The 106,471-nt window shown below is 41.4% G+C and overlaps 2 protein-coding genes across 13 annotated transcripts; one reads left to right on the forward strand and one right to left on the reverse strand.

Moving 5' to 3' along the window:
• The first annotated feature begins 40,429 nt into the window (after nucleotides 1-40,429).
• STARD3NL (STARD3 N-terminal like) lies at nucleotides 40,430-75,245 on the forward strand. 10 transcript variants are annotated; one of them, XM_074841599.1, is made up of 10 exons: nucleotides 40,437-40,516; nucleotides 44,624-44,733; nucleotides 61,540-61,836; nucleotides 64,651-64,728; nucleotides 66,733-66,810; nucleotides 68,483-68,536; nucleotides 68,640-68,757; nucleotides 70,821-70,919; nucleotides 73,858-73,927; nucleotides 74,759-75,245. In XM_074841599.1, the coding sequence occupies exons 3-9, from the start codon at nucleotides 61,612-61,614 to the stop codon at nucleotides 73,908-73,910; spliced, it is 705 nt and encodes a 234-aa protein (XP_074697700.1). In that variant the 5' UTR covers nucleotides 40,437-40,516; nucleotides 44,624-44,733; nucleotides 61,540-61,611; the 3' UTR covers nucleotides 73,911-73,927; nucleotides 74,759-75,245. The 10 variants fall into 10 exon arrangements, with proteins under 10 accessions (XP_074697690.1, XP_074697749.1, XP_074697729.1 ...); XM_074841590.1 differs by lacking the exon at nucleotides 44,624-44,733 and adding an exon at nucleotides 52,371-52,538 and having other exon boundaries at nucleotides 40,450-40,516; XM_074841589.1 differs by lacking the exon at nucleotides 44,624-44,733 and having other exon boundaries at nucleotides 40,430-40,516.
• Nucleotides 75,246-76,810: 1,565 nt separating this feature from the next.
• On the reverse strand, nucleotides 76,811-93,733 carry MLH1 (mutL homolog 1). 3 transcript variants are annotated; one of them, XM_074841670.1, is made up of 19 exons: nucleotides 93,261-93,733; nucleotides 92,425-92,515; nucleotides 92,191-92,289; nucleotides 91,037-91,110; nucleotides 89,873-89,945; nucleotides 88,891-88,982; nucleotides 87,549-87,591; nucleotides 86,849-86,937; nucleotides 85,109-85,221; nucleotides 84,439-84,532; nucleotides 83,756-83,909; nucleotides 82,672-83,030; nucleotides 81,785-81,933; nucleotides 80,645-80,753; nucleotides 79,767-79,830; nucleotides 79,066-79,230; nucleotides 78,211-78,303; nucleotides 77,738-77,851; nucleotides 76,811-77,218 (listed from the first exon to the last, which is right to left on the reverse strand). In XM_074841670.1, exons 1-19 carry the CDS (start codon nucleotides 93,728-93,730, stop codon nucleotides 77,051-77,053), a joined length of 2,613 nt encoding a protein of 870 aa, XP_074697771.1. In that variant the 5' UTR covers nucleotides 93,731-93,733; the 3' UTR covers nucleotides 76,811-77,050. The 3 variants fall into 3 exon arrangements, with proteins under 3 accessions (XP_074697771.1, XP_074697781.1, XP_074697790.1); XM_074841680.1 differs by lacking the exons at nucleotides 87,549-87,591; nucleotides 88,891-88,982; nucleotides 89,873-89,945; ... (2 more) ...; nucleotides 92,425-92,515; nucleotides 93,261-93,733 and having other exon boundaries at nucleotides 84,464-84,532; XM_074841689.1 differs by lacking the exons at nucleotides 84,439-84,532; nucleotides 87,549-87,591; nucleotides 88,891-88,982; ... (3 more) ...; nucleotides 92,425-92,515; nucleotides 93,261-93,733.
• Between the last annotated feature and the right edge of the window lie 12,738 nt (nucleotides 93,734-106,471).

Raw genomic sequence — 106,471 nt, forward strand, 5'->3', positions numbered from 1 at the left:
GAATTCTGGGTGCTTGTAAAGAGAATTTAAGACAAGAGTGTTACAAGTGGTGAGCAGACAAGATGGGAATTATTCCTGTACATATTTTTAAAATAACAATATATTTGTCATTTTAAAAAAATTTTTTGTTTTGAGTTGTTGAATGAAAGAGAGCGTGACTGTAGGAAAAAATGTACTTTTCCCTCATTTCTGAAGACACGATGGAAGTTCAAGGGCAGTGTAAGCTCAGGCAGGATGTGCTCAATGTCAGGCTTTGAGATTGCAAATTCTGAAGGCAATCAAAAGCAACAAACACAGATATAAAGCTTTTATGTAAGCATTTCAAAAAACATTATTTTTTCCTGCTGATTTTTTTTTTTTTTAATAAATAAACCACTCTAGAAACTCTGGTTTTGTCCAGGCAATAATAAATCAATGAAACAACAGCTAAAAAAGTAGTGCATAACCTGAAGCCTGGTGCAGTGGAATTACTCTGTACCTTCAGGAAAGCCAGAAAGCCAAACGACAGTGGATTTTTTCCCTGTCTCCAAAAGAAAACTGTATCATCTATCAGTGAACAGGAATTCAGCTCTGACCATGACTATAAACTGCATGGCACAGGAAGAGGCAGAGACCAAGATAAATAATTGCAACCCAGTTAAAGGCTTTATGAAAAAAACCCAATATGACAAAACTCTACTCTGTATTCAACAGATGAGTGTTTCGTTTCCCAGCACGTGGGTGTGATGTACCATGGGAAGACGCAGCCTTCAGTACCAAGCTGCCACTCGAATCCTGTGCTGCCTTCCACTTCAGGAAAAGCATCAGGTGTAAGTGAAGTTCATCATAGTAATTCAGTCCGAAGCTAACAGATGAGAAACAAAACCATTCCTCTACACCAGAAACCTGTGATCATCAACAGCAATGATGACTTTATATGATTGACATGGATGTTAACTAACCCCTTAATCATTGCTTTTCCAGGTGATATCACTGCGGAGGTTGCTTACTCAGACTGACTGACATGGAAAACTACTCATCACTTTTTGCAAAGTGAAAAATTTAGCAGATAATCTTCCCTCTGAAGAGCTTTGCAGAGTTGTTTAAACATCTGCCAAATGCCTCCCAAACACATTAGTCTGTATTCCCAAAGCTGGTCTTAGTTTACGTGTCAAATTGTTACAACCAGTATGTGCAGAGCAAGCACTACAGACATGGGGATTTATTTGAAAACTTGTTGCTTTCCTTATCTGGACTATCCATTAACACTGTCCAACAGTTCATATTGCAATGAATACTTTGAAATGAAATCTGGAAGATGCATCCACACTTGCTTTCACATAAAAAATGTCTTCTGTTCCAGACCTGTTGCTGACTTGTTGTGACTATTGGCAAATAGCTTAAACTAATCTTGCTTCCACATTTGTTGAATGATTTGTCAATATTGTTTGCTAATGTTTATCTTTTAAGAAGGAGCCCATGTGCTGTGTATATAAAATATTTTTGATGGCACATGGTGGCTGATACTTAAATCTGGAGAAAAATGGCTCTCAGAAATTATTTCATTTTGCAGAACGGCCAGCAGTACATTCTACTGCAGTATAGAGAAGACTGTTTAGTAAGATGTTCAATAACAGCACCACCTCACCCCCAGAAAAAAACAACCCAACAAATAACTAGATTTAGGTATAGAACTAAAAGAAATCATGAGAACTGCAGTAAAATATTCAAATTCTGGATAAATGTAGTAAGCACATCAATCAAATGTGCTTCCAAGTATTCCCATTACCATTTGCTCATCACATTTTTTGGAAAATGGCTCCAGAAGACAGAAGCCTATTCATTAGCCAAAAATGTAAATGTTGTAACAGTTGCCTAGGGATTTATAGGTTGCATCAAGAGAAGTGTGGCCAGCAGGTCGAGGGAGGTAATTCTCCCCCTCTACTCCACTCTTGTAAGAGCCCATCTGCAGTGCTGCATCCAGCTCTGGGGAACCCAACACAAGGAGGATATGGGCCTGTTCAAGCAAGTCCAGAAGAGGGACATGAAGATGATCAGGGGGTTGGAGCACCTCCCCTGTGAGGACAGGCTGAGAGAGTTGGGGTTGTTCAGCCTGGAGAAGAGACGGCTCCGAGGAGACCTTATAGCGGCCTTCCAGTACTTAAAGAGGGCTACAGGAAAGATGGGGAGGGACTTTTTACAAGGACATGTAGTGACAGGACAAGGGGTAATGGCTTTAAACTGAAACAGGGTAGATTTAGATTAGATATGAGGAAGAAGTTCTTCACTGTGAGGGTGGTGAGACACTGGAACAGGTTGCCCAGAGAAGCTGTGGCTGCCCCCTCCCTGGCAGTGTTCAAGGCCAGGTTGGACGGGGCTTTGAGCAGCCTGGTCTAGTGGAAGGTGTCCCTGCCCATGGCAGGGGGGTTGGAACTAGGTGATCTTTAAGGTCCCTTCCAACCCAAACTATTCTATGAAGTCAAGGTAGAAAGCTGAAGCAACTCAGAGGCCGAGCAATCTTGAAACCAAACAAGACAAAAGATGTATTGTAAGATGTGAAAAACATGGCATCATATATGGAAGAGTTCCCTTATTTTCTACTTTGTCAAATCCCAAAATTACATCATATCTTTTTAGAAGCAGAATTTTTTTCTAAACCTAAGCACAGAGAACACGAAAATTCAAGGGGAGTAAGGGATCCACAAGCATGACACGCAAATCCTTCCCACAGCTTGGCTGCTGTTTATGACAGCCATCCTTTTTTAGGCTATGTTGACCAGTCCAGATGTTCATCTTCAACATCGTGTCACAAAGTCCCTATGGGAACATCTGTTATCTTGGCTACAAAGAGATGATAAATAGTATTGAAGTACTGGACATAAATGGTAAAGTATAGACTATTACAGCTGTATTGCAGAGATCATGGGATGTAGTAATAGATCCCTGCTCTTAGTGGAGGCTGGTGGTATTTGATAGTGGGTAGGAAAAACTGACACAGGCAATGCTGGGAGCCAATTTCCAGCCTTGGGTAAAGATCCTACTGTAACAGGCTCAAAACAGGGCAGGCAAAGCCCATCCCAAGGAGCCTCCGCTGACTCATAGGTGTTAGTGGTGTCAAACTTAACTGGGATCAAGAAACAGTTGCAGACATGCGGTGAATCATTCTTCCAGTTTTATTCTAGGCGAAAACTCCCCACTCCCCCAGCCATATTATTAAAGCATAAAACATTTCAAAAACTGCTTCAAACCAACTTCAAGACAGTGAAATGTTTCCTCCCTTGACCCTTCTCTTCCCAGTTACTTAGATAAACTTGTCTCTTTCTATCATTCTGTCTCATTCTTCTCTTTCTATTTGTTTCTATCTATTACATGCAAGGACTTAACCTTCAGATACCTATTGAGAAATGTAGCATATCCAAGTGAGGCATTAAAATTGTTCATCAGAGATATATTCATTTCTTTTAAACAGTCAATTTGCATTGGTTGGGAGAGGGAGGTTATTTGAACTTAGATTGCAGCAAAGGATTTGCTGTCTGATAGTGTAACCACTATTCAAATAATTAGTAGCAGGCTATCTGCAGATGGTTTTATGTGTTAATATAAGAAGATAGTTTTGTAATTATTCCATTATCTCGAATGTGGTTGTTAAAAAATCTCGACATTTTACCAAAAAAAAAAAAAAAAAGAACAATTGTTTAGGCAACTAATTTTATATTGAGCTCAGCATGAAGTTAGGAAACTACAATTTGAGACCTCAGAGACCTGGTTGACTCAGGCTCCTCTTGGCTTCCCAAAGCTACCATGACAGATTAGGCGTGTGATCTCTGGTTTAGCATCCCATTTATAAAAAAGACAATATTCTTTGCAAAGATTTTTTTTTTAATGTCAAGATTTTTTAAAAAAAATGTATGTCTTTCATACCTAGAGAGCTCCCCAGAGGAACTGCATTGCAGCACGTTCAAAAAGTTACATGACAGTGTGCCAGATGTGCCTGGAAGACTACACACTTCTGATCCTCACGTTTCCAGTTTTTGTTGGTCTGATACTGAGACTAATCGGTGTCAAACTTCAAGCTGATGAAATAATTTTCATTATGCCTTGATGTTACAAGAATATAGTTGACAGCAATTGTCATGTAATACATGAAAATGTTCTCAAGTTCCAAGCATTGAGTGAGAGCTGTTAAGGTGTTACTACTGTCAGCAGCAGTGTAAGCTGGGGCAAATTCACAGCCGGAATTATTCACATCACCTCATATTTCTGATCACAGAAACCTGTGAAATAAGGTTTCTTTCCATTAGCAGTTGTAAATTCATTAAACGCAGTTCTGGCACTATGGCAAACACCATTTTCTGCTTTCACTGTTCTAAAAGGAAGTGGGGGAAAAAGAAGACACCATCATATTAAGGTCTAGGAGATACAGTGTGTTATGGAGTTGAAAGACAGACTTGTCAGCCTCACTGGTAATCATCAAACAGATCGAAAAGAGAAGGTGCTGATCGTTACAAGAACTGTTATTCAGACAAAAAAACCTTGTTTGATTTTGCTAGTGTAAGAAGTGAAGGAGTTTTTCCATCATCTATGCACTTCTTTAACTTGAAAATGAAGCACTCCCTCTAAGAGACTTCTGAATTTCTTCCTACATGGGCTTACTAAACATCCAGATGTTACCACCTCAGTGGCTGATATTTGACCTCTTTGTCTTAATGGTTTCCCACTTGACATTTCCCCTGTCTTGTGTACCATCTGGTTGTAATGAAAGCATTCCGGGGGTTTTCATGCCTCCACAGCCCAGAAATCTTATGTAAAAACCTGCTTATGCAGCTCTATAAATGTGTTAGATCTTTAGTATCTTGACCACTTCAGCAATACCTTCCCCTGCAGGATTTTGTCTGCTGATTTTGCTGAGACTGAAACTAGTACCAGGTAGGAAATCTCTTTCATCCGTGTTGTAACAGGCTGCTGCGGTATAATGGATGAGGAAGACCCCAAGACAATATAATTCTGTGATTAACCTCCACACCTCCATGTTGCTGTATCTTTGTGCAACTTTTGATGACACTCAGATTGATTTCTGTCTTTTGAGGACTTTTCATAGGCATTATGGAGGTTAAACTTCAGAGCTACTCCTTGTAAAACCTTGATAAGTAAATGTTCATAGTAAATTTTCAACAGAGGCACAATTCCAGTTCTCAGCGAAACATCTCATGTGTATCAAACCACCAAAATAATACAAAAAATAACAGGTATTTGAAGCACCAGAATATTTTTAACCAAAATCTATTAGACATGTTATTCTTCACATCAACTCCCCACAGTTTTTAGACACTGCCTTTTATCCCAAGGCATTAGCAGAAGCTGTTTCACCATAAGCACTGTTAAGTGCTTGGGCACATTTCCTTTTTTGAGAGACAGTGTTTCACTACATGTCACATATCATGTATCACAATGGCCCAGAAGATGTATTACTGGGGCTCACTCATTAAAACATCCCCCTCTCAGTCCTTTCACACCAGGAGAGAGCCCTGTCTGACAAAACCTTTGGGAATAGCAGCTCTCCACTTCTGAAAGTGGTGCCGGGACCAGGTCTAGCTATGGGTACCTGGATCAGTTGACCACAGGATCCACAGGGCTGGTTTTGATCCTGCTTTTTTTTTTTTTTTTTTCCCCCCCATAATCACCGGAGAGATACAGTTATTAGGAGAGGCCTGAATGGTACCTGAAAGGAGCTCACGCACACTGAACTTATCCAAAATGGTGGTAATGCTTGATGACAGCCACTGAAGTTATCTAAGGACCTGATTTCTAGGTAATTCAGGGCCATTTTGGCATAGAGACCTTATTTTGCATGTACTCTGAGACAGAAACCAACCCAGACTAAACTCCATATCACCTTTTTACTATTAAGATCAAATGTTGTAACCTAAGACATGGGATAAATGCTTTCCTGGTTATGTTGCAATGGTGAGAAGAGAGAGCCTAAACCAGACACTAGCACAGAAACTTTTTATTGTCACCATTGGATGGTAAGCATTAAACCTTTGCTTTCTGGTAATTGCTTTCAAGTGGTATCGTACAGCCCCATCTCCCCACAGCAAAACTGCCCAGCATTTCCAGGCAGGCTTGAAAAAGAACTGTGAAGCTGTAGTTTCTTTGAAGTGGTACGGGTTCATTTTTAAAATAACTTTGAGCCCTCATCCATGTTTCCCAGGGTTGTTTTACCAGGTCAGTGATTTCCAGCTCAGAGGGCTGGATGGTACCTCAGCAAGCTGTCTAACCCACCTCTGCAGCCCCATGGCTGGGTCAGCTCTACCTGCATCAATCCTGATCAACGTTTAATGAGTCTGCTCCTAGCAGCCTCCAACATTGAAGACCTCCTCTGATCATTTATCTTATGCTTTGCTTCCCATGCTCTTAGGAGTGTCCTAGCTGATATTTAGCCCACAGTCATTTGTCTTACCCTATGGGTATAAAAAATGATTGTTCCCTTCACCATTGCAGAAGCCTCTTATGATTTAGAAACCTGTGATATCGCTGCTTAGCCACCCCTTCTTCAGGAGAAACACAAGTAAATTCTATCTTTCTTCAAAGACTGTGTTTTCTAGGCTTCTGCTCTTTGTCATTACTCTTCTCTGGACTCTTTCCAAGTAGTTATGTCCTTCTTAATGTGCAGTCCCCCTTGCTAGACATAGAGCTTCAGCTGTGGCTGTGCTGTAACACAATGGTTGTTTTTTCCATTTGTGTGTTTTATAGGTCATCCTCTTGTTTATGCAGCCCAGTTTTTGCTTTTCTTGTAGCTCTACAACTTTGTTGACTCACATTCAGCTTGTAGTCCCTTTCCTACTGACGTACTGCCTAGCCAATTGTTACTCCTCAGTGTCTGCACACCCTACACTTGTCCCTGTCGAGAAGTGGTTTGTTTCATTTTGTTTCCATGATATATTTCCAATTTGGCAAGATTTCTCTGAGTTCCAACCTTGCTCTCCTTCCCAGCTTGGTGTCATTTGCAAATTTAATACAATACTTTATTCTATCATCATGTCACTCATGAAAATGTTGCATAGTGTCAGACTCAGATTAAACCCTTGTGAAACCCTGCTCACTGCATCCCTCTGACTTCCTAGATGATATGGCTTTCTAGAAGCTTTGCCCCCCTGCTCCCCCCCCCCAATATTAATTTCATTTTGATCAGGCTTCCCTGGCTTGATTTATGAGTGTTATATGAAACATGGTTAAGATATATGACACCTACTGCTTTTCCTTTGACCACAAAGTCTATGACAGAAGGAAAGTAAATCAGCTTGACAGTCAACTAAGAGCAGAGAAAGGTAACTAATAGCTGTGGTGAACAGTAACCAGTTAGACCTTCTATAGAAGGACTATCTGGACTGGTATTTCAGACTGGAAATAAATTGAATTCCCAACAGTGTACCCTGACAGCAAGTAGCTTATCACTGATTTTTAGCTTGGCAACTGGAGAAGACCACCCTCAGTGGAAGGTCAGCCAGGCATAAAGGAGGTTTTGTTGAACACTCAGACAGAGATACAGGGAAGTTATTGCAGCACATCTTAAAGTGGACCGGGGCTGGCAGTGAGTGCTCTGGCAGTCACATTTTTAGCATTTGTGGATTTTGTACATGAGCATGAGCCAAACTGAAACCACTTGACGTGCCTTAGATGCTGGTAGCTGCTGTGGCACAAACAGGTCATGAAACCCCAAATCCCAAAACCCAAGACTCGTTTACCCAATAGTAGATAAGGGCAACACATCTGTTTTTGAAAGGTTTTGTGTTGGAATTTTTTGTAAAAAACAAAGAACCCAGAAACATGACACTTCAAATATTTGGTTATAACTGACGCTTAATTGGGCAAGGAAAATGTTCCCAGGGCTTCATTAACCACAAGTCAAATTAAAAAATGGAGAGGCTTCATTCCTTGTTTTGATGGAGTACTCTGCATTTGAAGCTATGAGTGTTTCCTCACTCACTCACATTACAGGTGTCCATTATAACACATCTCCAGAATATAGAAAAATTCATTTGTTTTGCCCTATGTGAATAAGCAGCTTTCTTAAATTCACCTTTCCTAGTGATCAAGGGAGCACTAGGATTTCTTGGAGCACCAAGGCCAGGTCCTTTTATTACCACACTTCCCTTTCACAAGCACAGGGTTGCTCCATCTTAAAATAATCACATTGTTTGGCTTCCTGCTGCTCCTATGAATAGAGTGGTGCAAGATCTCCCTTCTCTAATACCTAGACACCTTCTACTTTCCAGCTTTAATTTATTCATGCCTACATTATACTCCTTTGCTGTATTTTATCACAGAGCACTAGATCAGTTGTGGGGGCCCATATTACCTGCATCTGTCCGTGCATGCCTCTCTTCTCTTGCTTCCACTTTGGCCCTACCAGGAACTGATATTCAGTGAAGAAAAAAAATGGGGAAAGCCACAAGGGTTGTGCTGGGATCTTGCAAGTACCGAACGTAACATTAACTGAGCAATGTCTGAGTCAGTGAAGTAAAGCATTCACCCTAGCACTGATTATCTTTCCCATCAGTGTCAGCCACTTAAGCTCTCTCCCAGAAATTCATCCAGCTTGGTTAAAATTTCTGGGAAGGGAAGGTTTCCTTCGTTGCCTGTCCAAGTCCACAGCTCTAAGAGTGGAAAACATAAGGACAAGTCACTTTTAGCAGATGGATAATAGAAGTTTTTTATTCTGGCTCTGTGAAATCTTTTCTTCTCCCACACAGGGTTCACATGTGCTATGCCATGGTGTGTTAGTACACTCCTATGCCTTTTCCATCTTAAATACAACTCCTTAGGTCAATAGAAAGAATCCATAGGTCTCTGCTAGCCCTCCCCATGACACCCTTCCCCAGTGCAGTGAACAGTAACAATGATATGAGACCAGGGGAAGGCATGACTCAAAGGTAGGGGAAGCCTTTGAGTATTTGTGCTTTAATGATGCCCAAGCGTTCAGTTGTGTGGTACCATCTAGCTTGGCTCCTCAGGCCAAACTAACTTGGCAGGGTCGCCTGGTGGGGGACCTCATTGTACCTTTCTGAGGTGCAGGAGGAAGTTACCAAGAAGAGGTCATCACCTTGGAGGCTTTCAAGACCCAAGTGGACATAGCCTTGTGCAACATGGTCTGACTGACCCTTCTTGAACCAGAGACCTCCTGAGGTCCCTCCCTGCCTGAGGGACTCTGTGAGTCCATGCACACAGAAGACACAGATGGGTGATCTAATCCATGATCAGTTCACTGTCTCACATCCTTCATACATATAAATTTCCAAGTGTCAGCCACTAATAAGCCTTGCAGCTGAGAGCTGCAGTTGAAGAAAGGTAAATAATCCAACACTGGAAATACAGAAAGCAAGATGAAACAGCCATGGTTACTTCAGAGAGGTACCAGGCTCTGGAAAACTTAATCATGCTGAAGAGCTATGTGAAATAAGTTGGCCTCTGCCTTCAGTTATAGAAAATATGCCTTCAGAGCCTCCCACTGAGATTCTGGCAGGCATCGTTCCTGGACATCATCTATTGGAAAATGATTGATTCCTCTTTGACACAGCATCAGAGCATCTTTGGAATTTAAGTTTCCTTATGTTTGGCAAGCACTTTGAATTATTAAGAAATGGAAACATCAGGATGCAAGTGTTCAGTACTCTATTTTATGACTACATTGCCCAAGTGACAGATCTGTGCAAGATTAGAGACCTGTTAACGCTGGCTATTTTTAAGCCTAGAAAAGCATTTTATTTCCTCGCAGTTCTATTGTTCTCTGCCAAAATACCCAACAGAATGTTTCTAGAATCTAGGACTTCTCCAAATGGTTCTTTGCTCTCATAATATTGGAGGCAGAAAAGTTCAAAAATTACTAAACATCACAGAGAAACAAGTAAAACCAGTGCTGCCATGGCTGATCTTACATGCTACATGGTCAGTTCTGAAGCTGATAATTTCATTAACCATTTTGACACAGCGGCATTTCAAATAAATTGCTCCAGAATTATTCCTTCATTGTATTCAGTCTTGCAATCAGAAAGCTAAGCCTAACAAGGTGCATGTATAGTGGCCTATAAAAAAGCTTAAACACACAGCATACTCGTAAAAGACAGCGCAACATCACTACAACACAGTGCATTTTCACTCCCTCAGTTTGTTCCAAAACTCTCACACTAATGCCTCTTCCAAGCCGAATGGGTGTTCTCTTGTTCTGTATTGGTTTCATACAATTCACTTGGGTAAATTCACAAGGCATAAATGTTTAATGAGGCTAGATTATTTCTCTCAAACAAAATGCAGATAAAAAATATCCAGAAAATGAGTTCCTTCCCCAAATTAAACATCACACTATTCCGTGTCTTTGCTGTCTCCAGTAAAGGCTGTAAACTATAATATTATGGAGCTTTTAAGCCTCTCACATTCCTGTGAATGCACAAAGATTGCATACTCACTTCTGACTGCAATAAGTTACCTCAATTTGTTGCATAAGGGGCATTGAAAGATTTGGTTCAAAGTTCTTGTTTGGAGGGAAATTATATTTCCATTCTCTCTCAGTCTTCATTTGACAGGTCTCAGTTCGTGTTCTTCCTCTTCCAAATGCCATTTGCATCCCTCCACCCTAGCTCAGAAAACTGCTGTTTTCCACTCAGTTACTCCAAATTGTCATGCTAGAGCATCATGCAGGGGATGGGGACTCTCTTTTAAGGAGGATCTGGGAACACATGACTGCAGAGACTGAAGGATGTTTTCCGCTTGGAGGTATTGGCCAAGGAGACCCAATATTGGCAGCCCTTTCCCGCATATCCAGTCTGGTCGTGCCTCTCAAAACACCTCAAGGCTGCTACTAAGTCACACTCAGCCTTCACACATCAGCTGCTCTACGTCATGCTGGTGAAGAAAGGACTGAGAATGAAACCCAACAGCAGGGTACAAACAGTGGCATTGTAGGTCTTTTGCAAGCCCTGTTCAAGCTCTTTTGAGTATTTGATCTGGGAAAACTTGAACAACTTGGAAAGGTGTTGTCCTGTGAAAAGCAAAGGGTTTTTTACAGTTTACCTCACCATCCCTCAGTCCTTAAGCACGCTTCACTGTCTGTTGCAAATTAGGCTTCCTCAACCAATCCTCCACTGAAAAACTGCCAGAAGTCTGTTTCCTTATTTCCCTTACTCAGGCCAAACACTACATTGCCCCAATCTTGAGTTCTCCAAGTAGTTAACTCCGCCAGTCACTGCTTGATTTTACCCCAGGCCTTTTCCAGCCTAAGTCCCAGGCCTTCCTCCTGGGCCAGCACTTGGAATATTTTGTATTCCTGAATTGTTTCCCACAAACCGCACGCTGGCTTCATTGCATGCTGGAGGGCACAGAGCTGTCTCACAGTAAGATCCTGACACCTCAGCCTCACAGGGTCACCATTGCTGCTCACAGCAAGAAGACTGTGAAGCTACTTAAGCACAGAGGGTAAGTGCTGGGATGATTTGGCTCGGCCACAGCTCTGTTTAGCTGGGTTGACTTATTTGATGTGTACATGCTACAGTGGCTGAGCAAACTTCTGGTGTTAATAGCAACATACATTTCAGGAGCTTTATTTAGGAAGGCACCTATTGTCTCTTCTCTGGCTACACTGGCCAGTTCTGATCAGCAACAAGCCAACGGTGACAGGTTCTTCGCCCAATTGCACTTGCTGTGTGGCCATTGCCATCGCATCCTGTCTTTTCACTACAGCTGGTCCATATTTTGAAAACCCTGCTTTTCATTCTTCAGGCATTAATTATACAATGAAACTAATCGCTGGTACCACTTCTTTAGCTATAAAAATCATGTCTATAAATTTTAGAAGTGCAGTTGGAGATGGAGTACATTTTCCCACTAGGGAAAATCCCAGTAAGATTTACTTATATACCCAAAGTAGCTTCAGAAATTTTTAGAGAACTTTACTTATATGATAGAAAATCACCCACAACTTGGCAGGACATATATCTCAAGAAAGTGTTTAAAGGGATATGATAGTGTTGCTGTAGATTTGTTGTTGGCAGATGGAGAATGAAAAAAAGTTTCAGTCATAAATAACTTCCAGGCTTCATGTTCTAGCAGAAATATTGCCACTTTTTCAAGTAAAACCAGATTCAACATAAAAATCATACCTTATCACTTATTCAGAGAGTCTGATTTATAGGGACTGCTGTGCTTGGTGCTAGTCATTCTGATTGTATCCTTGTACTTCTTCATATGTTGCTAACACTATCTCACTTTGTGGCAATAAAATCTTGGTGTGTAACACATTTATTAAGCTTTCCCTCATTTACTGGGTAAAAGCTGATTATAACTAGTCATTCAAAGTCACATTCTCTATCATGGAGGGATACTTAATAGGAAGTGTTTAAATAAATGAGCTATTAACTTTGACAGTACAGCACATTACCTTTCCTTTCTGTGTATCCACATATCAGTTAGATGAGAAATACCCAAATTAGAAACAGAAATAATACCATTTTGTCATCATCCTTCTTTCCTTGGGTAAAAACTTCCAGGGATAATACAGTGTCTTGGAAGGACTAAGTGGGTTGATCCTGCCTCATTATGAGATTTTACATACAGTACTGGCTGCCAGTCAGTATAGATTGCCAGACTGTAATCAATTTATGGAAATCTTATTTTTTTCCTACCTCTTCTTCCAAGAAGATGGAGTACCACTCTGTACACAAGGAGGTTTTCAACTCAGCCGATGCCCAGTAGTTGGGCCTCATTTTTGTCATGTGCTGCTGAAGAAGAAATGATCATGTATTTAGTTTGTCTGGGAAGGCAGAGACTATTAAGCACGGGGCCTGGAAGAGATGGGATGTTTTGGAATTTCCAGAAAAGGACGGTGGTTTGATTTGCATAGTTTTGCTGCTGACTGGTGGCACGAAATTCGGACAGCATCTGTTTTATTGCATCACCATTACTGGACATCACGTGATGTGATAAGACTGACCCACCCTGGAATGACTAATCGAGTGGGATGCTTGAAAAGGTTTTTTTCTTTTTTACAACCCTCAATTAGAGAAACCACATTTTCCAGGGAAAAAACAGTAACTTTTAAGCGTGTGTGAATGTGTATGTGTGTTGTGCTTTTTGTTTTTAGGTTTTTTGTTTTTAACAAAGAAGGCTCTCCTGCCCACTAAGGAATTCGGTCAGAGAGGCTTTTTGTTTTTAAACCTGTAGTGAATCAACATGAATCATCTAATTTTAACCAGCATCTTTATAGTTTGAAGCAAAAAGTAAGACTTACTCTCTAGGCGAGGCAAAAATGGATTTTCTGGCTCATGCAGCTTGTCACCCCATTTGTTGTGAGATATACAACCATGTTACTTTCCCCACTTTCAGCTATGCCTATTGGAAATGCAACTACACCATTTCCCAAGAATATGCTTGGTGCGTCAGCTAACCTTTAAATATTAAAAATGGAGAGTGGCTTTGCAAACTTATGCCAAAATGGAAAGGTGTAAGGAAACCGCAGTCTGGAACACGAGAACTTGACGTTCCTCATGCTGAGGCCCCTCTGCATCTTTCAGCACTGAGGCCATGGGTGGTTTCTAGAAATAATATTGTGTTTGTAGCTGTGCACTGCTAAAAAATGGTTTTCAGACCTACCTGTTTATGATAAAGCCCCAAGCAATAAGCAACTGTCTTTTTCTCTTCTCCTGCTGAAACTGGCATGCTTAATCCCTCAGTAAGGGGCTATGTCACATTTTGCCACTCCGTCCCCTTGCAGGATATATGTTCTACTGACCTTGGTAGGGCTTAACTATAACATGCAGCAGATTGAGCGTGGGACACCCACCATTCATTTGAGATGTTCAGCTGTGTTTATATCTCTCCTGGAGTTTTGTAAGAGTTTTAGAGTAAAAGGCACCATGCACTACAGTTGAGGTGGATGTTATCCATCCTCTGTGTAAATTTATCATGGAGCAAATTGAAAAGACATCCTATTAGCCACCACAGTGCAATAATAACTATACTTCCAGCCTGGTTGTGTAGGCTAAGTAGAGCCTTTGGTAGAGCTGACCCGGGTCTTGGACTGCTGAGTTTAGGGGAGATTACTGTCTACCAGGTAGCCTACAGAAAAATACCAACCTTCCACAAATATTGAGATGTCAGACATCGTATGTGGCAGGATTCATAGTGTCTGGCTATACCATAAATAAGTGTTGGGCTTTGCAAACCACCTTCATATGTGGCACATATGTTTGGGGTTTTTTAATTATTATTTCTTTGTCTTCAACAAGGTTGAATCTACCCAAAACTGGGGACTGGCGGAGAGGAAGTCCTTCGTTTATAACATCTATCCACTATCACTACATGAACACAAATCCAAAATAGTTATCTGACTCTCATAGGAGCTTCAAGACTTTTCCTGCATGTTTTGGAGAAAAGGAGTTTTTAGCAGTAGTGTGGTGATGGGGTCTGTGCTAGCAACCTGCTCAGCCTTGCTCTGCTTGAACCTACTGGAATGACAGAGAAGGCCATTGGGGTCTAGTATTTTTCTCTGAAAAAAAGTGAAGAAATAGTCTTCCTTCAGCTCAAATTTATCTAAAATTCCTTCCAGCCATGCTTTCTAGGAAGTGCTCTTGCACATGAAAACAGCAGTCTCACAGACAGCTTCAGGGATGAAACATCCTTTCTATAATTTCCTAACCTGGTTCACACACTCTTTCTTGACACTTGTAACATGGGACAATGTATTTTCTGCAGACCTCTTATGTTGTCCAAGTTACTTTGAAGGAGTACAAAAGACTTCCCACCCCTCTGAAAACCTCTCCCTCTAGGTACCTCCCTGGAGGAGAAGGCTGCAGCTGGAGCTGCTATCATCACCTCTAGGAATGCCAGAATACAAGCAAGCTCCTTTGGGCAAATCCTGGCTAAAAAAAAACCCTGTGAAATGCAAGAGAACACTTGGGAAAGCACAGCTAGGGCCTCCAGGGCTTATATTCCCGTCAGGTACATGCTCTAAAACAGTGGAGAGGGATTGTGGTTTGTAGCTTGTAGTCAACTGGTGGATTTGAGCTGCCTTCAGGGCCCCCACAGGCTGTCAAAAGAAAACAAATGGTTGTTGCTGCGGCTGCAGCCCGGGGAATCCCTTGGGCCATTGGTCACAGTCTTCACGCCCAGAGCTTCAAACTCCCAGTAACAAAACAAAACACTTCAAGGAGCTTCAGTAGACATCAACTTCCAACCCAGAGAGCTGAAGAGAGACAAGTCCTATAAAAGCATCCTAATATGTTATGGGAAGGATCCCAGCCTGCTGCAAAGGTAACAGTCTGTCCGCAAAAACCACTGGTATTTTAGGGAGTTTTCCTTCTCACTACAACAGCTCCTTTTGGATCCACATAGCTAGAACTGACAGGGAGCAGAGCAAATGCTGGTCACCTTTCACCGCCTCCCACTCCAGCTGCACCTTCTTCCCAAGGTGCACCCTCTGAAACAACAGGGTTCACATCAAGTTGGGGATTTTAAGAAAGCATTCATAAATATGTCCCAAGCCCTTGCTGATTTATTAAAAAGGACTGACATCTAGGCAAATGGCCAAAGAATATTCCCAAAACAATCTGCAGACAAAGGTCAGGTTATTTAGCAAAATCTTTACCCTCCCCTCTTCCCTTCTTCGCTAGAAACCATGACATAGCTGTGAGTATAGCTGAAAGGCTATAAAGAATTCAAGAAGCACTATGTAACCCCTCTTCTTGCTCCATGAACCTGCAAAATGGTCTGACTTCAGAAACTTTGGAGGATGAATCAAGGTTTTAGGACAACTCAAAGACCATGCCATGCCCTAGCACTCTGCCTTGATGGGCTTAGGAGGCAAAATCCTGCTTCCAGGACTACCTACAGGACATGTGGCTGCTGCCCTCTGCCTCTGCTCTTGCTGACACTGAGACTCTTCAGGTCTCAGCGGGGCTCACAGGGAGTCCCCCCAGGGTGCACTTTCAGGGACTATTTGGTCCCTATTAGCAGCTCAGACAGCAATTCCCCATCTCCTCTCAGGGCAGGGCAATATGGATTGCATCTTAAGGGCTGCTCACAAACTTATCAACTACAGCTTTTGGCCTTCCTATTCCTTAGGACACCAAAGCAGATTAAGAAAGAGATTTGAAAAACGACTTCTTTATGTTCTTGTAAAAATCTGACACCGGTTTGGAGATACTGATAGTGTTTTTGTGCTGGCTTTTCAGTTTGTGCTTTACCACAAATTTCCTATGGCTGTAAAGACAAATACAACCATGTAATTATCATGGTTTTCAACATTCAGTGGCATTAACCGTGGCTTTTATACCCCGGTTTCTAGCCACATTCTAACATTCACTCATAAATTTGGTCCCTGAGTCAGATCCATAGTTCATGTCTTATCATGGTAGATTAATGTTTCCTCTAGCTGTTCTGTACCTTGCCAACTCTGTGCCTGCTCACTCTTACTGTATACATACCTCAAAAAAACTAGAGCAAAACTTATGATAAGCACAGAGAAAACTCAGCATGGATATTGGTGAATGACTGATTTAAAATAAATACTTGCTTTGATTAAGAATGTTATTGGATGAGCTTTTAAGGTGTTGGATAGAGTACAACAAAGTAATAATTTTGCAGGGAAATCACAGGAGGTCAGTGGGGCAGTTTGTTAAATATCCACACATTTATTTCTTAACAGAGGTGGTCTGGCCATGGAAGCGGTAGTGGAGCTCCATAGCTGTGTCTCCTCAGTGGAGACAGATGATGGTAATGGACAAAGTGGAAGGCAAAACCTTGTGCGCTTGAGCACCCACACGTAAATCTGTGCTTTACTACATTCAGAGGAGATAGAGATTGGATTACCCTTTCTATCTCTTATTTGATATAATTGATATCTGATATTTGATATAATTGACAACTGAGACATTTTTATGGGGATACTTAAGTTTTAATCAATAGAAACTCCCACAGTAAAACAATTTTTTAATCATTCACCAACCCATATGCAAATTAAATGCACATAGCAAATAAAATCCATGGAACATGATTTTAAATGCCCCTTGAAAAGTCATGGCTAGAGCTCTTTCAGTTGTAAGTGAAAAACATGAAAGGAGTTTGATATCAGAGCAAGCAAACTTCACATGGTTGGCCCCGCCATAATAAAAGGCTTGCTGTTTAATCATTTGGAGCATGATGGAAGCCTGTAAGCAGCATGAATCTTGACACAAAACTTCAACTGCATCAGGCAAAGGCTCTTTTAAGAGTTCCAAGTAGCAAGAAGAGTCCCTTCTTTGCAAGGGGATTTTTACTGTGAGATGGAGGGGGAAGGAAGATGCAGCAACAGGAAGGAGAAAATTACTCTCCTCTTCATAAACAGTTCCTGCTTGGAAACTCTGTAGATTCAAATTGCCCATAATATATATAGATGATACAGCTGAAAGGGGATTTTTTTTGCAATATATCATTAGATGTGCTTTTCTTGCAAGAGATACTTTTCTACAGTGCCCTGATACTAGAGACCACCACACTAGTGAGCTGAGTAAAGCAACTGGCTCTGACCCACTACCCCGTTTCTTTCCTGAACTGAAATCTTCTCCTTGAACAAGGCTGGAAACCAGAATTCTACAGTCTAAAACATGAAAGCATTATCTGGCTCGATCAACATGAACCAGTGGCATAGCATAAGGGTCTTCATATATTCTGGGATAAGACACATCCTGTTTTATCCTCCAAACTTTGACATAGTGCTACAGGATGATTTATACTAGATAGAATAAAAGTGCCAGGTAATATATGACTACCAGGTGAGTGATCTTTCCTCTTTCCTCCCCATACCTGCCTTTTTTCCCTCCCAGGTCCAAGAGGTTAGCTGATTAGGGATCTGTAGCATCAAGTATATAATTTCAACTACTACTACAAGTTAAAAGATTTACAGATGGGGGTGTAAGCCAGCAACTCTTGTTCAGTTTCGGAGGTTCATTATTTGCAATGAACCATAACTGAGCACCAGGGTCATGCAGCTCCTTTTGTCCATAAATTTGCTTAAACTCAGACATTGGAAGCCTTGTCCTTACCCGAATGTCTTTTAAATTTGTTTTTAATATGTGAAGGCAGTACCTCTGAGGTCCAGTGTGAGGAGTATTGAAATATTAATAAAAACCAGAATCACAAAAGGGTATTGCAAGTACCAAAAGCACCTGTGAACAACCCCTGTTGTTTTTAAACTCTGCTTTCTGCCAAAGCATTATATAACACTAGAAAGCTGTACAGTCTAACTTTGACTCAGGTCTGGCAGGTGGAAGAGTTATTAAAAGAAAGGCTTTAGTGACTGGAGGTTTCATTTTCTTGTACAAACATAAGGGTACATTGGAGCATGTGGTGTTGATGATACAGTGGGGATAAAGCACAAACTACTTGGGCCATTAAAAACCCACATCCCAGACTATGCCACATGGCAGCACAGAAGAAAAACCAAGCATTTCTTGCTAACACAAACCAATTAAATTATTTTTAGCTTCTACAAAAACAAAAAACACAACAAAAAAAGCAGCCACTGGTCACTAAGACAATAAGCATTTCTAAGATTAGTCTTAAAACTCTCTAAATACATGCACCCCCTCCCCCCACCTCCCAAAAGGAAAATCATAGTAACCATTAGGGTGTCTGAGTTTATGACTAAAGCCCATAAAACAAAGGTTTAGATTAAAGGTTGAAGTTTTTACTTTTCATTCTGTTGTGCAAAAGTAATGGTTTTGCTCTTCTTTACTCCCAATAGAGTGATCTATATGGCCGTTTTATGTGACTGTATATTTAGCAGAGTGAGCTAATGGATCCTCTGATTTCCCCGTCTCCATGTTATTTTCACCAAGCACAATAAATTAGGGTTTTAAGTCTTCTATAGTCTTTGCACCTTGTTGGCTTCACAAGAGCAATTCCTGTAGCTCAGACAGTTGCCCAAGGTGTGCATTGCTCTCCCCCTTCCTCTGCCTTTATCATGAAGTGTTTTTGCCTTCAGACTTTTATTGAAGAATATTATGCAAGAAAAAAATAGGGAATAATAAAGCTAAGCATATCCTGGATATGCTTTATTTTCTTGGGAAACAAGTTAATGTGTGTCTTTGTATGTCTGCATATAGATGTGCATACATATATAAATATGAGTGTATGTGTTTGTTTGTGTGTTTGCAGCTGTATATCTAAGGGTCCCGTGTATGGACAGCAGGGCCAAAATGTAAGAACAGGAGACTAGAAAAACATTTTCATAACCTATGAGTGTGCTTAAAAGCAGTCCTGAGGTTTTGGGGGGAATTGCAAAGCACTGTGCAGGCTCATACCTTGAAAATACCCACTAAAGGTGCCATGATAATACTTGTTAAAGAAACATAACCTGTGGAAGACTTTACAGTTGGTTGTCATACAAATTCCAGAAACAACAGAAGAAAAATTAGTGGGACTAATATAGCAAAAGGTGAAATTGCTATTCCTCTTAATCAACATGCAGTGACACGAGCTGTTACTTTTATTACCTGAAATTTATCTTGACAATGTTTGTTGTAAATTTTGAAAAAATAAATATATATGTATATATTTTTAAACTCTTTGCATCTAGCACCAACATGTAATTTTCAGAACAGATGGTTTAAGCAATCACTCTTTGCCTTGCAGAGATCTGGCTGATGGCCTGCGGCAAGAGCAGCTCCCCTCTGGCAGCTGCCTCCATTCGAGCCCTGGCTGGCTGCTGGAAGAGCCTTCAGAGATTTGATGCACACGGAATGGTGGGCAGTCCTACATAGATCTAATTCATGTCCCTTGTTACCATATTTTTGGATATTTCACTTAAAAATCATTGAGTTCCTAAAGGTAGGGAAACTCGGACATTTACTGCCCTGTGGAGAAAACCATAGGCAACTCCACTGTGCACAACATGCCTGGAGTGAGTGGCCAGCCTAATTAGAGGCTAAAGCCATAGACTATCAAAACGTTGGGCAAAGAGGGTTTTTTAAGAAAGGAAAAGACTCCTTTTAGGAAGCCTTCATTTTTTATGTGGCAAGGACTCTGTGTGGATCCTGCACGCCACTGCACCTTCTTTAAAGAAATCACTTACTGAAATAGTCTGCTACAAGGTCCACCCCAACCAGCATGGCTAGAGGAAACAACTAGAGGAGGGCAGAGCAAGCCAGACAGACAGCTGCAAAGGTGCTCAACGGGCAAGGTGGGCATTCATGGAGAAAAGCAGTAGCCAGTGGGGAACCTTGCCATAGAAAAGCTTAGTAGCAGCAGGTCTCAGTGGCCTGTGGTCACCTTCTTGCCCCACTGCAGTACCCTAGAGTGAAAAGAAAGAATATTTTATAGCCATATGTCCTCCACAACTAATCTTCACTGGGCGGGAAATCAGATGGGGCAGGATGTATCCTGCTGAAGGACAGCCACTGGGTAGGTCAGTTGTCACCAAAAGCTTTACTGGGGAGAAACACATGTAACCAGGCATTGCTGTTGGGGCATTCATTGATGCTGCTCTGGTGGCTTCGGAAGGGCTTGTGTTCTGCTTCTCAAGCTCCTTTCTGTGTTGGCATGTTGCTTACCATTAACACAGCCCTGCATCATCCTGGCAGGGCTTGGCTCAGCAGCCTCTGCTCCTCCAGCTCTATCTTGGCACCAAGAAAAAGAAAGCACTGCCCTCCCTGGTGTCAACCCTCCGATTTCCCACTGCTGGCACAGTAGCACTGCCTGACACAGTCCATCACCTTCAGCGATCTCCATGAAGGCTGGATATGTCTTGCAGGCTCAGATGGTGCATCCCAGCAAGGTGTGGGGACTATAATTTCTCTCCCTGTTCTACACCAAGAACTTGATACGGTTTGCACCTGTGATCGTCAGAAAGAAACCCAGGTTTAAATCCATGTCCATCCATACAGTGTGCTGTTTGGTCTTTTAACTTCTGGTGGTTACAGGCTATGAATCCACCTAATTTTTCTATTTTTTCTCCTTCTTGGTTGTCAGTTGCTCTCCTTAGCAGTGGTAGTATGCTTCAAATCTGAATCTCATACTTGGCATCCCTGATGCTTTGCAGTGGCAGTACTTATTTTTTCAAATTACAGGGTTTTAGTTATTATGAGAACACTTTGAATAAAGGAAGTGCCTTCTGGCAGCAAAGAAAACATGGCAAGTTCACTGCATGACATAAACACCATATATCATGCCACTGATTACAAAACTACCCAAGCAAGTTCTTGAATGTCCTTTTAAAATTCCTTGTTAGCAAAGCTGTTTTGTCAGATCATTGGCTTTGAAGTCTGATTTTATGGAATCTGAGCAATCACTTCCTTAGCAAAGGATGGTCAAAGATGGCAAAGCCAAATAGCCAGTCCACTGAACGTAACTGGTGAAGATACATAATACAGATTATTTTAAAAAAATAATCATAATTGATCAGTTACTTTAATGTTTTTATTTCTTTTAAGAATTTCATTTTAGCCGTGCTTACCTACAGAATTTTGCTTCGGTGTGTTTCAAGTCTCCCTTCAGTTTATGCCAAAATTTGGTCTAAAATCCTGTCTTGACAATTCATGTTGCTGACTCCAGGGAAAATGGAGCTGCCTATTTTAATTGAAACAGATTATTCTATAGTCTGGGTTAACAATTATTTCTGAAGACCAGCAATTTCACAGATTTTATCTGCCTTTTGCTTAAAATTTAATGATGACTCTGCTGTCTGTCTTCCCACCTCATCCTTCAACACCCTGCTCCCCCAGTGAGTCATTTCAGAAAATTCCCCTGCAATTGTCTGGTGTACTGATTTATGTCTAACTAGGGGAGCAGCTGCCTAGGCTACAGCTGTCTATCAAACAAACACAGCACATATTTTATGCACAGGTATCATCTATAAACCCATTAAAGACCCTTGTTATTTCTGCATTTCATTATACAAAAATTTCTGTTGTACAAGGCTTAACATAATATCAGAGTGATTCTTACTGGGTTTGTAATGTTAATCAGCTCTTTTGTATTAGTCCCATAATATTGTATTTCATTGCTGGCATACATTTTTGAGGAAAAAAAGGTACTAAAAAAATTAATTATATGCCATTTTACAAGAAAATTGCTACGTAATTCTTAGTTACATTTAATTTTTTACATTTTATGAAACTAAAAAATATTACTGCATTTTATGCATGATAATGTTCAATAAGCTAAGGAAAAGCTCATATTGCACACTCTACTGTATATATATAGTCATACCAACCATGTGAGTACATAGTCTCCCTTTATGACCTAAAGTCCTCTCAGAAATATTTTTCAGCCACAAGCAATATAAAGTTTCAAACCCCGCTTTGACCACTGGAAAACAAATACATTTATTTTATGCCTAATCATGGTAACAAGACCCTGTGCCCACACTGTGACATTTCATTCTGGTTTCCTCCACAGAAAATGACAGGATGAAGCACAGTTAATCTAGAAAGGGTTAAAGCTTACAAGTGGCTGGTTAATTAGACTTCATGGAAGTTATAAGCATATAGTCCAGATACACAGCCCCGAAACCCTTATTTAAAAACCTGAAGGAAAAACCATGCTGCTCTCACTGCAACATTTCCCATGTTTATAGTCCCTGACTTTATCACGTTTACATAAATTTGTGCACTACATTCTCCTGAATGAAAGGATTTGAGGTTCTTTAGTATATGCCTTAAAAAGAAGACAAAAAATAAATTTGCATTTAAAATATTTTCATATACATAACTGATGACATCCTTCTCAGCCAGGACAAATCTCAAAAGAGCACCAATAAGCTTCAGGTGTTACAGTAGTACTTACCCTATGGGTTTCTTGAGCAAAGACAAAAACTCAGTTTCCTTGCCCAAACCACAAAGATGCAAGACATTCAAGAGAGCAAACAAATTGTGCAGCTGACAACTTCAGCACCCTTAGGTTGGAAGGGCTTAGAAATCAAGATCTGGAGAATTGGCTTAAAATCTTCAGCAGTGAAAGGGTTGAGTGGGATTTAGAGACAGAAGTGAAACTGAACATCAGAACTCAAATCTTACATGTCTGAGTCCTGCCAAAATTTATTTAGTCATCTGAAGCACAGAAGACCCTGAAAAAAACTGATATGGTTTGATCAACTTCTGTCAAATGGATGGGTGCCAGGAGAACTTCCTAAAGACAACCATGCCGTCAAAATATTGACAAATTCGAACCGGGGTGTTTCTAAAGGCTAGTCAGAAGTGGCTGCTAGAAATAAGTAGTTCAGATTCTTCAGCTCCAGATATATAGCAAGAAGAATAAGATTTGGAAGGATTGAAGTCCTCAGTATTCATCACCAATGGGCACTCTTTGATCTAGTTGTTTATGTTAGGGACAAATGTTCTCGAATTGGACCTGGAAAGTCAAAATAAACTCACCGAGCCTGAAACCGGTCTTGGGCTTGACTCCGTTCAATCAGTGGGAGTCCTGTGAAACCCATAATGCAACCTTACAACAGTCAAGGACAACTGATGCTACAGATCTTGGCTGCCAAAATTCAGATGCTGATGTTCTTGGTCTCCTATTAGGCTCCTAATCCAGAATCTTGCTCTTCCCCCCAATCTTTTCACTGAATGGCAGCAGGACTTGCCAGACCTCAGACAGATCTGGAAGACCTCAGGACTTGGGGAGGCACAAAACTGTTCTTGCAGGTTTGTCTTCTTTCTATGTGACTGAGAAGCCTGTCCAGAGATAGAGAGAAAGCCATGGAGCATAGCTGTCTGCTCCACATAAGAGGTGGTCAGCCCTGGGGTGCCTCAACCTTGCTTGTGAACATAAAACCACACTATTCAATCCAGATTCAGTAAACCTTCACCAGAGTCACTGAGCTGTAGATATAATTTCCATCTGGATCTCGATACATCAACCAAAGCTTTGTAAGTGAGAAATAGCAAATAATCTGACAGGTGTCATTTCAGTAAATGTTATCCTTCAGTGCAAATGAACATCATTCTGTTTTCAGTTACTTAAATGGGTCTCTGTAATGCTGTTCATGCTTAAAGAACAGTTGAATTTCCTATTGATAAATAAGGGTAATCACTAAGAGAGGTTCAATTTCCCAACAGATTCTACCCAAACCCAAATACGTCAACAGACTCTGCTAAATATATATGTCCAGTGCTCATATAATAGAAACAAAGCAAGTACTGCATTCAGCGACAATTACTTGGTGTACATCTAACATGGAATACGTACTGCTCATGGGTTTGTGCTTTTTTTGTCTGTGTGATTCAGCTATGTCAGTGGGTCTTCCAGGATGGAAAAAAAACCCACCTTGCTTTTAGAGTGTTATTGCAACGATGATGTTATTCTTTGGTTCAGGGTCTTACAAGACATAGTTTTGTGATTATGGAGGTTGTCATAGCAGTAACCAAGCTGCTACAAGTTTGAACAGTCTAGCTGACTTCCCCAAATGTCACTTCTTTTTTCTGATGGCTATGCCTATTGCCTCACTAGTCATACTCCATTTACTTTCAGAGTAGGGCACAACAATGCTGCAGGATGAAAGTGTCTGTAGATTGCTATTGGGTGCTGTTCTGGTCATTTGACTTTGTGTATATCAAAACTGGTTAGTATTTCTCTTCCTACTAAGCAGACTCACATATGGTATTATACACTATATTTCCTGGTGGTCCTCCAGGTTTATTGCCCTTCTGAAGCTTCACTGAATAAATCAGCCAGTAAAGTGCTGGCATAGGTGTGACCCAGGAAAACCTCAGAACTAAGTTTTTTGGTGCAGCGTGAGGGATCAGCAGTGTGGGGAACAAAAAGCTCTTTCAAATCATTATCAAAACCAGTTTTGCTGTTGCAATGGGGACTTAGCTACCTCTGCATCCCTCTACTAACAATACTTCTAAAAGCCACTACTTGGTCCCTATCAAACCCTCCATGTGACTGTCTTCTCAGACTGTCACTGACCACGCAGACATGGTCACTATCTCATTGCTACCCAGTACTCCATAACCACTTGGTCACCAGCTTATTCATCTGCAGATTCATGTTCTTTGTTTGACCTCCCACTCATCCAGACTTATACTGTAGCACAAAGCCAGCTCAGGCAACAGACAAACATTGAGGACCATCAATACTAGAGGTCTGTGGAGATAAAGTTTGTTTTCCATCCTTTTTTTCTAGGCATTTCTTTTTCAGCAGTCACAGTCACATCAAGAAACATCTGGTTTGACCCCCTCAGCACCCACAGATTTCACCGTGTCCCTAAATTCTACCAACCATTCTGACGGATGGGCCAGAATGACAAATAAGGATTAGGAAATGCATTAGAAAAATCCACTAACAAGTTCCCAGGCTGGCACAAAAAGAAGAAAGGCATTATTTTGGTTTCAGCAATAAGCAGCTCAAACCAACAGCAATTTATTAACAACACTCTGTGCACTTAATTTCTTCAGAGAGACCGGTAGCAGCAGTCTCTAGTTCTCATCTGTCCCACAGGGCTTCTCTTACAACCGGAGAGAGCAGATGTCTGATTTTCTTCTCAGCCCACACATGAGCAAATAAAGTGTTCCTCTTCATTCCCTTCCGTCCACGTCTGATATTTATTCACAGTTCAATGGGGTGGAGTGAACTCAGCAGCCCAAGGGCCATTCTCTGGACCTGGATGCTCCTTGCACGCTCTCTGTGGATGACATGTTACCCTCCACTCTACATGATGCTGCACTTAAAGCTGTGATTAGCATGACTGGCAAAAGATGATGGCTGCTGGCATTTCTTTGGTAACTAATGCATTGATAACAGTTTGCTCCTCTGTGATGATAGTTTAACTACCTGCAGTTGGGCTAAACTTTACTTTCCAATGTTTTTTTAGTTTTGCTGTGGGTGCTGAGGCTTGTGTAAGCATAACATAAATGCAGCTGGAAGTATATCTGCCCTTTGAACTTCTTGCTTGCATTTCCCAGAAGGTCTGTCTTACTATTTCTGTTCAAGGATACATGAAGTTGGCTGCATGCATAGATTTGCATCTGGTGTCTAAAAAGAAAAATAACAATTTGCTTCAATAGTATATTTGGAGAGGACAGAGGACAAGAAGAAGCTGAGGCTGAGAAACTGACCCATTGCCACAGAACTGAGCAGATGCACACATCCTACCTGTAGCTTGAAGATGTTAGTCCTAGGCTTAAGAGCAGGGGCCAGGGAATGCAACTTTTTGCCTATATACACATCTTGTAAAAGCAAACTATGTTAGACTAAAATGTGATTTTTTTCAAGATCCTGCCAGCTTCTAATTAAATTTTACAATTGTTTTGCTTGTAGAAGTCCTGCAGACAGGTGGAGCAATGCTCATCCCCCATAGGCTAGGGAAGATTTGTGCCAACTTGCCACTCCTACTCTGAAAATTTCTTGAGGGTATGGAGTTAGTCTCTTGTCACCACAGCTCTGCAGGAGCTTCAGCAGTTCATGGGAACATTAAGGTTCTTTAAGACTTTAGGCATACCCAGGAAGAAAAAATCATCTCTCTCTTCAGAAGTGCACAAATGCCCTTAATCATGAAAAAACCAAACAGCTACAATCCCCTCCACTTTGCCGCCTTCTGTGAGGGAAACTTAGCAGTAGCTTATGGATAGCATACAAACAAAAAAATAATTTCTCCAGAGTTGTCAGCTGAGTGTCTCTACTTCTGACTCCTTCACCACTCACTCACAACGTAAATTTCCTGCTGGTGAGACTATAGCACCTTAGAGACTGCATCAGCCCTCAGCCTGCTGTACAGTTTTTGTCTATGGGGTTAGTAATGCCTGCAAAAATCTGCCTAACATGCAGTAGCTGTTTCAGAAAGAGGTCTACTGCTTCCCCTTAAAGAGGACATCTCACTTGCAGCCCAGGTGTCTCACACTCCTACTGCCTAAATCATGACTTGGAGCCCTGATCCTCTGGGGATTTTTTTCATCTGCAACTGAACCACTACATCTCACTTACATATTAGTATTATAAGCACTTCTATCCTGAAAAGCAGCTGAAGAAAACGTCTGGTGTGCCTGATCTCTCTGATCTCTCTGGTCACCAAGTCAGCATGAGGAGAGCATGGTCCACAGCCGAAGACTTACTGTAGTGAGAGTGTTTTGCATAGTGTCAGCATCTTGGCTAGCTCATAACTAACCTGTAATAACTATCCTGTTCTTACCACAGGATGTGCAGCCTCCTAATTTTTGTGGGACAGATGATCAGTTTTTGCAGGATGGGTATTTCCGTGGATTGGATCCTGTTTTGCTGAAGTATGTCTGTGTGAAGAAAAACTAGGTCCTTTCCCAGGCTTGAGATGTGCATTGAACGGGAAGGCAATGTTCACTCTTCTGAGACTAATGACCAAGTGAATTTCTCTTTCCTCAGACTATTGTTTAGCCAAGAGTATCGGTCTGAGTCTTCAGCCACCCTCAGTCCAGCATTACTTTGGGTGCCTCTTTAGGGAAATCAGTGTTCATATTACTTTAAACATAGCTTTAGAGTGGAAATGCGTATTTCAAATATTGTCTATATATTGTGGTCGTGATATATTATGGATGTATTTCTATAAATGCACCCTAAAATAACCCAGGGAAAGAACAGATGGAAAAGATTTTTAAAGCCTTCATAACAAATCCCAAGTAATTTCCAGAAACTATGTCAGTTAGTATAACAATAATTGCACCCACAGTTCTTCCTTCTCAAAAGATTTGATATTGTATGTATAGGACTTCATAGTCCTGTATTGCATTTCTACAGCTTTTGAAGTCTCATTTAAAGTTTGGAAAGTGAAGCTATTGGAAACTTGGCTATTCCCTTGTATTTGATGGCCAACCAAAACACTGGATATGTCTTGTCAGATGTAAATGATAGGATAGTATGTTGTGATGTGTGTATTTTAGAGACCAAATCCTTGTTTGTAGAGATTTTATGTTGACATGGGAATCATGCGCCACTTCATCAGTAATTTCACTCTCAAACCAGTGTAATTATAATAAAATACAATAGAGTAGAACCAAGCCACAACTGAAACATCAGCTTTCTACCCCGTCCCATCACTTGTGAATGAGATGTGAAAAGTTCAGGCTTACCGTAACTCTGCGCTAGTGCCCAATACACAGGATTTCGATCAGTAAAAACAAATATTTTCAAATCCTTATTGCTTTTTTTTTTTTTTTTTTCAGGTTGTAAGCAGAACAGTCTATAAAAACACTGCCATAGTTCTACGAACACATGGCTTGCTTAGCTTAGTCTGCTTTGTTAGTAGATATTATAATTCATAACAGAACATACTTTTCTGACTTGGCCATCTCTTCTACAGCTTCCTTTCCTGATTGTCTCTTTGTATGGCACCTGTCCGATGAAACATGCTGAATTCCTCTTTACTAAGGTACCTATTAAATAAAAAAGTTTTGACATATTTCCATTTACCCATACCATCATTTTTTCCTCTGCTGATCTGCTGCTTTGTTATCTGGCAACCTTGCGCTCCTTAAACAGTCCCTCAGCTGTATTTATTAACTTTGTGAATGTAGGGCACAGATAACAAATTTGTTGTAATGCCCTGATGCTTTCATTCTTAATATCAGAATGATCTGGGAGATCTGCATACAGGTCAAAACTCAGTAAGTCAATTATGAACTGATTTTGAGATTTTGGTTTTAGCATTTTGCTCTTGTAGTAGCACCACTTCTTGGAGATTCATCTTGTTTTCTGTACTTTGTACCTCAATCTGCACTTTCATGACTTTCATTCTCCTCTTCCAAGTGTGTTGCTGCACACCTGATGCAGTCCAATCCCCCTTCAAAAAGCAACAGCATTATCATGTTCATGCTGAGTTGAGCTGTTCTCATTGACTTTCAGAATTAACTAACATAACTGAAAATGCAAGGGAACTGGTTCACACTTTACCACCAGTTCAAGAAATTAAAATGTTTCTCTAATTAGCCCTAAGTGTATCTTAAGTTATGTCTTCAAAAATTAGGAAGAGGTTTTGGTTACATTTATGGCTTAGATCACAGGAACATCAAGTAAGCTTACTTTGGCTCTGATACATCCCCCTGTTTTAGTGTTTGTTACTGTTTGCTTCATTTGAAGTCTCTTTCTAAAGGCAAACACTAGCTTCAAACAGAGCAGAACTGCTCCCATTCCCTGTACCATGCTAAAAAAATCTAGACTTAGATCCCAAAGCCTGGGAGGAAAACAAACAAACCAACCATAGTTCTTCTTCATAGAGGCTCAGGCAGATAATACTTTTAAAACAAACATTTGTCTGAGAAAGACTTTCTCCTCGGGAAGCTGAGATCTTCCCTTTGAAGGCTGTAACCTTGTGCTCAGGCCACAGGCCACTGCTTCTGGCTGCAGCCTTGAGCTCTCTGCCACCTTCTGAAAGGCAGCATGTCTACAGATATTTATGAAAGTGTCTACTGGTAGAGGCATGTGTACGTCTCTGCACCTCTCCATTCACAGATCCTTATGCATCCTCACTATAAAAATGTGTAAGACATTTAAAGTTGTAGTACCATTTATTGCAAATAAATTACAGCTGAATGCAACATCTGCATAAAAGGGAATAAAATTTGAGCTCTCTGTATTACTTACTTACTATTTGTATAGGGACCTGTGGTCTATAAATTTGTCTAACCCCCTTTTTGCACTAATCTCCTTGAACTGCCTTTCTGTTCCCACCTCTTAGTCTCTGTCCCAGAACTGTGTAAAGTGTGGCCTATTTTGAAGACTTTGCAGACTTCATATGTAGTCTTCAATTTGAACATTTTATTTGATAAAGAATGAGTTAATTATTCTGCTCTTCATCTGATGCCTCACTTGTTAAATTGTTCCAGGAAAACTCCATCTTCGGGAGTCCCTATTCCAGCCCCATTGAAATCTAGCTATCACCATCCTCAAAGTCAGTAACTTTGCACCTTTAACAGCTCAACAGAGTGGCTTTTAAATCCTGTATCCCTGAAGAAGGTCCTAGGAGTGTTCCCTGCCAATGCAGTGATTAACAAAACAGAGGTGCAGATGGTTTCCAAAGCTTCCCAAGACCTGAAATGAGCCCAGCATGAATGACCCTCCGCATCCCTTCACTGGTCAATGCATCCACAGAACCCCAAAGGTCTGGTGGTAGGGTGCCCGGGTGTCCACCACGCTTACAGACAGCATCTGCGGCCACATGTGGTCAGACACCAGCTTTTGGCAGAGCTGCTGCCCAGTGTGGGAAAAGCTTAAGCTGTCAATGCCATTGTGCAGCAACAGGTGCCAGCTTGGAGCCGAATAACCACCCATTAACTGCATGCATGTTTCTCTCCCTAAAGGGAAATCACAGAAAGAGAGCAAGACAGTATTTCCCAGCAAGAAAGTAGCAACGCGTAACTGTGAACACACTTGGGAAATGCATGATAATTGCAGCATGGTCCTACTGTAAACAAGAGGAAAGAAGTCAGCATAGCCAGGAGGAAGGGATTTTTTCCATCAGCCCTTGCTCTGGGAGCTACGCACCCACCCCATCTCCCCTGGCCTCCTGGCGTGCAGCAAGACGTAACACTGCCCAGGTCAGGAGGGTTTCCAGAGAAGTTCAGTGAGGTATTCCTGAGCAAAAGAGGCTTGTGGGAATGAAGTCACAATGCTGGCAACAACACCAATTGTTAATAAGGTGCAAATTCAAAATCACAGCCTGTCCCCACAGGGGACACGTTTTGTGGGCTCAGTGCCACAAGATGACAATTCAAGAGTTTCTCCTGTGTGCTGGAAAGGAAATTGGCTGTGTTCACTAAATGAACTACCAGTCAAAACATATCACAAAAATCAAATCCAGCTCCCACAGAGTCAGTGACAGGGGTTGCAGCCCACAGCTGCCTGCACCGCCCTACGCTCTCCACCCGACCGATGGGATTTCCCACCATAATGAGGGATGGTTGCAGGCTTCAGTGTCACAGACTGAAAAACATTAACATTTCCTTCCCTATTTCTGTAGTGCAGGGCAGAGTTCAATACAGCATTAGAACAGCAACCTCTCTCCCTTTTTAAGTAGCTCTACCAAGCACATAATTTTGCAACTGAAATAATCAGCTTTAACATAAAGTTTCTCAAACTGTCAACACTTTATGCTTGCAGTCTCTTTAAACTCACAGTAGTTTCTTTTAGGAATTTTATTCATCAGGTTTAAGAATTCTTAGTTAAAACTAGAACTTATAAACATTTGCTTAAGCTATAGCTTCATTTGCTTAAGCTTCATTTTCTAAAGCTAATGTTAGATTTTTGAAGCTGATGATTTGTTTACCTCTTCTTTAGCTTGTATTCTCTGACATACATAATGTCTATATAAATGGTGTTATCTCAGTTGTATTACTATCATGGGTACCCGTATAAGATTATAGAAAATACATCACTATAAAAATCTGTATGATTTTAAAGTTGCGGAACCATTTATTGCCAATAAAATACAGCTGACTGCAATCTCAGCATAAAAGGGAATAAAATGTGGTCTCTACTCTTACATATGAAGTATCTTTCTCTAATACATATGTGAAGAAAGATAATGCTCTTGATGCCTGCTGAATTGATTTCTTTACCCAAATTAATCTGCATGGGTATAAAGTATTATGAAATGCAGTGTGTATTGTATCTACATTTCACTAACTAATGAATCCATTAATGTCTGTAATGCATGTGAACTTGACCTACTGCATCCAGTCCTGTTTTCTGAAATTGCAGTTCACTGCGATACAGATGTCGAAAATGCCTTTTGTGATAAAAAGATGGCTGCACAAAACAAGGAGTTTTCCCTGCAGTGTGTTATTTCCTGGAAAGAAGGAAACACTCCTGGACAAAAACCTGGAAATGTTTCTTGGGCTTTTTTTAAAGCCTCTACAAGAAGTAGCTCAAACACAGCTGTTTTAAACTTTTAAACTTAAACTATTTTTTAAGCTTTGATAGATTTCTTTTTCCTTCTTTTTATAGTGCAGCGGTTCAGGATTGCTAGACTGAACTGTAAGAAGAATAGCGCAGTGTTTCAGCTTGGCTGACAACCAAATGAAGGCTGATGAGATGTTTCAGGCATCTGAAGGCCTTTTGTCAGCGTATGCTGTTCTGATGCATCTTCATCTCATCTACATTTTCAGGAGCAAATGAATTTCTGACTTTCATCCTTTCCAGGCTGTCTTTTGCTTGATGAGAGAGGCTGGTTTTCTTCTTGCAAGTTAGTGTTTCTTGCCGTGCTGAGCCACAGATGACTCTCGTGGTCCCTTGCAACCGTGGACGAGAGGAATGTCTCCGTGTACGGAGATAAGAGGCGGTGGCTGGCTAAGCCCGGCTTGGCGGAGAACGGGCCCGGCGGGAGCCCCGCCAGCCGCCTCGGGGCTTTGCTTGCGGGATCAGAAGGTGCAGCGTGCCGCTTGCCCAGAAGAGGGGGCTGGCTCCCCGCCCCCAAAAGCGCTTCAGGAGCCTTCCCCCGGGAGAGGCGGGGCGCCCCCGCCAGCCCCCCGCCACCGGCCGGGCACCCGCCTGAGCCTGAGCCTGAGCCTGAGCCTGAGCCTGAGCCTGAGCTTGAGCGGCGGCTCACGGACACCAGCGCTCAGGCTCCCGCCGCCCCGTCCCTCACCCAGCCTCTGGTCTCCCGTCTGCACTCGCCAGAAACCGGCTGATGACCAAAAAAAAGCATCTCCCCCGAGCCTGTCGGTACGACAATTGCAAAGACCAGGGTCCCGGTTGTAGCCAGCCAGGGTGAGAGACCACCAAGTTTCTGAGCAGCGTGACAGATCCTTCTTGTGCCCCTTGAGCGTGGCTCTGAAACGCTTTATATCCCCCTCGAGCCAAAAGGGGCTTTGCAAGGGACTAAGCTGAAGAAGTGGGTGCCGTGCCAGCACAGGTCCTGAACAGTACCTTCAGAAAGAGCCTCTCAGGTTAGAGGGACTTGCCTAACTAGTTTCAACTGAATTTCATGAGGTCCGTGTATATTATTTTAGAAAACAAACCTAAACCTAAACTTTCACAGGAAAGTGAGTGCAGTTGTGGGAACAGTAAGAGATGGAAAGAAGCACATGACATCTTCCAGATAGGAGTGAGTTAAAAGAACAGAATACACAAGCTTCATTAAATTTGATTGCAGAAAATTAAACGGTGGATTCTGCAGATTACTCTGATGGTTTTGTGTATATTGTTTTTGGGGAAAGGACTGTAGATATTTTAAAACCTGATACTCACTTACGTGATCGTGTGCTAAAGTACGGAGAGAAGAAAAATAAAGTACAAGGTTTAGTCATTTGAATTTTTCAGGTTTCCTTGCCGCTTCCATAATTCTGCTTGTCTCATTTTTTTATTTGCATGATTTAGTACTTTTCCATCCACTTACTCAGAATTCCCCACAAATGTTTTGTTCAGAAAAATATTTGTCACTCAGACAGGAACAATGTATTTGACATTAGCGGTGTTCCTATTAGAACATTCTTAAAGCAAAACAGAGAGGAGGAGAAGGGGGGAAGAAACAAGGGCTAGAGGGACCTATTCACTTACACCTATTTAAGGTGAAAAAAATGGACAGCAGCTAATTCAGCACTCCTAACAGGCTTTGTCAAAACACCCTTTTAAGGAACCCTTTTGCTGAAGCAATATGTCAGCATTTTCAACATTTCTAGAACTGACGGTGCTTTAAATATACATTATTTCCTTAGAGTTCAGTATATTTATGTTCAGAAAATCTTGCTGAACATATCTGGGAGCAAAGGACTTTGCACATATGCAAATTATCCAGGAAACACTTTCTCTCGTGTTAATACTACATTGTTAACAGCGTAAGTCTAAAATCTGAGAGGTATTGACTGTCTACTGAGATTACGATAGTCATACTGATAATACCATAACTGTACATATTGAAGGCTGCAACTGCACTTAACTCTGTTGCTCTGCTGTCTCAGGCTTTGCAGAATGAGCATTTTAAATACTTGGGCAAAGTCCAGTTTGGTGAAAAACTCTGTCTTGCCTACAGAGCAGTTTCTGTACAGTAATCTAGAGATCTTTCCTCTTTTAGCAGAATAAAATATATCAAAGGGTCACACTTAAAGTCTCTGGCCTAGGGTGGCGGAGTTTTTGTTTTTCTAATTTTTACTTCTCATTTTTCACTTAAAGTTTCAATAAAGTCTGGTCACAAGAATGACAAAAAATAATGCCTTCTTTTTAAAGCCTCATGAAACCACCAGATGTTTATTTGGTCCTACAGGTATATACGCATATTCCTAAATTTAACATTACTAGATATATTTCTATGCTTAACATTACTAGATATATTTCTATGTATAAAGGAACTTGTTTAGGTGGAAACACGGACAGTTAAACCCAGAAATACATAAAACCAGATAAAAGAATAAGTTTATGCACAAAAACATAGCTAAAACTGGGGTAATTATTGATGTGCATAAGGACATCATATAGAGGGGTTTTGATAAAGTTAGCAAGATAGTTTTAGGTACAAGTAGAGGGTTTATCATCAGTTTCTAGGGAAAAAACCCTGTAAAAATCTCCACTAAGTGTTTGAAACTGGTAATTTTTTCTCTTATTAAACCCATAAACTCTAACTGTGGGTGAAAGCACTTTTCCTGGGGCAGAGGAACTTGATACCAAAAAAAAGAAAGCACAGTCTGAAAAAGTCACATATAGAAACAAACTGTCTATAGATGGAACGGAGAGGAATTGATGAGGGAAAATGGATAGAAAATAATACCATGTGTTAGAAAGATAAGGCAGTAGAAGTGGAAAAGACAAAGAGTTTGCAGAGAGATAGAACATGAGTGTGCATGGCCAAAACATGAGAAATTGGCTGTTAAATGGCCTGTCAGTGTTCTGTGTGCTCAAAACACTTTCCAAAAGCCAACAGAAATTCAAAGGGGTCTTTTGTTTAAAACTAAAGTACAAGCATTTCTTTCTTCATCCCAAGTGAGTAAGCTCTTATCTTTAAGATAGGATTTGTCTTGCTCTGATGACAGGCAAGAGCTCAGAGAAGAACATTTCTGTCACTGAGCTGACTAGCAATCTGCTGTGGGTTTCAGTCTAATAAAGTTCTCATTAACATTAGAGAGAGAGTGGGATTTTTCGGGTTGTTTCTTTTCCAGGGAAGAAGAGGATCTCTTGAGAGCCCAGGGTTATAAAGTTTGATTCATGCGCCTGTTAGAAATTTGGGGGCTTTCAGCATTTGAGAAAACAAGTGTAGGTGGGAGTTATCTGATTTCATGGCATGCAAAAGGTGCCTACAAAAGTGGCACATCAGCCTTTAATATGGTATTGTTATGAAATATGCTGAACAATGCTGCTCAGCTATTGCACTGAATATTAAGCAGCAATTACTGCCTGTACTAATACCATCACGTCATCCTGAAAAAGAGATCTAAAGAAACCCATGTTTTATTTCAATACCTGACAAATGGTTGGAGCTTGGCTCTCAGTTTCACTTAGTCATTTTCTTGCCACAGGGCGAGCTTACAGTTCCTACACTGGGTCATTCATTCACTTAAATTGAACCACATCATGGAAGAAAGCATTAACATCAGCTTTAACATTGAAGTGTAATAAATAAATTATGTGAGAATCCTAACTCTATACTCACTTCGTAATTTCTTAGTCAAGAGATTTTTTTATTTCCCGCTCTATGGTAGAAATATTTAATCACATCCTACCTGTATTATCTATTTGGGAGGGAATCTGATCACTCACAGTGCAACCTACTTCGTTTTTCTTGAAGGAGAAATAGACATTAAGAGATCACCAGCTAGAGAAGCAGAGGTGTAAATTCAGCTAGCCAGGGATGTCTTTGGTCATGGGTTTGTAGCTTGAGGTTTGAGAACCAGTCATGCGCAGGAATATGAACCTCCCATCACATCCTGAAATGTACTTAAGCAGATCAGTTCCTTTGATTTCAAAGAAGATTTGGGGTGTAATGACTTTGTACATCTTAGAGTTTATCTTTAGACACTATGTTTAACTACAGGATTATTTGTGTATACCCTGTTGCAGGAACCAACCAGCTCATTTGGGCTGTCTACCACAGCACGAAAGAGCAGGAAGAAATACCTGAGACTCTTACATCAGAAAGTGGCTCATCTTACATCCATCCACTTGATGTAATGAGGCATATTAGACATAACTGTTGCAGTGCCCAGACTTCACCTTAGAGCATTACCTGCTGTGAGAACAGTTAACTGATGTCCCAAAACCAGCGTGGACAGCAAAGAGCAGCATCCTGCCTTAACTGAGGCACTTTGTCTTTAGACCTGCTAATTGCCCTGGATGAGGGAACAGGCTGAAATGACAACTCATATTTCAGTTCCAGCACAGGCTAGGAAGCTCTATACTGCAACCCATCCCCCGGGAAATCCAAGTGACAGAAGGCCTTCTTGCTCCTTCCCAAACTCCCCATCCACCAGTATTCCTGACTTACACATCCTCTTTCTAAAGAGCGGCATTAGGAAGAGCTCAGGCATATTTGCCTCCATTTGGCATTGCTTTTGCCCTACCCCTGCCACAGCTTAAGGCTGAGGAATCTTTAGAAAGCAATTTACACCCAGTAGCTTTAATTAGATTTTACCTATTATCTGTCAAGTAGTGACAGCACTTTTGAATAGGAATTAGGATTCCTTTAGCCCTCAAAGAAGTACCAAACCTTAATGGTCTTTCCCCAGAAAGAAAGAATATAAAGCTGAGAATAAGCATTTTGAGAACAACACACAAATATCAACCTGTCCTGGTTGCTGGCTACTTATTCGGTCAAAGAACCTATTATTGCCACACACTTTTTTACAGTAGGAGCAGGCCTAAAAACTGAAAATAGGAACTTAAATAGAAGCAGAGGAAAACCATACAAGGAAGGCTTTAGGATATAAATTATGAGTCCTGACCCTGTGCTTCTCTTTCCATTTCTCTTGCTCCAGAAGATTACAGACACTCTTTCCTTAATGCCCTGTAATAGGCACACGTGAACACAGTCCAAGGTAACAATTTAAGTGGAATGTTGTCCAAGACCTTGGTGCAACCTGCTCCACTCCTTTAGAAGGTGGAGCAGGCACTCCATTACCTGCACACAAAACTCAGTTGCTCACATTTAAACTTCAGCATCAGGAGAGAGAGACATGCCTCTGTTAACAAAGTCCTATTGAAGAAACGGCAGAGTCCTTCCTTACACGATCTGATATTGTCTGTCCTTCCCTACATTCAGATCCACTGAAGGTTAGGAAAATACCTCTACACAGCCTGGAAAAACTAGCCTATTAGCCCATGATCAGCTCATTTTTCCAAGTGTGCACTACTAAGTGTCCTCTCTTTGGACAGCATGGCAATCACAAGATTGCTTGGTTAAATTTGTTCATTAGGACTTTCAAAGCCAACTTCTATGTAATTTAATCTGTCTAAAGTTACCTGAGTGGTTACAGAATGTAAATCCATAAATCTCTCAATTTCTTACCCAAAAGCAGAAGTTGATTATCAGCTTCCAAAATTTAGCTCACTAAGATGATCTGAAATTAAGGCATCCAGTAATAATACTGTGTGCAATACACAAGAAGATATTTTGGTTCTCAGAATTTCAGTAGATTTGAAAACATAGCCTCAGCATATTGTCCTAAGCACTTTAATTACTATTTTTAATAAAGCTTAGTAAAGTCTTCTCAGCAAACCTTACTTGAATTTCCTTGAATAATGCAACATGTGATTGACTCCTTGTAGTAGGAAATGAAACAGTTCTTCACCCATCAGGATCCCCTCTACACACCCTGCAGAACAGGAAAAGCAGAACAACCACTGTTTCCTCCCCAGTGAGATTCTGTAAGGTAGTATTTTGACAAAGCTAGCAGAAGAGAGGAGACAGGCCACCTAGAAGGAGGAGGAAGAGACTCAAACATTAATTGGACAGGTCTTCAGACATCAATTTGTTATTTTAAGACAGAGAATTCTCCTCTTTCCTAGATCTGATCCAGGATCCCTTTTTTCCCTCCCTTACACAGTTGCTTCATGCATTTCCCTTAAAGTCAGCCACCCCTTTCTCTAGCTATCCACCTCTCTATAGCTTAACCTCTCCCAGTTCTCACCAGTACTCTAGAAGAGCTGTCAACAGGACAAGAAGCTTGAGGAGAGAGAGAAGCTGAGCTAGCTGATACAAATAGTTTAAAAAAGATTTTTCTCTATTGATCTCAGTGCTACTTTACATCACTTCTACATTTTCAGGAATTCAGGTTTGGGTTTTTTTTGCTATTCTTCTAACCCTATATCTAGCATAACTACAAAACAGAAGAGCTGTTCCAGAGCCACAATCTGATTGCCTTCCACTTAACCAGCCAGACAGCTGGTTCTGTGAACATGTATGGCTATCAGGTCTGAGTCTCAGCTGGTTATAACTATCATATTTCTTTATTGGTTTATAACAATTCGTTCCATCAGGCATATGCAGGAATATTGAGAGTTCTGCTTTACTTGTGATGTTAATGGTTACGCACCACAGGCTTTAGTTTGCTGAAAGCTAAACTCTATTTACTGAGCTTGGCTATATTTTCAAGATGTAACACTGGGCTTTTTTATAGTTTGATAACCACTCATGAGGCCTGAATAACAGTGGCTTTTCATGTGTTTTCACAAATTATGCTCCTAATCTGTTCAGCTAAATGTCAACCACACTTTATTTCAAGACACATTTATTTCAATGTATGCAGTGAAAGAGGGCTGCTGCTTTTTTTTTTTTTTTTTTTTGCGATGTATTAAACTTGTACCAAAACTCTTCGGTGGTATGTTATTCAAACACAGGCTGCTGCTGAGATTCAGAAGTATTTCTCTTTGCATTTGTACGAAAAGTAACAATAATTTCTAAATAAAGTTAGTTGCTTGAAAGCCTGAGATGATCTTTAATACAGTAACTCTGAAAAAAAAACCCAAAGATAATCAAAGTTAACTAACATGGGTAAAAAGCATAAAAGTGCATAATGTGATTGTGTGTTTATAGACTTTGATTAAGAAAAAATTATTAGCAAAAAAAAAGATCTTGCAAGATTTTCCTCACAGCTAAGGGAATTCCTCTCCCTTCCCATTAATGGGAGGCAATAGCGAATGGGGCATTGTATCACAGGTTCTGGGTTTGTGGAACAAGGATGACGTGATTCACTTCAGCTATCATTCACCGTAATGTTTTTTATAATAAATACTTAGGGTGCTTTGTTTCCAGATGTGTTCTAACTCCGGGTTGAGCACCCCAGCAGCTGGCATCACCTTGCTGCATTTGCTGTGCACTGATCTGCCCGACGATGAGCGGGACCTTGCGGAGCCAGGCAGGGTGGGCTGGGTGACCACTAGCTGCGTAGTTGCAGCCTTTCTTCCTAGACCCCTGCTTTACTCCTTCTTCCTCCGTTGCCTTGCTCTAATGCAACAGCTGTGATGATGGGGTTGTTCATTCTGGAGAAGAGGAGGCTGAGGGGAGACCTCATCGCCCTCTACAACTACCTGAAAGGAGGGTGCAGAGAGCTGGGGATGAGTCTCTTGAACCAAGTAACAAGCGATAGAACAAGAGGGAATGGCCTCAAGTTGTGCCAGGGAACGTTTAGACTGGCTATTAGGAAGCATTTCTTTCCAGAAGGGGTTGTTAGGTGTTGGAATGGGCTGCCCAGGGCAGGGGTGGAGTCCCCATCTCTGGGGGGGTTTAAGAGTCGGGTTGACCCAGCGCTGAGGGATCTGGTGTAGTTGGGAACTGTTAATGTTGGGTTGATGGCTGGACTGGATGGTCTTCAAGGTCTTTTCCAACCTAGATGATTCTGTGAATTTTATTTTGCTCTTCTTTTCTCTGTATAACTCGATATGCACAGCAGAGCACATTATCTCTGCACATTTTTTGTTAGAAGAGATGTAGCATGGATCTGGCCTGCAACACTGAGCTGCAGACAAACCTTACGACATATGTCAGCATTTGACAAGCTTTGGGCTTCAATAAGGACAGAAGCCGTGCTTCCTCAAAGGAAAGGATGGTTTTCTGAGGCGGCTGGTTGGTTAAGTTTCCGTCACCTTTTCACCGTGATGCCAATCACGCTGGGATTTCCTGGGGCTAATCTCTGTAAATGTAAGGACCGTGCTACCAGAAGACACAGGAGCTTAAGCAGAATCTAGGCCAACGACAGCTAATCAGTCTCCCTGCTCGTTTTGATTGCTTCATTATAATCTGGGGGTGTCCACATTTAAAGGGAAGAGCCCCCCCACTCCCCGCGGGGCACAGCGTGGGGCACCCGCACTCCGCCCGGCCTCTGAACCCAGCGCCCTTGCACCATGGCCGGGCCGGGGCGTGGCGCAGCCCAGCCAACAGCGGCGGGAGGGGGGTACCGGGACCCTCCCGGAGGCGCCGCGTCGCGCCCCGCACCCTTAATTAAACTCAAAATTAAGCTCAAAACCACGCGCCGCCGCGTCACCGAGGGGACTGCGGATTAGCCCCGCCCCCCGGACAGGCCCCGCCCCCCTCCGGCGCCGGGCCCCGCCCCGCCAGTCCCTGGGGCCTGCGGCGGTGCGTGGCTGCGGTGCGGGCCCTCTCCCGGGCCGGAGCGGCGCGCCCAGGGTAAGCGTTGCCGCCGCCTCTCGCCCGGCAGCGGGGAGCGAGGGGAAGGGACGAGGGGAGGGAGAGACGCCGAGAGGGGTGCGGGGCGCGCTGCTGGCAGAGGGGCGGCCCGGCCTGGCCGCGCCTTGGGCGGGAGCCGGCGCCCCGGGGAGGAGGCCGCGGCTGAGGGGAGCGGCGTGAGGGCGGCCCGGGCGGGCAGCGCGCGGCGCCGCCGCCGTTGCGGCCTCCCCCTCCTTCCCCTCCCTCCCTCCCTCCCGCGCCGGTGCCGCCGCTCTTCTTGGGGAGGGGGCGGGGTGTCGGCCCGCCCCGTTCGGGCCGCTGTGCTCCCCCGGTACCGCGCCCGCTCTCCTGCTGCGGCGGTGGGGAGGGAGAAACGGCGCTTGGCGGGGGTGGGGAGAGATGGAGGAGGAGGAGGAGGAAGGCGGTCACGTGCCGGGAGGCGGCCGGGGCGGGGCGGGGGTCCCCTCACCGGGTGGGGGGGTGCCCGCGGGGGCTGGGGGGATGCTCAGCGGCAGGGCTGTAGTGCTGCCGCTCCTGCGCCCCGGCCTCCCGCACGCCCGGCACCTCTTCTCCTGGCCGACCTGCAGGCGGGGGGAGGATTGTTTTTCCCTCTCTTTCTGAGGTCCTAGTTCAGCAAAGAACATCTTCACGGAGGTACAGTGACCTGTTTGTCCTGCTGATAACGGTGTGAAACAAACCAGGGCGTGCAGTCCGCTGGTTTCCATCGTGGGAAAATGTTATGCTGAGGTTTAATTTTAGCGTTGGACTGAATTTAGGCAACTTTGGAGAGGCACTGCCCGATTTCAGCACCGGAATTAAAAGCGGGTCATTCATTCTTGAAATGTAGGGGTTTGCATATACCTTAAGGATTACACTGGCACGTCTGCAGAGCGAGCTGGTTAAGCTTACAGCAGTTTGATCAGCAGTAGCAGTTAAAGTTACTCATTGATGAAGTGCTAACTGTGAGTCAGTTCCCAATTTCGTGGTAGTCAGGTGTAAGTACAGTGATCGACTTTAACATGGAAAATATTCACCACAAATACTAAACTTGAAGAAAGAGGCTTTTTAAAAAAAAGTCATGTTAGTGTGCTTAGAGGTACAAGGCCATCATGGTATTTCTGCAGTGTTGGCAGTACTTTATTATGCATGTATGTCATCTTGGCTTTTATAACGTGGTGTGGGATTGTGTCGAGCAGTAATTGCTATGAGAGCTGTCATTTTGTTCTGGAAATCCTAGTGTTTTGGGGGATTGTTAGTCAATCCAACCTTGTGAGAAGGCTCATTTCTATTTATAAGCCAATAGGGTTGTTATTATTTTTAGTAGATGTTTTTCATCAGCTTTGCAGTTTTAAGTAGGCCAGATGCAGAGTGATTGGGTTTTTGTTTGTTGATAGTGTTCAGGGCCAGATACTTTGGGTAAAATGCACCAGTGGCCCTGCTGATATGACAGAGATCCTTAACTTTATTTTTCTGTTATTTGCGTGTTACTCTTTCAGGATGAATGTTGTTCTTTATAGGCTTGGTATGTCAAGAAAGAAATAGTTGACCCTTTCAGAAATGCTGAAATTTGTGAATTACTAAACTCTTGGTTCAGATGGATTAGATGTTCTTTTTGGTGCATTTGGGTGAGAATGTGGATTTCTTGACATGATGCATTCCAGTTTTCATAAATTCTCAAGTGTTTAGCCATGAGTTTTTCAAAATGAGTTTAGCACAATTGTTCTAGGCCTTCATTTACATGAAAGAATGTATTTAGACTACCATTTTAAACTTCATCAGACCATCCTAGTTAAACATGTTTTAATAACAGTATTTGTTGAAATGTTTTACAGGGCCAAACCTAATTTCTAGTGAGGGAGGATTAATGGATTTCATTCAGTAAATTCAGTCAGCAAGCACAATATTATCAGTGCTTTTGCAGAAGAAAATGGTGATGTGGTAATGGTAAATCACACCTGTGACAGCAGAGACTGTGCTTTCACATGGTTAGCCAGCAGCATCCAGCAACTTAGCTGAGTCACTTAAGCAACACATCTGTGATCCTTTAAAATGTTCTCTAATTTAACTGTATCTGCTAAAAATCTGTTCTTAATTTGAAAGCCTTAGTGATCCTGTTAGAAGATAACTTATGTATTATCTCTCTGCCTCTCTGTTAAATTCAATTAGGAGTAAGATCAAAAATGAAAGTGTGAAAAAAAATCTTAAAGATTATAAAGTAAAGAACCAAACAAATGACTTGGAATGACATCACACTTTTCATGTTAAGATCAGCTACTCGGTCATCAGCCAAAGCTCTGAAACAGCATCACTTCAGACATCAGGGCTTAATTTCTATCTAGCATTGACAGAAAAACTAAATGAATTATGTGGAGGTGTGTTGGAATAAGTATTTTATGCTGATGGTTCAGATGTAGATCTTTGCTAAAATTTGCTGCTACTTGGACTGTGTAATTGTTTGCTTACAATACCCTTAAAGTCTTGTAAGGAGAAAAATGGAGGTAATGTGTAAAACGTGATACTTCCTTTTGTATAGAAGTTAACAGTGAAAAATCTTACAAAAGTTTATCCTGTATTCTAAAATGGATGTCAGCTTCTTAAAATACTGTATTTCTAAGAGCTCTGAAGAATTTCCAGGGCATGAGTTTGCCTGGAGAAAATTTTCGCACCATTTTGTTGAATAGTTTTTGAGGGGGTGATGGAATCCTGAGTGTTTCCCACTAGTACATAAAATGACTGACATATTTCAGGAAGAGTCCCACAATTCTGTGCTAGCAAAAGAAGAGCTTTTCTTGTCCAGGTAGTATCTGGCTGGCAGCCCTGGGGTATATGTTTGCTGTTGAATTGGAGAAAACAAAGAAAAAAAGTGTATGAGTATCCTACATAACAAACCAGTATCATGTTTGATATTCGAGGCAATCATTAAGATGTTTGGTCTCCTTAAAGAATTGTATTTGGTATTTAGAGAAATGCTGGCATGATAATATAGATATACTTTTGATACCCAAAAGGTTTATTTGGACTCCAGTTGTTTTAACTATGGGAAACTGAATGGATTATAATCCCTTGTTGCTTAGTATTTAGTACTTAGTGGAGTAAAAATTGCAGTGAAATCTTTATTTCTGTGAGTTTATGTTGGGTGGGCTACAAAGTCAGCTTCAGAGGGCCGGTAACAGATGTGAAGAGGAGTTAAGACCAGATTTGGCAGAGATTTTTTGTCTTTGCTCTGTCTTTGTGCCACTTCCCCTTTATGTCCACTTCTTCTCCCTCCCTGTTTTTTGCAAGAAGTCACTGGATTTCTTAAAATTTTTTTATTGCATACAACTATTGCATGTTACTGCCATGTGTACATGTACATAAATCATACAAAAATACTGTATGCATACGTTAATATAACTGTGGGAAGCTGATTGCATCTAACCTTAAATTCCTGGAGCAGTTTCAGGTCTTTGGCAAGACTAGTCTAGAACATCTGAACCAAAGAAGAGGTGGTGTTTTATTTTTAAGAGAATAATAACTTAGTTTTGATAATTAATTAAATAAGTGAATACTATTGATTGGAACATATTGGTCTCAAACGGGGCGATGTGTCGTCAATTCTGTAACTGAAATACTTGTTCTTTGTATGGTCTAAGGGTGTAACAGTGATAAAATGCACAGGCTTCAGTTTTGTACTTTGAAGTGGTTAAATATCTTAGGTACAGCTGAGATCTGAGGCACACCTTCGGAAGGTGCATCCTTTTTGTATGTTAGTTTTTAGTATTTTTCTTAAAATAGAATATAGTTGCATATTTAATATCTCACTCTCGATTAAACCAAAGCAGAACTCCACACATTTTGAGTTCTGGCAATGTGTGTTTTCAAGTGTGTCATGAAGTCAGCATGGAGTATATTTTCAAAGTCACTTTGGTTTGTTTAACTCTGAAGAACTGTTCTTTCACATGCTGCTTCTCGTGTCTGGTTTGAGCATACTCGTATGCAGGCACAAAGTCTTCCTTCCTCATTTTAGAAGTAAAAAGTCTGAACCCAGAGGGGAAAGTGGCAATGGAGATAAGAGTAAGGTAATGCCAATACCAAATTTACAAGCTGTTTACTGTCCCATTTTCTCAGCCCTTGTAGAGCAAGAAGTGAAAGTGGAGTGACTGTGAAGGACAGCAGCGTTCTGCAGGACACTGTTCAGTATCAGGGCTTCTTCAGCTGCCAGGAAAAATTAGTCCAAGGTTGGAGCACTTTGATTTGACTTTCTGAATCTGTGAGTCTCACTCTTGGGATGGTGGAAGGTGACATTGCTGTTCCCTCAGATGTCCTACTGACCCAAAAGATAGACTTACTTTTTTTCTTTCTCCTTTTAGCTTGCAAACTATGTCCTGCACTCTTCAGCACGTTCTTCCAATGTTCTGAGAAAAATACTGTTCAGTACAAATGTGCGATTTGTGCAACTGCCCTGTTAATTTTGTTAGATCCCCATTAAAGCATAGGAAATTGAGGAAACACCTTTCTCAAGGAAACTTAAAAACAAACTGGTGGGTTATTTTTTTTACAGGGAGGAGTTATCTAAATATTTTTCAAATACAGTTCTTAAGTAAATATCATGACTGTAGAATTGTGTAATCATTTTGCAGAAAGTAGGACTTAAACCTCATGTGAAAGAAATAATAAGAATTGGGCAAAACAAAATAACATTAATTTGCTAGCAAAAGCACAAATACTTGTGTTTCCGCTTGCTTTCTAACCAAGGCAAGTTAATTGCTCCCCTTGCTTTGTTTTTGTCTGACACCTAGCCATCTGCTTGGTGGCATACCTTTCAAAATCTTGGTGAGAAGTTATTTCAGGGCTCATTGGTATGAAACCAGATGTACATTATAAATATAAGAGTAATTTGTATGCCGTACAAACTGTACTCAAGCATATTTTGTGTATTCATTTTGCATGTTGGATGAGAACTGTTCTTTTGGCCTCAGGGATAGGTAAGAGCTGCTACTTCAGGGTCAAGCAGAGCTACTCTAGTTCTGAATGCTCGGGTAAAGCCAAACTCTTTGTAAGGAGTTCTCTCCTGGATGCTAAGTCTTGCCCTGCCCCTCTGACGGGAAGTCTTCACAGTCTTTAAATGTGTTGCATATTTGTAACTTGTAATTCCTGCTGCGTTGCTTAATTGAAAATCTAGAGTATTGCCAAAAAGTTACACACAGTATCTTGTGCTTATGTTCAGGGAATTTTGTGGGCGTGCATCAGTTTCAATTTTTCAGTCGTATTTTGCTTAAAGTCTCTAGTGCGTGTTGAATGCAACACTACTGGAATGGTTTTTTTTCAGTAAATAACTAGCTAGGAAGTCAGTCTAGAGGATAGACTGTAAGATAAGGTGTATCTTTAACTGCGTAACTAGGTGAAATCTCTGTTGGAGTAGGCATTGTGGAGCTGATTTTACTCTTACAGACAGAATAGGAAGATGTGCTTTACTACTTTGCAGGAATTTTATGAGAATAAAGCTGAAGAGGAGAGGAAGGGGAGCCACAGGAGACAAATGAATGGTAAAGGAAATACAATCCTGTGCAAGTCAGGAGCAACGAAGGACAGACTTTTTGGTTGAAGGAAGACTTTCTTTGGACTGAACAGTTATTGGACTAGGTATCTGTGGTACCATGTTTTTAGCATTAGGCTTCTTCAGCTCTGGTACCTTCATGTTGGTGTATAATAATTAGTCTCACTGTTCAGAGCCTGGGCCTCTTGGTGCAGTGTGCAGCCATGAGTTTTAAGTTGTGCCTGCTCCTCAGACACAACCCACTTAATATTGATTTGAAGCAATTGATTTTAATTCTGCAAATGGTGGTTCTGTGTTTGGGCCTTTTGATGATAAAATGTGACCTGAATGTTAACTAGAATGCCACATCAATGAAAATTACATATCTTTCCTATTTTAGTCTCCTTTCCAAATGTTAACTGCTGATCTTTTAGCTTGCATTTGATTATTTTGTAGTCCTCTATTATTTAGTAGCTTTTAGTTTTGGATGAGCATGTCCAGTACCATGGTGTACCTAATTACATAGTTCAAAAATTTCTGCCTCCCTATTTTAAAACTAGATTTCATAAAACCAGTGCATTTTTGTGGACTTTGTGCTTTACCTGGAATAGGAACACCGGTAGAGAAAGGATGCAGAGTAGTCTTAAACTTCCAAATATGCTGTGAAGTAATTAATAGGAAAACAGATTGGGTCAATTTGAGTAAGTATGGCATCAAATATTTTTGGTTTTGTCCAATTCAGGATTCAGATGCTGTGTTTCTGATCTACCATGTCAAGGAGTAAGCAGGGTTATAAACTCTGCGGTGCATCACTCATTAGGCAACTTCTCATGACTATAAAAGCTACTGCTTAGAGGTGGTCCTCTAAACCTCTGAGTATTGTTGGCAATCAGAGTTATGCCAGTAAGATCTCACAACGAGTCTTAGCTAGTTTGCTGAAACTGAAAGTTCAGGAAAGGCTGGACCTGCCTTAAAGTAATTGCAGGTTAATTTTTGTGATAGCAAGTCTTTTTTTTTTTTTTCCCTATGGCTTCCTTTCATGCCTGAATTTTGGCTAACCGATACATTCAGCTGAGTTTGAGTCTTAAAGTAGTGACTGATGGAGCCAGACTGATCTCAGTAGCAGCAGGGAGCACAGCCAGGGGCAGCTTGGGAGGCTTGAGTTGAACCGTAGGAAACCTCTGTGGAAGTTAGTGCAGCACTAACACATGTTACCCAGAGAAACTGTTAGAGGTTTTCAAGACTTAGCTGTTGAGAGCCTCAACTGATGAAGTGTAAGCACTGGTCAAGTCCAGCACCAGTCCTGCTTTCGGGAGGAGCTTGGACTAGATGACCTCCAAAGGTCCCTTCCAACCAACATTTCTGTGATTCTGTGGCTACACAAATTACTGAGTTTTCATTCTCTTCATTTTTTATAACTGTGTGCCTGCTTGTTATCTCTAGACTAATGTTTTGTGGTAGTGAAATTCAAGGGCTTTATAATATTGGTTCTTGTTTAGCTAAAACTTAAATTTGCAAGATGGAGATATTTACATCTGGAGATATTTCCATTTTCCAAAATCTGTACTTTCAAGATCAGGCTATAATACCAAGCAACTGAATCAGCTTTGAAATTAAGACGGTATATTTCCCCAAATGTGTGCTCTGTATATTTTTTTAAAATATTTCCTCATGTTTAGTAAGGAACACTTGTTTCCAACAGAACATTACTTCAGACTGAGAAGTATTTTTAAAGGCATTGAAACTTGAAATGCTGCTGAGGCAATGATGTGTTACAGCTAGAGACAGAAGGAGTGCATCTTGGAAAGGATTTAGGTGCCCTTCAGGAAAGGGAGCAAAGACTATCAGGGGTCACTAGTAATGTGTTCTCTACAAGCACATTTCATGAAAATTAGTTCTTTCAGTTATATAAACAGAAGAGGGAGAGAGTGTGTCAGCAGAATGGTTTTGGTTATTTTATGAGAATGGTATAAAAAAATGTGTCCAGGTAAGCTGTGAAGGCAGTCTCCAGCTCTCTGGGATTTTTTTTTTTTTTTCCCAATTTACAGTTAGCATTACCTCAACTTCACAGAAGTTGGGTTTATCTGTGTTGGCTTTTAATCCAGGTTTATGCTGGGACTGTCAGAAAACACATTGGGAAAATTCTGCTAATACTCCTGCAGGTTAATACAGGTTTATACCAGATATTCTCAGTTTATTAGACTTTGTATATGCAGTGTACTAAAGCAGTCTTTACAGTTAATTGTATATTCTGTCCCAGGTGTTGGCTAGAGCAATTTGTGTCCATGCCTAGATGAAGAATGAAGTTGAATTTTGTTATGGTGGGAAAGCACATCAGTATCACACTTAGTTCCTAGACCCTGAGGTCTTTTGTTGCTTCCAGAGGATGCGTTTAGAACTCGGGTCCGGCATAGTTTGCTATGCTGACTGGGTAAATCTGGAGTATCTGTGACAGGCCGTCCACTGTGTGGTGGTACTGCCCACGCTGGGTCAGGGCTGGGATACTGCCCAGGGTCCTCCTCACTTAGCAAGTTCTGAGTTGGCAACTTTTCGACTTGAAGACCATTTTCCTGTAGGTATTATGTTGCCTGCTATGCTTATACATTGTTGTGTTTTATGTTACACAAATACATGTTAAAATTATCTGAAATTGTCTTTAAGTATAACTTAAATATTTGAATGTTAGGATTATAATACCAGTTACTGTATTAAGATCTGTCTTGTAAGGAATTTTGTTTTTACTATGCCACAATAGTGTGTTTCTAGAGACTAACAGGCAGTGTAAGCAGTAATGTGAGTCCTTTTATCAGAAAATAACTTATTTGGTAAGGAGAAGGAGAGGTAATGAACTGGCACGTTTTGTTTATCTCTATATGAGGAAACTTTTTGGCAAGGAAGTGCTTTATTTTTTTGTTTTGTTATGAATATTACTGCCCTTTATCAGCTTTCTCATCAGGAGAGACTTTAATACAGAAAACCTTGTAGGTTTGTCAATAGTTTACCGTATTGGCCATGTCATCCTATTTTACTAATTAAAAAAGATACATATATTTTCAGATTTTTTTTTTAACCTTCACAGAAAAGCTGTTTATGGTGGAAATTCTTGGGCGGTATTGTCAGAGACATATGTAAAAAGTATTCTAAGTTTTCAGTAGATTTCAGCAGCAATCGTGACACAGTATTTTGTTTGTGGTTACTTTATGAAAATAGGGTTTCTCTGATGTTTTAAACTAAAAGAGTGTTGCCTTTTCCTAAAACTACCTCCATGTGACACTTTCACTTTTGATTTTGCTGAGCTGTTGCTAGCCCTATGAGTAAGCTTTTTTTTTTAAATCACTTCTGTTGCCTCTTCTCAGTTACATTCTGCTGTGTGTTTTTTCCTTGGAAACAAAAAAAGTAACAGAAGTTGTGCTGGTGCTCATGTGTGATACATTAACATAGTAAACATAAAAATAATCTAAACCAAGGACAGTAGAATGGAAGAATAGGAGAAGTACCATTCTGATCCTGCATCTCTAAAACATGTAAAACTGACACATGCAATGTGTGCCATCTGCTTCTGTCAGTATGAGTGAAAATTATGGTGTTAATTATAAATGTAACCTGAAAATCATGCGCTAGCTCTCACCATGTATTACTGAAGTCTTCATCAGACTTTGAAGGCGGAGGAGGCGTGCAGTCCTAACCTTCCTAATTTTAATAAACTCCTTTACTTTTCACTTATTATACTAGTTAATATGATTAATAAGAGTGAAATCTTTGGTTCTCTAAGATAAGAATTGAAATCTAGTTCTCTGTTTGGAAGTCTCAGTTATAGCCATAACAATTAAGTTTAAAAAAATCCAAAAGCACCCATTTATTTTAAATTAGATAGATGCAAACTGTGCTTCTTTCCAGAAAAAAAAAACCAACCCTGTTGTTTATGGCTTTTAATAGGTCTGTACAGAAAACTTACTTAGCTAAATATTTTAGTGGTAGGAGTTGCGTGAAAGTGAATGCATGCAGTTATGAAGAAAAAGGATAAAATCTTACTTCTCTTGAAGTCAGGAGGAGCGAGGAGACAGTATATCACAATATACTAATGTGGATTCTTATCTTAGACTTTTTATTTGCCTCTTAAGTGTTTTAACATTTCAGTAAGCTTACAGGTTCTGTCATTTCACTTGCCTAGTAGATGAAGGGAAGGCAGTGGATGTAGTTTTTCTGGGTTTTACTAAGGCTTTTGGTGCTGTCCCTCACAGTATCCTTCTGGACAAGTTGTCCAACTGCGAGATGAGCAGGTACATGGTGAGCTGGGTGAAGAACAGGCTGAAGGGGAGGGCTGAAAGGGTGGCACTGAATCGGGCTACATCTGGCTGGAGACCAGTCACCAGCGCTGTTCCTCAGGGCACAATTCTAGGGCCAGTTCTGTTCAATGTATGTGTCAAGGATTTGGATGCAGGAGTTAAATGCACCATTAACAAGTTTGCTCCCTAAACTGGGAGGTGCTGTTGCCACTCTCAAGGGACAAGAGGCCTTGCAGAATGGGTCTAGATAGATTGGCAAATCGGGCAATGATTAACGGGATGAAACTGAACAAGAACAAATGCTGGATTCTGTACCTGGGATGGAGTAATGCTGGACATATATAAACTGGGAGAGGAGTGGCTGGAGAGCAGCCCCACAGAAAGGGGTCTGGGGGTGCTGGTTGACAGCAGGCTCAGCAGGAGTCAGGAGTGTGTGCCCTGGCAGCCAAGGGGGCAAACCACATCCTGGGGTGCATCAAACCCAGCATAGCCAGCTGGTCAAAAGAGGGGATTATTCCAGTGTATTTAGCATTGGTGTGGCCTCACCTTGAGTACTGTGTGCAGTTCTGAGCCCCGTGATTTAAAAAGAATGTTAAGGTCCTTGAACGTGTCCAGAGGAGGGCACCAAAGCTGGTGCAGGGGCTGGCAGGCATGTCCTCTGAGGAGTGGCTGAGGACATGGGGTCTGTCTAGTTTGAGAGGAGGAGTCTGAGGGGTGACCTCACTGCTCTCTACAGCTTCCTGAGGAGGGGAATGGGAGAGGTGCTGATCTCTCCTCCCTGGTACCCAGTGCCAGGATATGTGGGAATGGCTCAGACCTGCGTCCTTCAGGGGAGATTTGGACTTGATATGAGGAAACATTTCTGTACTGGAAGGGTGGTCAAACCCTGGAACAGGCTTCCTGGAGAGGTGGTTGCTGCCCCGTGACTGTCAGTGTTTAAGAGGTATTTATTTGGACAATGCCCTTAATACCATCTTTAACTTTTGTTCAGTCCTGAAGTGGTCAGGCAGTTGGACTAGATGGTCCTTGTAGGTCCCTTCCAGCTGAATGATTCTATTCTATTCGATTCTCTCGCGCTCATTATGAGTTGAGTAACTATGAGACTGTTATTTGCCGGAAATGCCGGGGGTTTTTCAGCTCCAAAAACACTTTCAAGGACACATAACACAAAGCATACAAGTGGAAACAGGATTTTATTTTGTTTTTCTGACTCTGTTTCAGAGCCGATGCTCCCCAGCATTAACACAATGTGCAAGTGTAGCCAGGAGCAGGCTGATGCAATCCTCAGTTTAGCTTGAAAAAACATCACTTGAAGTCTGGCAGGGGAAAGCCAGAGAGCTACAGAAAGTCACAAATCCCCTACATCTTGTGGAGAGCCGTGTGCTGTTGAGACTGCATGGGGAATGCCGGGTTCTGGCTCACTCACACGTCTCTTGTGACAAGGAGTTAATGGCACAGTTAGTATCCAGCACGGTTGCTATGAACTCCACCTCTCCGGGCCACTTTGCCCGTAGTGTTTCTTGCAATATCATGAATTACGGGCCGCGCGTCTTCCTGGTGAACGTCCTTCACCCAGGCGCAGCAGGGAATGAACATGCCGGTCTGTAAACTTCATTCCTTCATAGGACATACTTTATTTTGACCACACATCCTTCCTGAAGCTGCCATATAGAATAACCCAAACAATGGGAGTGCCTGGAGCCGAAAGAAAGGGTGCCAGCTGAACCCAGCCTCCTTCGAGGCAGAGGCAGACACGGGGTCAACCCACAGATGATACAACAATCCTGAAAATCTGTAACTGATATTGAAAAAGCAAAAATGAACTATAAGATAGTAACCTTTGCCAGAAACAGGAAAGCAGATAACTGGCTGATGCACAAAGAAGACTCCTTCTAGAATAAACTCAAAAGCATTAAGAATGTGACTTTCTTTGGTAATGAATTTCTTTCTATGAATTTATATTTTGGCATTGAAAACAAAGCCCAAACACTCTCACACCTCCTAGTTTATAATTATTTTTTCTCTTTAGTTAGTAATTTTTTTTCTCTTTTAGCCTTTGAGAAGAAAGGACTCTAACCAATGTCCTGTATCGCTTAGGATGCAGAAACTCAATATGGCAGCATGAATACAGGCCAAGCAGTCGCTGTTTCCCGAAGAGCGAGAATAAGGATCAGTGCCAATCACACTTGAAAGAAGAAGAGGTGCTGTGATATTTTCGGAAGTATGACATGTGTCGATGACAGGCACACTTTTTACCTTCCCAAACTTGCTCCGCTGTGCTTCCTGGCCAGTGATGCATGAGAAGTGCTCTCGTGCCTGCCCGGTGCTTGTATCGCATGTGGGAGAGCCTGAAAGGGGCAGCTCCGGATGGGGCAGCAAGCCTGGAGCCCTTGCAAGCACAGGCTGCTGTGCACGAGCAAGAACCCCCGGGGAAATGGAGCCAAGGGAAGAGCAGAGTCGCTCCTGCTACAAGCTTGCCAGGGAGAGGCAGGGCACAAGGGGGGCCTTGGAGGGGCAAGAGCCGCAGGCAAGAACCGAGCGAAAGGGCTCAGAGGAGCCCTGACAAGGGGCTGTGCTCAGTGCTACAGAGGACAAGCAGCAACCCCCGGGGGGCACCCTTGGGGCCCACCCTGGGAGTCTAGAGAGCTTCCTCCCCCCGGATGCGGGGCACGAGGGCCACCTTCGTGGAGCAGGAGCAGCAGGCACCTGGCCAGCATGGCCCAAAGGAGCCCTGGCCAGGGGCCGTGCTCAGCGCTGCAGAGGAAGGCAAAAAACCCCTGTGGACACTCGCTAGCCCACCGTGGGGGAAAAAAAAGCCTTCCTCCCCCCAGCTGCAGGGCACGAGAGGCCATCTTCGTGGTGCACGAGCAGCAGGCAGTAACACGGCCAAAAGGGACTGGAGCAGCTCTGGCAAGTGGTCATGCTCAGTGCTGCAGAGGAAGGCAAAAAACCCCCGGGGACCAGTGCCAATGTGCCCCGGGGGAAAATTCCTTCCTGACCCCAGCAATGGCGATCGGCTATTCCCTGAGCAGGTGAGCAAGACCTGCCTCCTCGTCCCACAGGCTGGTCACGCCTCCCAGGAGATGCCCGAGCCCTGTTCTCCCTCACCCTGGAGCCATCTCAGGGGCTTCCGAGAGTGGCCAAAGGCCCCTGGCCTGATTGACCTTGGGGGCAAGAATCTCTCCTGTGCCTGTCTAGCGGCTGCTCCAAGGCACTGGGACCCCCGGCAACATCCCTGCATCCCATTTCTTACGGCTGCTGCCCCTGGCTCCGCAGGGGATGAGGACGGTGAGCTCTGCAGTGCTCCTCAAGAAGGCATTCCCTTGGGCTGGCCACGGCTACCCAGATGAAAAGGCCTGATAGCCTCAGGTACCTCCAGGGGTTGGTGGTTCTTCTCATCTCCTGAGGGGTTTGTGTCTGTTCCCTGAAGGCTTGAAGCAGGATTTCCATCCATTGGATGAGATTTGAAGATGGCCCTGCCAGGTGCTGGCCTTGCAGCAGAGAACCTCCAGGTGCCTCCTTCAGCCGCTGGTCTTCCTCCCTCAGCCCCCACCCAGTAATCCCACCCTCCCCTCAAGGATCTCCTCTTGGATGTCTTCGGGCTGCCCCGGGGCAGCTCTGGCAGCGGGACACTGCCGCAGGGCACTGTGACTGTTGCGTTGCCGGGGGTGGCATTGTGACATGGGGGTGACTGACAGGGCCCCCCATGTGCAGCCCCACCCACCGCCCTCCACCCAGCACGCTTCAGAGGAAGCCTTTGGGGTGCTGGCCCCGAGGCAGTCGCTGTGCCCAGGAGGCCCAGGGGCTGTCCCTGCCCTTGGAGGTCACGCTCTGCGCCCAGCTGCTGGGTGTCACTGACGCATCCTCTGCCACTCGGCTCCAAGGACAAACCCAGGGCTGTTACTGTTCTCTCAGGTCATGGCAGAAACCAGCTCTGCAGCCCAGAGACCCTCCCCTATTAGCTGTCCCCTCTCTGCCACAGAGCTAAGGGCCATGAGGCCGCGCAGCAAGGAGGACCAGGGACACAAATCCTTTTCTGGGGGATAACAGGGGATGGTTTTGACAGCTGCAGCCGGGAGGAAAGCCACAGTGCAACCAGAGCCATAGGCTGGGACAGACAGTGCCAACACACCATCATGGAAATAAAACAGGCTTTGAAAGACAAGTGAGTGGAAGTGACACAGGTGTGGTGGAAAGGTTGGTCGTTTGCAGACCTCGAACTTTGGGATGTCCAAAGCACAGCCAGGCAAACCATGACTTGTCTACATGGCAAAATTAGCCCATTGCTGCTGCTGTCATCACATCCCCTTTTCCCACTGAAACCAAGCTGTGCAGTTGGCCGTGTTGATATGGAATAAGAAAACACGCTTCAGCCACAGGGTAAAACTTCCACAGCTCATTTGTGACTTCCCCCTTTCTGAGAGTTATTTCTCTACCTCATCGAAGACCCTGGCAAATTATTTTGTCCTTTAGGATTTTGTATTCGAGTACCAAAAGAGTAAGGAAGGTCGTATTATTGTAATTTTGTATGTTTGTGCCAAAACTCATCTGTACATTCAGGTAAAAAAGGGCGTTTGTACCATATACATTTACTTGATTGTGATGCCAGAGGTGGAAGAAATGGTTTAGTTCCCTCTGCATGAACTTTGCGGGGACGTAGAGACCATGCATGACTTCCTCACCATTCCAAGGGGCATTTGCTTCTACTCAGTTTATGGTGAGGTCTGCTTCTTGGAAAGAAGTCCTGAATTGTTTTTTCTTCTTTATCATATTTTTCCTTACACTTCAAGAGCTCTTTTCCTCCTTCGGCCTTCATCCTTGATATCTTTCTCAGCCTTTGTCTTGCTCCTTCTTGTTCTTGTCATCTTCTGTAGGTCCTCCATGCCCCTAATCAACTGCTTAGTCTTTGTTTGCTTACATTCTAGACAGAATTTGTCTTTCCTGAACCCAAGTAATGAGAAATGCCCATAGTGGTACAGGTGAGTGCTCACCAGGGCTTTGCAGAGGGCTTGTGAAAATATTCCTGTGGAAGTACCTTGCCTGACACACAAGAATGCATTTGCTTCTATCAGATCTGTGGCTCATAGTCACCCGGTGACCTACTGGTGCCTCCAGGAACATTTGCCTGCTCTGATGTTTCCGAACTGGAGCAGAAACTCATGGTGCTCCCCACCTAACATTGTGTTACCTACTTCCACCCTGCAGTTCTTCACACAGGGCTTATTGATGTAGGAGATACCTCTTCCGTCAGAGCTTCCGCTGGTAGGGAGTAGGGGGACCGTAGAATTCTACTGTGAGATACAGCTTTTTTGGGTTCATGGATGCCATGAAATCCAGAGTGAGATGTGCCCAGTGAATATATCTTTTAGAGAAGGCGGAAAGCCTACATATCTTGATGGTTTTCTGCAATCTAAATTGAAAAGACCTGACCATGAACCTCACCGTTTCATACATTTGATTACAGAAAAGCGTGAAGGGTGGAGCCTGAGAGGTGTGTTAAGGGCTTTCACCCATCAGTGGCCTGGTGGCGTCCTGCTCCATGCAGTCAGGACCTGCAGATCCAGCCCTCCACGGGGTGGGCTCTGAACATGAAGCTGGTGGTGTCAGTCCAGTCACTTTCAAAACAGATGTCTGCCTCCCAGGGAAGAAAATAACCACAGCTGGCAATAACTGAGCTTCCATTTTGGAAGGTTCATGGGAGAAAGTGCCAAATCAGCGCAGACCCTGGAAAAGCTACAGGAAACACTGGTGGGTCAGTGTGACGCAGTTCGTGGCACTGCTGTCTGTGGGGGTATGCTTTACTCCTGCTGGCTTTTAAAATGAATTCTGCAGGCATTTAGTGAAGAGGAAGGTTGTTGCTGGTAATGCTGATATGGGTAAGGAGGTGTCTGGTCGGGTGGCCATCCAACACTAGAAGGCAACTGCCTCTCTTTAAGAGTCCCTTAAGACACACCTGTAAGACAGCTGCCGAGAAGGACTGAAGATTTTGCTTTTTATACACCCCCTGAATCCACCTGAGGATGTTGGTGTGATGAAATTACTGATTATGTTCTTCAGATACAAAGGATCTTCTATTTTTTTTAATTAATGGAAGAAAGTATGGAAAACAATCTTCTAGCACATGCTTTGTGATTAATCTATGTGCAAAACTGGTGCAACGAGTACAGAAAGCTGCCAGGCTATGTCTGTTCAGTTAAAGAGTCTCAGCATTTTGATGCCAGCTCGGTGTGACGAGACAGGCCCTCGCGTGTGTCCGAACGTGGATCTGATGGATCAGCAGGCAGAGCAAGGCTAGAGACAAATCCCTTGCCAGGAGTGCCTCCTGGCCAGAGGGCTTTGTGGCAAAAGACAGTCCGTCAGTAGCAAGGATCTCAGATTGTATGGCATTTATAAGCCAAAACCGATGTTTTGAGTTATACTTGAAAACGAACTGGTAGCCAGTGCATCTTAAAACCATGCTTTCCTCTTTACAAAGGGCCCCACAAGGCAAATGATTGCTGAACTATAGCACATCCTGAAATAATTAGCTTTAGCTGTAGTAATTGCATTCCCATATAGTGCTGTACCTAGCAACAATCCAGGCTGGAAGTATCAAATTCCTAGATAATTGCACTGACTGCCACAACCAAAAAAAAAAAAAAGATCACATCTTTCAGCCAGTGTGGATGGAAATTCTTTTGGAAGTGCAGGTGTTACTTGGCTTTTTCCCTTCTTTAACAATTTCTTGGGTTTTCTTCTTTAAGTATGGCCACTGATGGCCTGATCTGGGGTTTGTATCTCACCCCAAATGTTTTCCTAGGAAGGCCTGTGGCACAGCAGGGCACTTTGCTGTCGGGATTTTCAGGACAAAGTGCGGGCTGTTTACAGCACTCGAGTGCAATGATTCTGCTCACACCCTCGGGTTCGGGTGACCCAAAGTTCATTGCAGCGCCTCAGACACCTGACCAAACACATGCCACATATGTCGCCCTCCTCTGAAGCCCTTTGACAGCCGTGTTTCAGGCAGCTGCTGTAGAAATAAAGGAGGGAGCTTTAAAGATGTATTGTGCTTGGCTGCCCTTGCCTGGTGCTTTTGGCTGGCTGGGACACGACTCGCCGTGGAGGCAATATCCAACATTTCCTTCTGCTCTTAAAAGATCCTCCAGAGAGGGAGATTTCGTTAGGGAGCGACATGTCTGACATCACGCGAGTGCTGTTCTAATGGAGACAATATTAGCCCCAATCTTTGAAGCGCGATAGCACTTTGCTCCTGTGGCTTCGTTTTTGCAACTGCCTGTTTTGCAAGTCCAGCTTGGGTGGCTGGTGTGATGGGAAAGGCAGCAGGTGCAAGGGAACGTGTCCTGCCTTGCTTCATTCTGGACTTCTCCCTCTGATTATTTCTCCTGAAGTTTCTCACGGGGACCATCTGTCCTTTTCATCCACATCTGTAGGAGTGAGGCTGTTGGAACAAGTAATCCCAAGGTCAATATCATTCTGGCAGCGTGAGCTCGCACAAGGTGGAAATTAAATGGAAGGGACTTAGGCGCTCTCAATGTCCAAATTCAGCAGCTCACGAAAACTTTTTTTCTTCTCAGTTCTTTTTTTCACTTGGTCTTTCATTGGTGTTTTTCTCCCATTCTCACCTACACAGAACATAAACGTTATAGATTCCTGAGTGGGATTTCCAGTCTGGGATGTCTCAGCTGGCAGAAAACAGGGAAAAATGTCATCAGTTTGGGTAAGCTTTCTCCCATGATAAGGGACACTGCCTGTTGCTCATAGTCTGCCCTGTGTATAAGCAAGCATGTTTGAAAAAAGTCCAGGGCAGATCCTGTGCTGGCATCAACCATCATCTTTCTTTGGAAATCTGCAGTGCTAAGTGTACACACAAGTAAAGAAACCCCATCCCTTTGACAGGACAAGGTTTGTAGGAGGAGGCAATATCTTTCATTAGCTCGATATGGTTGGAAAAAGCATCAAACTTTAGGCAAGAGCCCCTCTTCAAGCCCACAACAGAAGGAGCATCTTTCAAAGGTGTATGCCAGTTGAGAGTAGTTATTCAGAGTTCAGCCCTTCTTAGAAGTTGTGTTATTTATTGTCAGTGATTTAAGAAAATCTTAGGGTCAAATGTTACCGATGCAGACTGATGAACTTACTGTCCTGAGAAAGTTCACCTGTAAGAGAATGATCAGCGAATAAAGACACATTTTATTTGATGGGATGGAGATTCAGCTGAATAAAAATGGTTTTACTAATTAGGAATATAGCATTGTCTCTGATCTCCTTTGCTGTTAGCATCTGGCAGCCTGCAGCTGCTTAGGGCTAGGATGTGTAGTAACAACACAAACCTAAACGGTACTGCAAAATTAGTACCTCTCCTTTCATCTGGGATTTGCCTCCTTTGCTCTAGCTGTTTTGTTTAACGGCATTTGTGGGCAGAGGGCAAAATGTTGGCTCTGTGTAGAGGTGTGTGAGAGTCCTGTGGCAGGCCCAGCACAATCACTTTCTCTGGTGTGCAGAGACATGTGGGCTTCACCTTGAGATCTTTTAAGAAATTACTGATTACTTGTAGCCCTGTTGTGTTCAAAAAAAATACCTCGTTTGAGGTATTTTTCTGTCAAGGTTTCCTGGAGACGTGGTCAATGCCCCAGGCCTGTCAGTGTTTTAGAGACATTTGGACAATGCCCTTAATACCGTGCTTTAACTTTTTGGTCAGCCCTGAAGCGGTCAGGCAGTTGGACTAGATGATCCTTGTGGGTCCCTTCCAACTGAACCGAACTATTCTGTCCTATAGAATTGTGAGTCTGGTGGTACTAATTAAATTAATGGCAATTAGTCCTATTTTTGTTGCTGGAAGGGAGGACAGAGTAAGTGGCAGTTCTTCAGAACTTTTACTTACTTTTCAAAATGTTCTTTTCCTCAAAAAAGCAACATGAATCCTTGGGTATGGACAAGCCTTTATTAGAGGATGTTACGAGTTAAACATGTTTCTGCTCAATTTTACTGTGTACTGTACTGAAATATGTCTGTACATAGTGAATAGTTAAATGATACACTTTGAGTAGACAGGCATTTTAGATAACACGGATATTATCAAACTAACAGATAAATGTGATGCATAATGTTTAGTGGCTGGTATTTGAAACAGGTATAGAAATAATTGCAAAACAGTTTCTGACTGAAAATGTATATCAACATGGGATAGTTGGAGAGAAGCGGCTTCACTGGTGTTCTTAATGTGGAGTAAGTCTGCATTCATGTTCCTACTGTGAAGCTTCCTATTCCTTTCAGTACTGTAACTGTACAGGTGTGGGTTTTGTTAGGTTTTTTTTAAAGTAGAAACCTGATGCAAGTTCTGTTTAACTTCAAAGTTTGTCCACTTGCCTAATGGTGTTTATGAATTCTAATTTGCACATGACTGAGAGGAAGGGAGGGAGCACGTGTTACAGAGTTGAGAGACTAGTACTTACTGGGAAAAGTCACTGCATGAATCCTGACACCTCTCACCCAAAGCTGAGTAAACAAAACAGTGAGAATAAGAAGTAGTGAAGGTGCTCAGTTGTAAATCTACTTGTAAAGATCTTGAAACAGGCACAAGTGCAGTACAATTTCTGTCTTTATTCCGGTTAATGATGAAACTGATTAGCTCAGTCTCATATTGCCACTTAATTTCTCTGGTCCTGTGTTCTCTGCTAACACCTCTTTAAAGGAGATTAGGCCCAGCAAAAGCGCTGTCAGCTTTCCTGGTTCCTTGGCTTACAACTGAGATCTAAAAGACGTATACCTTGGCTTGGCTTTGGAAGGCCATGGGCAGGAGCAGGATGGCAGTAGCCTGCCTGTGCTTGTTCCTGGCTTTGTGCTTGGTTTGGCTCACACCTGCATCTCAGAATGAGATGGTGATTGATGCCATCTTGGTTTGCCTCTGATACCTTGTTCCCTGCAGGCCGAGACTCAGCTGGCAAGGTAGCTTCTGTCTCAGTGCAGGTCTGCTACCGTTCTCATGACATAGCCCAAGAAAAGCGGACTTTGAACTACCTGAAGGCTGTTACGTGTGACCTGATGTAGACGCTGGCCATCTCTGGCTGGCCTGCCTCTTCCTCGGCTGTGATGTGGGTGTACTGGCAACTCCCTGCCCCACCTTTCCTTTTCCCCCGTGTCCTTGTATCCTCATGTTTGCCTAGCAGTGTGTTACGGATCCCCTGTCTGCTTTTCCTGTTGGGCTTTGGCTGACTATTCTTGCAGACTTGGAGTTGAAACACTGTTGGAATAGAAGAGTGGGAAAGGCTTATCTTTCTGTTTTGCTGTTAACTGAAAGACAGCTGACACAGGAAGAGACAAAATTTTGTTCTTGAATTTCAAAAAGCTATTCCCCCAGCATTACAGTAGCTTGTCTGATGTGATTTGTATTGCAGGATGTATAGCTTAATCTTCTAAGTATTTTGCAGAAAATTAAATTTTCTCTGCATTTCCTTGAAACTTTTATGACCTTCTTAGTCAATTTCTTCCAGAAACTCTAATTGGAAAAAGGTTCTCATGGAGTAATATAGTGAATCATACATCAAACTGCTTCAGTTTTATAAGAAATTTAATCTGAAATATTTTTTTTGAAAGCCTTGTAGTCAGGGGAGACTTAAGGTAATTTCATTGCCCGTTAACCACTGGGTTGCATACAGGCTTTTCGGAGACACCCTGTCTGGCCATGTAAGTTGTCATAGCTGAATTTATCTATAGAGCAAATAGCAGTGTATTTGCTCTATAGAATGATTACCACAGTATCCGGGGGTTTTAATGGACTTTTAATCTTTTGGTTGTGTCACTTCTGGATGTGCTGGTAGCTAACCACCATTTTTCAGGAATTGTGTGTGGAACTTCCTTAAGTTGTTTTCCTATTGAGAGCATTTAAATGCGAATTGGAAACCTTAAAAGATGCACAGCATCGTGCCTTTTATTAATTCCCATTTAATGATCTCACTCTAACAACATGGAGAATGAAGCCTTCTAAATCTAGATGGTGCTCCCTTATTCCCACTGGTCTAACTGAACATTAATTCTCTTGTTTCACAAATCCTCTGAGAGATGAAGCGAGCCTAGAAATATCTTATTTTAGAAACGATTTTTAGAGCCTACTTGCAAATTCTCTTGTCAGTTTAGCAGAAAGAGAACTGACACGGTAAGATGAAAATACCTACTGGAATTCTGGGGTTTTGGTGACTAATGTGTTTTGGTTTTGTTTGTTTGTTTAGAAATTCTTCCTATATGGATCAGCCTTCTAGTGATGGTGAAACTGGAAGACCACCACTCTAAGCAAACCCAGGATGAATCGAGTGCCAGGTGATGCAGAAAATGCTCACAGTAGCAGTGTGGAGTCCTGTCCTTCCTTGCGGGATGTCCACTCCATCAACCCAGCGCAGCTGATGGCAAGGATTGAGTCATATGAAGGCAGAGAGAAGAAAGGCATATCAGATGTCAGAAGGACTTTCTGTTTGTTTGTTACATTTGATCTCTTATTCATAACCTTGCTCTGGATAATAGAATTAAATGTGAGTTGTTTCTTCAGTACCCTTTGACTTTTATTTATTCACTTCAGGAATCGTTAATAAGTTGCTCTTTCCTATCCCAAATTATATGCTATTTGTACCTATTTAAATTAAAGCAGCTTCTTACTTTCAAGCTTTCATGAGCATAGTATCAACTGCATCTACTTTTACTCATTAGGATACATGATTTATTATCTTCTTATCATTAAACCGTTTGATGTTTCTGTAGTCTGTGAACCATGCTGAAGAAACCATTGGAAATCCAGTGAACTTTTCAGGCAGTGAGTAAACAAAAATGTTACTGTACATCTTTGAATTTGGCAAGAAGTGTGAATTTGAACAGGATTTGAGAGTTTGCCTTCTGAGTAACTCAAAGTCAGTGATATTTCACTGAGGTGTTAGTCCCTGGAAAGACTTCAATGACCAAAACCTTTCTTTTGCTGTCATGTATTTTCTTTGAGACAAACTTAGTTTGAGACAAACTTGGTCGTACATTGTGTATGGCAGGGTGCATTTAAGCCACATAAACTACTACAGTTGCCACCTTTTAACTCCAACACTTGTAATTTGGAAAACAAGGCAGTTGTCCTGAAATTTCCAGAAAGCAATAGGATAGCTGATTTGTTACTATTTCATAAGTAGCATCCTAGTTCTTGAGCTGAGTTTTAAGCTATAATCTGAAGTATGCATTTAAGAAAGGACACACAGGAAAAATGGGAGGAATCCCTTTCCTAGACAAGATCTTGAGTAAACATTTTCTGTCAGCATTCCTTTACAAGATAAATAACCTTGGTTATTGATCTGACGTTATGAAGTTTCAGGAGCTGCCTGTTCAAGTAGCATTGACACAGTGAAAAATACACTTTCTAATTTAATTTGAGAAAGCAGACTTTACTTGCCTGAATGTTGTCGTTCTGGGACTAGACTTCCGTCATCTGTCTAGTTTGAAAGGCTTGTATCCAGTGCATGAAGTTAGCTTGGCTCGGAAAAGCAGCATAGTATTCTGACGCGTTTCCTTTTTTAGGCCAGTTTCTCAACAGCTTGTTCAACTAAGAGGTGCAGAGTCTGGGTTTGTATCTCTTGTTGAGGATTCAGAGCACAGATTTTCATATTGCTTCTCTCAGAATATTTAAGACTCTGTATAGAAAATGCTACTAACTCATGTCTCATTTTGAATGCTGCATCATTAACGGACCTCAAGATCCTAGGAGTTTTCTTTGTGAAAAGCTTTGTTTTAAGGAGAACATATTATGGAGTCCTATACCACCAAGTGTCAGCAAGAATGAAAACCATTTCTTTGTCTTCAGAATTCATAAAATTAGAAGCCATCATTTGATATATGGGATCTGACACATGATTAGGTTTTTTTGATCTGTTTTTTAAATTAAGTTTTGTTCATTGGGAAGTCAAATAGCACTGCATTAGGACAGTCTGTCACTGGTACATAAATAGTGGGACTTCAGAATTGCTGCCACAGTTCCTGTAAGTATTGTTTTCCCTTTGTTGCTGTTATCAAGTGTGCTTAGATGTAATTTATTTTTTTAAATTCTTCAGGGAGGAGCTCTATGGCAGTTTCAGCAAACCCTAAATCAAGGCTGTTGTGGTTCTCTGTCCATCCTTAAGTTAACATGGTGCTCCTGCAGCCAGTGAACAGCTTGGAGAGGGGCCAAGTTGATCTTCCTTGTTTATGCCGGAAACAGATGATCACACCTGATGCATTAGAGCAACCAAGGAGAAGCTATGTTTAGAAAGTCCTTTGTCAGGTAGCCATTGAGGGGAGGGAGAGAAGAAGAAATAGAAGAAATTTGGAGTTGGCGTGAATAGTCTCAGGAAAACACTGTCCAGCAGTGTAGTTGGGAAGTGTGCAAGTGTCTAGACTGCATTGCTGTGAGATGGTGAGCATATGTTGTTGGTGTGCTTTGGTACCTCCTTTCTTTGAAAGGATGACAGTAATCAAACTCGGTATTAAAGCCTTCTGTTGGTGGTGTTTTCCAGTGCTTTACACAAGTATTTCATGTAGTGCTTAATTACTGAATTTAGTATTACAAACGAGGATATGGACATAAAGGTTTTTCGCTCCCAACTAAGATATATATCCCTCTCACTCTCTGTCCTAATACATCAATGATTTTCTTACTAACCCAGTCTGAACAGGAAAGTGACACTGTTTGAACAGGAGTCCTTCCACTGGAAAGAAACACAGTGGCAAAGAAAGATACAATTTTGAATCCCCTCAAGCAGATGAAAGACTTAAACTTGGGCGTTAGTTATTTGTGGGAGAATGATCTAATACTTGCAGCTTCTGTGTCTTTTACAGTGGGTTTTTTTGCTCAGCTCTCTTTAACCAAATAGTACGTATGCTGATAAGGAAGAAATCTGGAGTGTGAATTCAGTTACTGTTTTGTTTCCTATTTGCTAATGTGACTAACTAGAGCTAGTTTCAGGGTGGCTTTTTTATCAGCTGTTTTGATCCTCCTTATGAGACGTAAATTGCTCTGTGAATTTGTGTAACAAACCTTACATTTAAACATTTCTTCTTCTCTCAACTTGTTTGCTTTTATTTTGGGACAGTCTGAAATGTAGCTTGCATAGGCCAGGTGGTAATCCTAAATGTTTTCACTTTGAAAATTGTGTATAATCATGAAAAATAAGGACATTGATTTTGAAATTGACATTATTAGCATATATATCCTCTGTGCTTAGTTTAATGATCTTTTTGTACACCAGTGGGGAATTATTAATTTCACCCTTCAGAATTGTGTGTATTTTGGCTTCAGTACCTTCTGTTCTAAAGCTGTGCTTGTTGTTTCTTCGTAGGTAAAAGGAGGCATTGAGACTACCTTAGAGAAAGAAGTCCTACAATATGACTACTCTTCTTCATATTTTGATATATTTGTAAGTGTTCTTTAAAAAAAAAAAAAAGAAAAAAGAAAAAAGCAGCAAACGTATTGTTTTCCCACATTCCTCCTTCCACAGATGTTCCCTAGTTTGAGTCCTGTGAAAGGGTTGATCTTGATAATTTAAACCAGAAGGATTTGTGCAAAGTTTCACCTGTCTAGGGGTTGCCCAGTCCTGCTTTGGGAGCAGGCTCATGGAGCCTGTGGGTAGAGATGCTTAGCCACATTAATTGCATCTTCTACTTTGGGGGGCGTGAAAAAGCAGATGAAAAAAAACACCAACCTCCATCAAGAACGTGAGACTGATGTAACAAAGATAATTCGTTAAGAGGACAAGAACAGTAGTCCTCCAGCTATAAAATCATTTCGTTTAAACCAACATTTTTGTCCTTCCACAGAAATAAGTCAGCTGCAGTGAGGAAAGACTTGTTCCCAGGTTGGCCTGTATAGGTCAGGTTTTTTTCAGATTTCTGTGGTTTAACTCAAACAGATTTTTTTAACATTGTAGTAAAATAGATGACAAAATATAATTCTCCTTTGCTCTGTATAAGCACCTTGGGCTAGTGGGAGGAACTCTACTGAAATAGGAAATCTCCCTGTCTTTTAGCAACACTGTAGCTCTGTAGTTGCCCTGCATTTTACACTGCATGGACCGAATTACTGATTTGAAAGTAAAAGCTGTTTCTTTATGGTTATTCTAAAGGGCTCCATGTTTTTGCAAGATTATTAGTTCTGCCAGATCTTGCTTGCCTGGCAGAGATGAGTTGGTTTGGTATCAGTCATTTTATACTGATGACTGTATCCACAACCTCTCTTTGAAACTGGTGTAAAAACCCATCCTTGCTTCTGCATTGGGCCATTTGCTGTGTCAAATGAAATGAGGTACTGGATACACAATTTTCTTAAGCTAGCAAATTCTGCTACTTCTCCCTTTCTCTCATTATTTTGCTGGCACGTTTCTCTCCATGATATACCTTACTGCATAAAGCAAAAAATGTTGCCTGTAAATGTTGATGCTCTGGAAAGTATTTTGCCCTGTAGTTGAACCAAGGGTTAAAAACATGTCATGCAAAATAATAGACTTATTCCCTGGGAAAAGACTAGGTCATTGAATTCTGCAAAATGTTTTGTGGCCTTATGCAGGATTTCTTCTGTTACTGCTACACATCACAGCAACATGTATATTTGCATAAGATGAAATGGGTTCATTACACCTCTGGCCATGTCTGTCCTTGATTTCTGTTTATTTTTAAGCATTTGTCTCATATTTTTGAGGTCCTGAACACATGTTTTAAAACAAATTGCAGGCAGTCTAATATCAAAGAATAAACAGGGAAATTGAGGGTTAGGGTCCTTGCATCAGAAATCTCGTCTTTCTGCTATTGATTTAATTTTCTGGCCTAGAAATACCATAACTTACCTGTATTTACTGCAGAATATTTGCAGCAGCTTGCTATTGCAGGCATCTCCATAAAGAATAATTGATTGTTGCAATGTTAATATTTCAATAATTACTAAAAATTTAGTAAGTGGAAAATTGCTTTTAAAAATTCTTCCCACTTTCTGATTGCATTTGTGAAGTCTTTACAGTTCTTAATGGTACTCTCGTGCAGTAGCACACCACTAAGTTCAGTGAGATGCAGTGATGCTCAAGGTATTTGCTAGATTAACTGCATCTAATTTAACTGCTTAGTCAGGTAAAATCATCATGAACGTACTTTGTGTAGCTTTCTTATGTTTCTAACTTATTTGTGGAATTGCACATGCTTGCATATTTGAGCCTATGTAGGCATGTGAGTGGTGCCATTTGCTTTACAAATGGGAAATTATGTTCTCTTTCTGTTTTATAAGCACACATGCAAATTTGTTTCTCAATAACAGAGCTTAGATTGTCCTGTTGTAAGTTGTTTTGTAAGCAGTTAGTATTTTCAGTGAGCTGAGAATCTTGTGGTTCTTCTGTGTTCTGAATTAACCAACAAATATTTTTTTCCTTTCTCTATAGCTACTGGCAGTCTTTCGATTTAAGGTGTTAATACTTGCATATGCAATGTGCAGACTGCGCCATTGGTGGGCAATAGCTGTGAGTAGTAGCCAAGCATAATGGAGTTTTAACTAGAATGGATCAAAGAGACAAAATTTTAGATGCCTCTTAACGCTTGTATGTTAAGAATCATCTTGATGCTATATATGAAAACTCGCTGTGCAGTAACAGAGTAAAAACTTCTGTTCTGGAAGATTTGCAGCCTAAAGACAAGAATTTAATAGCACAGTGGTTGTGGTCCTTATTAGGTAACACGTTAATACAAATTGAAGACTTATTTTGAATCCTGTATGGATGGCTAGTCATAACTGCTTGTTACCTCTGACTTGTTAATTAATGTTTGAAATATATTTGCATTTGAAATAGTGAACTGTATTCAAAAAGAACAATTGGCATTACTGTACCAGAGACCCAGCTGTCCATGAACTTCTTAGCTTTTTAGAGTTTTAGGTGCCACCCACTGAGCACAAGCACCTGTGTTGCTTCCTGCTCCGATACAAAATGTTGAATAAGCATCCCTTCTTAGAAAGGAGGTTCTTGAGAACTGTAGGCAACCACAGTGGATTGGAGCAAATATCTTTAATGCAGCTGTACTGTGTGGATGAGAAACTCGTACTTCCACCAGTCAATACTATAGACTGTAATTACAATAGGCAATATTGCTGGCTTAGCGTGTGGTAAATCTTAGACTTTTTTTTCCCTTACCCTGTGGTGGGTGCACATAGAATGTGTTCGTGTATAACTTTCTTCAAGTGAGTAGCATGCAGTTCGATTAGTAGTCTCAGATTACATGCCATGACTTTTTTTTTTAAATTGTGTTATTAGCATAGCACAAACACGTCATAGTAACTGCTGCTCTGATGGTATTTAAGTGCACGCCTCTCAAAATCCCTTCCTCTTAGTTGTGCAGCTTTAGTGTATTTCTTCCAGTGACATCCTCCAACTTGATGCAGTTGTTTGTGAGGTGGTGAGAGTGAACCCATCACGGTAGTAAGTAATTAGATATATAAAGCTTCACTGAAGGTTTTGCAGAAGCCATTAATCTTAAAATCCTACCTGTGCTTACCAGAAGCCAGTTAGGTTCTGCTATTATTTAAAGAATTGCTGGACCCAAATGCACTAACAGAGTGAGAAGCCTTGCTTAAGTGGACAGCACTTGTCCACTGCTTTTTTTTTGTTTTTTTCAGACTTTTTATGCAGCCTGACATTTTTTAAATATGTCAGGGAATACAGGGAGTATTAAGTCTTCAAAATTATTCACTTTTCACAATTATCAGTACGTGAATTAAAATATTAATTCAGATTTACACCTGCAAAGATACTTTGTTATTTGAAATGGATCTTTTGATTTGGATGATAGTGAAAAGCATTTGGAGCAATTGCTGTTTGCTTTTTCCCAAATACGTAGGTAGATTATTTTTTTTAAGGGACTTGGTGAATAAAATACTGCATCTTCATTATACAGTAAAATCACAATTTGTATAACTCGGCATCTGTGTAGCATCTAAACTTATCTGCTGTTGGGAAATCAACATCTGGAGTTATCTTTATTAAGGAGGTTTTTTAAATAACACTTTAAGTTAATTGTATCATACTTGTTATGTTTTATTAATCTATGATGTTGTTGGTGGTTGCAACTGATAGATAATGGCAGAAATGAGAAAGTAAATCCATTTATTAGTCTTAACTGTTCTTACCCTGTCTCTTTCAGTTTACAACAGCAGTGACCAGTGCCTTTTTATTAGCAAAAGTAATTATTTCACAGGTATATATTCTAATCAAACGTTTGTTTTACTTTGTTGTTTTCTTGAAAGCAAGATTCTTCAGGGTAATTTCTGTAATGTTGTGTGATTTTTGTTTCCTTGAAGCTGTTCTCACAGGGTGCTTTTGGCTACGTGCTACCCATCATATCCTTCATACTTGCCTGGATTGAAACTTGGTTCTTGGACTTTAAAGTGTTACCGCAGGAAGCTGAAGAAGAAAACAGTAAGCTTTTGATATTTCCCTTCAATCACTGCAGTTGGCAACATTCGATCCCACGTTATCTGGCAGAAGAATGCTTCTTTCAGCTTCTCAAAATTTGAAGAGCTGTGGGAAAAAATTAAATCATATGGCAGAATTTTTCTTTTTCTGGAAAGGAACATATGCTTTCAAAGAAGTGGAGTTTTAATTTAGGGAGGCAAACTTAAAAGTTACATGTGGCAAATCAGCAATTTGTCAAGCACTCAGAACATACATAGTTTTGTATGCTTAAGACATGAAAATTTAACTGACTTGGGCTTGTAAAATTTTATTTTCTGGGTAATGCATAGAATAAGTGTCTGGTTCCTCTTTTAGGAAGAGTGGACACAATAAGTAACTCAATGTCACTAACCTCTTCTTTTACAGTGGAGTAGGGAAAGCAAAGAAGTATCGCGGAGAGTCTGCTTCATGCACAGACAGAATGAGACCAGAGACTTTTGCATTTTTTTATACTGAATATTGGTAGACAAAGTATTTGATACATACACATGTAAATACTTGATGATTGTATTTATAAAATTGAGATATTATTGATAAATCCCTGTGGGATTCAATCACACTTTCTTTTACTTCATTCCTACTGAACTTGAAATAGATGGTATTTATGTAGAAGTCAATGCTCTTTAGTTGAACTCTGCATATTTCCAAAAAAAGATGGGGTTTCACTGGAAAATGCTGATTTTAAGCAATTAAGACAAATGATGGGCACATTTGGATTGTGTTGTGTGGTAGTACTTATATAGTGCATTATTTGCCCTTAGATCTTGAGTCAGATAATAATAGAAGCAGATTTGAATAGTTTTTGCTTTTCAATCAGGTATTTTACTCTCCTATCTCCAGTGGGAGTGGAAGCTGACTTTTTCCCATCTTGCTGTTTCGCTTTAAAAAAAAAAAAAATCGAAACAAAAAAACCCCAACACCGCAATTTTCTGCCTAATGCAACAACACTCATAATTTGGAGGTGTTTTGTCTTTAATTTTTTTTTTTTAAATAAAGGAAGAAAAAAGGGCAAAACTGTCTTACCACTGTGAAGATTTCCAGCTGTAAAAGTTCCCTCCCGTGAGCAGGATTTAAAGCTAAAATCCAACCATTATGTGTCTGCTAGTATCTCGTGACTCATTAAGTGTCCTTCCTCTTTTGGACAGGGTGGAAATATAAGTAAAATAGATGTCTCCTTTGGAGACTTCAAACTGCTTAATAAGATAATTGGTATGTAGAAATAGTAGTTCGAGTTGGAGAGAGTTTTTTTTTTTTTTAATAATTGCCAGCTACCTCAGATAGCTCTCCCGATTCAGTAAGACATCAAGGTTGGGGTTTTTTTTTCCCATCAGTAGAGAGTAGAGAGTACTCTCAGCAGAGAGTAAAGGATGGAGGTTCAATAACTGTATGTTGACCTAAAATGCCATGTTTGCACTGTTATTATCAGAAGATCTCTTGATGGCAGTAAGGATGAGATGAATTAGCTTCTCTCCCAACCCCTTTTGTTTTTTGTCCTGTATTAAACACACCAGAATAGCCCCATGTCATTTCCAAATCATTTTCCTGATTTTTAGATGAAATTGAGCCAAAAGGAGTTGAAGGTTGGAGTAACTAGATGTGTTGAGACAGATAGGTGAAAGCAAACCATTAGCAAGGAGTCTTATAGTGGCAAAGTAAGAAAATAATTTACTTGGTTATGTGTGGCAGCTCACTGATCATTAAAGATACATTTCAGAGTTTTAGTTAGCCAGTGAATATTGATGAATTTACATATGGCATCCTAATCATGCAATTGCACATCATAGAAGGAAGGATTCCTTAATTCATGCGTAGTGCCTCTGTTTTGCTGGTGTGTCTTCTTAGCTGCCTGAAGTTACGTAGAAGACATAAATGTTAAATTAACAGTTTACTTTTTTTTCCCTGAGATATTTACAGCAGTAACTTGTTAGGAACGCTAATATAATACATCAGTCTTTAAGATTCTTCATTAATACTTGATCTTTAAGGTGCTACGTGATAGCATTGAGGATTTGTTTTTTTGGTTTTAGGATTTTTGATAGCACAGGATGCTTCTGAACGAGCAGCTCTTCTTCACCCAGGAGTCCTCTCTGATGGGCAGTTCTATTCTCCTCCTGAATCTGTAGCAGGTAGTTATGTTTGCATAGTGGATGATTTTTTTGTATTGACACTAAACTCCTGCATATTTCACCCCCTTCAGAGGGAAAGGGTGAAGGGAAGAAAACATATTTGCCTTTTTAAATTAAAAATGTAATTTACAATCCTAAAATGAAAGATTCTTTTTTAATCAGTAATTCAGTTTAGTTACTACCTATCAGATGAATTACAATACGCATCTTTAATGGAGCCTCTGACATGCCCCAAAGGTGTTAAAACCAAGATAAGTCTGAAAGAAAATGGTACTGCAACTGAAAGGAGGCGCTTATTGTTTGTTTCTGCCATTGATGATCCTTATGGGTCCCTTCCACCTTGAGATATTCTGTGATCTCCTATCTGCTAGCAATAGTGTTCATGCAGCAATGTGCTATTTAATCGAGCCTAAACTTGGAGCTTTACAGTATTTTAGGATGAGCAGTGAACCCGAAACTGCTCTAAAGCAAACTGCAGTTTAAATCAGAGGCTCTTTTCCTTTCTCATAACAAAAAGAAAAAGCCCTCTCTGTAGGAAAATGCGAGCTCTGTGTGTATATTAAACTGAGGGCAAGTGTTAATTACATCTTAACTCTGCATATCATATGCTTCATTCTAGTTGAGGTATGAGCTGAGTAAGCCAAAAAATAAGTGCAAATACTGCAGGATTTAAGAATGTGTTTGAGGGCATTTCAAGGAAATGAGTAATTTATGGGTTGAGTGGATTTGAGTTAGCTGAGGACACAGGGTGAGCCCTCAAATCCTGTCAGTCTTTTTATGCTAAAATGTAAATCTCTTCTGTAAAGCTGTGCTGTATTATGCAATATATTTAAAATATTAATGTCTGCTAATTGCTACAAATACATTTGCCTATCTCGCATTATAGAATTAAACATGTTGCTGATGTTTTCCAGTTTAATGGCTGGCTGGTTGCTGAGCATCTGGGCATAACGAATGACTTAGAGCTCCATCTAGGGTTGACAAAGCATTAAGAGAACCTCGAGTATAACTAAGGATTCAAAGTGTAAATGTATTTTAGTTAAAGCTGTGAGTCTGTCTTGAGGATGGTTGGAAGTATTGTAATGGATTCAGCCTGGGATTTTTTTAGCTATATAATACACAGCGTGAGAGGAGGTGTGAGTGGAGCTAACATGTTTTCCTTGGCAGTTTGGCTGGGTCAGTGCTGCACGTGCAGTGAGCTAGCCTGCCGAGCTCAGCATGCCTGTGGTGACTGCAGGTCTGTGACTGTGCCACTGCTTCCGGCTTATCGAATGGCTGCTGGTCACCTGGGTTTCAGTAACAGCTCACATGCCTTCTCCTCGTCTGCCCTAACTGCCATGTAAATTTGTTTAAGCACCCTTTATGGGTATGAGAAGCAAAAGAAACTGTCAAATGAATATATTTGATCTAAAACACACGCATTGGTATTCACAAAGTATTCTGAAACTGTCACATGATGTACAGTAAAAATAGCTCACAAAAATATTTTCTTCAAAATTATGCATTTCTTTCAGATAAGACAAACTATGGATTGTTCTGAGAGAGCAGGTTTTGGTCAATTTGCCTTACATATTGATTGGAAAAATATTCCCCATGATCATGCAGAGCGGAATAAACCCCTTTGCTGACATGGCAACATGTCTAAAACCAAATCTTTGCTGTTGGGACGTGACATTTGAAACAGGTTCTGTTGGAATTTTCAGCATATTTGTCTTTTTATGTCTTCCTTGAAGATGCACATGTCCCTGGCCATACCCTTTTCCATCCACTTATTTATATGGGTTGACCTTTTATCTTCAACAGTAGACTCGGTTGCCAGGTAATCATTCTGGAAAATCAGCCTGGAAAGAGTAAATTTCTACCATTTCTGTACAATTTGAGCTTCAAAATGAAAGGTATGCTATTCTAAGAAAGCAAAGGACTTCAGAGTAGTTTGGCCAAAAAAAGCACTTAACACCTTTGTCTATATGTTTATTACTTGTTTGTGAGAGGGAATGTTGGTCCATAGTTCAGCTTTAAATTGATGGCAAAAGCCCAAGTAAGTCTCCCAGGCTTTTTATCAAACACAATTCTTTACTCACCTTTTGTTTTCCTTGTGGGAGTCTCATTTAAACTGCCCGAGACATGTCTGGTGAAATGCCTGGGCTGACTCCCCCGACAAGGACTGACTGCCCACCTCCGCTGTGGGCAGAGACATCTGCGGCTTGTATTGGGTCTCCAAACGGCAGGTCACACTGCTCACCCTGCTTCCTTGGTGTCTTCTTGCTCTCCCTGAACCAACTGATCCATCACACCACCTTCCTGCAGAGCAGTGCCTCCAGCAGGAGCCCTCTCTGGGCATGTAGCGCCGTGACCAGCTCAGCTTTCTTTTTGGGGCCTTCCAGGGCTTTGTCGCAGCAGAGAGCTGAGAGCAGGCAGGGGACAGGAGAACTGGGCAGGGAGAGGCAGAGGGAGGGACCTGTTTGGTTTCTGGCTTAGAGTGAGACGATCTGTTTCTTGCCAGAACACTAGAAATTATTAATTTGTAAAGCAGTATTTCTGGCTGCTTTGAAAGTGTCTTCTGAAGTTGTTTTCTGAAGGGCAGGATGTAGCAAGTGGGAAAAGCTGCTTGTCAGTGAGCAAATGTGGAGTTGATTGTCCTGAGTGTGTTGCAGTGAAAACTTGAAGTTCCTGCTAACTGAATCTGTTGACCGGGGAGGTATTTCAAGAATGATCCCGGTGCTGCTTTTGGGTTTGATAACTTAAAAAAAACCCTTCAGTGTGAAACATCCAAAAATATAAGAAATCCAAAAATAAAAGTAAATACTTTTATGGGAACTAGTTGCTTTGAATTGCCTTGTGATAAGCCATTACCAGTGGTGGTCTGCTGCTTGCTTTTTCTTTTTTTCTTCTTCTTTCAACTGCCCTAATAGCTTGTCTTCCCTTTCTTCCTTTTCAGGATCTGATGAAGACTCTGAAGAAAAACAAGACAGTGAAAAACCAGTTGTATAGCAAATATGAAAAAGCAGGTAAGTTCTTTTGCCTAGAACTTGAATATTCCTAAAAATATTTTTTTCTTCTTAGTTCCTTCCCAAATAATTTGAACGATGGGCTAACTCTTAGGAGTTATCATCTTCGAACCCAGTCTGTCTGTCTTAGCAACAACCTTCACGCAGGAAATCCTGCCAGGATCTTGAGAGCCCGCCTGTAGCTGGGGTCCTCTGCTGCTGAGTTCTGGTTAAACCAGGCCCAAGGGACTGAGAGGGCTGTTCCGGACTATAGTGCAAAAGGCTGCAGGCTCGGGGTGAAACGTCTCTGGCATTTTATTTGTTGGCTGTCGTGGAAAGGACAATTGTGGACCAGATGTGTAAAAGCTCAGGTTTTTTGGAAGTGGGGCGAGGTATTTCTTCGGATATGGCAATGCAAGAGTGCTAAGAGGAGATTCTCTTGTGGTTTAGGTCTAGGACAAATATACTCATCTTGAAGATTGCATGGGCAAAACTCCTTCAGTATTTCCCCTTCTCAGTCTGTTTAATACTACTAATGGGTTACATTGGAGTCACTGTGTCTTCAGATCTTTGTAGTCTACTTTGGTTAAATATGAGAGATGATTTCCTTATTTTGGAAATTACTTCATTTACTTCTGGAATTATCTTGCCCCATGCTTCCACTTCACCACACATGGCAAAGCTCAAGCTAGGGGAGGTATCAAATGTTCTTGAGAAGCTGAAGCTTCTGATTTGAAAATCTAGTGCTTGTCTGGAAGAGTGGATGACTCTTTCTTTTCAGCCTCCCCATTTTCAGTATCTGTTTTCTTGACTTGCCTCTTCATTCATCCTGACTTGTGTAATCTGTTTCAGAAAGAAAATCTCTGAGGGAAATTGTTGGGGTTTGGAAGCTGGCAACAGAGTCTGTGGCTGATTCGCTGGTGGAGCTGCTGACAGGAGAATTTATTCATTAGAAAGGGAATGGTTCCCATGTACTGTAATACCTCACAAAGATGTACCTGTTGACATATGTATATTAGATTGCCTCCCAGGTGGTATGAAAATATTTGTCCTTGTATTTTATTATTCAGTGATTCCTGAAGTTGATCTTCTAATGACTAGGTAATTACTGGAAAGTGTTGTCTTGTGTACCTAATCAAGAGACTGGTAATATAATGAAGTAAAACTTCTCCATGGTGGAAGTATATTTAATGATTGTTGGGACTCACTAGGTAAAATTATTTTATGTTATTGCAAATTTGTCATTAGTTTATGTTTACTTTTTTTAACTCCATGCTTTTTCTTTTTTAATGGATATGTTCACTTTCTAAAATAAAAATGTGAAAACATGGGTAATGCATCATGATGTTTTGTTGCTTTATCGACTAAAAATGTGTGTACCACTCCTTTATTTCTAGTGGTGTAACAAGGATCTGAGTTTGCCTAGATTTTGGGCAAAAGGTATTGCAGTGCTGTTTGGCTGCCTGTAGGATGCAGTGGTAGTGGAACATCATTTCTTTGTGGCAAATGTTGTAACAAAAGGATGCAAGGAGCTTTTTGAAATAACTTAGTTCTCACTCCTGTATTGGTGGTGGATGTTCTTCAGGTTTAAGGAGGAAACTGGAGACTTTGTAAACACTTGTATTACCCCAGTAGTGAAAGTTAGGTAGCTAATCATTTGATTTAGGTGTGTAAGTATTTTCAAATACAGATTTTAAGTGTTAACCGATGCTTGATCAAAAGCTGTAGTAACACCTAACTCCTACCTAAAGAGGAATGTAAGTGCTGTCACTTTCCTTATATAGCCATTAGGTTTTATTAGCAACCTGCACAACAAATATTAAGTACCAACCTATTCTTTCACATTAACTTATGCTTTGTATTATTTCCATCACTGTGGAGTAGAAGACAGGATGGGCTGTGGTCTATCTCTTTCAATCACAGCTCCTTGAAGCAGCAGTGACTGTTAGTTTACAGGATTTTCCCACCAAAATCTAGTCCCCTCAAAGCATTAAATCATACACTGGCTTCCCCTTTTTCAGTCTTAATAAATCTATAAGCTAGCAGCAGGGGCTTGTAAGCCCCCACAGCTGTCAAACTCACAGCCTTGAACTTGATGAGCCCCAGGAATTGCAGGTGGATACCATGTTCAACACTCTCTAGGGCTGTGTGGATGCAGGATTTCTTTTATCTTCCCAGTTCTGGGTATAAGACATTGCAAGTGAGCTGGGAGATCATTTATTAAAGGTGGGCTTGAGTTGTGAACATCATCACTGGCTTAATCATCCTGTTGGAGCTGAGGCTACAGCACCAAATATACACCAGTCTGGGGGCAGTACAAGGGGAAAGGGGAGGAAGAGGTGGAAGTGATGCTATCAAAATCTGCAAGAGCTACATTTAAGCAGATGTTTTGAGAATACCTTCACAGCTATTTTACTTTACTTACCCTCAAGCCTCAATAGTAAAATCATCACCTGCCTCTTTGCTCCAAATAACAGGTCTGTAAGTGTGTGTATGCAGTCCATCTTCCTTCACACTGAAGATCAATACACATTGAAGGCAGTAAGTGGTCACAGTGGCTTCAGTATGCTGTTCCTAAAATTCCCTTCTGGGAATGCTGGATGAAAAAAAATAAGCCAGGATCAAGTCTATCACTTATGTCACTTCAGAATATTCAAGATCTGTTTCAGAGGATGCAAGTAAGAATAAATCATTAGAAGAACAAAATAAAACCTATCATTTAACAGTGCTGAAATGTTCCTAACCAAATAGTAAACTCCATGAGAAAAATGCATCTAGGGTAGGAGGTGCAAGTTCCCTTAAACCTCTGAACTTCATCTAGGTGCATGACTTCATTTGAACACCTTCCACAGTCCACAAGAATTTTCTTCAGTAGTTGTATTCAATTCACATAGTGCACAATAGTGAAACTCAAAGCATAAGTGGAGATTTTATTTTAGGAACTTCAGTTGGGTTTAGATATAGCTAAAACAATTTTTGTTCTTTGATCAACAGAAGAAAAATTGACCATTTGCTATTGTGTTAGCATGATATTAAAACCCCTTTTTCTTTCCTCCATCAAGTCCAGCTTTATCAGCTACTGAGTAAAACAGAATGTAGCATGAACATTTTTTAGATATGCACCAGTCTCCACTAACTACTTGCTCAACATCTCTCAAAGACTTTGTAGAGGTCAGGCAGGTTAGCAAGCTGCAAAATGTTCCCATCTTCTGTGAAGTGTTTAGGAGGTAAAAGATGAGTCCTAAAAGCTTTGTAAAGTACATGTTCCACTGTCCATTTCCATGTGGTTGAACTGGAGTCAGAATCTTCATTCTGAAATACAGTAAAAAAAAAAAAAGGACAAATAATTAAACTTAAATTCTCTTTTATTAGAGGAGAGCACTCCTTAAGAAACTTTATTATGTAAGACTACATTGATTTTAAAATTAGAGAAGTTCATTCTATACAGTCAAGTTAATTTTAAGCTCTGGAAAGTCACCTGCAGAATGAGCTAGCTTAAGTGAAGGATTAAGCAGACTATTTTTAATTTATATGCATCCTTATTCTTCTATAGAAAATTTATCATAGCTCAGCAGGTTAGAAAAAATACACCCCAAACTCAGAGGCCAAGGACTGTAGTATTATTAAAGTACACTACAATACCCAAAGTTAAAAGGTTCTCTGAAAACATACAATACTGCAGAAAATTTAAGCCACATTCTTTCAGATTCTTGCCCTACTGCTACTTGATTTGCTTCACTGAAAGTAGAGTTGGGACCAGAAGTTTACAGTTGAAAAAAAGTTTCCTGGTTGATGTTAGTTGTTCATACGACTTGTTACATATTCTCATACCTGAGAGGTTGTCAGGTTGGCTTCATCTATTATATATTGCTTTCTAATGGAGTAGAACATAGCTAATTCTTTACTTAGGCTTTCAAAACACTCCTTTTCTTCATCCCAGTTTACCTGTTACAAGAAAAAGAAGTAATTTAATAGAATCCAGGTAGCAGTCTAAGACTCAATAGAGATTCTTAATATGGAAAAGTCATAATAATATCTTGGATAAAGGTAAAGGTATAGAACAAAAAATGGTAGAAATGAAGGCTTTCAAATCAAAATAATCTGCTCATTCAGTCAGTAGTTAGGAACACAGGGGCAAAGCACCACTAATCAATAACCATATCAAGAGTGTCTTAACAGTACATTTAACCAATCAACTCCAGCCTTTCCTTTGCAGCTTCTGATGAATTAATTTGGTTCACTTCATTCTTTCCCAAATAGAAAAAGTCATTTGTGAATGACTAGAAATCATTAAGAGAATATACCTCTGTGGCCAAGCGAAGGATGAACATGGGCAGTCCTTCCAGCGGCGGAACATAGTTGTCTATCAGAAGTGGTAACCCAATCAGGTTTCCTTCCTGCAAGGCAACGCTGCTGCTTCAGTACAAAAAAATGTTCTTTCTTGCAGTACATGCAAGAAAACTTACTGTAAGACTGATTCTTACCAAACCTAGTGAGCCTTGGGGGTATCTGAAATTACAAGTTTTTAAAGCCTGATGCCAGGTAGACGTTGCAGGAAGAGGGTTAGTAGTGGTGTTTAACTTCACAAGGGCTGGATTTAAGCCACTCGGCTCAGGAAGACCTGAATTCAGCCGCCGCCTCCACCTCTAGCCACTGACTACAGAGATCATACTTCCCAGGGGAATATCTGAGTGACATGTCTGGGTTATATGACCCTTGATGAAGCTGATCAGTTTTGTGTAGAGAAAGGGATGCATTGGGCCACAAAAAAAAAAGGACACATTGGAAGCAATAGGGATGCTGCAGCCCTGCCTGGCTAGAGAGCTAGTTAAGCTGCACACCTGGTTGGATAAGAGATCTGCATTCTAGTTATGGAAGCAGTGACTAAATTATTTTTATTTGGTAACTCATTAAATATAAAGTTCATGTGTAGTGCCCTTCTAAAAGCAGCATACGTCCTGAGCTTTTTTAATGATGGGGGTAAGCCACCTAAATCTTCCCAGAGATAGTTCTTAGTAAGTACTGCAAGAAAACTGCTGTGGTTATCTGTTACCAAAAGTAGAAGGTCAAAAGACCTTTAAGGTCATCGAGTCCAACCATAAACCTCACACTGCCAAGTCCACCATTCATTTACTGTCAGAAGTAATAGCAGCAGTCACCTCATCAATTTCAAGAGAAAAATAATCTTTCAACATTTCAGTCTTCTTTTTCAGAAACTCCACAATGTACTCGGCAAGCCCCTCTTTTGGGCCATCTTCTTCTGTCCAGCCACTTTCAGGATCCTCTAAAGCAAGCATTGAAAGCTCATACAAAGGAGCTGGCTCCTAAAAATGGAGAAGGCAAAACCATTGTTAATGATGAACATGCTCTACTGGAAATCTACAGCTTTTTCCTTCACATTTATAAGCTAACTGTAATATACTGTTTCTGGCCTGCAGAGCAAACAGTTCTGCTTATCATAACCAGTCTAAAAAGTATGAATATCCTTCTGATATAATTCTGTGCTGTCCACAATCCTGCAAAGTGCTGTGATACTTACAGGATAAACGCTAGCAATCAACACTACTTCTGATAGATTGTGCATTCAAATTAATTATTTGTCCCAATGTAACAAGCAACAAGGTGAATATATAGAAGTGACACTAATAACAAGCAGCCAGGATGACAACTTACAGTAGTAGCTACAAAATTACTAATGGTTTTCTACATTCCATCCTTACTGTAAAAGAAACAAAACATTGCTCTTTAGCAGACAAAAACCAACCTGTAAAACTCTACATTTGGCTGAAAGGACAGACTTATTGTAAATGAATTTTGAAAAAATCTTTTTATGTAGGATATAATGTAAAATTATACTTACTGACAACCTTAAGACTCCAAAGTTTGCAAAGTCATAAATAAGTATCTGATAGAAGAGTTCTTGGCTAAATTGAAGTACAAAAATTAGTTAGACAGGATCACATATCTCCAAGTTACCATAATTAAGAGGGAAAAGTAAGGGTCACCTTGGAAAGAGCAGACATACAAATCCATTCATATTAACAAAGATCTTACTTAAACTAAACTGTTTAAGATTCACACGGACTATCGAGATGTTTACCATTAAATCTGATTCTTGGTTTCTGACATCATCAGCCACACTGGCATAGAAATGTTACATACTCAAGCATGCAGCCACTATCAATTTATTCCCAGATACCTCTTTACTCCTTTGCTGCACTGCAAGAAATTCACAGGAGCTTGGAAATTGACAGACATGTCTATCTTAAGGATATCCTCTGATTTGTTACAAAATTTATGTAGCCAGCCCCGTAAGGCTGCATATGCAAAAACACAAACTTTGTGTTATGATCATGTCCTGCAGCTCCTCTTAACATTTTACATACAACATTTTGTACGTCTCTTTTGAAGCCTCTGCTTGCTCATCTTTAACAGTGTGCTGTAGACCAGTTGCTGTGGTAGATGATCACGAAGCAAACAGAATGTCTTTCCCTTCCCCCAGTCTGTGAGCACACAATACAGTAGCTGGCATTTTCATCGCACCGATTCCCTGCAGCTTCTCCCAAGTGTGCCAGACTTGTTTCCACTGTTCTGAACAGACTGCTTCATCTTTAGCCTCATGACTTTTTGGATAGGCAACAAGAAAATTATGTTTTTCCTGTCATTTTCTTCCTTCTTTTAATTAGCTTGGTCATTGGTACTTATTTCAACTGCCAACAAGTCTAACAGCTTCTTTACCTGAGTTTTGTGGTATTGAGAAGATACAGTTTTGTCTGATACTGGGCCAGAGCCCACTGAGGACTGACACAGCCAACAAACGAGTGATCATGTAGCATCTCCTGAAGATCTGAAACAATTGAAGGGGTGGGGAAGAAACAAGAGGATGTAATTTCATATTTGCAACTCTGCCCTAGTTTATTTAGTTGTGGTTTGTGTAATTTTAGCATTGAAGTCTCAGATTACTGTTCAGTCACTACTACACCCCTGCTGTACTACCAATTATCCACGTTTTGAAAGATTAATCATTTGTGTGCATACACATATATATTAAAGCATAAGTGAGAATAGTTATATAACAGTTAAACTACAAATGCAAATTTTTTAAAAAAATTACATCTGTGTTTGACTTGAACAGCCTTTCAGAATTTGTTTCTAGCCACAGGAGATTAGTAACAGAGCACAAACATACTTCAAAGAAAACTGCAGATGTAAAAGCCAACTTTGCACAAAATCTAGTATTGTCAGACTAAATTCTTAAGTGTGATAGAGCACGTCCATAATTTAGGTTTTTTTCTCTCCCAAAATATGTTTCTGGCTTTCTCACTTATATATACTTTAAAAAAAAGGTATGAGAAGTTGGATTCCATAGTAAGAGTTCATTTTAGGCATTCCACAAGAGCTCGTTACAGGAGCTTGGCAGTGCAGTCACAGCATGTACAAAGCACTGCACTACCCAAATTCCACTGTTACCTTTTCCAAAGGAATACAATATCATGAGAATGGTATTTCTTTCTTGCAAAGGTCTCTTGTAGCTACTTCTTACACGTGTGAAGACAAGATGCAACCTCAAGCTGCTGCACAAGTTCTACCATGTATTTTGAGACATTTTTGGACAAAATATTTAGAATGCATAAAACACCTATCAACTAACAAGGTACATGGAAGTTTTTAAAACAGTCCTCCAGTATGGCTCGGTATGGCAGCTGCCTGTTCAAAGTTTGGCCCCTGACATTTAACACGTGTTTTTGTTAAAAGCTCACTTAGCAGCACAGTGAGCTGACTGGGCCACCTTTTAAATATCGTTTTCCTCAGCAGTTCAAACAATAGTATTTAGTTGGTGGAATAACAACAACCTTGAGAAGCAAAAGGCTTGCTTACTTGCATGTGCCTGGTTACTAATTTCCTCCTGGAGAGTCAATACACTGGTCAAATTGATGATTCTTCTTCTAGGGGTGCAGGCAGCAGTCATGTCCTTCCTGCTGTCATCTTTCTCCATTTCTATGTCCATGTCTTCCCGTGGTCTCTTTCTGCAATACCAAAACAATTCTCAATTCTCCTATCGCTTAGGCAAAACACACCAACAGATGGGATTCTAAATTCACATGCTGTACGTTAAAGACTCCTTTATTTTACTTCCGAGGCACAATTTGTTAGGAAAAGGTAGTTCATAAGAGAATTTAAGCCTCTCCAATACCAATCACAGACATCTGTTGTTTAAGCACCAAGCAAATTGAGCTCTAAAGGACACATCAAAAAATGTTGGTATTTCTAATAATTTTTTTCATTATAATTTTTCTGTAATACTGGGGGGCAGGAGGGGAACCAGATTCCCTCAGAAGATTTTGGCCTTTCCTAACAGCCCCTGCAGGAGCTATAAAATACTACAGCTCTTTTATCTTTACTAGGGTAAAGTCTGCAAAATTCAATGATGTAGTTTCTATCCCCCCACAAGAGGAGGGTCTCCAAAGAGAGACAGAGCAGTACAATCTCCCTAAACTAAAGTTAATGGCATCATTTATACTGCTTCCTGCCTTTCAGTATGCATGGAAATCCCATTCCAGTTACAAAATTTATCACAAGTTCCGTAATTTACATTTTGCAGATGAAGTTTAATTTCTCAATAAAATGCCATGGAAAATTACTCTAGGAAAATTTTTCCTTCTGAAAAGCAAAAGGCCAAAGAGATCAGAAAAATCTTCAGTTTCAGGGCCATGCCATGAAATAAACAGGTCACCCTGTATGACCTCAGGCAGGATGAGACTTACCGAGGAGGCACTGTCTCAGGAGACAGGCGTCCACTTTCGCTCAGCCCCCCAGGCACCGCTGTGTCCCCCTGAACATCTGCCATTTCAACTCGATCACTGACATCTTCCATTTCAGCATCCTGTGGCCTGGCCACACCCTCCAGAGGTCCTGCAGTAGCCTCTGTCGTCGCTTCAGGGGCGCCTGTACTTAGGGGGTTGTTCACCGGCTGAAGGAAAGCATCCAATTTCTGCTCTCGGGAATCAGTGCGGACCATCTGATGCGCATAAACCTTATCACTGGTTCCTTTGGTAACTGCAGAAGAGCTCGCTGCTGATTTTACCACCTCACTGGAAGAACAGTCGGCCCCTGGAAGCAATGTCTTCGTTCAGATACAGGGAAGCAAAGAGAAGAGATTCAACAAGAAAAAAAAACAAACAGAAAGATCAGTCACACTTCTCACAGCATCTTACTGCTCAGGGGCAAGTAACTTTCAAACCCCAGAAACAGTGTTAACTGCTTAAAACAGGCCACAAGCTTTGCACTTGCTATCCATATAGCGTGAATGCCATCATCTTGGCAGTTAAAGTTAGCGTTCCTTTGTCTCAAAGGGAAAATCTTTAACGGAAAAAAATCACAAGGAAATTTGGGGGTTTTTTTAAATAGTTATAATTCGTATGCTATGCTCCACATAGAGAGAGATTAAGAAACCTTCCTGATTTTTTTCTGGTTAGATTAAATCCAAAGTGTCGTCAAATACATAGAACAATTTCCTCAGTCACATGACTGTCACATAAACCAGGGGCAGAATAAAAAACAATTTACCACATGTGAAGGCTAATATACTTGGAAAATCAAAAAGACCAATCAGATACTTGACAGAAAGGTACTTAAACTGTTTTCGTACACTTTTTCCTCTCTCGCCATATTGTTAACATTGGTATATTAAAGCAATTTCATCCCTGAAACATAGAACAAAGATCTCAAGGTACCAGCATAACGCTGATGACTCTCAATCACTGCACAGATTGTACTATGGAACACAGTAAACGTATCCACAATAGTTTAAATAGTGCAGAGCTGTAGTCACTTCAGACACGTTCTCACCTGAGTGAAGTACATCCTTGAAGAATTAGACCCCAATAACTTGCTCTCTACGTGCTGTTGCACACGCTCCAGAATACTGTCCTCATGAAGGAAGTGGACCTCGTGTTTTGTAGGGTGCACATTCACATCTACGTTCTGAGGGGCTATTTCCAGGCTAGAAAACATTTTAAAAGAAGTTAACCTAAAATTTCCCATGGATGGCAGAGGGTACAAATTGGTTCAGTACAGAACTTGTCAGGCTTGGAGCATTACTCCATGCAACTCCAAGTCAAAATGGCCCTGAAACCTGCTAAAGTTGCACTACAGTCAGATTTGCCTGGTATATTAAAAAATAATTAATCTGAAGAACTCTATTCCAAACTCACCACAATCAGCTTACATAGGTAAGCTTAAACCAATCTCTCCATTGTACTACTACAAAAACCAGGTTTTAGAAATATCTTTTACTTGCAGTGTCTTGTGAGTTAAAGGACTTAAGGCTGAAATTCCAGACAGTACTTCTGAAAACAAGGCCTGTCTTAAGATTTCTGTTATGTGATTTAATTATCTCCTGTCTGGCAATTAATTACCTCAGTGCAATGCTTAACACTAGTATCAAGAACACAAACATCCTTCTAAACCTACTCACCCTACCTATATCCTGCAACATAGTATTAAAAGGCTACTTCTTCCTATTACTTTACCTTAAGTATAGGAATGGATGCGTACTTTTTGGCAAATAAGCAGCATAAACCGTTTCTATGGCTTTCCGCAAAGCGGCTGACTCTACCAATCGATCTGAAACACAGAACAAAATGCTCTTTTCAAAGAGGCCCACTGAAATACATTGCACAGTGCCCAACTCCTCCTTCAGGCCAACATCTTCACGCTTTGTATCTTCAAAGGGCATCCATTACACCCGTTTTTTCTGAGACCTATTTATTCTTCATATAAAACCAGGAATAGGCAGTATCTTCTTAATATGTTTTATATTTAGAAGTGGTTTTTTTCCACAAATTCTGAAATAACCTTCATTATTTCACAGTCAAGGTTTGTTGCATCCCATGTCAGTGTTGCTACAGAACGGAGAGACTACTCTGTGTAAGTTGGCAGGACACAATCATAACCTCGATACTTCACAAGCTTAAATTTCTTTAGGCCCAGTCTTAGCTGCTTTCCACCAGAGTGCAAAGCATGATGCACACTGCAAACAGAAAAACACCTTAAGATCTACAATTAACCGTAATACTTATTTTTCAGTGTTTTTAAGAATGTTCATACATTTTGTAGCTCTTCAGAAACTTTTGTTCTTCTGAATATTACATAAGTAACATATGACTGTACAAAATGCTGCCTTTTTTTTCCTAAACTTACGGTTTATGAAGAGTAAAAATATGCATTTCTTCACAGAGTAGTTTGCATTCGTGATGTAGCCTTTCATTTTAAAGGCCAGACTTGCATCTTCACAGCCCACTTCTATCAGTTCCCTATTGACAGTACCACACACAAAAAATTAATTCTTCTGTTGATGCAAATTTCAAACAGTACTCATGACTAGCGATATATTGTTCTATATTCTATTTATATCACAGTTAATGAAAACATTGGAATTATTTGAGAGTTCAAACTTCCATTGCCAAGCCACAAAAAATATTTAACCTGAACTGCAGTGTTCCTTCTTTCTAAGTAAGTGTAAACTAGTAACACTGTATGATCAGAGTCTGTAAAACTATCCACATTATCTTTTTAATACCTTAACACATCACAGTATCCATAGTATTATAAACATCTATTGATAATTCTAATATGCATTTCACTGTTTTAAGTCATTGACAGTGACAGACAAGGACACTTCAAAACTGTCAGCAGCCAGGGAAGAACATTCTTTTTCTTGAACTACTCTGTCCACTTCTGCCAGTCTAAAATTTATTGGTAGGCTGTTAAGAAGTCAAAGATGTAAAAAATTTTTTCTTGCTCATGCATACAGAACCTGACATTAACAATTCTCATAATAGTTTTTATAGTTTTCATGATTCATTAGTCAAGGAAATCCACTTTGTTAGTTTGTGAGCACAGCTCTCTAGCAAGGCATTATACCAACTTTTAAAGTTAACACAGAAAAGTCTTACAGGGTACTTATTTCCAATTCAACCTCAATATATACCGAGTGCCATTTTTATTTGTGTTCATTTTTTAAGTCAAAATAACAAGGTAGACTAATCACCATCTTAAATTGGCTAAAACAAAAGTTTCACTTGAAAACATAGAATCAAAACATTTAAGTGGAAATGGACCATTTATTCAAACTGTGCAAAGGAAAAACTGTACCAAGCAGGCATTAGCAGCAAACAAAACCAAATGCATAACAAAAGAAATACAAACAACACTGCAAACCTTACCACTAAACAGCCTCTCTAGTTTGCTGTGTTTCATAAAGGTGTTTCCATCTATTAAAAGTTACATTCCTTACATGAGAAGTGTGACTTTATTAACTGAATCAAACTGACACCCAAGTACTGGTGGGACAAATCCATTCCACAAGTCCATTCAATGAGTTCTTCACAGCTGAATGTCTTACAGATAGAGACTTTTTCCTGAAGTGGCAGGTATATTTTCAAAAGATGATTGTTTTTATTCGCTTTCAACTTTTCTGCCTGGTTTACTCAGCCTCAGCTAATGTAGCTTTTGTCAAAATATTAAACTATAAGACTTCAGAAAAACAAATCTGAGGAGACTTCAAAATGTATCAGATAGCAGACTGTGGTAAGAAGTTGCAAGATTTTCATGGCATAGGAAGAGGCTAGGAACTTGTAGAGAACACAGGTACAGCTTGCTCTTTTTAAATGAGCACACAGAAAGCTATAAGCAGATGGTTCCCTTCTAGTGCATTAAAGGAACAGCTTTGCAACCTCCCTCTTTCCTCTGAGATACTAAAAAAAAGTCACACATTCTGCAAGACAAGGGAGAGCTCTATTATTGCAACACTCCCTCTTCTCTGTAACTCACCTTGAAGGAAGCAGGAAAAGTCAGCACAGCCCATCTTCTTTAAAAGAGAAAGGGGAGGGAGATTTACTAGAAAATTTCCTGTCAAAAGGAACCTTGACATCGACATACCTGCTAACAGCGTTTCCAAAGATGGACCTGATGTTGTCCACTGTTGAGGCGTTTGATAAGGTTCTAACATCTGACACAGTATCACCTTGCTAAAGAGAGCAGACATGAGTATCAATCAATTCACAGTTCTGGATGAAGTTTTAGACATACATTAAACTTAACAATAACATTTCGAACACAAAGGCATGGGACAATGTCATTATAACGTTTTGTATTATTATTTATTCATTTGTGTTCCGAAAAAAACAATGAATGGTAAATGGCACAGGAATACATGATTTGCTAGATGACATCAACCCATTCAGGCCAGCAACTCCATCTTTGAAAGTGAGGAACATAAGCAGTTGAGTAAATAATTATCAAGAATGCCTCAGAACGAAGGTACTCTACCCCATCCGCTTTCATAATTAGTAACCAGACTCTCAAAAGAAGTTGAAACAGCTCACAAAGCTAAAACAAAACGTTGACCACATAGAAAACTCAAAACTCCCGAGAAATATATTTTTGTCCTGTTTACTTTTAACTAATATGCTCTCTATCCAAACTGCATCAATGTACACTTGGACATTTCAGTACAGGGGAAGGCTCTGTACACCAGTCCCACTGCAAAAGATGCAGGGCAAGTTTTCTGGCATTTTCAGATACACATATTACACATATACACAGACACACAGTGAACTTAAAGACTTTATTTACATACCTTTTTAGCCGAAAAGCTGATGCCCGAGTTATGGATGGCATACCTGAAAAACGGATAAACATAAGGCTGCAGTATGTGAAAGAAAAGGTTACCTTCCCTGAATGCCAAAAAGTGACTAGTAACAGGGGCAAACTATTTCACTTCCTGTTACACAGCAATGTGATTTGAGTCAAATTGAGCTGTAGACTAAATGGCCATAAAAATAAATCTTTTCTATTTATAACTCACCTGTAACCATATGAAATTCAAGAATGAGCTTAGCTTATTCCTCAAAAAAACCTGATCAACTTCTACAGACCTAGTTGGTTCAGTTTCATTGCATAGGTTTAACTAGAAGAGCAGCACAAAACCCCCTCAGTATAACAGAATCGAGTCTGAACCACTAAAAAGAAGAATCTGAAAAGTCTGGCTCACCCTTCTAACTTCCCCTACCCAGATGGCTCAGCTGTCTCTGACCCCAGGGCCAAGTTCTGATACGCTACAGTTGCATAACCTTGGCTCAAACTTCCAGGGAAGTTGCTAAGTCATGAGAAAGGACACACCGTAGAACCTTGCAAGATAAGAAACGCAAAAACGCAGACCAAGGTTAGACTGTTCAGACTGGGACAGTTAGTAACTCAAAACCTCCAGAGGTAAAAAAAAAAATAAAAGATGCAAAATCCTAACGGAAAAAAGCACCAGCGAGTTGGAAGCCTGTAACTTGGCAAGACTTCAGATCAGCCTGTTCCACGGAGCAGCAGGACCTGACCCTTCACCCCCTGGCTGAAGTCTGCCTGGCCAGCAGAGACTCGTAAGTAGCTCATTCGGGGAGCAGGCTGTAACACTTAGCACACAGGCTTGATACTCTTTGCTAGCTTTTGTGTTTACCAAAAGTGCAAAGCAGCTATTTTGGTTAAATTGTGTAGATCCTGCTTGCAAAGCCCCTGCACCTGGCAAAAGATGCAACAAAGGGATCCAGGAAGGGAACATCTGGTAGCTGAAGTGATACAATTTCTTTTTTGAGGACATGAAATTGCCAGTCAGCTTTTTCACATCCAGCCAAACCTCAATGCTCCTGCACAATTTTTACTTGGATTCTATTCAGCCCAAGTTTATTGGGAGTTCACTCATTCAAGTCTATCACCATTTATTTGCTGGAATCCTTACTAATAATTGTCATAGACTGAGTATGCTGTTTTCCCCTCTGGATTCTCCGTATCAAATTGGACTGTTATCTGACATCTTACGCTAACAAACACTTAAAAAACAAAAACAAATTACACCAAACACATATGCCAGTCCCTCTGAAAAAACCCATTACTCCTCATGGCAGTATAAGAAATTGGAGCCTATTTCAGTTTACCTGCTAACAACTTCTAGTATTTTTGCATATTCTTCATTTGGATTTTTTAAAGCTTTCCTCCTTGTATTTACATTGTAAAAGAGATCTTCAACCTACAGAGAAAAAGATGACCATTAAAAAGCATTTTACAAAAATATTCTTTTATTATATAATTAATCTAAGTCCATCTTCCTGATAGATACTACAAAATTCTCTAAGAATATTTCAGTTTATGAAGGATCAACATTCAATTCATTCCTCACCTGCTTAGGTTCACCTAACAAAACCCAACTCCAGAGAAATGTATGTTTTCAAATATTTGGGCACATCAGTATTTTTACCAATAATAAAACAACTCTACAGCTCGCTTTTCAGTGCAAGTTATAGACCTTCCTCTGCAGATGACAATGGATTCCCTGATTACACCCTGTTTTAATGAAATGCAAATGAATGTTAAAACAGTTGCTGCAATCAAGGCTGTTAATGTAGTAAAACCTTCCCATTCTGAGCTCCTTATTCTTCATAATCCTAATGCCAATCCTAACCCCAACCCACATTCAAAACGTGGTATATGTGAGAGATATGACTGAAAACCAAACAGCGGTTCTGCAGTTTCCCGTGCCGGCCCTCATCTTCCCACCCTGGCTCATACAACACAGACCACTCCTCCATATTCTGAGCTTCTTGTAGCCCAAACTGTCCACTGAGGCTTTCAGCAGTCCAGGAGGATTACCAAATATTTCTGATAGTAAATGACGATGCTATCCTCAGAAGGAAGAAAAAAAAAAAAAAAAAAAAAAAAGAGGATCTTCTAAAATTTACCTTGCTGTCTTTGGTGAAGAAAACAAAACAAAAAACCCAACAAAACCACACACCATTTGGAAAATATTCTACAACGTGATACTGTCACATACCTTACAATGTAAACACATACCATAAGTGGTGCAAGCACAACCACTGGGGAACAGAAAAGGGACAAGAGAGAACAGGCACAAAAACCTACTGTGATCTGAGTTCCTTGGTTTCCAGCACAGGGTTTCGGAGGGGCTTTAATTTTTCCATCACTGTAAGCAGCTCTAGGCAGAAAATACAAAAAGTTGTCAGACATCTAGATTTACAGGGGGTCAGACACAGGCAAAGGGAGAAGACAACAGAAATCCCATCATCATCACACTCCTTCCAGCAAAGAACCTGGGACACTGAGAATTGGCTGCAACCCCCCCACCTTTCTGCCAGAGGAAAGCTGCCTGACCGTAGGACCCAGAGGGGCAGTGGGAGAGTGGGAACAGCAGCAGAGAAAGAGGGGCAGGTAACAGGATATGTGTTTTGAAATTGTATTACTGAGACATTTCCTGGAAAGGCAGGATTATTGTATTTTATTTTTCTTCAATAGCTAGCCCTGGACTAATAATAATTCTTCCACTAGACTTCACACTTCAGTAGTACTAATAAGAAATTCTCGACTTTACATATAAGATCTATTTCCTTTTTGTCTGTAACAGGATTTTGAGCACAAGAGATTTCTGACCCACATAGGTCTTTCAGCAAGTGATACAGGTGCATAATTTCAAAGGGCGTACTTTTTTTTTCCCCTCTCACATACCCTACAAACTTATTGCAAGAAAGACCATAGTCACACAATCTTTTGAAAAACAAAGATGCAAAGTGTCTCTTTTTTTTTTTCCTCCTCTTTTTCTTAAAAGTAGCTGAGGAATTAATGGATAGGCTTGCATATATTCAGAGTAAGTTTTCAGAAGAATATTCAAAACCTTTTCTTCTATAGGATTAGGCACCATACAAAAGCAAACTAATGCTCAGAGACTTAGACAATTTGCAACACATGCTGACTGTGTATATACATCATTTTATCCTGAAATGGAGAAAAAGATGAAAGTTTACCTTACACTGACTGCTGAAGTCGAATTCCCTTTAAGATCCTCTACTACTCTCAACTTTTAAAATACATTGTTTAGCTAAAGCTTACCTTTATGGTCTGGAATAAAATATCTCAAACTACATTTTCTCACATTCTGGATCTTTTTTGTAACTACCCCAGAAACACTTAATTCCTTACCCCACCCTCCTCCTAACAGCACTGAAAAGATAATTAAATACATCCGTTCATTACTGCATGCAGCAGAAGTCCCCTGGACGATAGGTAGCATACCTGTATGCACACTTTGCATCAGCTGTTTTAGTTGTTACTGTCACATGGGCGACATGACTGATGCTAGCCAATGCCTAGAGAAAGAGAAAGCATCTTTGTAAACCTTGTGCTGGAGGCCACTGAGGAGCATCCACACTTTAAACAGCATCCCTGAATTTCGCTATACCACTTGGAAATAATTAATAAATACGCTTACAAGAAAATTGCAGGTCAGTAAATCTTTAACAAATTTTAGTACCTGTAACACTGACTTTTATCCAGGACCTTCTTTTAGCTTTTCTAGAAAATTTCATTATCTCTGACAATGCAAGCAGCTAACCGTGTGACATAACTAAAAGAAATTTGCAAAGTTATTACAGTTGTGCCCTTTCTTTCATGTTAACAAAAAACAGCTGAGAGGTTTCGGCCATTACCCTCTAATCCCTGCCCAAGTTTTTCTTCTGGCTGTAGGCAATATTACAAACTTTGGTTACAATGGTTTTCCTGAAAAACTCAATGGATATGTCTGCACAGCCTGCTGAAACCAGCCTCAGGACCAGACTCCACTGGCTGTGGAGCTGATTACGTTGAAAGCGTGTGAGGAGAGGCCTCGGGGAGTCTGTTCTCCAGAGCATGCAAGGATCTATGTAGCTGAGCACAGCCAAAGTACTCCTATATCTTGCTGTCCATCTGGAGGGGAAAGCAGAACCCATCCCGCACTGTTCCTTCAGACACAGCCTCTGAGGATACGGAGAACTAGTACATATGAGGGGTCAGAAATACTAATTTTGACTAATAGCAAAAGCAAAGGAAGACAAATGTCCATTTCAAACATTTAGTTTTAAGTATTGTATTTAGACAAATGTCTGACACCAGAGATTCACCTTCCACTCAAATCTTTCACCTGTAGGTTCCTGAAGCATTGAGAAGACAGGCCTTGGTTTACTTTTTAAAAAAAAAAAAAAATCTTACTCCAGAAAGCAAAAAATAATATGTACCTCTCCCTAGGCATCCATCTAACCTTGAAAGACATAGAAATGTATTTTGAATTATATTCACATAGCAGACTCTCTCAGAAAATTCTGTAAAGAGTATTAGGAATGAGACAGTATGTAAACCCCACTACAACAGGGTAACAACAAACAACAGTTTCAAAATCTTGATGAAGAACTTACCTCTCCCCTAAAACCGTATGTAGAAATACTAGCCAAGTCTTCAAATTTTTGCAGTTTACTTGTTGTAAATCTCTCACATACAATATCCAGATCTTCTTTCTATGTGAAAGGGACAAAGTAATAAGTCACCTCCCCTTTCCAACTTTTTCAAGATCAGAAACATTAATAAATAGAAATAAATTTTAAAAGGTAGTATTAAGCATCAGCATACAGCTGCCAACTTCATTTACTCACTCTGATACCACAGCCATTATCTTGGACCTGGATGAGCTTCAGACCACCTTCTTTAACTACTACCTGGATACTCGTAGATTTAGCATCCAAACTGCAAAAAACAAGAAAGCATTGTAGAGAACAGCAATTCTAGAGAACAAAGGGCTACATGACTTTGATTTAAAATTGAATTTTTCTCATGAGTGATAATTTGTTTCTGTTCTTCTTATCACTCAGAATTAATTTTGCTTCAAATATATCCTTACTGCCTCTTTCCTTTTTTTTCTTAAGTACAGTGATTATTATTCTAAATCACCATCCACAACAACTATGGAGAACTTTCAGGAATTTAAAAATTGTCCAACAAGTAGACCTTCTCTACCCATTACTGAAACCTACTGCAGACTCTGCTGCTCGCTTTCACAGAGCTGATACAGCTCACTACACTTACTAGGGAAAAGGCAGCTATTTTAATCCCAGACAGACTTAATCTTCAAAACAAATAACCAAGTTATTAACCTGACGCTGAAAGCAAATGATTCAGAAGCTAAGCAACAACAAAACAAACCCAAACACAAATTTAGAAAGTCTTCTCGAACGGCGTTGTCCCCCTGTGCATTCAGTACGAGCACCCACGGATTCTCTCTCCTCAGCACCCCAACTTGGGCGCACCCCTCCTTACGCGCCGGCGGCTGGAAGCGGTGACAGCAGCCATAGCGCGCCCAGCGCCCTCAACCCCCGCCCCACGTCCGAGGAGGGCCCCGGAACAGCTCCCCGCCCACCCCGAGCAAGGCCAGGCTGCGGCCCAGCGCCCCCGGCAGCCGCCGGCGGGGCAGGAGGGGCGGGCCCCGCGTTACCAGTTTTCGATCATCTCCTTGATGGCGTTGGCCGGTCTCTGGATGACCTCGCCGGCCGCGATGCGGTTCACCACAGCTTCATCCAGCCGCCGGATCACGCCGGCCATCGGCGCCGTCACAGGAGCCCGGCTCGGGCAGCTGCCGGGCGGGAAGGGCGCCTGAGCCGAGACCGGCTGCTCGGGCAGCCCCAAAAAACGGGTCTCTGAGGGGAGAGGGGGGGCTGGGGCTACTCCGGGGCCGGGGAACCCGGGAGGGGGCACCAGAGGGCCCCCGTGGGCCAGCGGGAAGCCGAGCGGAGGCCGGAAGAAGGGTACAAGGAGCTGACGACGCGGAGGAGGAGGGAGCGGGGCAGCCGCCTTGAGGGGGGCTGAGGGGAAAGGCCGCACGGCCCCGCTCCCGCCAAACCGCCGCTTCCCGCCCCCCGCCCCCTCGAGCGGACGGCTCTCCGATTGGGCGACGCAAGTGCCCATCACACGGCCTGCTTCCTTCCCGCGGCAAAAATAAACACGGACGGGGGCGGGGAGGGCGTTGGGACCACGAGGCCCCGCGGCGATTGGCTGAGCGGCGCGGGGGCGGAGCGGTGCTGCGGGGGCGGGGCGAAGCAGGGGCGCGCAGCGAGGCGTGCGTGCGTGAGTGCGTGCGTGCGTGCGTGCGTGCGGCCGCCGGGGAGGAGCGCGCCGCCTGGCGGCGGGAGGTCGCGGTGCGTGAGGCCGTGCTTCCTCGCCGTGCGGTCCGGGCCGGCGGCGTGCGGTGTGCGGGGCGGGTGCGCACTGGGTTGTGTGACCGAGAGCGTGTCCCGCAGTACGTCCCCGGTCACGGCCCTGAGGTGTGGGCAGCGGCGGGGGGCGGGGCGCCTCTGACCGGGGGTGCGGCTGTGGAAGGTGTTACCCTAAAGCGGGTTCGTGCCCAGCGTGCCATAAACCTGCTTTAACACGCTCAGGAGAGAAACTGTATTTATTCAGGCCTGGGTGCTCGGTGGACTTTTCCACAAATCAAACACCCCAACAGCAGGTTTTCGTGCTGCTTTTATACACAAAAATCAGAGGTGAGCACTTTTCCAAACACACCCCTTAGATACTGATTGGTTAGTGATTAACATACAATTATAATACACCTTACATAATGCTTCTATTGCTATGCATGCTCAGGGGAAGGGTCTTAACTTGGGCAGGGGTCTTTTTGACCTGTGGGTGTGGGGTTTTTTTTATTATAATGAAGGAACTTCACTTTCGGGACACTCAAAAGTTAGTTTCATTGCTGAGTTAATGGATCGATTAGTCATTTTGCCAGGTTGTTAAATAACACAATCCCGGATATTCTCTTTATGGTCCAGGATGTTCTGCTTGTTTTCAAGGGTTCAGAGAGCAAAATCTATCCTTTATGCTTTTCTTACTGCTAATCAAGGTCATCTTGACCACACTTCAAAGTCTCACTCGACCAAACTTCAAAACCTTATAATTGTCCCCATATGTGCAGTAACTGTAGCTACTTGCACAATAATTAACTATGGCTACTAGCAAATGTGAAGTACACTATATCAAAGGCCCACAGCCACCCCTCAGTGAAACCCACTGGCTCTCACGGGGATCCTGATCGTCGCACACGGAAGAGTTAGTGGACCACAATAGAATGAAGCTGCTGCACACCCAGCGTGGCCTTTGTGCCACACAAATCCCTTGACCGCAGGACGACCTCAGCTCACGAATGCAGGAGCCTGCAGGCAGCTCCCCCTCAGTACCAGCCATTACACCACCTGCGTAGCCTTGCTCTTATCGCAGCGAGGAGTTATGCGAACATCCTTTCTGTTTCACAGTAGAAATGATGAGTGGAGTTGTTTTCATGCAAGAAAATCCTATGATAATGAGGTAACCCTATCTACGGACGGGGTCTGCACGGTGCGCTGCACGTGCACTGGAAGCCCATTCAGTGCTGCACAGCTCCAGGTTCCAAGCGTCAAAAGGGAGGCAAGATTATCTGTACTATGTCTCTTTCTGGGATCATAACAGACTAGCAACTTCCGGTGCAAAACAGCTCTTCGCTGCACTTCCCTAAGCACAACAAACACCACTTCTCTCAGGCAAGCTGCACGTGGAGCTTCAGAGAAGCAAAAGCTTCTCCAGGAAGGCAGCATCACTGCAGTGCCTTGTCAGGGTGGTGTAGTTGCTGCGTCACTGTGCAAAACACCACAGTATATTCATGCCGTTTATGAGTTGCTTGTAGCTGCAATGCCAAAAATTGGACATCCGATTGATGTAGTATACTTCACATTTGCTAGTAGTCATGGTTAATCACTGTGCTAGTAGCTATAGTTACCGCACATTTGGGGACAATTACAAGGTTTTGAAGAGTGGTCAAGATGACCTTGATTAAGACTTTGATCTCCAAACCCTAGAAAATAAGTAAAACATCCTGGACCATGAAGAGAATGTCTGGGATTGTGTTGAGAATGAGTTATTTGACAGCCTGACAGAATGACTAACCGATTAATTAACTCAGCAATGAAACTAACTTCTGAGTGTCCCGAAAGTGAAGTTCCTTCATTATAGAATCACAGAATCATCTAGGTTGGAAGGGACCTTGAAGATCATCTAGTCCAACCGTTAACCTAGCACTGACAGATCCCAACTACACCAGATCCCTCAGCACTATGTCAACCCACCTCTTAAACCCCTCCAGGGATGGGGACTCCACCACCTCCCTGGGCAGCCCATTCCAACACCTCACAACCCCTTCTGGAAAGAAATGCTTCCTAATATCTAGTCTAAACCTTCCCTGGCGCAACTTGAGGCCATTACCTCTTGTCCTATCACTTATTACTTGGTTCAAGAGACTCATCCCCAGCTCTCTGCACCCTCCTTTCAGGTAGTTGTAGAGGGTGATGAGGTCTCCCCTCAGCCTCCTCTTCTCCAGACTAAACCCCCCCAGTTCCCTCAGCCGCTCCTCGTACGACATGTGCTCCAGACCCTGCACCAGCTTTGTTGCCCTTCTCTGGACACGCTCGAGTCATTCAATGTCCTTTTTGTAGTGAGGGGCCAAAAACTGAACACAGTAATCGAGGTGCGGCCTCACTAGTGCCAATTATATGAAAAAACACACCCACAGGACAAAAAGACCCCTGCCCAAGTTAAGACCCTTCCCCTGAGCATGCGTAGCAGTAGAAGCATTATGTAAGGTGTATTATAATTGTATGTTAATCGCTAACCAATCAGTATCTAAGGGGTGTGTTTGGAAAAGTGCTCACCTCTGATTTTTGTGTATAAAAGCAGCATGAAAACCTGCTGTTGGGGTGTTTGATTTGTGGAAAAGTCCACCGAGCACCCAGGCCTGAATAAATACAGTTTCTCTCCTGAGCGTGTTAAGATTGTTTTATTGCACGCCGGGCGCAAATCTGCTTTTTGGATAACAATACCAGTTGAAGATGCTTTACTATTTGCATCTCTTAATGTAATGTAACTTCAACGACTTCTCATCCTCTTCATAAATGCCTGTCTTCATTTTTTGGGATCCTGTATTAATTGCAAAATGTTGACAGCAACCAATAAAGCAGTTTTTACTTTGCAGAAATTAAAAAAATAGCATCGTGAGAAGTATACCTTCACAGGTGTCACTTTAAACAAGAGGCTCAGGGTCATGCGCGTGGCTGTACCCCGGCCAAGTGTGTGAAGAAGATACAGGCCCTGAAAGGAATGCATGAAGGTCTCCTGGTATCAGCTGGGATAGAGTTAATTTTTCTTCTTAGTAGCTAGAATAGTGCTGTGTTTTGCATTCAGTATGGGATTTGGTATGAGAAGAATGTTGATAATATACTGATGTTTTTCAGTTGTTGCTAAGAAGCCAAGGACTTCTCAACTTCCCATGTCCTGCAGTGTGCAGGTGCACAAGGAGCTGAGAGGGACCATGGCCAGAGCAACGGACCCAAACTGGCCAATGAAATATTCCATACCACAGAATGTCATGCTCAGTATATAGAGGACAGTTGGTCAGGAAGCAGGGACTCTCGCTTCAGGATTGTGGTTTTGGGATCTTGGTTTCTCTGGGATTGCTAGCCAGGAATGGGCTGGTGAGCAACTGCATTGTGCATTATCCGTTTATATTTTCTATTATTGTTGTTGTTATTATATTTTATTTCAATTATTAAACAGTTTTTCTCTCAACCTACGAGTCTCCTTACCCTTACCTCTTCAATTCTCTCCCCCATCTCTGGGGCAGAGGAGGGTGAGTGAGTGGCTGCATCACGTTTGACTGCCAGCCAGGTTTAAAGCAAGACAGAAACATGAAGCAAAACCATTTTTTTGTGAGTGTTAAGGAGTAAGTGTTTGAAACATGGATTGGCAGTACCTTGCTTTAAGGTGCTTTGTCTCGTGAGGACATTTTTGTCCTCAGCACTGTCCGGGATGGTTGCTATAAAGTGTCACTCTGTCTAATTCCTCTCCATATGGACAGGTGACTGCGGTGCCCCCAGCCATGAAGGATCTCCACAAAACCACTTTTGAGGCTGACTTCAGGTTCCCCACTTGTTGCTCTTGGAAAAACCACTTGGGTGGAGGCCAACAGTCCTGCAACCTCCTGGCTTCCTGAACATTCTGGCTGCAGTGACAACTACCTGGGCCATAGTGCACTTTTGCTTTGACCGGCAGGAGAAGGTTCGGGACCTTGGTACAAGCCCCCCTGTTAGCCCGAGCAGGGCAGGTGGCAAAGGGTTAATAGGCACAAAGAGAGAGTGAGAGACTGTGCACCAACCTTGACCTTACACCGACCTGGGGAGCACCAGGAGCATTGGGAGCATTGAGCTTCAGAGCAGATGAATCTGGCTCTGCTCCAGGACCTGAACCTAGGGGAGGAATCTGGTTTCGGTGGCCACGGGCAGCCTGCCACAAGCCTTACCCAGAGCAGCTGGTAACGGGAGCGGGAAAGCAGAGGGCATGTACTGGATCTCAGCACACAATCTGGGATGGAACACATTTACTCAAGCTCTTCCTTGTCCCTGTTGTTGCTGACAGCTGTTTGCGCTGTCAGTATCTGCCCTAGACCAGCCAGGAGGAAAATTTGCACCTTTTATTATTTATACCTGTGTTATATAGTTTGTATCATACAGATGCAGTTCATCTTACTGGATGTTGCTTGCATGAAGCTTTAAAATCTTGTGCAGTCTCTGCCAAACTCCTGATTTTCATGTAGAAGCTGATGTGAATAAGTCTCTTTCTCTGTTTGGCTGCAAGTAGCTGTCAAAAGACTTCCATATTTGCATCACAACCTCTCCAACTGGCCCGTTCCTACCCTACAAGCTTTGCTCAGACACATTCAAGTTTAAACTGTTGTTTTGTGTGACAATACATTGAAGAAGGGAAACATCAGTAACAACTTAATTGCTAAAAATAATTCACCAGAGAAGTGTGGTAGAGACATATGTGTCATGGTAAAATACGTATTTGATTTTTAGATATTTTTTTTTTACTAAGAAGATAAAGAAAGTACGCATTTGTTTTTATTGAAGCAAATTGAAAACAAATGATCTAGATTTAATTTTGAATAGTTTAGGAAGATATAACGGGTGTATTTTGATGCCAGGGCTCCGAAGTGGTGTCAGGGCAACAGAAGTGGTGAAGAATTAATGAAAAAAGCCTGTTGGAATCTTAATGCTTTTTAAGATCCCAAAGAGGAAAGCTGATATATATAGAAATCAATGCTAAGAAATTTCAGAAGGCAAGAATTAGTTTCTTAGAAACAAACAAAACTGAAACAGCCCCACAGTCGCTAGAGAAATGTAGTGAGTCTTTCCCCTGGAGACACAGAGGACCATTTAAGTAAAAAGAAAAAAATAATGCAGTGAAAGAACTGCCATCTTACCAAAGTCCTCACTGATGAGAAGAGGTGGCTCAAGTGCCAGTAAACAAGATGGATTTTGAATTCTTTGACTTTTATTATAAAATCTATTTTGGTTTGTTTTTTTTTTTTAAAAAATACAAAGATCTGTCTAGTTTTGGGTCTGATAATCTTGATCTGCTATATTGTATACCATTTTCAAATCTTACCCACTTACCATCTTATCTGCAGCATGTACTTACTATTCCAACTCAAATGTATGAAGAACCCCAGAAAAGAGTTTTTAAACTTATTTGTAATTCATTAGTGCCCCATTCAAAGTCAACATTGCTTTATTTGGCTTGAGCAATTAAAGGAAAGCATTAAGAAATAGTAAACAAGGTTTAGAAATAATTGGAGCATGGGATTGTAACATAAGGGAAACAACCAGTAAATCCTGGTGGGCACAAGACTACACCCTGTAACATGAGGCAAGGGTACAAAAAGACAGAGACCTGCTGCAGTGGAGAAAGGGCTGAAGAGTGATTAATTCAGTTTAAAAGGTTAAAGTTATTAGGGTTTTAGACTGCAGCTCAAGCAGAATAGCAGGTTAAAAGATGAGGATTGCTTGAGCAAAAAAGCCTAGTTATTTCTTTTTGCTTTTAAAGACAAGTGAGTTGAGCAGCATTCCAGTAAGTAACATTTTTTTTTTTTTCTACGCTAGTACTTGTATAAAATTCTTTGTAAGAAACAGCTTTTTTCATAGGTGATATTCCAGTATCTGGAAATGTCTTCTCATTTACCCTTAAATAATTTTCCCTGATGTGTACGTTAATGGGAAATGGTATCTTTCACCCTTCTTACACTTTTTGCTGCCAAACAGCATCAGAGTTTATGATAATTTCTTAAAACTGTCTCCAGTTGGCTAGAAAGAGATAACAGAGAGAATGCAGACCAAATAACCTTGATTCACAGACCTCTGCTTCTTTTCAGCTTGTCTTGACAAGCACCCAGAGTGTCCAGGCAGTTTCTTTAACCCTTACCATTGCCGAATACAGACCCACTCATCCTGAAGTGAATTTCATGCAGCTTTAGGATACAGAATAAAATATTAACACAGAATTTGTGCTACAGTGGTTGACTATTGACGTGCTAAGGCTTGGACAACAGGCCCAAGCCAGAGTTGACCTATAGGTGAACCCTGTATATTTTATAACTGATAGCCATTGTGCTAGTAGGTATTGTACTAAGTTATAACAACCCACTTGTGCTGATGTAAAAAGTGCTAAAGCATTGAAATACTGAAGCCTGAACAACAGGCCCCAAGCTGAAGCTGCTAACTCTGTATGTAATCATTAACAAAGTATGTAAGCTCACTAGTGAAAGATGCAGCTTAGAATATAATCAGTAGTGAGGACGAAATGCTGAGAGAATGTATCCAACTTCCCTTGTTTAGCCTTGTTCAAGGCTGAGAACCCATGTATTTGGCCTTGTTAGAAACTCCCTTGGTCTCCCCCCCTCCGAGCCCTGGCCAGGCTTTGGGTGGAATCCAACAGGAGAATGAAACCAGAAACTTTCCACTCAAAACAAAGGTGCCAGCTATTCTGGCTTGTCGATCTCTGGTATATAAGGCTGGGCCCGTTTGCAGCGACTTTGGAAGCCTCACCTACGGGTGGACGCACTGCGTAGGATTTCCCACTTGCTGGGACAGGCTCTCCAAATCCTCGCTGTAACCGGGGCTGCCCAGCGACTGCGGATCTGGATGATGGTAACATATGCAAGTGGTGATGGATCTTTCTTAATCACTATTCCCTCTCTCATGTAGTAATGATTTGATGCATTACCCTGTATTTTCCTGTTTGTTGCTTTAGGTGCACTATTCTGCCTTTTCTTACTACATGTTTTCTGTATTACTCTGTTACATTATTTGGTTATCACCAGTAAAATACGCCTACTCTTTTCACTCTGATGTCTGAGTTTAATTGGTATCCTTAATCAGCAAAACAACTATATATCAACAGCAGAAGCAATAGCACTCCTGGTACTGATATATTACGAAACCTATTTACAGAGAAGGAGCTGCTCCAAGTTAATGCAGCGTCTACCTAAAAAAACCCACACACAAAAACCCCCATCCAAGCCAGAAAAAAAGCATCAGACTCACATTCCAGTGAAACCAAATTATCCCGTATATGATTCCAGTCAGTTACTGTTGCTCACCCGACACAGGATCACTTGTTAAGCTGTAGTAATTATATTCTGAGTCTGTATCTCATGATCCAGGGCTAGGTGAAAATGTGCTTCTATGAGTAGAAGAGCTGCTCAAGATTTCACGTCACATGCCCTTATACATAGCCTCAGGCATTTACATATTGCAAGAGGAGTTTTTGCTAGAAAATATTGCCCCAATTAAGATTGTTCACCCTAGTTTACAGTACATTTTTATGAGTTTTTAAGGAAAGCAAGTTCTGGAAGCTCATGATGAGAAAATAGCTTTGAAGTCCATATGCTATGTATTTATACCCCCTCATCATACCCTGTGTGTGCAGTCCTGTCAGATAAGGAATTATTATTAAGTGCACTCTATAGGACTCTGGAGCGCCCAGATGAGCAGGATGATTTGTGCAAGGCCCTGTAGGACATTCCTGATAGAATTTGGAATCAGAGTTCATTCTTTTTGTCAGTATGTTAACCATAATACCACTTCTCTACCTAGAATATGGGCATTTATTTATACGGACCTTAAAATATTCATAGTTGCATCTCCTAGAAAAAGAATCATTTACTCTGCTGTACAAGCTGAACACTTGTTACACTCCAAGTCTTACAGGTAAAATGGGACACAACACATATGTGGAGTTAAGCATTTGTCATTAGTCAAATTTGACATTCTAACCAACATCCAACAAAGCATTAATGTTAGCCCAGTTGCAATATTACTATCATTTGTAGTCCAAATGAGTACAGGGAAGTCTCACTAGTACACTTAAAATTGTTACACAGAAAAATATTCTGAGTACCTACCCTCTTTCTCTGGTGTCATACTCCCTCTTCCAGAGCGCCTCAGGCAGAGAGGCTGCAGAGGGTGTCACCAACAGACCAGCATCCCAGGTTCTTCCTTGGCAGGAGGGTGATGCTGGGGTGGAGGTCCTTTCCTCCTTGGTCTTGGGGATTGCCTGCTTTTACTCTTCATATTCTCTTAATGGAATCTGTGTATGTGAACTTGCTCTTCATTGGTTCTCAATTGTTCAGTTGTCTGTTCCTTCTTTTATAACTGAACTGGTTTAACAAGATTATCCTCCTGTAATGAATGACCACTGTGGTTTGTGTTCATAGCCTGGGACCTCTGGTACAATCCCATTTTTGATTCTTGTACCTCCCATTTTGTTCTAGGATGACAGATAACACAGTCAACAAAAAATAACTACATGTTGTCATGATAAACTAAAGTTAACCTAAACCCAACCTGACCACTAGATAATTGCTATCACTGCTAAAATAAGGCAAAATCAGCTTAGGCCAACATAACCCAGGCAAGGGCTGAGACCCTGTCCTGTCAAGCCAGCGCAAATCCTTCAGCCTTTCACTTGTAATGGCAAAAATGGTATTTACTTGGCTGCAGACTAAGTCCTGATTCTTAGGGACGACACTGCTGTAGGCAAGGCACTCTGTAACTGTCCTTTGCAAACATACCAGAACATTACTTGTTATCTCTTCTTTTCATCTGACATTAAAACGTGTCACAAGCAGAACGCTTATGTAAATTAATCACATATTGGTACGGAGGCAGCATTTTTCATGTTCCTAAAATGGTATAAAGATGGAATTTATGAGACCAAATTTATGCCAACTTTTTTTTTCCCCATTACAGTAACTGCATCGTTCCACAGTGTTTATATTTTTCCAAGCTGCTGTTCACAATGATGCTCGTTTTTCTGATATTCTACTTATCTTTTCCTTTGAAACAAAAAAATCTTCTGGGCCAGTCAAGATGTATGAAACAGAAGTCCCAGTTTTTTCCTTCATTTTTGTAACTTATTTTCTGTGTGACTGTGTATTCTGCAGAATATAAGACTTATCTTTATAAAACATTTTGTGAGCTCTGGATGGTAACTTATGTTTGATAGTGTAATACTACTGCATAACATTGTATGTATTCTGTCACTGTTTTTCTTCCTCTGGGATTTAGCATACTCTGAAAGATCAGTTCTTCTGGCATAGTCTCAGTTAGGGGAAGCTTAAGATGAACTTAAAAGTACTACATTAATTATATAAAAGTATTATATGTTAATGGAAATAAATTGAAGAATAAATGTATTTTAAATTATATACAGGTGTCCTTATCTTAAGATATAAGAAAGAAAATTTTTACAGTGTGTGAGACTCCGCTCAGTTGTAAACAATCTGTTGAAGAAGGGGATGCAATCACTGTGCAATGATGGAGAGCGGGGACTGAGTGGAGACTGGGTAGCCTGTTAACAGCTGCCCTGGGTGTGCAGCAAATGCCTCTGACACTCCCTTCGCTGCTTATCTGTCACCACAAGCTATGGCCTAGACTCATGTCAAGAGCCTGAGAAACCGCAGAACTAGCCTTGTACTATTAACAAGTCGGGAACTATCATCTATATTAAGCTATACCATAACAATTTGTGATCAAAAGCTAGACTCAATAGTTCCCTAAAAGTTGCGGTACTAAAGGTGTTTGATGAACCACCAGAGTTTTCCTTTCCCCTGTTGTTATGCTATATTATGTCAACCAACCCCCCATCTATAATTTACACACATCTTGACACTGCAAGTAGATGAGCTGAAGAAACTTATCATAAGGCTACATGCGCTACTAAGCATTAATGTAGGATATAAGGCAGGGGGGCAAAAATCATTCTTCAGAATTCCCTTCAGCCGGACGGAGACCCCATGCTGCTTACCGCCCTGACCATTGGACAGGTCGCATGATCTTTCTTTAGCCTCTGCTCTCTCTCTTTTTCCCCTCTTCTTTGCCTTCTTAATTTCTATATCATTATGTATGACTGATATCTATTGAGTATTATTAAGTTGATAAATGACATTGGATAAAGAAAGAGATTATTCAAATTTGGTTCTGATTTTCCTCCGTCTGTCTCTCCTGACTATTATTGGTCAGTGAAGTGTGCCTTTCTAAGGGAGGAGGGAATTACTGTCTCCCCACTTGCACTTGCTCGGGAACGGGACATGACACTGTGAGAACAATCAATCGGTGGAAAAATCTCCCCAGGGATACGGTAGAGCCCCCATCGCTAGAGGTTTCCAAGCTGCAACTGGACAAGGTGCTAGATAATCTCACCTAGGCTCCCTTTCCCACAACAGGTTGGACCAGATGATTTTTGGAAGCCCCTTTGAACCTGGGCTCTTCTGTGGTTCTGTGATTATTGCATGATTGGACTGCAGGCTAAAATAATTGTTTTCTAATATTTTCTTTGGCAGTAAGTATGGGGGGTGTTTTAACCTAATTTTTATTGTGATTACTAGAGAATGAAAAAGTCCCATTTTGATTTTGCTCTTTAACTTAAATACCTTACAAGAATGGGCAAGATACATGTGCTGAAGTTTCAATACCTCAGCCTTTCCTTTAATAGATGAACTAGCTCTTGAGCGACACCTGAGTCTTGGGCCAAGAGCCCTCTTATGACCTCTATATTCCAGAACTTTCTAAGGTAAAATAAATTAAAAAAAAAAAAATCAAAATGCTTAGTTTCCAGAAAAAAGTGCAACAGGGGATAAATCATCCTCTCTCACCTCCAGTCAGTAACCTGCATGCTCTAAAATTTAGATATCACATTTTAGTAAATATGTAACTATTCAGTTACTGGGCAGGGTCTGGGAATTTTTACCAGTACTGTTCTCAGGATATTTAGTTTCTCTTCAATGGACGTCAAGAGTAGCAAAAGCGCCATGGGCCTCAGTCAGCTGAGAACACGTGCAGGGTTTTGGATGCACTGAGCCTTGCAGCACTGCAGCAACCACACTGTCATCAGTAATTGAATAAAAATGACTTGGCATTTGCATGTGGTTTACCCTCGGACTGTGCTGTAATTGGGAGGGGAGAAGAGAGGAAGGAAGGGGAAATCGTAAGAGGTAAAAAGGCTTTTATGTTAGTGGAGGGCAAATGGGCTGATGAAGCTCTGCTGAATTTTCACTTCGGAGTTTCACTTCTGTGGAGAGACCTTGCTCCCAGTGACTAAAAAGCCCAAAGCAGATAGCTACATGCCCAATCAGAGGGAGACCTTGTGCTGCAATACATGGCTGTTGTTCAGAGCAGCCACGTAACCAGAAGAGCAGAGTGACCCGCAGAATTGCGTAAAACTTGCCTGACATTCTGCAGAGAATTCTGGGGCTTTTAGATAATACTATCTGCAGCATGTAATTCAGAAATTGTTTCCTTCTTGTGCTATAATTAAATAGGTGTGTAAACCTGTGAGAGCTAAAAGTGCTTGTGGAAATCTGGCTGAGATATTTGAATAACTAGTATTCAGACATTAAGTTAAAGAGATCCCCACCAATTTTGAAAGTAATCAGAGTATATCACAGCTATAATGTCTTCTTCTAGTAGTATGACAGTAAATGTGCAAACAAGATGTGCCTTTTTGCAGGGTACAGCATGGAATGGACACAAAAGCAACCTGTTTTTCACTGCTTCCTTTTTTAACTTAACATAGCAGACATTTAGTGGAGGGGATGTATGTGAGTGACAGGGTTGGGTATAGTGCTTGGTATGGAATAAGTAATTCAGGAAGCAAAATCCTGCTAGCAACTCCAGAACCAGGCAAAGGTCTAGATACAGACCAAAAAAGCAGTCCTGCAGCTGGAGGAAACGTCCTGCATGGATGGAACAGGCAGAGGGGTGCAGTGGCTGGATGCTCAGTTTTGTAGAGGATGGCCATGCCAGCCACACTGTACCTCTGGGATGGAGGGGATCACATTGGCTCAGTTGGAAGGATGGATGGCAGAAGGTGTCCTTTTTAGTAGTCACTGTCATGGGCTGGTTTTGAGAGGTTGAATCAAATAAGGGGAGAAAAGGAATTTGGAAAAGCTGTTTGCTCCTCTGCACCCGTGATGGTGCTGCCCACTGTTGGCAGTAAAAACAAATATCTCGTGCTTAAAACTTGGCATGGACTCGTTACAAAAACAAACACAGAAAACCCTGCCAATCTCTGCTGGTGTGCAGCTAGGAGCGTACCGGTGCTGAGACCTGGATGGGAACATATTTGACTTAGTTGTCCTGGTTAGCCTACACAGATTCTTGACTGGTTTCCTGAAGCACAAACATCTCCTGGCCTTTGGGCACCTCTTCCTAGGAGCATCCCTCTTTCTCTCTGTCACCAAGCCTGTCACCTCTGTTTCTCATGAAGTAATGACACTCTCTCTTGCTA

Source organism: Strix aluco, chromosome 1 (assembly GCF_031877795.1).
Source record: "Strix aluco isolate bStrAlu1 chromosome 1, bStrAlu1.hap1, whole genome shotgun sequence".
Taxonomy (NCBI): Eukaryota; Metazoa; Chordata; class Aves; order Strigiformes; family Strigidae; genus Strix; species Strix aluco.

What these genes read in the sequence shown, in the direction of transcription:
- STARD3NL (XM_074841589.1), top strand. Translation starts at nt 61,612, where the DNA reads ATGAATCGAGTGCCAGGTGATGCAGAAAATGCTCACAGTAGCAGTGTG. An exon ending in TCTGGATAATAGAATTAAAT is followed by an intron (nt 61,837 to 64,650) that starts GTGAGTTGTTTC and finishes GTTTCTTCGTAG; the next exon opens with GTAAAAGGAGGCATTGAGAC. An exon ending in CAAAAGTAATTATTTCACAG is followed by an intron (nt 68,537 to 68,639) that starts GTATATATTCTA and finishes GTTTCCTTGAAG; the next exon opens with CTGTTCTCACAGGGTGCTTT.
- MLH1 (XM_074841670.1), bottom strand. Translation starts at nt 93,730, where the DNA reads ATGGGCACTTGCGTCGCCCAATCGGAGAGCCGTCCGCTCGAGGGGGCG. An exon ending in AAGGAGATGATCGAAAACTG is followed by an intron (nt 92,516 to 93,260) that starts GTAACGCGGGGC and finishes TGTTTTTTGCAG; the next exon opens with TTTGGATGCTAAATCTACGA. An exon ending in ATTTTTACTCTTCATAAACC is followed by an intron (nt 84,533 to 85,108) that starts GTAAGTTTAGGA and finishes TCTGTGTTTCAG; the next exon opens with ATCGATTGGTAGAGTCAGCC.